We start from the raw sequence: 144,179 nt of genomic DNA, 5'->3' as shown, positions 1-144,179 counted from the left end.
GGACACGTTGAAAGGATTCAGAAACAAGTCCAAGAGTCTCCTCTGGCTCTGTGTCCAGATATGCCATGGTTTGGAGAAATAGGAACATTACTAACAGATGTAAAGAGGACATAAATACATACTTTCAAGAAAAAGACAAAGATATGTGGGAGGTATCTTTCTCTTTGAGAAATAAAACTAGCATTGTAAAACAAAATCAATTTTCACCAAGTAAGTCAGTCCATAATTTGGATGCGCTTCAAATCAAAACCCAGAGTTCCTTTTCTCACCTTTATGGTAAAATTGAGTTACTATTAAATAAGGAACTAGACAAGAATATTGCCATTATTTGAAGATAAAATAAGTATCTACATGGGAAATTTAAGAAAATTTATCGTCATACCAATAGAAGCAAAGAAAGAACTTAGCAAGCTGCTAACCGTATGTTCAACCTACCAAGTTACTGGCCTTCCTCACCACCCACGCCAATTACAAACTGCTACGAAGGAAAGGTTCCAAAACTACAGGTTACCTAGGGACTGACTAATGAAAACATATGCAACAGTTTTACTTTAAATTTATAAACATTACTGAAGGTTAATTTGATAAAATTAGGATAAATCAGCATGGATGGAGATGCTCCATCCACGGAGCATCTCATGTACAACATTTGCTGCTGCTTCAAAACCTGGAGTCACCATAAACCAATTATGGATAAATTAATTTACAAGGTGTAATTTAAGTAAGAACGTCATCAGTACTCTTCATGGAACGTGACACACTGATCCTAAAATTTGTGTGCCTAAAGGCTAAAACAGCCAAGGAGTTTGAGTAAAAAGAAGAGCCCACATATCAATACAGAATTAACTTGTTAATAACTAAAGCTTGCACGATGACCCACGCAGAGGGAAATTGATCCAAAAAGCTGAATGGAAGGTCTAAACCCAGATCCCAGTGCATATAAACTTTGGACCACGACTGAAGAAACATGCCACACACTGGAGGAAATCACGTACAACTTACCCAGCTTTAGTATCCTTTAAAACCCTTGCGCAACTCCAGAGGGGAAATAACCAAACAGAGAAGATAGAAAATGATATGAACAAATTATGATGGTTCCCAACATGTGAAGTTTCAACTTTGGATTTTTCTACTTTACAATGGTGCAAAAGGGATATCTACTCAACAGAAACTACACTTCAGATTTTGAACTTGGAGCTTTTGCCAGGCAGGCAATATACAGTATCATACTCTGGCATCACAGGACTGTAGTGAGCTGTGCCCCCAGCTCACTACAGGTTCAGAAGGCAAACTATCTGTACCCTATGGAGACCTGGAACCATACTGGGATGTGTGGTAGGTTAACTCACTAAATGCATTTTTAATTCATGATATTTTCAACTTGTGTGAGTTTATCAGCATGTGACCCCATCATTAGGCCAGGGCCATCTGAGTTTCCAAAGAATAAATTGAATGGGAAAATAATAATGAATGAAAAGGTGCTTGAACTTGAACTTGAGTTATCAAGGAAACAAACTTGAGTTACCAAGGAAATCACTCATTACATTGATGGAAATGTTAAAGTCTGATGATTACACGGAGTTTCAGGTGTGGGGAAAGAGGAGACTTGGATGGATTGTAAGGGAATACATTGGAACAATCATTAAGCAGAATACTGAGTGTCCCCCTTTCTAGAAAAATGACCAACATCTAAGCCAAAGAGCCCTTTCAGCATGTGCTAACCAAGGTGCCACCACAAGAGCACCACATTCTCCTTCGCAGAAGACTGGGGAGCAGAGTGGGAGACCTCAATACCTGTGGTCTCCAAGGAAATGCAATGTTCACATAGTTTTCCTTCTTGTCATAAAGGAAAAAAAGGCTGACTCCCTGCTCTAAAGAAAATGAAGGCAATGAGGTTCCAGAAAGTCACAAAAGTATCAGGGTGTTAGCGAGAAGGGTGTACTGGCATCTCACAACCTAGCTGGTGGCAACATTCGGATCCAATGCTAGAATCATTGCAGGAGCACAGAAGGTAGAAGGAGGTCATGAGATGGATAGGAAGATGACAGATGTGATGGATAGTTTAGTTAGACAGACAGATGATAGATGGACAGATGGAGAGATAGATAGATAGGGTTACCTACATAATAAATGGAAGTGTTTCTCACCCAAGGATATCTGAAGGACACAGCCTTGATAGAAAAGTTATGGGGGGCTGGGGATGTGGCTCAAGCGGTAGCGTGCTCGCCTGCCATGCGTGCGGCCCGGGTTCGATCCTCAGCACCACATACAAACAAAGATGTTGTGTCTGCCGAGAACTGAAAAATAAATATTAAAAAAATTATCTCTCTCTCCCCTCTCCCCTCTTTCTTTAAAAAAAAAAAGAAAAGAAAAGTTATGGACCGGGGCAGGTGGGCACCATAATATTGTACATTTGGAAGGAGAGTCCCACAGGATAGCCCTCTGAGGCTGCAGGAAGAAACTCAGTGGTTCCCATGGCAACGTGTGATAGAGAACAGAGCAAGGCCAACTAAGCAAGGAAAAGTCTTTGGGAGGGATTTGGGAACATGGACCCTGATAGGGAGCCATGGCTATCACTCAGAAGGGCTCCTGGATGACTGTGGGGGCTGCACTAAGCTGAACACCAATCCCCAAAGATCCATGTACATTTTTTGCGCACAATAATGGAAACAACCAAGAGTAGGCAGAAATACGGTAACACTTGAGAGAAGAGACCCTTCCACCAACTACAGAAGACCAGGATTTGAGAGGCTCTCTGTTCTTCCTGCTCCAAACAATGAAATGAACTAAGTTGCAACCATTGAAAGTAACCATAAAGTCATGGAATCTGCTCAGGATGCCATTCAGGAGTCTACTATCCAGCTAGGATGCAGCTCAGTGATAGAGCTCTTACCAAGGGTGCCAAATACCAAACAAGAAAACAAAAAGTGTGCTCTACCCAGCAGAGAAAGGAGTTCCAAGAAATAAAGTTGTAAACAGTTATTTGGGGGGAAAAAAATCTTTGTATCTATCCAAATTTGCACCCTGGGATGAAACAGTTACAATCACCACAAGAACAAGCCAGTATCTAGCAAAGCAGCCAGCAGCAAACACGGCTCCCTGGCAGCCCTTAAATGGGGCTTTGCCACTAGAGCACAGGAGACCTGAACTGTTATTGCAGCAATATTTGCAAAATATTGAGAATCTGAAAATAATCTACATGTTCTTGGGAGGAGAGTAGATAAATGCATTGTGATATGTTCAACAAAGGAATATAAGAGTTAAAATGGACACAACTCAGAAATACGCCCAATGATAGAAGCAAGGTGCAGAAGATGTCAGTATGTAAAACCAGTTATATAAATTTTTTTTTAAATAAGCAAGAGTTAAACGACTCAGTCATTTTAGACACACAGGTATGCAATGAAAGTATAAAAATATGGGTTGGAGCCACAGTAACTTCCCAGTAACTGCCTTCAGAGAGAGGAAGGACCACGCAGTGCAGAGGGGACTTTCATTTCAGTTCTCATGATTAAAAAAAAAATGTAAACCAAACACTAGCAAGTGCCAACATGTTTTTAATCTCTGAAAATGTGCTGATTTTTGTGATCATGATGATCTTCCTTCTGCTGCCCTCTGCTCCTGCAGGGCTGCGTCTTCCTGAGAAGGGCCAGCACTATCTCCTTCCCTCAGCAATTGTCCAACAGCAGTCTGGTTTTTAGTGCAAAGCAGAACAGTTCATGACTCTAATTATCTAACTATTGCATCCATGTCCATGTGCACTTTCAAAACATTACAGATGCCGAGAACTGGCAGCTGCTTCTCTACCCTCCGTCTGTCCTTGGGAGAGGCTTTTCCCCAGGCTCCTGGAATCCATCTGCTAAGCACCTTTTCCTATGCCTATTGTGATTCAAGGCCAGCTCTGCAGAAAGCAATTAACTTGAGCGTTGTTTTATGATTAAATGATCACAAGAAACTTTCAGAGGGAGACTCCAATATTCATAATACTTCATATAATTGCAGAAAGCGTGTCTGAGTTCCCTGGATGGAGAGGGTAAGGGAACACAAGACAAGTCTCAGTTTTCCTTCAGAGAACCTTTGATGGAAGTATCCATCGTTAAGGAAATTTAGGTAGAGGGTGGCTGATTTGGAAGTAGGCACTTGACACTTCAGGGCTGCTTCTCGTCAGAATGGTCCAGAGGCCCCTGGCTTGTTCCTGGTGTGCACAGGCTGCAGAGCAGGACCTAACCCGTTGGCTATGCACAGACAGGCAACAGGCACTTGCCGTATGGCCGACTGGCGCTGGCTCAACTGCTTCCCTGTTTGTGCTAGATTTAGGTTTTGACCTTATTTTTACCAAGTAATTTTTAACATAATTCAAGATTCTTTTAAGGTGTGTAAGCAACATCATTGTGATAAAAATAAGCAGCCTCTCCACTGGCAAATCCACTGCAAATGTCCCACAGTGCAATTTCTTTTGGAAATTCTGGGTTTTCCCACAACCAATACAGCTTAAAAATCCCCAAACTTGACTTGATAACCCTAAGTAACAGAACACTCAGTGCCTGTCATTCTTTTTTTAATATATTTTTATTTGTTCTAGTTAGTAATACATGACAGTAGATTGCATTTTGACACATCATACACAAATGAAGTATAACTTCTCATTTGTCTAGCTGTACATGTTGTAGAGTTACACAGGTCATATAATCATATATGCACATAGGGTAATAATGTCTGATTCATTCTACTGTTATTCCTACCTCCCTGCCCCCTCCCCTCCCTTCACTCCCCTCTGTCTAGTCCAAAATACCTTTATTGTCCCCCCACCCCATTGTGAATTAGCATCTGCATATCAGAGAAAACATTCAGCCTTTGGTTTGGGGGGATTGGCTTATTTTGCTTAGCATAATATTCTCCAGTTCTATCGATATACCTGCAAATGTCATAATTTCATTCTTCTTTAAGATTGCCTGTCATTCTTAAAATGGAGCACATACACTAACTCAAATCTTCTCCTCACTAGGCATTCTCAAGCCACAAGAAGAAGCCAATGGAAAAATGAATTCGAGATTAGGGAAATATTCCAAACTATCAGAATATTAAAGTTAGTACATGTCCACTTATGTTGATTTTTTGAAATGAAAGTATGATATATATTATTTAATTCATCAGGCATAAATATATTAAAATTCAATTTTTGTAAATGTTCTGAGAGAAGAAATTATGAAAAGGAGATCAGTAGCATCACCTCAATCCTAAAGTCTTTATAAGCATCACAGGAGATTAGTGAATTTGAAAGGCCTTTTACAAACATAATAAGAAAATTTGGCACAAAATTACAGTTGGTCTTTGTAATTTATGATGCAGCTAGGACAGTGAAAAGAAAATAGCCTTTGAAACACATTATGTGTGCTTTATCAAATTTTGAGGCTCTAAAATGGGGGATAATAACACATAACTTTGGGGGTTATTTATATAATTAGATTTAAGATATACAGAATACCTGGTACACAAATGTTAATGTTTCTGGTTCCTATCCTTGGGAAGATTGGCTAGGGAAGTTAAAAATTGAAGGTGGAATCCAAAGAAATAAAACCTTTGGCCATATCCACTAAAATTAGTGATGTGAATGTTGTTTACTAAGCTAATGTTTCTCTTAGGAAGATGGAAATTGTTCTATTTGAACGGGACCCGTCTCATTTCTTACATGAAGACCATTTCTATTTAATGACTAAATTGCATTTTGTTTCATTATAATGTTTTGCATTTTGTTCAAGACTTGACTGCACAACAGCCTGATGTATTTGGGAAGAAGCAAAACGAAATTGTGTAAATGTGTCTTTTCCTCAGTTAGCCCATGCTCACTGAGGGCAGTCAGGGGGAGATATAGCATGATCACTGCCCTGCAAGGGAAGACAAGGACTCAGTAATGTTAGATTTTCTGTATTCTTACTCTATCTTTTTCTCTATGGAGATTATCTTGCAACCCATTTCAGCATTTATTGAGTGGTATGATTATTTAACTTCTCAAGCCTCAGTTTCCCTGTCCGTGAGAGGGGCTAACAAAACCCAACTGGTAATCTTTGGAGGGTAAATGAGATCTCCCATGCTTCCTGGGTTTAGACCTCAGATGAAAATTATTTCCTGGTTTCACTCTCATTATTCAGAAAGGGTTCACAGGCCCACAATTAAAACAACCACCAACACGAGGAATAAGATGATGCAGGTATGGATGTGTTGCCATTCATGTGTGCTGAAGCAGGTATGTCCACGCCACAGGCATCCAGTGAAGGTTTGGAGTATCAGACCTGGAAAGGACACTGAGACCTAGGACACCTGGAACGTGCACCGCAATGTAAGTCAGTTAATTAGGTAGATACTACTCTAAGGCCAAGCAATATGGGGATCCTAACGTAAGTCTTAGATTCAGAAACCAAAATACAAGTCCTGGGAAGACTGGTGAAAAGAAGCCAAGTTCTGTTCTAGGAACTGAGATGACTTTTAGGTTGTAAATGCATGATGCAAATTAAAGGGATTGAAATTATAGTATATAAAAGAAATTTTATCATAGAAAGAGGTACCAGTCCATCTCTTTGGGAAAACATCCTGGAAGGACTGGGTCAGTCGCTGGACTCCAGCCCTCTCCTCCAGTCATGGGGACAGTAGTTGAGCAACCATTGGCCTGGGTCACACTTCTCCCAACATCAGAAGAATGTACAGCTGGAAGCAAAGGTCCCTGGATATACTGTGCCTTGTTGTCAGGATTGTTGACTGTAGTATAACCTAATGTTGTGGTTTATACGAGGTGTCCCCGAAAAGCTCATGTGTGAGACAGTGCAAGGATGTTCAGAGATGTAATGATTAGATTGTGAGAGGTGTGACCTGATCAGTGGATTAATCCACTGATATGGATTAACTGGGTAGTATCTATAGGCAGGTAGGATGGGGCTGCAGGAAGTAGGTCACTGGGGGTGTGCCCTTGGGGTTTGTATTTTGTCCATGATGCACAAAGCTCTCTCTGCTTCCCAGCTGCCATGTCCTGAGCTGCTTTCCTCCTCCACACTCTGCCTCACCTCAGGCTTAGAGCTATGGAGTTAGGGGACCATGCACTGAACCACTGAGACCATGAGCCAAGATACACCTTTCCTCTCCTGTGTTGTTCTTGTCAAGTCTTTTGGTCACAGTAGTGAAAAGCTCATAAACTACGGACCATGGCTTAGGTAAAGAATGGAGCTAAGGCTACATTGTGTCAGAGGACTAGTGTGATGCTTAAGTTGGAAGGTTCTAGCCCTGAGGCCGTCCTGTGCTGATGAGACCCAGTGCTTGCCATTTTCGTCCCTCATGATGGAAGTTCGTACCCTGTGGCAACTGGGGTGGCAGAACTGCATCTGGGATTCTGCAGTCTCCATGAAGCTGTAAGCATGATCCTTGTGCTCTGTCCTTTCTTAAACATGATGACCTAGTGCCAAAGAAGTTTGCGGGTGTGGTGGAGTCATAATCTAAAGCTGAAACCACGATGGTGGTCTTACAGCCAAATAACTCAGCTGTGAACTAAAAGACTGGCTTGGTACCGAGCCAGCTACTACACCAGCACCCTTTAAAGTACTCCGAACTAGCAGAGCATCGATGCTATGATCTTGGGCGAGGATGAGCCTCAAGTTGAGTGGACGGGCCTGGTGGCACACACCTGTAGTACCAGAAGCTCAAGAGGCTGAGGCAGGAGGATCCCAAGTTCAAAGCCATCCCTAGCAACTTAGTGAGGGCCTGAGCAACTTAGCAAGACTCTGTCTTAAGATTTTTTTTTTTTAAAGGACTGGGGATATGGCTCAGTGGTTGAATGCCCCTGGGTTCAATCCCTGGTATTAAAAACAAAACAAAACAAAAAAAAGGTTGACTGAGGTAAGTGTCCTAGATTTGAGGGTGAGGTGGCAAAATGACATTGATAAATAAACAGCAGGCCCTTCAGTTCCATGTCTATCTATGCCTTCTTGAGTGATAATTGATGTAGTGCAATGAGAGCTGTAACACCCTCCCAGGCAAGGCAGGCCATGCAAGTGGTCATGCCGTCTCCTGGGGAAGGGGAAGTTGCTTTCCCCTGTAAGTCTCACAATCAGGTAGTTGCTTCAGACACTTAATCACTAAGATGATCCCTAAGTTAATTAGAAGAATTAGCTGTGTAAGCATATGGTTTAACTTCACTCCAAAATTAAAAATAGAATTACCATATTATCTGGCACTTGCATTTTGTCATTTGTACCCAAAAGAATTAGAAGCAGATATGTATGTGCTTCAGTCCAGAGCATTAATCTCATTATTCACAATGGCCACAAGATAGAGGCAACCCAGCCCCCCAGTGTCCACCAACAGATCTAACATAACACGAAGGTGGTACGTGTACATATACACGACAGATTGTTATCCAGACTTTAGGAAGGGAATTCTGACCCAGCCAAAAAGTGAATGAACTTTGGAACCATTACGTTAAATGAAGTAAACAATCACAGAAAAAAAATACTGTGCAATTGATCAGTACATGAGTTTCCTGGAGGAGTCAGAGTCAGATTCAGAGGAAGTAGAATAGTGCTTACCGGGGAGGGAGGAAGGGGGTTGATTTTTGATGAGGAAAGTTTTGCAGAATTAAGAATTCTGGAGATGGAAGGTGGTGGGGTGCACTAAGGAAACGCAATTAATGCCACTAAGATGTACATTCTTCAAGGATTAAGATGATCCATTTTATATCATATATTTTTAACCACAGTTTAAAAATATTTGTATAGAAAAACAGGGGTTGTTTCAATATTCCCCACCACCTTTATTCAAATAAAATTAAACCCTCTAAAGCTTAGGCACTTTAATAAAAGGGTATAAATGAGGAGAGCAGGGGATGAGAGAGGAAGGAGGGTGTGTATGAAGGTGGAATAGAGAGAAGGAGGAGAGGAGATGAAGGAAAGGAGAAGAGTGGAGGGGGAAGGAGAAAAGAGAGGAGCTTTCTTTGTTGGATAAACAGGGAAGAATCACCACGTACCACCAGATGCTGTGGTTCAAAGCCCAAAGCTGATTTTTACCATAGTCTAGACATTGTTCATATAAATGTATTGGGTGGTATCCTTGGTATTCATAGCAACCCTGGGTCCAACACTGAGCTCTCAGAAGCCTCTTGGCAAGACTGTTATTCCGGGAAAGGCTTGGGGAGTAGGGTTGAGTTTCAGGGGTTATTCTAAGTAAAACAAATATGGTTACCAGGGCAACAGCCACTTCAGGCAGAGATGAGGGCTTAAGCTTCCCTGTAGATCTCCATGGTCCAGCACCCATATAACAGCACTAGGTCCACACCTCAGACTCATTCTCATACCACCAAAACCAGAGGCTTCCTTCTCCTTGTTGAAATTCGTCTTATATTCCATTCCCCACCCTTCCTGGAAAGCAAGATTTTAATTACTAATAGGAATCAAAACATCCAAAGAAATGCCATCTTATCTTTCTTTTTTTGGTACCGGGGATTGAACTCAGGAGCACTAGACCACTGAGCCCCATCCCCAGCCCTATTTTGTATTTTATTAGAGACAGGGTCTCACTGAGTTGCTTAGTGTCTTGCTTTTGCTGAGGCTGGCTTTGAACTCCTGATCCTCCTGCCTCAGTCTCCAGAGCCACTGGGATTATAGACATGTGCCACCATTCCCAGCTGAAATGCCATCATTTTAATGTATATATTAAACTCTGGTTTCCAAAGTGGAATGCATAAAGTAATACACTGGCTAAGGAAAAAAATATTATCACTAGATATTTGTTTTATAACTAGGGGGCAGAGAAAGCCAGATTCATTGATAGCTTATAGAATTGGCCCTGGGGTCCTCAGCTGACCTACCTGCAGAAGATCCTGCATCATATCTAGTACACTGAGGTCCTGGAGGAGAATTCTACAATACCTAGGGGTCGCTAAGAGTCACCCTCTGATGTGAATGCAACTCAGCAATTAATGAGCAGCCCCATAAGTGCTGGGTATCTGACTATATTAAACGACCCTCACAAAATAAGTAACTGGCATAAAAGGAATCTATGGTGGAAGATGACACTCATAATGTAAATGCAAGAGAGAAGCGAGAAATGACAGGACTCACACTTCCCGGACTCCTAGGGTGAGCTCTTATGCTGTCAGCAACAGCTGAAATAAAGGTAAGAAATAACTAACCTGATACCAACACAAAGTCAGTCAGTCTCAGAACTTACATTAAAAAAAAAAAAAAGGTTGCTTAGAAAATGGATCAATCAGCTTTGCATCACTGTGACAGAAATGCCTGACACGAACAATTCAAGGGAGGACAGATTCATTTTGGCCAGTGGTTTCAGGCCACGGTCAGTTGCCTCCATCACTGTGTCCCTGAGATGAGGCCGAGCACGGTGGAGGAAGGGCACGGTGAGGGGAAGCCGGCTGAGAAGCAGAAAAAGAAGAGAGGAGGAGACACGGAGAGTCCCCTCCGACATGGCCTCAGGTGCCCACTCCCTTTAACTAAGTCCCATGTCCTGTAGTTTCCACAGCCCTACAACAAGGCCAATGAATTGTTCATCTGCTGATGAAGCAAGAACCCTCAGACCCAACCACTTCCTCAACGTCCCAACTCTGAGCGTTGCTTCCTTAAGGACCAAGGCTTCAACACATAAGCCTTAGGGACACTTCATATCCAAATGTCACAGAAAACAAATTAATTTCCAGTGTACTTGAAGATGAACATGAACCCAAGGACATTTTGCAGTTTAAGATATTAATTAACCAAGGTTATATTTATACGAAATATTTTTAAAAAATAAGTACACAAGAGCACAGACTGGAGGCATAAGCCTTCAAAATAGAACAGATACTATTGCTTCAAGCAACTAGGTTGATTATTATAGATCATATTCAATTTTTTAACATAAGAAACCTTAGTTAATAGTCTTTCTAACAATCCAATGAATTCACTTCAATTTCTGTACCATTTAATATCAGGTACTACATGATTTACAATATTAAATGGTAAAAGTCAGATTGAATAGTTTTATTGGCTCTACTTTCTAATGATATTTTGCTCTCATAAAACCTGAAAATTTCTTAATAAATATGTATAAACTTCTTCTTCCACTATAATGAAGTAAAATAAATGGTTCTTGAAGATATTATAATCATACTGATAATTTAAGAATTAAATGCAAGCCATATGCTCAATTTCCTAAATTTAAACTTTTATTGTTGGTAAATATATTTAAATGCATAATAAGCCCATGAATTGTTGGCTCTGAAATTTCAGTAATCATGCTTCCTAATGAATGATCCCATAAGTCACTTAGCAATAAAATCATACTAAATGCTCTAACAGGGTCATTTGTGTTCATTTCCATGACATTTTGGTTTGGAGATACTCACTCAGGCTTAAATTTCCACACTAACTGATGTTCTGGGTTTGATATCAAGAAGCTTTAATCTTATAAGCCTACAACACAGAACATTTGATAGCTCTGTGAATGCTGTTGAACTGGAGAAATGACGCTAATCACTAGCATTAGTGATCAAATCTAAATAGAAAATTTATAACTATAATCAGTGACTGTGGGTTACTCTTACTTGATTTGCAGAGGAAATAAAATGTAAAATATTCCCTTGTGGGCAAAAAATACAAAATCATATTTTTATAAGAATAAAGAAAACAAAGCAAATCTTCCACATGTTCTAAAGCACTTACAAACTTCTGATTTATGAATGAATCCAAAATGAAATACCTAGCCAAATAAATTGATCTGAATATCAGATATACCCTCTCCCCAAAATGTAACTCGTTCTCATTCAGGCTGGGACTCCCATGGCATCAAATGAATTTTTTTCTGTAGTTATTAAAAATTAATGGTGGCTACTAAAAGCAGGGATAGGGACAGAGGACATTCTAGCTGTGAAACAGTGTGTCAGTAATCCTTTTCCCCTAAATAAGAAAAACACCGTTGCATTTCCTTCTGAGCCTGTTGCTTCATCAAGTTGCAGATGATCTGCACATAGAAATTTGCCTCATTCCCCAAAAGGCTTTAAAATAAATAGTTCTAATGTACTTTAGAATAAATGCTTTTAAAAATTACTTATTAAACTGTTTGTGTTTTAGTTAAGGCAACACTAGCTGTCATACTATCTAAACTTTAAAATGTCAAATAACTCAAATATAGGTTTTTACTGTCTCAGCTGGAGTCGGATCAGGATGGGAAAACTACACAGTAATTTGAAAGAGGAAATTTTAACATAAAGAATTGTTGAGTTCTCAAGAGAAAACAACCCATCTCCCCTGTTTTGCCTGGCAGAACAATTCAGACACTTTAATTTAGTTGCTGTCTAGTTCCCTGCTGACACCAATGTTGGGGTCTTACCTTCCACCTCCAGTGTGTTTATATGTACCCTGAGAAAAATCCATACGCTGGCTGTCAACATCAAATTTTAATGTTATTTTGTACGAAGCCAAAATGACTTGAACGCTGTCCACAGAGTGTGTTGAGTTTGTTGAGTTCTACCAGCTCAGCATGCCCAGGAAGTTCTGTTGTGTACCACTCCTGTGAAAGAAGTTATAGCAAGAACAACAACAACAAAAAAAAACATGTGCGATGCTTGTGAGAATCCCTGCACATCAGAGATTCACATCACATGATAAGTATGTTGGAAGCTGTTGGACATTTTGTACTCTCCGGTCTCTGTGGGTCTACACCCACGTGGATTCCTTTCCCTGATGTCCCTGTCATCCTCACCGTCTCCCCAGGAGCTGGTTTTCTTACATCCATTTTATTTTATTTATTTTATTTTTAAAGAGAGAGAGAGAGAGAATTTTTTTTATATTTATTTTTTAGTTTTCAGCGGACACAACATCTTTGTATGTGGTGCTGAGGATCGAACCCCAGGCCGCACGCATGCCAGGTGAGCACACTACCACTTGAGCCACATCCACAGCCCTTACAACCATTTTAAAGAGAGCTAAATTCTGCTTTCCTTAAATGATTCTTCCCCTAGATCCCATCTTACTTTTCTTTGGCTCTACCCTTTGAGTTTCTTCAATATGTGCTACTTAACCAATACTCCCTAGGAGCACATGCCTGGAATATCAAAGAGATTTGGATAAATATTCTAAATGAATGGGTGAGTGAATGAAGAAATGTATAAACGAGCTAAATCTGGCTCCCATTCTCACAACTTTCCCCCAATTATCTAACATTCTCATAGCTAAATTCCACAACTCTTCTCCATCCTAAACAACCTTCTCCTCCTCCTCCTCCTCCTCCTTTGCTTCCTCACCTCTTCCTTCTTGTCCTCCTTCTCCTCCCTTTCCTCCTCTTCCTTCTTCTCCTTCCTCACCCGCTTCACCTCCTCATCCTCCTCTTCCTGCTTTTCCTCGTCTTCTTTCTCCTTTCATTTCCATGACATTTGGGTTTGGAGATACACACACAGCCTTAAATTTCCATAGTAGTTGATTTTCTGGCTTTTATAACCTTCCTCCTCCTCCTCCTTCTTCACCTCCTTCTCCTTTTTTTGCAGCATGGGGCACTATTAACTTCTCCCTCCTTTAGATCTTATGTGTTTGCTTTAGTTTCTTCTTCTGTTCACATTATCACATTTCCATCAAGGAAATGTCCTGTTCCTTGCCCTGTCACACTCACTGGTAACAACTTTGTCTATACTTAATCCCCAAGAGCTCATCCAGTTTCCAAATTTAAATCACTCTTAGGAATCAGACCTGCTGCTAATTCATAGGACACCTATATGAATGCAAAAAATTAAGAACTTCCTAGAGGACACAACCCTATGGATGCACAGATTGTGAGCAGGAGCAGCCTTCGAGCTTCGAAAGATTCACCCCTTCCTTGAGCTTACCCAGGAGCACAAATTATGCACCGAGGTCTTACGAATGGTTCCCAATTCTACATTTCTGTAAAGGACATCATAAGTCGACTATCTACAGAGAGTGTCTGTGAATACTCTAAGGTCATGTGAAATTTGATATGTCAAATATCAAAATCAATTTTCCCCAATTAAATTTCCTATTCTTTCAACTCTCAAGATCTCATCAGTTTATCCAAGACCTAGCCTTTCTGATAAATAACTTTCTTATGTGTCCCATCACTTTTGGGAGACCACCATACCAAAGGAAAGACCCTACAATCTGATGACTTTGTACTCTGTACTGTTATGTCAGAGATCTTACCTGGTCATCCTCTCTGCTTGATGACTTTCCATTTCTCTCAGTATAAAATCTACAAGACTTGGCATTTTCTAACCCATGTCCCTCCCTAAACTTCCATATTAGAATCAGTCTGTGATATATCATAAGCCTCATGCTTTCTCTTGATAGTCCCTCACCATTATAATCAAGCAACCATTGATTTGCAAATCTTTCTGTTTTATGTTTGTCCCCACAGAATCACATCCACCTATAAAAGTAAGGATTGTACCATCTTATTCTTAAGACAGGTAGAATAAGACCTTAACAAGCATCTAGCACATAGTAGGTAACATATATTTGTCCAGAAGGAAGTGCAAACATCAGAGCATCATCATTCTTTAAACTTGAATGGGTCTGGTTAAATATAGCTGATACGGACACTGCCAGGAGTAATGGAGTGCAAATTCTGCTGTAGGAACAGAGGATGAAGTAACTATTAATTATTCTTACAATTTCACAGATGTCTTGTTTCCTCCAAGAACATCATCAGTCACTGCTAGTGGTACAGACCTGGCATTTCAGTATTGCACCACGAGAACCCTACCTTTCCTTACCAGCTGATATGAACGTCTGAATCAGTCCATCTCGCTGTATCCGTGGAGCTAGTGCTGACTCCAATAGCTGGAGGGAGGAGAGAGCTGTTTAAAAAAATGAAACATTTTTATTCATCTGTTTAATATTTTAAAAGGTAACATGACAAGAAGCTAATGAAAGTACAACGGAACAAAATATTCAGAGTTCGATTTTGGGGACCAAAAGGAAAGGAAATCAGTGTAGATTTATTTATTTATTGCTAAGTATCTGAAACAGCCATGCCAGAGCCAAAGCTAACTGTAGACCTTTCATAGTCAGGGAGGCCTCCACCACACCATTTCCTTTCCATCCTTGGGTTAATGGAGCTTTTGACATACAACTTCACTGTTTTGGGCCAAGCTATATGGAGACCAAACAGACTCCATTTTGCCCTGAGACTCTTCATATGTAAGGAATGCTTCTCCCAGGGAAAGCCGCGCCTCTGTACCCATCAACTGTTGCTTAGCTTAGCATGTTTGGCAACACAAAATGGCAATTCTTATACAGTGTGAAAGTGTTCTTTCTTTGGCTCCCATTTTTCTTGGACAACGTGCCCTGTCAGAGATTGATTGTCTAAACGTTAGTAGTCATTCTGTAACTTGTACTCAACTAGGGACGTTTAGGCCCACTCCCTTTCCTGCTTATGATTTTGAGTCTCATATGACGTTCATTTACGGTTTTGAGTCATAGCGACAGACACTTAACGCTTTAATATGGTTTTGAACTATAAAAGATGTACTCAAACCCCGGGAGGGGATCGAAGGGTGTAGACTTTCAGCCTACCCCTTGGCCCACCAGCTGGTGGATCCAAACTGCCAACTGGTGAATAAAGTTTCGATCTCCTGTTTTAAGATCAACTCAGTGATTTATTGCCATCTCACCTTAACATCGCTATTTCATAGAGTGAATGTGCAACACCACATCTGTGCCTCAGTTTCCTCATCTGTAAAAGTGGGATGATTCAAGAATTTAGCCTGTTGTTTTTAATGAGATTATATGATACACTTAAGGTATTTATCCTAGTGTTCAACATATAGATCTCATATGAAGTTTGTTTACGGTTTTGCCTGGTGACTATTGTTTGTGTTAATATGTAATACTTAGGAGATGTGTGGAGATGTAACTTTCTTATTATCAGATTTGAGTGCCAAAACCAGTTCTACCAGGAACTCTTCCTCGGCTAAACAAAAAATGTGTCCTGACAGTTTGAACTCATCAGGACCATTTGCAGAACCAGCATTTAGCTTCATTCACCCCTATCATTGGTAAGCAGGTCTTGACGCACTTTAGCCCGAGGGCTCCAATTTGCATCTACAGGGCACTACTTTAAGCCCTCCACATTTGCAGTCACACATATGACACATGTGGAAATCTGATATGGATCACCAAAACAACAAATATTTATTTTCTTGAGCTTATTTTGCATAATAGAAGTGATCCAGCTCCCTATACCATGGGATGGAGATTCTTTACCAAGATCAACTCAGTGATTTATTGCCATCTCGCCTTAACATAGCTATTTCATAGAGTGAATGTGCAACACCACATCTGTGCCTCCGTTTCCTCATCTGTAAAAGTGGGATGATTCAAGAATTTAGCCTGTTGTTTTTAATGAGATTATATGATACACTTAAGGTATCACTTCATCATAGCAGTTCCAATTCTTGTGTGGACACCCAGCCAATATCTAACAGAATTGTAGGGTATTCTCTGTTAAAGCAACCTCAGCACACACTCCAGCACAACCAGGTCCAAGTCTGCAAGGGACCATCTGGAGGAATGGAATCTCTCTGTTCCCCTGACTTGGGAATCCCACCTACCCTAGTAGAGTCTGTGAAAACCACCTGCCAAGCCCAGCTGGCTCTTTCGATGACAGGTACCGAGGCCTCACACCATAGCATGTGGCATTCTACGGTGGGGAACATGAAGAAAGGCCACCGAGAGGCACAGGGCTCTTGGCAGTCCCTAGAACTTCTCTAGGACCCAGCTGATTGGAAATGACCTAGACAAGACATCTGTGAAATTGTGAGAATAATTAATAGTTACTTCATCCTCTATTCCTACAGCAGAATTTGCACAGTACTTTGCATCTGATCCCAGTCATATAATCTCATTAAAAACAACAGAACTGACTTGCTGCCTCAATAAGAGTTAACTCCAAATGAGAGTTTGGAGGAAAATAGAAGACCCTTCTATCTGGAGTCCTTGAACTAAAATGGTCCAGCCTAAAATCTGAGAGCAACAGCTTGCAAAGTCCTGGGGAATGGCTTCTAGTACTAGACTGGGTTCTGTTCTGCATGTCATGCCCTACCCCTCTGATGCTTTCTGAACTTTGACTTTGGCTTCTGGTCTACTTGGAGGACCTTGCACGAGGAATCCACCTGCAGGTGGATCCCTGCACAATTCCCTGGCTGGGTCCTCTGCAACCTCTATCATGACCCAGGTTCTTCACACAAGTTTCAGATGCTGCTGATGTCAAGAGTCATGTCTTCTTCTCTGCGGATTCTCCAGGTCCCTGTGTACCTAGGAAGTCCTCCCAAACCGGAAGAATCAGAGACCCTGTGAACAACCCACTGTGCACAGAGAAGGAGCTTCACTCCCAAAACACAAGTGTCGCCAACCACACAGAACTCAGTAACTACGTCATAGGATCAAACCAAAGAGTGAAGTGAGCAGGACACATGGTTTCCTACTTGTGACCCCAGCCTTTCAGAGAGACTTGGGGCAATTTCCAAGTCGTACTTCTCAGCCAGTTCCCTTCAAATCAAGCAGAGCTAAATTCTTCTTATGTAAGTTTAATTAAAAAACAAACATTTACTTTGTAAATTTTTTCTTCTGGACTTCCAAATCTCTTTATAGCCTTATTCTTTGTTTCCATAAAGGAAGACATTACATAATTTATAGTCAGATAGTTTTACAAGACTTGAGGGGAAAATTGAAAGTCTCTTCTACCCCATTTTTCAGCCTACATAAACAACTATTTTCAATTAATTCTCTTTCATAATTCTCGCAATTCTTGACTCTAAACAGCAAGCATATTTCCTGTTTTTCAGCTTCAGGTATTTTTTATTGGTTTATAATTAACAATTGCATAATTTTGAATTTATAGGAATTAGCACAAAAAGTTGTCTATAATAAACTCCTCACAGCTATTTTAATTAAACAATTGAGTGACATAATTTCATCATTTCTCTCCTGTTGGATATTTAACTTATTCCTAACATAGAGGAGACAGCTATATGTACATAACATAAAAAATGTAAATAAACAATCCCAATTTAGGGACTCAGGCATCAAGAAGACATAAACATTCCTACAGAACAACATTTAGCCTAGGAGTGACAGTTCTCTAGACATCTGGCAGGCGACACTGGTTTCAAGAACGAGGTTCCACAGAGCTGGAAGACTTAACAGCACCACCCAAAGAAGCAACGCCCACGGTGCCAGCTGGAGGGGTCAGGACTCCTGCTGTCTTTCTGGAAAACAAAAGTAAAATAACTAAAAAGATGCCTTGTGGCTGAACAGTACTTTGCATCTGATCCCAGTCAAAATGCGTGTGAATCTGAAGTCCTCTGTCCACAGGAGGCAGTAGAAGGTGATGAGTCCTTTATCTAAAGCACCTCCCCTTCCCCAGAGTGAGGCTGTCCTGCCTTGGCTGTGGGTAATGCAAAATAAACAGGAGCAGAGAGTCCTGGGATGCCTAAGGGACAGCCCACCAGACCACAGCCAGCGGTTGGCCTTGTGAGACATGGAAGGGCCACAAGTCCTGCTCCCATAGAGGGAAAGTCCCTCCCTTCCAGGGAACTGGGAAGAGTTCCCCTGGGCCGCAGCACAGAGGCAAGGCTGAGGTGTAACAGATGGGCTGCAGTCAGGAGGCCAAGCAAGTCACGTGAGCGAGCTGAAGTCTGTCTGAATGTCATTGCTGAAGGGGCTCAAGAAAGAAAATGTCATAATCTGGAGCACCCCTGAGTGATGGCTCCGGCTGTACCAGGGAAGTGCTCCGTGGAAATCCATAAGGATGACTGAGGAATAACTCAGAGGAAATACAGTGGGGCACTGATTGGCACGGGGCTGTGTGTGGTGAGAAATAGATGCATTTGAGAAATGGTGACGAAGTAGACCACCTAGGTCCTGGTGACTGGCCATGTGGCAGTCTGGAGGAGGCATGTGCAGGACTTCTGCCCTGGGCAACTGGTCAGTGCTGTGGCTCATTAAAGAACAGGCATTGACATGCACCTACCGTCCCAGTTGTTGGGTATCCTGGGGCAGGAGAACAGAGCAGGGCCAGCCTGGGCAAATTAGTGAGTTCCCTCCCCAAAATTTAAAAATAAAAAAAGATTGGAAAATTAGGAAAGTGCAGTTTTTGTGTATATAAAGCACTCCCTGAAAATAAAATTCATATTCACATAGTAACAACATTGATAATAGTATTATCTCAAGGTCCTTTACTTTGCTGTCAATCACAAATTATACATACTTTTTAGGCAAAGAATTCAAGACTCCAAGAAATTAACTGAGGTGCTTAAGATTACTAAGTACCTACATAAGGGCCCAAGGACCGCAGCCGGATCTCACCTCTCCAAGGCCCTTGCTGGTAACACCTGCTCCTCTCCCAGAGAAGCTGCACAATCCTCAGGAGGGATGATACCTTTAGCAAGAGTACCGGTGATTTCCCAAAGATGTTCTGATGACCTGAAAGGGATGGCGTTTTCTCCCAAGTGTTCTCAGTGAACAGTGAAACAATAATGGAAATCCATGTCACAGAACTTCAGAGAAAAGACAGAGCTCAGGAGAAAAGTGAAGATGGAGCCAGAGAGAACATAGCATTGAGCAGACTAGAGAGAATGAGATCACTTCCCGCGAGACACCGTGAAAGGAGGGGAAACTAAGTCAAACTGAAATGCAGGGGAGAGGCAGAAGGACTGGGAAGTGATAAGAATTTCAGATAGGTTTAAAAGAATCCAACAATGAATAAAAGCAATCCCTACCGGGGTGGGGGTGGGGGGGACTAAGGAAACAGAACAAATAGGAGAAGCCATAATTGAAATAAATCCTTATATTTAAAAAATTGAATCTCTATATTGAAAGAACAGTCCACATATGTGAGTCTCTTAACTTACACAAACCAATACCAGGTCAAATTCTAATGAACTTATTGGATTTTAATGAAGAAAAATATTCTTTTGAGCAAAAATAAATAATAACAAATAATTTCTAGATATCAAATTGGTAGCAGACTTTTTTCAAGAGTCACACTTTCCTCCAAGACAAAAAGGAGAAAAAGAAAATGTAAGCCAAGGATTCCAGATAGAGTATTGTCAACACGTAAGACTGCAGGAAATGCTGATCCTGAAAGTCCTCCTAAGGAAGGTGCTGGAGATGAGCTTCACACAGCCCAAATGAATGACAAGAGTCAAACTCAGGGGACACACAGTAGCGTGGACACATAAGGTGTGGTTAAATGTGGGTTAGAGCAGAGTACATGTGCAGTGGTAATCAGGACAGGAGATGTGCTAAGTGGGGAGACCATATGCAGAGTCTTCTAAATGCTCCCTCCTGAATTATCATGCCTATTATAAAAAATATAAAGTCAATGGCTATTTAAATATGACTCTCTCCTGTCCCTTTAGGAAACGAGAAGTAGAAATATAGACAAGGTCATGTAGAAACCCTGTAGTGTGAGTCTGAACGGCAGGTACCCGTATGGAAGAGTGAGTATTGTCTACATAAATGATGTGTGTCTCTGACCAATTAGGAGTCAAGAAGCAATGACCTATGCAGTAGCAAGGAGCATTCCTTGCACCCAGATGTGGTCTTCAACTGTCTTTCCCCCAGTAAAAGAAACCAGAACTTCCTGGAGCAGTAGCTGATTAGAACCTGGCGGCTGGGAGAGGAAATGCTTATGACAAGACACATCTTGTTATACCATGTAGCGAAGAAGCTCTCAGACTTCCAGGGCCATGTTGAAAGGACGCAAGTGCCAATCTGAAGATCACTGACATGTTAACCGCTCCTAACATCATAAACGGGATGCGTAGTGTCTGACAGAGGCACACCTCCACCTCATCTGGCCAGAGGAGTCAGCCTGAATTTAACTGTGTGATGTTTCCAGTTACCAATTTGCAAAGGACAGAGGAGCACGAGTAAATTCACCGTGAAGATGCAATCAGTCAAACCCAGATGGCAGAGAAACCCCCCAGGGACATATCTGAACCTTCCAACAGAAACAATGGGAGAGAGAATCTGTAGACCAAAAAATACTCAGAAAACATTTCAGATGAAAATCTTACATGGCAAGACTAAAGAGCATTTCCAGGGATTCACACTTGGGCAACAAAACTATAAAGAACACCAAGTGATTGCATTAGCAGCTGGGATGGTGGAGGCTTTGGGGGTACTACACTTATGGAGGGCCTTCCAGGAAGCTGGCAAAAGCCTCTCTGTGGACGTGCCAGGCATTCACCTTTAGTATGTCAATAAGCTACCCATCCATTTGCGAAGATTTTCTATATTTTATTTTTAAATGATTCTTTGAAAAATCCAGTGTAACATGTAATTGATACAAGAGAAAATACTGTATTTTATTATAATTATTAAAATAACTTTATAGTGAAAGCATGATTCATAGGCTGCACAGAGACCTCGGTGACTTCAGCTGAGAGACAATCCATTCTCTGACATCTGAGATCCAGTTTAATGGGCCAGGAGTCCCCCCACCTGGGACACCTGCTTCATGCTGACACTCACAGCCTGGTCAACGATTTTTGTTGTGAGAACCAGGGATGCTTGTCATACTGCTCCTTTGGCCTCACGTTTGAAATCAACATCTTGAAACAGGTGCCTGCTCATTGGGCAGCCTTCACCAGGGAAAGCCACACAGCAGGGTAAGCATGCCTATGCTCTATGACCTCTCTCTGTCATCTGGGGACAGCTGTAGTGGACAACAGGGAGTACCACAGAAGCCACCTCCCACCTAGCACCAGAAAATGCACACCAGGACTTGGATAGTAGAGAAATAAAAACCAATATCAAGATTCCAGGGAAAGTAATGCAATGTTGTGGCTATCTAATTGGATGTTCAGACCCTGGGATCTATTTCACTGATGCCCATTTTTAATTGTGATGCCAGATCCTCCAACTATCTTCCATCAGGGTTATTCAACTGCTCTCATCACTTTTTCTTCCCCTTATTCTTCCACATTGGAACTCTGGTTTCATTTTGAAAGTTCAGAATCTCTACTTCCTAAACATGACTATTACACTCGATGGTTTTTTAAAAGAAGCATTTTGAGCAGTTACATTTACTTTCCAAAATCACTACCTTTCTCTTAGAGAACTCCAAAATAGCTCATGTATCTAAAACATACTCAATGCTTAATTTTTTTTTTCCTCTGAGCTTTCAAGGTCATTTCTACCCTGTGCCCTATGGGACCTCATAATGTCTCTGGTCAACTCCATTTTGCTGTTTCTGGCATTAGTATTAAACTTAAACCATTTTTCCTAGAAATAATTTGGCAAATTTCAAAAATACAAAGATAGGTTGACCTTTGTTATCATACTCTTTGTTAGTCCTGAGCGCCTAGGTGATTATGATCATAGGATCTTATGCAGAACTCAGAAAAAGTTATCAATCCAGAATAGGCAAGGAATTTGCTTATTTTGTAATTACAGCCTTAAACTTATTAACTCATCCAACTACAGAAACCTTAGCTCATCTGGAGCTCAGAGTGCGTGAGCAGAACAGATGTGGACCCTGTTGCCGTCTGGTGTCATGTAGACTCAGGGCGGGGAAGGGGCCCACTCCTCTATAACAACACATCTATGACGGTTAGAATATGTTTTTTTCCCATGAAATGTGTTGAACTTAATTCCCATGATGAGACATTAAGAGTCGGACCTTTAAGAGCAGATTAGGGCTGTACCCTCCTGAAATGATTAATCCTTCATGTGACTGAAGGCTTAACGTATCGATAGGTCATCTCAAGGGGGGATCTGGTATAAGAGCTGATTTGGTGAGGCCTCTCTCACATTCCCTGTCTCATGCCAGGGGACTCCTTGTACTTATTGGGGACTCTGCCAGCAAGAAGGCCATCACTAGATGCAGCTCTTCAACCGTGACCCAAAACCAAGAGCCAAAACAAACCTCTCTTCTTTATCACTCTCCCAGCCTGTGGTACTGTGTCGTACCACAGAGAGGCAGGACACAGATGAACACACTCTCCAATGCAAAAAACAACCCAGAAGGTCAAGTCCCCGACAGAAACGCAGTGGCCAGAGAGGTAGAGGCCCAGGGCAACGTTCACGTAAGGAAGCCTTTATAACAGTGATATCACTTGCCACTCCACAAAGGACAGCCTTCCAGCTTCCAAACCCAGCTCTACAAACATGTCTGACGACGTGGGTAAAGAGGGCGAAAACCCTCCCTGTGCACTGTTGGCCACATCCAAATCCTGACATGGCACTGCCTACCCCAGCACGTTGGCTGATAGCCAAGCCATGCTCTCCAGATGGCTGTGACCATCAGAGGGAAGTTGTTCCCTACTTGCCACCAAGATCTTGCAGACCAGTGGTGGGGCTCACTTGTCTCCACCCTGGAGTGCTGCCTGTTAGTTGTGAAGTCCTCACGTGATGCCCAACAACCCTCTGTGGCTATGAGTGATCTTATAAACAGTGCAACTCTGGCACGAAACCCGTTCAGTGTGTCGGATCAGGGCTATGAGAGGAAGTCTCGTCGCCCAAGCCAAGCACCTGGAGCTCTCTCCCCGAGTACTCTGAAGTTCATCCCACCTTGGCTGTCTTTGTTTTCTTTGTCTCTCACGCAGAACAGAGTATAGTCCATAAGGACAAAATGGAGTCCATCTTGCATTATATCTGTGTCTAGGACTGTATGTGGTATGGATTCAGGAATATTTCTGAATGGATGTTTGTTATGGATGGATAAATGGGGTGGATGGATGCATGGAAGAGTGAATGGATATGTCCAGCTGAACCAGAGGAGTTGTATTAAATTGTTATCCTCAGAAAGCATGGGTTAAGTCCAGGTGGCAAAATCAACCGTCTGATACCTTAAAAGTCCAGACACTGACAGATAGATGTATTATTAAACAAATCATTTGATTTGCTCTCCATCAGAATAAATGGTCATTTTGGAATTGTGCAGAAACAACTTAAATCACAAATTACAGAAATTATAACACTGAGAAAGAAAGAATACAAATAACATTCAAATACTTAAGTGTGGGAAACTTGGAGAACATTTGCTTCAAACTGACATTGCTGGTTCAGGGAAGATAGACATAATTAAAAATTCTTATTTAAAGCATGAAGAATTTCCCCAGGAAGCCATCAGCGATGGTCATGACTAGGCTTGCAACAGCCTTCATGTAGCTGTCAAGGTAGACTCTGGGCTGAGGTGACAGCATGAGACAAACATGTACTTATATTCATGTAAGTTTGAAATCTCTAGCTTCATCTGGTACCACCTGTATTTCATTTATTTGCTAATTTCTGTTATGGTTTGGATATGAGGGGATCCCAAAAGGTCCTGTGTTAATGCAGGAATGTTTGGAGGCAAAATGATTGGGTGGTGAGAGCTGTCACCTGATCAGTCCAGCCTATTTTGAATGGAATGACTGGGTGGTAACTGTAGGCAGGTGAGCATGGCTGGGAGAGGTGGGGCACTGGGGGCTGCCCTGGAAGGGTGCTTCTTCCCTATAGCCCTATCTCTCCCTTCCACTTGCCAGCTACCATGAGGTGATCAGCTTTCCTCCACAGCACCCTTCTGCCACAATGCTCTGCCTCAGCTTGGGCACAGAGCAATGGAGTCAGCTGACCATGGATTACACCTCCGAAACTGTGAGCCAAAACAGACTTTTTCTCCTCTAAGCTGTTCTGATCGGGTACTTTGTTCACAGTTGTGAAAAACTGAGTAACACAGAACTTGGTACTGAGAAGTAGGGTTATTGCTGTGATTAACCTGACCATGTGGTTCAGAATACTTTGTAAATGACTTATGGGAGGAATTTGAAAATGTTTGGAGGTATAGATTGAAGAAGACTTAGAATTTTTAAGCAGAAATTAGTGGGCAATTAAATTTATTAAATTACGTTATCCTCAGAATATATAGGTTAAATTCAGGAGGCAACAAAGTCAACCAACTGATACCTTAAAAGGGAGCTCAGAAGACCAGAATAGAGACAATGAAGCCTGTGCTCATGAGTTTTCAGATAGAAAGGAAGACCCTATTGGGAATTGGACTAGAGGACATTTGTGGTACATTCTGGCAAGTTGCTTGTCTATATTTTGTCCGTGTTCCAAGGTTATATGAAGCTGAATTTGAAAGTTAAGGAATAATTAATGTAGCAGAGGAAATTTCAAGGCACTACAAGCATTCAGTCAGTGGCACAGATTTTGCTGGAAGCTTTTAGCCAGGTTTACTGTGATAATCAGGAGCAAAGAGTAGAACTGAAGGATTTTAAAAACCTGCAATTTGGCAGGAAAAGTGTGGATAAATCTGGGGCCAGTGAAGGTGTGCTTGTTGAAGAGATTCTAGGCACTAAATAGATGCTAAGTACTTTTCACAGAGAACAATATGAAAAATGGGTTGAGGGCATCTCAAGAATTTGCTGGACAACACTCACTGCAGGCTCAAGGATATAAAAGAGAAAAAACTTTTGAGAAAAGATCCCCGGGAACACTCTGCTTGCACAGAAGAGCCTAGGAAGTTGTTTCACCATGCTCAACTACGCAGGTACTGAGAGGTCCAGCTACTCCTTGAGCTGATGGCACACTTTGGCACAGTCCATGTGGTGCTGATTCTGCAGAAATGCAAAATGTTAGGGGGTCGTGGAGGCTTCCACTGAGATTTCAAAACAAAGCCTGTAAGGCCAGGAAAAGTGCAGCAGGGTTGGAATCCCAGGAGGCTATCCCTGAGAGATTAATGCATGAAGCTGGGAAGGTGAAGCTATAGCTGGAATGCAGACACCAAGTATTAAGAGATGCCACTGATGTGGACTATCTGTCAAGAAAAACTCCTGGCTGTAGAGATAGCCAGGCTAAAACTGAGGCCATATGCCCTGAAACCATCAAGGACAAAGGCACAGGACTGTCCAAGCCCTTCAGAGAGTACATCTCACTGTCATGTGTCCTAGATTTTATACACAAAGTTATGAGACCTGTTTCCCTTGCTGTTTTACCTTTATTCTCCCCCCTTGAAATGGGAATGTCTACTCTGTACCACTATCTATGGAGTATATGTACCTTGTTTTTCATCTTGATAGGGGCTCACAACAAAGAGTTTGCTCTGAGTCTCAGCTGAGACTTTGGACTTAAACTTTTGAGTAGTACTGGAACTATTAAGGCTGCAGAGATTCTTGGTGATAAGCTAAATGCATTTTGCATTGTGAGGTGGAAATGAGCTTTTGGCAGCCAGGGGAGAAAGTTAAGGTTTGGATATGGGGTATCCCCAAAATGTTGTGTTAATTCAACAACATTCAGAGGTGAAATGACCATATTATATTATGAGAACTGCAACCCAATCTGTCCATCCTATTTTGAGTGGAACTAACTGGGTGGTAGCTAGGTGGGTATGCTTGGAGGTTGTGGGCCACAGGAGTAAGCCCTGGAAGAGTTCATCTTCCTATGTCCCCTTTTCTTTCCCTCTCTCCCTGCTTCCTGAATGTCATGGGGTGAGAAACTTTCCTTTACAGCACCCTTTGTCACCTTGAGCCCAGAGCAATGGGGTCAACCGACCAAGAACTAGACCCCTAAAACTGTTAGCCAAAATAGCTTTTCCTCCTCTGAGTTGTTTTCTTGGGCATTTTGGTCACAGCCATGAAAAGATGTCTGTCACAATTTCCTTCTTCAAAATTAGTTTATTCAACTGTACTATTTCATAGAATTGTGTTTGAAAGACATAGAGGAAGTACCCAATGGTACAGGGCATACAGCAAACACAAACATATGACTCTTATCCACTGTCCCACTAATTGAAATGATTGCTGTTCCCTACTGTAGCGGGAACAGGTCTTCCAGATGTGTAAGGAAGCCAACTTCGCCTGTCTGGAAGAATCAGAAGCAGAGAAAAGACATGAGCTTATATGGAAGATAGATATGGAAACTTAGGAGGGAGAGAGTCAGGAAAAGAAAGGCTTATTTTAATGTCAAAATGCAGAGTTCAGGCTTATACAGTCCTCTGAAATATTTACTTGCTTATTCTGCCCTTAAATTGTAATTTGGGTCCGTCTGGTTTAGAGTGTTCCATTCTCTCTCTGGTTCATCTCTGTTCACTACCTCTTCTTCGACCTCCTGGAGACAGAACCCCTTGGCCCCACTCCCATGACCCCCTGGGTTCTTGTCTCCTTCTTAGCCAGCTGAGTACCAAAGGACCATGGCTAGTAATGCTCTCCTGCTTGGGCCATTAGCTCCCTGCTCCTCCCTCTCTCCTCCCTCCTCCTTCCCAAAGCTCTAACTCTGGTTAACTCTCCCTTCTCCCTTTTAGCTGAATAAAGACATACAACAGTGGTCTCCCTTTAAGTTTGAAAATACAAGTGGGTGCTCAGCAGCCCCCTGCAGTCTTGCCTTCTTCTCCTAGGAAATTAGCTTTCCTCCTCTCTTAGAAAAGCAATTCACACCTTCGTTGTTGTCCTCAAATTCCCATTATCTCCTCCCACCTTTCTCACTCTCTCTGATGACCTTGCCTCTCATTTCTCTGAGAAAATTATAAGCAATAAGGAAAAGGAAAGCTTCAGCTTCAAACAACACATCTGATAACCCCCTGCTTCTGCAGCCAACACTCCACCTTCCTGCCTGCGACCCTGTGTTCTTCACCTGTCACTCATGAGACCCCTTAGCAGTCTAAAGAAACCTCTGGACTCTTTGTAAGAATAATTTTCTCAATGCATAAAATAAAATGCCAAAGAATACAAAGGAAGCCAATTATATTTCATGTCAGAAACCAAAATATTTTAAATTTGTAATATGGTAATGTAAATGCTTCTTTATTAATGCATTATATAAGATGATCTAGCAGATGGTCTAATAACCACCCATTTTAATATAGTGAGGACACTAAATGATATTTTGATATTCTGTTGTATGATTTGAAAATATCTGATTTGTTGACTATACTTACTATTGAAGAAAATGTTGAATTTCATTTTCTACCATTAAAATTATTACTAACAATAAAGATGTAGGGGTTTTTTTCCCATTCAAGTTCACAAATTTTATTCTACCTGTGGGATCCTTGGAAATCTATGGATTCCAGGTTAAAAATCCCAGGTCAGGCAAACCCCTCCTTTTATCCCTTAAATTCTGATTCTTTACACACCTACTTAAGGAATATAGTCCTTAAAGAATCCTCAGCTTCTCCACTCTCTACTTAATCATCACCATTAGCATGAAGACATTTCTAATGTCTCCCATCTTAAAACAGAACAAAACAAAAACGCTACAATTTTGTGTCTCTCACTTTTCTGTTCCCTGTTTTAACAAATCTTCTCAAAAGAAACTGTTACAATCATTGGCTCAACTTCTTTGTCTTTCACATTAAAGTTAAGATTAACTTTTCTAAATATTAATAAGTTAAATTTTTATCAAATATGTCAAAATATTATATATATATTATTTTTATTTTTATTTTTTTTTTGGGGGGGGGGGGGTGGTGCCAGGGATTGAATTCAAGGGCACTCAAAACTCAAACACTGAGCCACATCCCCAGCCCTATTTTGTATTTTATTTAGAAACAGGGTCTCACTAAGTGTTTAGCACCTCACCATTGCTGAGGCTGGCTTTGAACTTGTGATCCTCCTGCCTCAGCCTCCCGAGTCGCTGGGATTATAGGTGTGCACCACTGTGCCCAGCTATGTTGCTTTTTACTGTCTCAATCAGAAATGTTGCTTCCAAGCTGTCACTATATGAATGAAAATGAGTCTACAGCCAACGTGCATGGGGGGAGACATATTGTACAGAAGTGCTAGCTTGGCTCTGGAATGTGCTCCAAAGACCCAAGGCCTGCAAAGTTAATCTGCAACTATTGGGATATGGTGGAGACAAGGTGGGGCCTAGAGGAAGGAAGTGAGGTCACAGGGAGGCACCCTGGAGGGGACTGGGACCCCAGTTCCTTCCTCTGTCTGCTGGCTGCCATGCGGTGAGCAGCTTCCTCTACCACAGACTCCACCATGTTGTGCTGCCTCACAACAGGCCCAAAAGCAGTGTGGCCACCAACCATGGATTGAAACCTCCAAAAGTCTTAACCAGTATAAAACTTCCTGCTTTTTAAGTTGAGTATCTCAGGCATTGTGTTATAGTATCAGAAAGTGGACTAATGTAGTAGGAAGAATTCAGATAGTTAATAAATTAATATATTATGAATGTTTTATTTCAAATTTTTTGTTGTATTTGGAATTTTTTCAATTTTTAGATGTATTTTACAATGCTAAGTAATACCATTATTTGTAACTTTACATTCTTTCAAAAGTGGTAATGGCAAAATTTTTAAAACTTCAGGTCCTAAGAACCTAGGTCAGGTCTTTAAAAAAAGAAGTGATATTTACAGAAATAATGGCTGAGAATTTTCCAAACTGGTGATAGATATCAATCGATACAGCCCCAAAGACAAGCAAACCCTGAGCAGTATTAAAAGTTGTAGTGAGACTATAGAAAAATAAAAGTGTGGAAGAATCTAAAGAATCTAAAGATGCTAAAGTAGAGAGTATAGAATTTCTATGCTCCTAATGTTCGTGCACCCTTCCCCCCAAGCTAACTAAGTAACTAAAAATGTCACCAGACATTGCCTAATGTACTCAGGGGAGAGCACACTTGGTTGAAAGCCACTCCTCTGAAAAGAGCAAAAATTGACTAGTAACCACTTCTTTTTTTTTTTTTAAAGAGAGAGAGAGTGTGTGTTTTTAATATTTATTTTTTAGTTTTCAGTGGACACAACATCCTTGTTTGTATGTGGTGCTGAGGATCGAACCCGGGCCGCATGCATGCCAGGCAAGCACGCCACCGCCTGAGCCACATCCCCAGCCCCTAGTAACCACTTCTTAACACAACAATGAAATCTGAAGACAATGGAATATTTAGCAGGAACCTAAGCAAGGTCTTAATTTCCATGAAATGCAGTACCTAGGGGAACAACTTACACGATATCAGAGACAAACCCAGCAAATGGGACAAGTGGCCTGATCTCTTCAAAAATTCACATCATAAGGGAAAAGATGGGTGTAGAGAGGGTCGTTCTAAATTTCAGAGAATAAAGAGACATAACAAATGCAGAGTTCTGATGGGTACAGAAAAGGCATAAGAGAAGTTTTGGGGACTTTGGCAGAGATTTGGATATGGACTAGATAAACAATACTAGAAAACCATGTCATACTTCTTAGCTGTGATAACATTGTGCTTAAGTAGGAAAATGTTCTTTTTGTAATTGGGGATGAAAGAGCACCGCGTCTGCAATCATCATTTTGAAGTAGTTTGAAATAAAATTCTAGTAGTAAATATTTAACCACACGTGGATAGGTGTTATGTGTCTCTGTGTGCATAAAAATGTAAACAATCTGCATGACTAAAATTTTTTTATTAAAAAGCTTTGGAAACAGCTGAAAGATTTTCAGACCGGATGACACGTGTTCACGCATGCACACATCAATGTTGTTGTGTTGGTCAGTTTCTATCACTGTAACTAAACACATAAGAGAGTCAACTTACATAAGGGGAAGGTGTATTTCATCTCACAGTTTTGGAGGCTTCAGACCATGGAGGGCTTTTGGGTCTGTAGGGAGGCAGCATATCAAAGTGGGAACCATGGAGAAAGCTGCTCACATCATGGTGGCCACCAGGGAGACAAGAGAGAAAGAAGAGTGACAAGAGTTCCAATATCTCCTTCAAGGGCTCCTCCCTAATGACCTAACTTTCTCCCACGAGGCCCCTTGTTCCACAGGTTCCACATTCTAGTGGTACTACCCCGGGGACCAAGCCTTTAACACATGGGCCTTAGGGGCACATTCCAGACCAAATGCAGCAGGTGTTCATCAGAGAGGCACGCAAGATGCAAAGATACGTAACAGCTGGGTTAATGGGATGAAAAGCTGTATGATGGCAATCATTAATCATTCAGTATTAGGCCACGCAGCTATGGAGGCAGAAGCATTACTAAGAGACACAGCATCATAAAATGTTCAATCCATCAAGAAGATGGGAGGTTTCAAAATGTGCGTAGATATTGACAGATATTGACAGCACCACAAAAATAAACAGTCATAAACACTAGTTCAAATTTAACAGAATACTTAATCCTTCTGCCTCAGTGCTTAATACACAAGAGACATAAGATCAGAAACAGAGTTGCAGAAAACATATTTTAAACAGGCAAATCACGTATCTAAATTGATCATATGCTGGACCTTAAGGCAAATTTCAAGAGATTAAAATCTGGCTTGAAGGCAGTTAAGATAGAAATCAATAGCAAGATAATTAGAAAATACTTCTGTATTTGGCAATCAATACTAAATAACTGACATATCAAATAATGAACTATAATTTAAAAATTTAAATATTTATCTGAATTATAATAAAATTATAACAAAATATACATCAAAATTAATGTGATATAAAGAAGTGTTAAAGGAAATTCATAGTCTTCTATGCATATATCAAGAAAGAGGTCTTGAAAATTAATAAATTAGGCATGATCTAAAGATGTAAGGAAAACAGAGCAACCTAAAGAAAATGGAAGAAAGAGCAGAAATTAATGAAATAAATACACATTAGAGAAACTGACAAAGTCACAGATCAATACTTTAAAGTGACGAATAAGTTGGTAACATTATTATATTAACAATTTTTAAAACCCTAAAAGATAATACACATAACTAAGGGAAGCTCACTATAGATCTGTCAGAAATGGAAAATACATGAGAGCATGTTATAAGTGCATTTATAGTCAGAAAATATTGAAAACTTAAGTCGTGTGGACTAAATTCTAGTATCCAGCATTTACCATCATGAACAAAGAAGAAGCTTTAAAGTGTCGTCCTGTGGGTCCTTAAATCCACTACAGAAAACCTCTCTCAGAGAAAGCTTCAGGCCATGGTGGCCTCCTTGGTGAATTCTTCTCAAGGGAAGCAGTTAAGGTAGGTTCTCCCTGGTCTTAGGGACCCCTTAGAACACAGGAAAACCAGTCCCCCACCTGGTTTGAAGAAGCAATCGTACTCTCAATGCCAAAACCTGTATAGGAAAGGAAACAGGAGAAAAATCACACCCAGCCTCAGCCACAAACATAGACAGGAAACTCCTCATCAAGATGCTAGCAAACCAAATTCAACAAACATGGAGTGAATAAGTGATTCATTGATTCACAAGTAAATGAATTAATTAAAGTGATTTATGTCACATTTATGTGGGTTTATTCCAGGGAAGATAAATTCTTTTAATGCTTGAAAAATATGTTTGTGTAAATTCAATATATTTATGAAATGAAGGGGAAAAGCATGTGATCTTGGAAATACAGAAAAAAAGTTTCACAAAATGTGATATACATTTATAATAATTTAAAATATTCAGCAAAATAGAAGCTTCCTTATTAAGATTTTATTGTGCAAAAAAATAGTCCACAAAATATTAAATAAATTTACTTTGGTTAGTGAATAGGAGATCAAATTTCAAAAAGCCTCTTTTCTCCCACACAATGCCAGCAGCAACCATTTACAAAGCACAACCAGTCACAGTAGCATCAACAGTTATCACTCAGATCCTCTGTTCCCATTTCCTGAGTGAGGGAAAATATCCTAAGGAACGCCAGGGGGCAGGAGTGGGAGGAGATGGAGGGGGAGCAGGGGATGTCGTGTAAGGAGCAGAGGAGGCAGGCAGGGTGCTGGGGGTAATGAGAAAGAACCCTGGACTGAAAGACCAATATGAGTATAGAGGAAGCCTATCCAATATGGCGGCAGGTTTGGCAGAATTGCTATTGACATTTCAGGTTATATTCAAATACTGGAGATAATGACTTAGCTATAGCATAGGTGCAGAAAGATTGAACTTTCTTTTGAATATGAGTTTTGAAAAACATGCTCAGTCAAATAACTAGCATAGCAAGGTAGAGAATACTGTCACCACCCCGGAAATTTCCACTGGTCTCACAGTTGATCCTCCCTCCTCCTCACTCGCTCCTAGCCATTGGCTAAGGTTGCTATGATTTATGCTCTTATGGTTTTGTGTTTTAAAGAATGTCATGTTCTTTGCTTCTAAAAATATCTTTGAAAGAATACTGGTATTTCTAACGTACTTCAAAATCTCTTCATTACAGCAGCATTTACTATAGGAATGTCTGACGACTTACTATTCTAACCACATTGCTAAATATCAATCCCATGTACATGTAGTCATATTATTAAAGCCGAAAAATTACAGCACTGATAAAAATTCATAAAATAATTTTAAACATAGTCTTTTCTATGTGCTGATACTTTTTCTAAACATTTTAACATATATCAACTCTTTTCACTTTCAGCAACTATAAATTCGTTCACATATAATAATTCATTTAGTGCAACAGAACTATAAGAAAATTATTAAAATCCTCATTTTATCAATGAGGAAGTTAAGGCTTGACAAAATAGTCTGCCCAAGGTGATATAATTAGTAAACAGCAGAACCGGGATTCAAGACCAGCAAGTTGATTCTGTATCCTCTCACTCAAGATAAACAGAATATAAGATTCAACTAGAACAGGCTGGATCACAGCAAACTGGAAATAGAGACTAACTGTTCTCCAGTCTTTCCCCTGTGTAGTAAACTAACACATTAATCAAAGGGCAGCAACTGCCCGTGGCAAGAAACCTACAGCTCATCCTGTCTAATCCCCTCACTCTGTCCCTGCAGAAATGAAGGCCTGGAGGAAAACAGGTTTGTCCAGCATTCCCTGGCTGACTTATGGCTGACCTGGCAGCAAAATGCAGGCATCGTCTCCCACTCCATTTCAAAATATCCTTAGTCACCTACAGGCTGATTCTGTAAGCCAGTCGCCTGTCTTGTACCCTGTTCTCCTCTGAAAACCTGGATGCCTTCCTTCTCACAGCCCCTCTGAATGACCTCGCAGTGGGATTCCCCCACACAGGTGATGATGCTTTACCCCCATGATCTTGCAAGCCCAGCACCTGTGTGTGACCAAAGGAGCCCACATGGCCCTGAGCTCTACAGAAGGGGGAGCAGAATATCTGGTCAATCCATTTAACCCCCCAGAGACCTCAAGTGAGAGATGCCAACATGGTCGGCAGGAAGAAAGTGGCACCAAGACAGAAAGTTGCAGATACCAAAGCAAAAAGCAGATGCTGTGATATACCAGATTGAAGAAGTGAGTTAAGGATTTGAGATTTCAAATGGTAACTGAATCAGAATAGAATCAATCAGCAACATGGAAACCAAGTTGAAGGACCAACTCTGTATTCTAAGACTCCTCAGGGTCCACAGAGTAGCTTTTATACTACTAGATTGGCGGGGTAACCAGATCATCTGGGAACAGTTAGAAATGCAGACTCTCAAAGCCTACCCAGACTAGCAGGACCCAAGGTGGAGTGAGGCCCAGCACCCCAGGGGATTCTAATAATGACTTTTTAAGAATCTCAATACTGATCAAGGACTATGAGCTGCATGGCAGTTTGAAAGACATTCCCTTTCCATGAGCTCCTCCTGTCTATCTTTCCCAAAAATCCTTTGAAATAAAATCCTACTTCCTGGAGTAACCCTGTGGCTTCTGTTCTTTGCAGGAATTTAATTGAAACTCATATTCCAGGGTTGGAGAGTTGTATAAAATCCATATTAGACTGGAGAAAACATGGCGGTGGGAAGGGAGTGAGCCACCCCGTGCCAGCACCGCCACACCTGCAGATCTCACCAGTCGGAATACTGCATCTCTGAGAGTGTTAGAGGACCCCTACATAGCTGCTGTCTGCAGAAATCACCAGTGCTGTGATGCCGGGCGGGGCTCCAGGCCTTAGCCTTAGAGTAGGACGCCTGGTGTTGGACCCAAAGCCCCAAGTTTTAGCCCACGCAAGACTCAGGCGGGCACCTTAGCAGAATCACCCATCAACACATCTGGAGACTGCCAAGTCTTCACTCTGCTCCCATGCGAGTCACTCAGCTGCTACCTACCCACAGCACACGCAATCCCAGGCTCCCCTCACCTCACCAGACATCCCGCGCTGAAAGCAGATGGCTGCCATCTTGGCTCAACATTCTCACTATTCAGCTGGGGGCAGCTCCCAGAGCTAATCTCCAATGGCCAGGTACCAGGTTTCCAACCTTCCCTCCTCTCCAGTGGAGGTAATTCAAACAGCAGTTGCCCAACACAGGTGTGCAGTGTGACCAGGGAGCTGCCCTCAGGAGCCCTGGGGTGAGAGTTTTCTCAATTTGGAACTGCTGGGGGAGAGGGAGAGACCACAAACTGGGAAATCTCCAGGCAAGAGAGGGAGATAGTACCGGACGCTCAAGTCATATGAGTGGTCCCAAAAAGATACCCATGAGGTGCTGTCTTTCTGCAGGGACTGGTGGGTGTCACTTCTCACATCCAAGCACCCTGAGCCAGGACCAGTCTTCCCACCCTTGTTACCTCCACCATCCAGAGGGCAGAGACACCAGCTTACAATAGCTGCCCCTCCTGTTGGATGAGAAGAGAAGCAAGAAAGATAGGGATCTCTAAAGCTAGCTATAACCCTGGTTTCTTCTTTTTGTTGATTGGTTGGTTGGTTGGTTTTTTCTCTTCTACCCCTCCATCCTCTGGCCCTCACATCCCCAACATATGTAAAACCAAGAACTTTGCATGAAATAGGACTTTGAGGACTGAGTCATCTGAATAATATAATATAGAGGTGTTGTATATGCCCTTTTCTTCTTTTCTTTTTTATTCTTTCATTTTTCTTTCCCCCTCCAAATTTTACTGTTTTAAATCTGTATTTTTCTAAATACATATGTGTGTTTGTTTTATGTACTCCACTGTCATCTCACGTACTTGTTTACCCTAACTTACTTCCTGTCTATTCTCTTGCTACTAACCCTCTTCACTAGATTTCTCCTTCACACTTCCTAAGATATATTAACTCTATATCCTCACATCCAACCTCCTCAGCATATCATCCTACGCCCACCCCCAGTTTATTGTCCACCGTCAGAAACTGTAAACCTTTTTACAAAACTACTGATTATATTTTAGATAATAATTGAATCCAACATTTCTGTACATCAAGACTAAACAATAAACATCTAAATAACAACAAATTGTTCATAAGTGGTATATTGTTGATACTGGTATCTGTTAACATTGTTCTTCCCCACAAAGGAGAGGTCTTGGAACCCTACAAGAGCACTACAAAGCTATAGGATAAAAACAATAACAATCTAGACCCACAGAGCTGGAAAGGAAGACACACAAGCAACATGAAAAGACAAGGGAAGAAAGTGCCCCAAACAAATGAAGACACCACATCATTAGACTCATTGGCAGCCACAGCAGGAGGAATGACAGAGAAGGAGTTGAGGATACATGGTTAAAATGTTCTATGAACTCAAGGAAGATATAAGAGAGCAAATACAGGCAGTGAAAGATAACTTCGACAAGAAGCTACACAAACAAATACAGGAAGCAAAAGATCACCACAACAGGGAGATAGAGGTTCTAAAAAATAACCAAACAGAAATTCTTGAAATGAAGGAAATAATAAACCAAATTAAAAGCTCAAATGAAAGCATCACCAACAGAGTAGACCACTTGGAAGATAGGACATCAGACAATGAAGATAAAATATATAATCTTAAAAAGAACATAGAGCACACAGTGATAATGGTAAGACACCACAAGCAGAAAATTTAAGAAATATGGGATAGCATAAAAAGACCAAATTTAAGGGTTATTGGGATAGAGAAAGGCATAGAGGTCCAAACCAAAGGACTGAACAAACTATTCAATTAAATAATAGCAGAAAAATTCCAAATATAAAGAATGAATCGGAAATCCAAATTCAAGAAGCCTACAGTGGGCTGGGGATGTGGCTCAAGCGGTAATGCTCTCGCCTGGCATGCAGGGGGCGCTGGGTTCGATCCTCAGCACCACATACAAATAAAATAAAGATGTTGTGTCCACCAAAAACTGAAAAATAAATATTAAAAAATTCTCTCTCTCTTCTCTCTCTTAAAAAAAAAAAGAAGAAGAAGCCTACAGGACACTGAATGTACAAAATCACAACAGATCCACACCAAAGCACACTATAATGAAAATGCCCAACATACAGAATAAGGAGAGAATTCTAAAAGCCACAGGAGAAAGGAATCATATTACATATAGGGGAAAACCAATTAGGATAATGACAGATTTTTCAGCACAGATCCCGAAAGCTAGAAGATCCTGGAACAACATATTTCAAGCTCTGAAAGATAATGGGTGCCAACCAAGAATCTTGTATCCAGCAAAGTTAAGCTTTAGATTTGAAGATGAAATAAAAACCTTCCATGATAAACAAAAGTTAAAAGAATTTATAGCTAGGAAACCGATACTACAAAACATCCTTGGCTAATGCCAAGGTGGTAGGGAATGCAGAGCCAAGTTTTGTGATTTTAATTAGGGTGGTCAGAAAGACGTCTCCACTAAAGTGACATCTGGTTTGTGTCTACTTGGGGAAGGGAAGTCTCCAGGATTATAGGGGCAGCCAGGAGGTCAGTGTGGCTGGAGCTTAAGGAAGGATGGGGAGACAGCAGCACTGAGCCAGAGAGGCTGATAGGGGCCTTCATGGCTGCAAAGACCCGGTATGTGATACATGAGCTTTGCAAGACACAGATACCTTAGTTCCTCAGTCACAAAGTTTTGGGATTCTTTATTTAATCAAATAAACTCCTTAGCTTTGTAACCACGGATGTGAAGATCTGCTATGCTATTAGAGACTATCAGAAGGACTTCATAGCCAGCCCTGGTGAAAGAGGAGCCCAAACAGTGTCCTGAATGAGCTGAAGTACTTTAAAGGGGGAATCAAGAAGTAAACCTTTCTTCTGGTTCGCTGCAGATAGATGAATTCCATGTGGCATTTTGGGTAAGGGGACTTCATGTGATGGGAGAAGATGATTACAGAGGGAAAGCAGTTCTCTTCGGGTAAATGTATCACTGTGTTCAGAGCACACAGGAGTAATGTCTGAAGATCTTCTGATGCCAAGCACACAGAGAATTATCTGGAGACATCCAGCTTGAGGCAGTGCTGAGGCCTAACATCACCCTAAGACGGGGTGGTCATGCTATCCCTGCACAGTGGGAGTCAGCATGGAACACTGCTGATAGCATCCACCAGACCCTACAGTGCCGGGGACAAAATCGCACATAAACAATGACCAGGCTCGCTCCTGACAGCCAGGAGTGCAGGAAAAGGGCAGCCAGGGAAGGGGTGACTGGCAGTGGTATGGCTCTCCAGGCTAGATTATGGTCAGGGGGACCCTTTCCAAGGGTCTCAGTGCTGAGAAGAAGCCAGCCTTGCAAAGATCTGGGACCAAAACCAATTTGGATGAGTTATGATCTGCAGTGCCCTTCCTTCCTTCCTTCCTTCCTTCCTTCCTTCCTTCCTTCCTTCCTTCCTTCCTTTTATTTCCTTTTGGGGAGGGGGGGCAGAGGATTTAGGAGTATAGGATCTTGCTGTGTTACCCAGGCTGGCCTGAACTTCTGGGCTTAAGGGATCCTCTTGCCTCAGCCCCCAGGTGGCTGGAACTCCAGGCATTCCCTACTCCCTGCTATCCCCATGACTGATTCTGGTATTCAGGTCCATGTTAGGGTAAATTTTCCTTCATTTCCTAAATGTCTATAACATAGGGAGGCTATTTTTTTTATCAGGATTATTTTATTCTCTAGAATTATAACATCAACTACATAAATAAGAAGTTTTCACTTAGGTATTCTGTAATTATATAGTCCTTTTTGGTGTTTCATCATGATAAATTTCAGGGAACATTTTTAAATTAGGCATATTAATTATAAGGAAGAGAGGGCTTCGTTGTGGTGTCTTCCTAAAGGCACATAAGATGTTTTGATCTTCTCTGCCATACTTGCCCTTCACCCTCTACCTAACCCCTTTATCTTCACTAATAGTCTTCATTTTACATTCGTATCATTCTGTTTTCTAGATTGTACGTGTGAGAGTAAATATGGGATATATCTGTCTTTCTGAGCCTGAGCTAACATGAGTTTCACACGATGTCCCAGTTCCATGCATTTTCTGCACAGGATGTGATTTCATTCTCCCTATAGTTGGATGATGCTCCATTGTGTGTATACACCATGTTTTCTTTACCCCTTCCTGTCTCTGGACACCTAGGCTGACTCCTTAACTTGGCTGCTATGAATAGTGCCGTGATAAACACAGGTCTGCAGGAACCTCCACGGTAGACTGACTTTAATTTCTTCATATATAGGCTGAGTAATGCCACAGCTAGATCCAATGATCGCCCTATTTTTAATTTCTTCCAGAACCTTCATTCTGATTTCCAAAGTGACTCTACTAATAGACCTCCCCGCCAAGAATGTATGTGCTTCTTTTTCTCCACCTCCTCACCAGAAATTGTCATTTGTATTCTTGACAATTCTGATTGGTGTGAGATGAAATCTCAATGCAGTTTTGATTTGCATTTCCCTGATGATTAAAGAGATTGAACATTTTGTATTTAATTATTCACCACTTGCACTTCTTCTTTTGAGACGTGTCTGTGCATTCCTTTTGCTCATTTATTAACTGGGTTATTTGGCTTTTTGGTGTTAAGTTTTGTGAGTTCTTTATTTATTCTGGATATTAATCCTCTGTCAGAAGAGAAGCCTGCAAAGAGCTTACCCATTCTGGAGGCTCCTCTTCACTCTGTTAATCATTCCCTTTGCTGTGCAGTTTTTTACTTTGATGCCAACCCATCTGTCAATTCTTGCTATTGTTTCCTGAGCTTTAGGAATCCTATTCAGGGAGTTCTTGACTGTGCCGATATATCAAAGTGTTTCCCCTATGTTTTCTTCTAGACATTTCAAAGTTCCAGCTCTTATACTTGGGTCTTTGATCCATTTTGAGCAGATATTTTTGTAGGGCAAGAGACAGGGTTCTAATTTCATTCTTCAACACATGGATGTCCAGTTTTCCCAGCACCATTTGTTAAAGAGATGTCTTTCCTCCAACACATGTTTTGGCACCTTTGTGAAGAATCAGATGGCTGTAGCTATGTGGGTTTATTTCTGTGTTGGAAAACAAACTGAAGATATAGTCTTGTCTCATCAAATGAGAATTTAATCTTTGTCTCATGGATCCCAGAAGACTACAAAAATATATTCAACTACTCATACCACAATTATGTTCATAAAATGTACTGAAACATTATATTTGGAAATAAAAATTTAAAAAATTAATTTAACACTGAAGCTGATTTTATCACAGTGATCTATAATAGTACATAGTGAGCCAATGTGTATCTTGTAGGCTTTGGAGAAAAACTCCACACTGACCTTTCCCAGCGCAGAACTCCACACAGTATCCATTCCTCAGAGTATAAGGCAGAAAAAAACAGGGGTAATGACAAAGGTCAGAGGTGATAAAAATCAGACAGTTGGTGCACATTTTAATGATAATAGTGTTAAAAGAAAGGACAGTTATTTACTAGCAGTAAATATATAGTATACTAGTTATAATGTGCCAAGGACCAGTCTAGCATAGAGGTAAGCTACCAGGCAGAGGGTCTGACTCTGAGGTCGTCCTTTGTAGTAATCTTATAGCATTCAGTAATGCACATATAGCATTTGTGTACACATGCTCACACATCCTAGCAAGCTGTTGTCTATCAGCATCCCATAAAATACTAATATAGAGTACATGTATCTCATATCATAAAGATTCCATAGTCAAATAATCTTAAGAAGCCCTTCATGTAAAATCTTCAGCTTACACAAGCACAAAGCATATTATTAAATAAGAACTCAGAATTCTTGCTTCTAAAAAAAATGTGTTGAATGAGTATTTTTCCAAAAATGGGTTTGTCTGTGCATTATAATACTTGATAAAATCTTAATAATACCTAGTTTGGGAAAAAGGCAACACTCATTTTACCAATATGCAAGTATGTTCTCGTAAACTCAGGGTAAGAATTCAACTTCACATGAGTAGAGGTCAAAACTGTCTTTAAAAAGTGTCATGGCATCTCCCACTGTCTTGCACCCCAGCTGTCGCCCCTGCATCCTCTGTGCCCACTAGCCAGCACCCATACACAGGGACACAGGGGCTTCACAGGTAACCTGCAAAACTGTGAAACATAAGACAAATTTGTTGTTAATCAATAAAAGTTTCATTTTCAAATAATGTGCTCAATATATCCTCATGTGGTGTATTCCTGAAGTTAAGGTCAGGAATCTGATTGTCAATTTAGAGGAGCGCAAAGGAAACACTGCTTCTTGGAATGGGTGGGCTTTTGGACCCTGCATTGCTACTTCATGTCCGATTACTCTAACCTGAGAATTTCTGCCAATGCAGAAAAATGGTAAAAAACAACTTTTTCAAAGCAAAACTTTTCTCCAGTACGTGAGTGAGTTGTAATTTGTATCAGCTAATTCCCCGTTGCAGCAAGTACTTTAGAAAGTTGTCCCTGCCTGTTAGAGCTGGTGCTCCAGAGGGCCAACTCAGTTGGGAGATCACACTAGGGAGTCTCACTAGCTCCAGGATTCTTTCTTTATCCTGCATCAGCTTGTGTACACCCCTCCTTCCTCCTTCTACTAAGCCTTTGTCACCCTGTGCCCAGCTTCAGGGGAAGTTTTGCAGCTCCATTGCCCTCACTTCCAAGGCACGTGCCTCCTCTGCAGAGAGCTTCTTGCTAGAGTATTTCCTTGGAGGTGGACCGCCAGGCTGGTTGCCACACTGACCTTTCCCAGCGCAGACTCCACACAGTATCCATTCCTCAAACTTTGAGCCAACTATTCCAAGGAGGGGAAGATTCCAGTCAGGAAAGCTCGACTGTCCTGGGTTAAACAGGAGACACTGGCTTCCCTGGCATACAGCTCTGCCCTGTGAATCTGTAAGGGAGGGCGTTCGGTGCAGGTTCCTAAAACCTGCTTGACCATGGAGACCTTTTATCAAAGAACATCTCACTGGCCTAATGCTTCTTAGAAGTCATTTGGAGAATGGCTGACCCAGAATAAGAAAAGCAAGTTCTTGAGCCTGGCTTTCAGGCCTTTGTTGTTGGCCACATCCATTCTCTCTGACCTTGCTTCCAGCACTCTCCTTAATGAGCCTTGTGTTAAGCCTGCATGGGGTCCAGAAAACACCATCCCAGAATACATGCTGGACATGCTGAGCATTTTACCCTAAAGCACATGGGAAGGCCTTAGATGCAACCTCAGGACCAAGGTCTCTGTAACCTTGCCCTGCCCTCCTGTCTTTGACCCCTCATCCTCCCCTGAAGCAAGATGCAAAAACCAGAATACCTCTCTTCCAGGTCAGTCATGAAATAGACACCCCCACACATACTTTCTCCAAAGCAAGTCATAAAACCTAAAGCATTACCTTAGCCTTTCCCCATGTTCTGTCTAGGAGCTGGCATGAAGAAATTCTCCATCCTATCTTGTCCAATAAAAAGCCTGAAGACCCTCATCCCAGGGGGTCCTGCCCTATACCCAGGAGGAAAGAATGCTATAGAAGAATTTCAACAGGCAGGCATTGTGGGGTTTTCCCCATCTAGTCTACCACATCAGATAACAACCTTTCTGTCCAATCACATTTCTGATAACTGTCCATTTTTCACTGAGCCTAAACATAAAATGGATAGTTTTCCCTGGGTCTTTTCAGTCTTTATTCCTGCACTCCCCCACCCCCCAAATAAATGCTTTTATGAAGCAGATTTGTTATGCTTTTCTCTTGCTGCCTACCTCTTGCTATGGGAGGGTTAGCCGTACCCTGAGAGGGATGAGAAAGGCATCATACCTTCCTCCCCTCTACCGGTCTCCTCACCCTACCCACAATGAGCAATATTTATTAGCTGTTTATTCATTCACTAAATACTTATGGAACATCTGTTATGAGTTATGCACTGTGATACCATCCCAGCCTTCAAGAGAAGGAGACAGACCGATGGAAGAAGTGCACACTGGTAGGCACCCATGTTGACAGAAGGTGGCAGTGGACACAATGACAAATGCCAGGGAAGATGGGTCGCAGCCTTGAGAAAGCTTCCCAGGAGAGCCATCATGAGATGAGAATATATTGGTGAGTAAGCAAGGTAGGAGAGCTGGAGGGCTGTTCCCAGAAGAGGGCTCATGCAAAGCAATGTGCAAGACAGTGTGGGATCTGGGCAGGAGCCAGCTGGTCACAAGGCAGCCGAGCACCTGGGAAGGCAGAACAGACGGGGAACAAAAAGGCTGAAGGTCAGACTTGCTGGGCCTCAAACACAGCTCTGTCACAACCTGTGTGACCCCTGAACCATTGCCAGATGTAGACGGTGAGAGAATTGGAAATAAGTCAGACCAACAATGATAGAGGAAAGCAGGACTCGCTGGGAAAGCCAGCCCTGATGAGGCATGACTAACCCAGAGCAGGCTCCCCTACGTTGATTATACAGGATTAAACACCAAAAGGATTTGCTGTGAGAAAGCTTCTCCAAGAAAAACTAAAATGAGGCACGTGAGGGGAACAGCCCAATATAGCTTATCAGCTTAAACCCATGTCTCTTCTACCCCCTGGACCGCTGGCATTTGAACCTAAAGCTATTTGAACCAATAATTTCTGTGAGACACAAAACTTCTTTAAGCAAACAGCCACCAGCAACTGAGCAGCCTCAATCAGTACATTCCCAAGAAGAATTCTCAGAGGGCATCACTTCTGCATAGAAATGGTTCACAGAGACCTGTGATTCATTCACCATTCCCAACACAGCCCTAAAGTACTTAAACATTGTATGCCATATGTATCTTATCCTTTCTATAAAGGATAAGATAGCAGGTATTTTAGGCTTGGTGGGCCACATGGTCTCTATCGCAACTACTTAATGCTGCCAGTATAGTGTCAAAGCTATATTACACAATAGGTAAGCAAGGAGATGTGCCCCCATTCCAATAAAACTTTATTGAAAAGCAAGTAGCAGACTAGATATGGCCCAGGTGGTATGCTCTGCTCCCCACACCTACTCTTGCTTTCCGAAGTTTTACCTGAGATTTGCAGCTGCAGCAGAAGTTAAGAACTTGTGAGAAATGCAGAATCTCAGACCTCACTGCAGACTTACTCAATCTGAATCTGCACTTAACAAGGTCACTGGTTTAAGTGCATGTGCTCACTGAAGTTGGAGAAGCCAAGGGAACAGAACTGAGGGCTTTAGTCCAGGAACAACATAATCATTCAGCCTGCAGATGGAGTCTTTCTGAATTTTCCCCATCAATACCTCCCATATCAGCCGACTGTCTACCTGTTCAAGCACCGCTCAGATCTCCCTGATCCATGAAACCATTTACCACCAACCTGAAATGATCACTTCCTTCTCTGAACTCTTACACTACAAAAGCAGGTTTTATAAGTTATTTGTTTCTCTGACTTTCATAGGTGAAAATCTGTTGAAGGATCAGAACTGTTTATACAGCCAGGCACAGTGGCACATGCTGTAACCCCAGTGACTTGGGAGATTGAGGCAAGAGAATCAAAAGTTTGAGGCAAGCCTCTGAAACTTAATTGTACCCTGTCTCAAAAGTTAAGGGAAAAAAAAGGGTGGGGGGTGAGAGGTGCAGGGCGAGACTGAGGGTGCACCTCAGTGTTTGTTACCCCCACACTAGGCAGGGGTCCTCAGGAGGTTCCAGGTCTAGGTTCTTGGTGACCTACACACAAAATTGAAAGAGATGTGGGACATTTGCAAGTAAAACAAAGGTTTATTGAAAGTGAAAGTACTCTTGGAGAGCAGAGTAGACCCAGCTGATGAAGTAGTTCAAGTCTACACAGTGAAACTCACTTTTATTGCTGTGCTAGTTCTACCCCTTCTTCCCTGGATAGATCTGGGGTTGACTGACACCTAGATTGACAGCTGAACCTGACATAGTTTTTATTGTGCATGTAAGTTTCTTTCGCCCCAAGAAGAGACACAGAAGGCAGCAAACCTCAATGCTAATGATACATTAACTTTAGGTCAGTCCCTTGAGCTATTGCTCGTGCCCAAGATTGGGGACTTTCCCTTCAGGGTCTTGAATTCCTCTTGTGGTCTTCTAAGTTTCTCCCATTAAGCACAAGAAAGTCCAGTTCTCCTCACAGGAAGTATGATGTGTAGCGTTAGGTGGGGCTGAGGGCCCTGGCCCTTCCCTATGCCCTATCTCCTACCTATCAGATTTGATCCTTAGTACCAAACACAAAAGAAACAACAACAAAAAAAAAACCCAAAAGAACTGTTGACACATCTTCTGTAATTCCCACCAAACCTAACAATGCAGTGTGTGGGGTAAACAATGTCTTACCTAAGAAACCACTAATTAAGTAATTGACCTTGGCAAATTAGACTGGGACTGCAGAGTTATAGTACGTGGCTTTGGCATTGCCTTAGTGGACCACGGTTTCACAGCCCACAGAAGCTGGTTACCACTGGGCTAGGAAAGTCCCCTAGAGGTTCACCTCTGAGCCATGAGTTCTCCTGAGTGTGAGACGACTAGTCCAGAAAATTGCCTGGTGCCAGACAGACCCATCTAGTGACTGAAGAGAAGAGGCAACTCTGAGCAAGAGGCTCTATCTCCCACTCCTGTAAGTCTGCTCCCCGGAAATACCTACCAAAATATGTTTCACTGTGCCAAGAGACACAAACACTACCAAACTAAAACCCCAAGGCGTAGACCCAGGGTGAGTTCGCCTGAGACTTTTGCAGAGTTTGTAATGTTCTAGTTAGCATGAACTGAGCAAGGTATCCAGCATCCTGGGGTCAGCTCCAGCTTAGTCCTGGTTGGAGGCTGCTGTTTGGATCCCAAGGCCCAGGTAATAAAGGCTTAGTCCCCAGAGTGGTGTGAGGAGCCTTTAAGAAGTGGGGCCTAGGGGGAGACTGGCAGGTCACTGGGGGTATGCCCTGAAGGGGACAGTGGAGGCTCTTCCTTTCGAGTCCCATCCTAGAGGGTTACAGTTTTACTCTGCCACTCACTCCCACCATGAAGAGCCACTACAGGCCAAAGCAAGGGGACTAGCTAATCGTGGACTGAAACCTCTGAAACTGTGAGCCAAAATGAACCTTTTCTCTTTATAAGTTTATTATCTCAGGTATTCATTCCACTTACAGAAAACTGACTAACACCAAGGTCTAAGTTGACCCCAGAGGCCCCATTCAAACAACCTTGAGTCACCCTGTGTCAAAATGGTCATGGGCTCTAGTTCTCCAGGAAAATCTCCAGACTGGGAAGATCCAAGACTTGGGTTCTTCTTCTTCATCTTCAGAAAAGCCAGGTCTGAAGTGACTCACCACAGCCAAGGTTCTGTGAGACAGGAGGAAAGAACTAAAAGAAAGACCACTAAGGACAAAGCCAGAATCAGAATAAAAAATACAAGTATAAACCATCAGAGAGGTTACAAAAGAGAGACACCAACCACAACTATGGGAGCAGAAGGTGGGAGGTTGGACAGACAGGGGTTCCCAGAGCTGGGAGATGTGTAGCCAAGATTTTGTGAGAGAAGACGGTGTAACAAACACTCCCACATTGAAATCATACTAGTTTGCTCTAAGTTGAATACATTTCTGATCTAGTTTTATAAGACAGAAGGTGGGAAAAGGGCAGACCACTTACTCCCGGGCCAGCTCTCCATAATGGACATCATGAAAGGTTTTTCCTTTTTTTAACTCTTTCTTAAATGGTTTTGGGGAGGTTTAGGTTTCTGACTTTTGAAAGCAAACAGCTTTAAATCCTCTTCTGTGTATAGCCAAACCCTTCTCCCATGCCCGTGTAGAATGAGGGCACTGAAACATAGTGAAGTCCCACTGGAACCCAGCCCTGGCTGCCTCAGTTCAATTTAATGCTTTGACATTATCAGGTTTTCTTGAAAGAAATGCCATTAGGGAGGCATTAGGAAAGCATGGCATTCCAGAAACTGTCGGTGAAAATGGCCCCATAAATCATGGTAATGGAACAAAAGTGAACTGTGAGCATTTCTGATACCCCAGGCCTCAGCACTCAGTACGATGATTTCATTGTTGTCTTACAAAACCCTTTTAGGATAAGTGTCAATGTATTTCCCATTTTCCAGATAAGGAAGCTGAGGTACCAAGAGGTGAGCTCACAGAGGGCCAGTCTGCCGTCTGCTTCTGCCCATCACACGGGGTGGCTCCCCAGTCTGCCAAACACTGTCTTCTGCAGCGACCACTTGTCTAGTGGAAAAGTCCAACATCATTAGCAGAGATGCTTGAGACACCCTGTTTTATCAAGTCTCACAACAATAAAATAGTTTCAATTAAATTACCCACTCTATATACCAATGGCAGCTGTTTTTTTTTTTTTTGCCCAATTCAGCATCAGTGCTACATATTTTGTTTTTATATTGCACAAAGGCCTGAATGTTTCTCTGATTGCAATATTTCCATCCATTATTCTTAGATATCTTCCTACAAAAAGGGAACTAAAATATCTTAACAATACTGAATTGAATTAGCACACAGTGATCCAGAGTACATTTCAGCATTAAGCCCACGAGGCTTCCCTGTGAATATTTCAGGTTGGAGTATGAGAAAACCTCAATAGAAAATAAAGATAATCTTCTCAAAGTACAACAATCAATTGATTTACACATAGCAAATGATGATTAAAGAAACTCTTCAGAATCATAATTTTTAAATGGATTTTTTAATAAATCTGTAGGAAAAATGACAAAAATACATTATTCATCAAAGTTAGTGTTTAGGAATACATGTATATTAACTAGTTCAGTTATCCTAAAGAATCGTGGAGACTATGGAATTATGAATATCCATTTTATTTACACATCTAATTGCCAGAATAAAAACCAGTTTAAGGGGCTGGATTGTGGCTCAGTGGTAGAGCATTTGCCTAGCATGTGTGAGGCCCTGGGTTCAAACCTCAGCACCACATAAAATAAAACGAATAAAATAAAGCTATTTTTAAAAAAACTAATTTAAAGCATCTCATTATTTGATTCCTTTCAAATCAGGCTTCCTTTAATTATATAATCCATATTTTACAACCTGGGATTTTACCATAGATTCTAAGGATTTTGATGGACACTGTGTGGATAAAGTGTTTGCAAGATTTTAGTGAGATTTCAAGGTGAATTGACAAACATTTTGAGAACCCATTATGTATCAATCATACTATTCTTTTATACACTATCAAAGAAGCTGTGCGAAGCCAATTGTGACCTCCAGTTATAGCTGAGAAAAATGAGGAACTACCCAAAGTCTCACAGCTACTAAATAAAAACTCATTACCTTTTGCCTCAAACTTCCTCAAATATCAGATGTTTCTGATTTGCACAAATATCAGGAAGAAACCTTTTACCAAATAATCATAAGAATTAGTACTAAAATGTAAATGGGGTCAGAATAAATGCTAATGCTGATCTAATTTTAATGGTTATGATGTACTATATATAATGTGCAAAAATATGTATATTTGTAAGTGTATGTATATTATATATATATGCACATATATAGCATCTCACACAATATTAGGAATATTATTTTTTTAAATTAACAGAGACAAAATGTTAAGAAAATTGTCTCCCTCCAAGTTTAATATCTGGACCACAATTCTATGTCATCTTCTCAAGATGAAACATAACCATGTGTGGGACATTTTCATCAAATTTAATTTTATATAGTGTATTATAAACCTGTTAAAATTATAAAGCCTATAAAATAACATAGAAAATGCTGGTGATATGATAGAGTTAAAAACTTCATACACTTATTTGAATGAGCTTTCTTATTACAACCGTGTTTTCAAAACACATGTGGGAAGCAGAATTGTCAAATGCCTTCCGCTGACCCATGCCCTCAATGAGTCCTGGGTGTGTGACAGGCTCTGGCTCCTGTTACTGTTACTCCATATGACAAAGGGAATTTTGCTGAGGTGATTGAGGTTCTTAATCAGCTGAGACCATCAAAAGCAAGATTATTCTAATCACTCCAATCAAATAACCCCCCTGAGAAGGGGTCTAGAGGTCAGAGATGCTCCCGAGACCTGGAATAGAGCAGATGCCCTGTGTGAACTCCCATGGAGGCCACAGGGTACCATCTAGGAGCAGAGGGGTCCCCGTCTCATAGCTAGTAAGAAGATGGGGCTGTTATTTGTGTAGCCACAGGGACCTGAATTCTGACAACTGGAGAACTTTAGCCCAAGATGAACTGCAACTCTGGCCCACAACCCTGATGGCAGCCTTCTGGGGCAGGAAGGCAGGAGACGCTAAATAATGCCCAAAGCCAAAACTATGCCTCAGTTTTCTCACCTGTAACATGGTATTTTAAATAACAGAAAAGTTGTCAGAGGATCAATGAGTCAATTCTTGTGCATTGCTTGAAACATTGAGTTTTTGCTAATTATTATTGTGTAAAAACTACCCCCCAACTTGAAATGTCCAATATCTATCACTTTCCAGTTCTGGGTCAGGAAGCTGGGTACAGTGTACCTGGTCCTCAGGCTGAGTGTCTCCCATCCCACATGCTGGGGCTGCATGTGGGATGGGAAAGACTCAGTATCTGGCACATGGTACTTAATAATTGTATCTGGCACATTTATTAAGTACCGTGTGCCAGATACTATCTGGGGCTGCAGTCAAGTCTGAATGCAGAAGTTCACTCCAGTGCTTGTCTGCTGGCTTCGGTTCCTCTCAGACTGCTTGAGAATACCTTTCAATACTGACTGTTGGCTAGTGGTCACCCTGGGCTCCTCTTCATCTGGCATAGAGCAGCTTGTTTCATCAGAGAAAGCAAGTGAGAGAACAGGAAGATGGAAGTCATTGTCCCTTTGTAACCCGCACTCAGAAGTGACATTCAGTCACATCTGCTGCACTCCATTCATGAGGAGTAGGTTACCAAGTTCAGGCCAGAGCAATGGGAGGGAGCACTCTAGGGCATGAACACTGAGCAGGACTCACTGAAAGCCATCAAACACCCTATACAGTAGGTCTCAATAAATGCTCACCACCATTACTACCACTAAATGCCTTTAAGAATAAGCTGGGCAGGGAGCTGGGGTTGTGACTCAGAGGAAGAGCACTCACCTAGCATGTGTGAGGCACTGGGTTCGATCCTTAGCACCACATAAAAATAAAATTGTTAGAGTCTGTAAACAAGTCAGGATGGCGCCTGGCATTTTGCCAGAGAAATGTTAGAGTCTGTAAACAAGTCTGGATGGCGCCTGGCAAAATGCCAGAGGGAGTGGTTTGTGAAGTAACTCCAGTGAGCCATTAAGTGTGGAGATTTCTTATTGGTTGACTGATGTATCTAGTTTATGCTAATTAAGATAAGCTGTGTGGAATGTATAAATACCCCTCCTGTCCTACAATAAATGGCTCCCACTCCTGCTGTATCAATCTACATAAGTTGCTCGTCACCCCCCGGTTATTTTGCCCAGCCAGCCGGGCTGCGGCATAAAATAAAGGTATTGTGTCCACCTACAACTAAAAAATAAATGTTCTTAAAAAAAAAAAAAAAAGAAAAGAAAAATAATAAGCCCGAGGCTGGGTACAGTAGCACATGCTTATAATCCCAGAAACTTGGAAGGCCGAGCAGGAGAATTGCGAGTTAAAAGCCAGTTCAGGAAACTTAGCAAGACTGTATCTCAAAATAAAAAATAAAAAGGGTCTGAGATGTGGCTCAGTGGTAGAGTGCCCCTGTGTTCAATCCCCAGCATCAAAAAAATAAAAAAGTTGAACACAAATAATAATGATAATACCAATGGCAAAATGTCCTTTGGGTAGGCTTGGAACTATTTTAGTGAGTATTTATTAAGTACCCTGTGCCAGACACCATCTGGAAATGTAAGATTGCTAAAAAAAAAAAAAAAATATATGAGGTATGGATAGTTTCCTTTTAGAGAGCTCATGGTTGAGTGGGACGGGGTGGGGCAGGGAATGAGCCCTCAAAAATGTCATTTGATGTGATGGAAGTAGGTAGGATTCAACAGGATTCAAAGAAGTAAGAGGATGGGCATCTTATGGGTAGGACAATGTTTGAGCTCAGTCTTGAAAAATAAAGAGTTGTCCACAAGATGGTGCAGACCAAGGGAAGCTGTGGATAAAGAGAGGAAGGGCCAGAGAATATGGCATATTTCAGGAACCACCCGTGAACCAGGGTGGCTGGGGAGGTACAGTAATAACCTGCCTCTTCAAGCAAGTAACTGTGACAGCATGCTTGCAAAAACAAAGGAGGAGACAATTACTTCCTCTCACAGATTCAGAGGCTTAGGTCCATGCTATGCTGGCTCCCTTGCTTTTATGTCTATGGCAAGGCAGAAACATCATGGCGGAGGAAGAACGCTCATCTAATGACAGCCAGGAAGCAGGGAGAAAGAGAGAAAGAACTGGAGGCAAGATATACCCCTCCAAGGTACACGGCTGGTACCCAGTTCCTCTAAGTACGCCTCACCTCCTAAAGCCCATCTCCTCCCAAGGATGCCATCAGCTCATCACCATCAATGGATTAACCCACTGAAGAGCGAAGCCCCTTGAGAGGCAATCACTGTCCAAAGGTCTCAGCTCTGAGCATTGCTCCTCTAAAATCAACACATGACTTCCACAGGATTCTGAAGGTCACTTCATATCGACCATAACAGAAGGTATAGATTTCCAGATGTCAAAGAATTATGTTTAGCTTTGTATATGGATGTGAAGATTATAAGTGGGACATCTAGGTGAAGAAGCACAGGAGGCGCGGATGTGCGTGCTTGTAGCTGAAGAGGCTATTTGAGTTGGAGATGTTGACTTCAGAATCATCAGCAACCAGGTGCTGATTAAAATTCTGGGAATAGATTAATTACCTGGAGAAGCTATATAGGATATTATGGAAGAGTCCTGTGCTGGGAACCTTAGGAAACCAATGATTAAGGGGCAGGATAAGAGCATAAGAATGGGAATGAGCACTCAGTGGACCAAAAGGATCATCGAGAAAGCAAGGTGTCTTAGAAACTAATGCGGTGAAGATGTTCAAAAAGAAGAGAGAGGCCAAAAGCACAATTACACTCAGAGGAGGCAAATATAAGTGACCATATGGAATGCAGATTGTCAAAAGAAATCTACCTAAGCAGGCAGGAAGAAAAGGGTCAATTCTCAATTAATACTAAATTCCTTTGTCCATCAACTTATGGTCAGTATGGTTTCCAGATTCAATAATCCTAGAAAAGCTAAGTACTGGGCCACATACGGTAGTTATAGATGGTGGGAGCAAAAGTTGATCCCACAGCTTTCAGATCCAGAACCCATTCTTGAACTCTTCATAAAGTTTGGATAAAGAAGTGTAACGGGTTGAATGGTGACCTCCAAAAAGATATTTCTAGGTTCTAATCCTCTGAACCTGTGGATGTGACCTTATTTGGACAAAAGGTCTTGGAAGGTATAATTGGAAGAGAATCTCAAGATGAACTCATCCTAGATTACCTGGGTGGGCCTTAAGTCCAATGCCAATTGGATAGACAAGGAGAAGAGGACAAAGCCACATGAAGATGGTGGTAGGTACTGGAGTGATGTGGCTACAAGCCATTTCATGGCCCTATCCAAAGCTTGAAAGGCAGGGAAGGAGTCTTCTCAAGAGCCATCAGAAAGAGTATGGCCCAGCCTCTACCTTTGTTTCACTTTTACCCTCCAGAACTGTGAGAATGAACTTCTGTTTTTGTAAAACCACATTAGTGGTGATCTCTTAAGGCAGCCCTAGAAGCTCATATTGCTGGTGAAGGTGCCCTGCCCCCAGCACATTGTAAAAGATTTTCCTAAGAAAAAGGAATTTGATTAATCAGATGAGCCACTGTTAAATAAAAACTTCCTGATTAATGCTAGTTAAAGGACTGTTACTATGCATATGTTTTAGAGGGTCAAAAATGCTTTTCTTATTTGAACTTAACATCTGTCACTGGTGCAGCAAAATTTCATAATAAGCCATTCAAACAATGGCTTTGAACTAAAGCTTTTGATTGTCATTTATAAAAATGCCTTTGAATAAACAGAATGTTTTCTTCTAATATTTCAATAGTTTATAGAAGTAATCAAGCATATATTTTTCTATTTTTTTGTATCATATCTAACCAAAACTTTTCCAGAAAAAAAAATCATTTATTTTAAGAATATTGAGATGTCCTAGCATCAGGTAAACTGCCCTTAGTTTGGCTTTTAGAAAGAATGGAGATGCCACAGGAAGCAGCATGTGTGATCCCCAGCTGGTGTTTTCCCAGTGAGTCAAATCCAAGTTTCTCAGCCCACAATGGTAGTGTCCATTTTTAGTTTTTCAAGGCTTCATTTTTCATTTTCTGTGCCAGTAGGCATGTTTCTATTAATAAGGCACCAAAGACAATGCAAACCCTTTATATTCACAACACTCCTCCAGATTCCTAAAGGATGATGACTTTTGCATCGTACATTTGGTTTTATCTTCTTTTCTTACCTAATGTTAAGTAGCATAACTCACTCAATATAACTATGCCCTATTTCATAGCCTGCTACATGTGTTATGTTCTTGTAATCTGAAAGCATCCACAGGATAAATACTCATAAATAAATGTATTAATCTCATTAATACTGCTTCAGGCTAAGCACAGATAATATTAAAACTGATGGGTTTTTTACTGCTAATGACACACACATTACAGCAAATATAAAAGAAGTTATTTTATTTTTACAGCACAGAACTTACATTTAATTTAAGAAGTTATTTTAAAGATTAGTTATGTTATATTAGTTTTCAACAACTAATGAGATAATCTTGGAAATTATCTGTAGTTGACCATGCTTCACTGGGGATCAATGCAAAATAAACAGGTATGGGAATGAGGTTAGTGGATGAGAAATAAAGTACATTTTTACACTCTGACAGCAATTTCAAGGAAATGTAGCATGAATGCAGAGACTGTGATGCTCCTCTCCAGCAGATATGGCTTTGAATTTCTTCTGCACGCTCACAGCGGGATGGTACAGCACATGATAACTGACCTCTTTGAGACGTTATTCGTATCTCATAATGGGAGAATATCTACTCCTCTGGGCCATTGTGAAGATTAAATAAAATAAGTAAGTAGGACACCTAATAGCGTGTGACAGATAGTAGTAAATAGTCACTACGTGATTGATGTTGCAACTCCATCTTTAGGATATGAAGCAGCCCAAGGACAGCTACAGGATTTGAAGTCTTCCTAGACATGCTATCACTTTTTTCTTTTAGCCAGTCTTCTTGGACCTGGCTACCATTTCTTGGAAAATTGCCTTATTGTTTGTAGGATCAATTATGAAGAGCAGATCAGCACTTTAAGATCTGTCTCAGGCAACTGGCTGTGTCATTATCACTTGGCTTCTTAATTATTTGTCTAGATAAGAAGACTCAAGCTTCCTGAGGGGATAGTTAGCCAACGCAGAGTACAACAGAGGCCTCACCAGGGGAATGAGAGACTTGGCTCTTTTGCAAGACTTGGAAATAGCTTGCAGGTTTTAAGTTTGGAGGATTTCCTGCTTTCTTAGGCTTAAAAAGTTATTTTGAAAAATATCCAATTATGCTAAAGGTGGTATCTTTCCTCTCACAGAAAGCAAGGGCCTGTGAAGTGGTTTCTTCAGGTGTATGACTGTTGTCAAGCCATAACACTGACAGCTCTGAAGTCATCTTTAGGAATCAGAGGGGCTTCTGGAGACTCTTCCAGATGGGAAGTGAGGTAGAACCAGCCCACCTCTGTGGCAAGGAGCCAGGCAGAGGTGGAGGCCTTTCCTACAGAAGGGCAGCTCAGACCCCAGGAAGCTGCCTACAAAGAGAACCAATCCCCAGAGGGGTCAGGCAAAGAGGTGAGCGTTGATCCAAGGCACCAGGTCAGCAGTTAAACATAAAGATGACAGAGGAGGCAGGTCTGACGGGGCTCTCATAGGTGCCGCCAGGGGCCATGTGACATCTCCTGTGGACCTGAATGAAGACATTCAAAGTGTCAAGTCAGTCCAGGAACACAGTCAGGAGGGACTTTTGCTCTTTCACAGTTCAGTTTCCAAATTTTGGTTTAGAAGGGGTTTCCAGCTCTGTGTTGCTTCATCTTAAGCTCTCCCAGCCCCTGTGTTACAGGATCATCTACTCAGTGACTTTGATAAATCACTTCAAGCTGACACTGAAACTTTCCTCCACTGCAAAATAATTCACTGCCAGTTCTGGAGCAGAAAACACCAAAGATAAACCTTGCCTACTACTTGTTATCACACCAAAATGCTACGAAGCTATCGAAGACTACCATAGTTGTGTCCAAAGGATCCAGGCACCAACTTTAAGAAGCTCTTACTAGGCAAGTACAGTGGCACACATCTGTAACTCCAGCAACTCAGGAAGTTGAGGCAGGAGGATCAAAGTTCAAGGCTAGCCTCAATGACTTAGTGAGACACAGTCTCAAAAGAAGAAGTAAAAGGGTCTAGAGATAGCTCAGGAGTAGAGCACCCCTAGATTCAATCACCAGTACCAAAAAAATAAATAAATAAATAAATAAAATAAAATTCTCACTAGCCAAAGATGCAAAACTTTAAGTAATGTAAGTATAAAGAAAATAACTGTAACCAACATAAAACATCAATATACTGATATCTGCAAGTTCATTAAAATACTTTGAGGATAATAATAATTAGCCACCTTTGGAGAATCTTAGGGAATCAATTCATTTTGAAAACTGGTAAAGAAAGGGAAAGAATCAAAGATTTGTTTCTGCAGTTTCAAAGCGTCTATACTAGACTTCATGGTCACTGTAAAGTTGATGAGGGAGCCTTTCTTTATATCATTTTCCCAGCTGAGAACAGCAGCAGGTTTTGCAGTGTTGATCGTGGCTGATGTTAGAAGATGGAGGCTCATGATCTTCTGTCCACTTTTTAATGTATAAAATGTGCTTAATGAAAACTGTTTTCATGCCAGGTGCAGTGGCACATGCCTGTTACCCCAATGCCTTGGGAGGCTGAGGCAGGAGGATTGCAAGTTCAAAGCCAGCCTTAGCAACAGTGAGGCACTGAGCAACTCAGTGAGACCCTGTCTCTAAATAAAATACAAAATAGGGCTGAAGATGTGGCTCAGTGGTTGAGTGCCCTTGAGTTCAATCCCCTGTACTAACCCCCTCCAAAAAACAAAAAAACTATTTGCATTAAAAACCCATGACCTTGTTGATATTCTTTTCTGGATAAATTTTTGTGGTTAAAATCACGATTCTAAACAGGTTAAAATCTATTAAAAGGAAAGAATACTTTTATGACCCTTCATGCAGTTATGAATAACACAAATAAAAAAAAAAAAAACCATGCCTAACCACGGCCGTTCACATAAAATCTGTTCAAAACAATATGGTCATTACTGTCATCCGTTGGACCAAGATGAGTGCCACTGAAAAGACACAGCAGAGCCTTCTTGGTGACGTGGTCAAGTGAGATGCAGCCAGAAGCTCTGCTCTCTGCCCCCTGCTTCTCAGCTGATGATACTCGTCAGCATGTATTGAGAGACTGCTCTGTGCCCAACACTGCTCTAAATACTCACTGTCCCAAATAACTGCGAGGCCAGTAGTCATGGTCGCCTCCTCCAGGGCTGACAACACTGAGAGGCTGCTCGGGAATGCAGTGCAGAGAGATTGAGAACTAGTGTCCTTGACCTTTCTTGCCTCTGTTATGGGAGTGTACCTGAAGCAATCAGAATATAATTGAATGAACATCAGAAATGGTTTCACATTATGCTGAATTGGGGTATTTTTCCAACAGTGAAAATAGGTACTGGAAATACTGAGGCTCCATTAGAATCAATCATGTGTGATGTCCAACAAAGCCAGTCATAGAAATCCCATTTGCACTGCCCATGGAATGAACCTTTAAGGAACCTTTAGGAATGAACCTTTAAGGCAATTTTGGCCAATGATATGTTAGAGAAAATTTACTATTGATATATTTTTTTAAGGTGTTCTTTGATTTTACAGAGGAAGCTTTACTTTTCTGTTGTCTTCTATCAGTAGGGTGCAGGGCAGTCATCTTGAGACCATGAGGTAAACCCAGCTCAGAGAATCTGTGCACTGTTGAGAGCAGACCTGGAGCAGGGAGATCCCTAGATCCTTGATGGAAGGCATTCCACTGGTTAACTACCCTGGGCACCACTGCTTAGACAAGACAGGCTCAGCGATGTGGTGCCCCCTTTTGCAACATTGGATTCCAGAATCCACAGGCAGCAGTCAGGGGGTTTCCCTGGGTCCATACACCCACCCACTGAATAACAGAGGGGGGCATAGGCCATGAGTGTTAATACCATCATCAGTGTAGGAATTCTCTACAAGCAAAAGGAAATGTGGGGTGCTTTACCACAGTTGGGAGAATTAAAAAAAAAGAAAAAAAAATTTACCCTGTGGAAAAATATTGAAGTGGGGGTAAGACTGGAAGGAAGGACACTGGAAGAAGGATGTCAAGAGGGGAGAAGCAGGACAAAGTCGAAGGAATGCAGGGGAGGGGGTGGGTGCTAAAGTGAAGGCAGGATTCAGAGGACTGTGGGTGGTTAGCAAGTGGGAAGTGGACGGAGAGGAAGGAGACTGGGACAGGACCTGAGATATTCCTAACCACCTGGGGCACCTATTAGAATACAAATTTGCAGGCCCACCCCACACTGTCTTCATCAGAAACTCTGGGCCCAGAAAGCTATGTTTAAAAAGTTGTTGTGGTTTGGATCTGAAATGTCCCTTGAAAGCTCTTGTGTTGAAGGCTTGGTCCCCAGGGCAGCGAGGTTGAGAGGTGAAGCCACAGGAAGTGACTTGATCACAAGGACTCTGACCCACGGATGGATTCCTAGCTTCAGGGACGCTGGGAGGTGCCAATTGGAGGAAGCAGGTCACTGGGGGTGTGTCTTTGTACCTGCCCCCTTCCTCTCACTCTCTTTTTGCTTCCTGGCTGCCAGGAAATGAGCAGTTTGCCCACCACATGCTCCACTGAAATGCACTTGCAACCATTGGTCTCTAGGCATATTTGAATATTGGAATGAGTTGGGCAGCTCAGGAAAAGAAAACACCACACCCAGAGAATGTGATTTAACTGGGTAGACTGACTCAGGCATCAGGAGATAGATGGATGCATCTATCTATCTATCTATCTATCTATCTATCTATATTTTGGTACTGGGGATCGAACCCCAGGGGCACTTTATCTCAGAAGTACATCTCTGGTCCTTTTTTAATTTTTATTTTGAGGGAGAGTCCCACTAAATTGCTGGGGCTGATCTCAAACTTGCAATCCTCCTGCCTCAGCCTCCCAAGCTGCTGGGATGATAGGCACACATCATGACCCTCAGAAAGTCTCTGAAGTTTCAAAAGTTTCCCCAGAAAGCATCAAGGTACATCCAAGTGGAAATCATGGTGGACCACTGATGCTGGCTAGGAGGTTCAGTGGACAGTACTGATACTCACCAAGGAAAGGAAGCAGGCTTAAGAGAAAATCAATACAGTGAGATATTCAGTGAGAAACACTGAGCATGAACCAAGAGGCCACTCAGGGATTCTCTAGTTTGAGGGAGACAAGTTGCACCAGGCAAGCCTCACATGTGCCTGCAGGGGATAGATGTGACATTTGAACTAGATGGCAGAGGTCTTGGAGGCAGGTGCATGGCTTACCAGTCTGTATTCCCACTTCCTGACGCAACAATTGCCCTGGGGAGGAGAGCAGAGCCTGGGGAGGACCTGTCAGAGATGCTGAGGGAGGCAGAGAGAGGGAGATGAGGCTGGGATTGACAGTGGAGGGGAAAAGTCCTAAATCACCAGCAGGTCATTACCGAAGCACTTTTCATGGGCCCATCGGAAGAAAGAAACTTCATAATCTCAAAAATGCTTCCCAGAAGTTAAAGCATTATCTAAGGCTCAATGGAGCTGGACTCTGGGCCAGCTCTGTCATTAGCGAGCTCCTGGCCCCTGTGAGTCACTTCACCCATCTGAGTCTCGGCTTCCTCCTCTCCAAACCAGGCACTGACTAATGATTCAGAGTCCTTTCAGTGAGGCAGGTCTTTGATTCTAGCAGAAGATTGAGAATTTAAGCTCTTCCAAGGACAAATAAAATGCTTTCTTTTTGATTTATTGAGCTATTCAGAGACCTATCTCAATCTGTGTGAAATATTACCATTCCCCTTAAAATTAATTCTGTTTTGGGCTTTTACTTATGAGAGTGACAGATCCCAGTTTGGGATAATTACCCCCCAAATTCAGCTTAATGCACTCGGCCAAATTTAATTTTAATTTTGACCCACTCACCACAATTCTATAATAGCATAATACCATGATAATCCTAAAAGTCTCTGAAAATTCTTTGTAAAAATCATTCTGAAAATATTATAATGCTAATTTAGTTCTTGAACATTTCTTATTAAAACTTGAAAGGCTGCACCCCTCATTTGAGTGTGGTTCCTCTTTAGAAATACAAAAACAAAAACAAAACAAAGTCAACCACTAACTATGAGGTGAGTAGATAAGAACAATGAGTCCCAGTTAGATGATTGATGTTTACATGCAAATTATACATCTAGGAATTGGTGTCAAGATTGAGTTGAAATGGTGGAAACAGTTATCTATGTTTACCTGATTCACAGGGGCTCCGACACTAGACTTGAGGTTTTCACTACCAGACCTACTAACCCCCAGGATGTGCCATCTCTAGTTATCTCTAAATTGAATCTTAATTGGCAGAAAAGTTCACCACATAAGGGCTTGTGGTAGCCTCAGAGAAGCTCCATCACATTCCAGAGGCCATACCTGCAAACCACAGGCAGACCCCAGAGTACCTTCCACCCTTGCTCACAGTGCCGCTGCTCCTGGGGCTACCAAAGGCACAGCCTCAGAACCACAGAATTCAGGCAGAAACCAGTGCTTTATTCTGCTAACTCCATGGGGAATGTTTCTCATGTTGTTAAGATTTCTAAAGCCCCATAAAATATGATGATCCTGTCAACATCAACTTTATATACTCCAAACCTGAAATCAGTTCCCAGCAATAGAAAATAAGACTTTTTTCACATCGGGTTGTGATCCCCTGCTTCTGCTAGCAGGTGTGGTCTGCCTAAGGTTGCAGGCCTCTGTAGCCAAGAGGTGTCGCAGACCCAAGCAGCTCACTGTTAGTTTCTTCTTTCTGGCTTCTTGGCTCCTGAATTTGAAGAATGAAATCCACAAACCAAGAAGAGCGCATGTAAGAGTAGGATTTACTGAAAAATAGAAACAGGGCCGTGCAGTGCAAAAGGGGACCCTACAGCAGATTTTCTCCTTCCAAGGATACTAGTCTAGGGGTTTGTATAGCACGGATGACTGCTATTGGTGCAAATTATGCTAATTAGGGTTTGGGGAAAGCACCAATGCTATTGGTCAACTCTTGAGTCCCAACTTCCAATCAGGTCCGCCCACTTCTGTTTCCTCCTGGAGGTCAGAAAGCTGGAGGCTGAGGTCTGTGGATGGGCTATGCTCCTAGGTTCCTGCTGCCGCACTGGCTATGCAGCAGGAGTCTCCACCATGCCCAGGCCTGGCTGCCAAGGCGTGACGGCGTGACAGCGTGACTCACAGCACGTCAGGACCTCCATACCTGCTTGGTGGGCTTGAAGCATGGACTGTGGTTGTTACCCATGCTCCAACCCAGCCAGTCTACCACTTCCTCTGCAGTTCTCAGCAGGAACCAGTAGGCTGGCTGTGGAACCACGTCACTTGGAGCTTGTCATTCCCAGTGAAACATCCATCATTTTGAATAAGTCTAAGCAATTACAAAAGGCTCACGCATGTTTTAATTTATCAATAGTTTTCCCCACTTCATACATGACTGGCATTTTGAATATGTGTGAGACATGTAGCCAGTGAGAAAATCTAGATAAACACCCAATACCTCAGTGTCTACAACGGTTTTGAAGTTACCTTCTTGCAATTCTTACGAAATCAAAAAACATTGTTCTTTATTAAAGATGACCTCAGAAAAGTGTCAAATGCTTGTGACAGTGATTATAACGCAGAGGTTCATAAGCTTTCCAAGAAGAGAGAGTGGGGGAAGCTATATGCCCTAATAAATCATTATATACACTCCCCCAAATTTAGAACATAGCTATTGCAGATGTTAAAAGTCTACTGTCAGACACAAAAGACAAATGATAATGAATGCTATGTAGGTACGTGCTAAATCTATATTTAGCACTGTATGTAAACCGTATGTCAATGAAACAGTTTAATGCACTATAAATCACTTTGCAAGTGTAAAAATATCAATAGCTGTGCAAAGAAAAATACCAAGATGCAACCTTATCCAAGGGTGCTAGAGTGTAACAAAAGATAAAAGACCCTTTTTGTAATCTTTCTGATAAAACAAAAAAAGTCCCAGTTACATTCTGCCTCTCTGGCCTTCATGTTTCCACAGGTTTCTAAAAGGGAATTGTTTGGGAAAGAATAAAAAACTAAAGAAAAGGGCTAGAAAAGTCATGGATTGTACATATTTAATCACATTATGTATTTAAGTGGAATAATAAAAAGAACATTTTAAACTTTCACATTATGCTTGTTGACCCTTAAATAAGGTGATAGGAGCTGTGTGTTGGTTATCTGCTGTGTCGACCCCCTTCCAGCTTTGTAAGACACAAGTGGGTCTTACTGGTTTTATCAATCAAATATTAACTAGCCTAGGATTTTATTACCTCAGAATCTTGTAGAAGAAGTTGAACTCTAGTGATAATTTCCACATCTTGTTACCAAAGCCTGTATTTTTATTTATAAAAGTACTTTACTTTAATAAGATCCAAAAAATATATTTCTGCATCTCAGATTTTCAGAATTGAAAGAGGCATTTTTTTGTGGCCAGACTGATCTTCAGCTGAAATCATGAATTATCTCTAAACCCTCCCACATGTTCTTAGGACATCTTCCGTGCTAGGGAATCTCACTGCATCTGGAGATCTTTATTTGAATTTCGAGAGTTCTAGTGTTTTAAAAAATTCTTACGTTGGCCTTATATCATCCATTTCTAATGGCTACCACTTAGTCCTAATTTCTCCATTTGGAGATTCAAAGAGTAAATCTAATTCATATTTCATATGAAAGCCCACAACTGTGTAAACAGCTATCTTAAGTGAAGCCCTGAGAAGGGACTTTGTCTAGTGCATTTCGACCATGTAGTGAACGAGTTAGTATTATTTTTATCAACACCTAAACTTTTTTCTTTCTTAGATATTCCACACAAAGCTTCTTCAAAATTCCATTATTTAGAAGGCTTGAAAGACCCCAATCTACATCAAAATCAAGCTGTGTTTAGGATGCTGGTATTCTTTCCAGAGAGCTTGAACACTTGGCTAAGGTAAGAAGATGGTGGGCTCTGTATTCACCTTTTATTCTTTCATAATCTTTTTATACAAAAACAGTTTAGTTCGACTCAGTGAAATAAGTATTTCTGGTAAGACTGCTCTTTCACCCAGTCTGAAGCTCCCTGCACTGTGGCTCTGAGAGAATGTATCATGCAAGTTTCCCTTTGCTCCTTCAAAATCATTATTTATAGAACTTTTACCCATTATCAAAATACATTAAAATTAATTTTCATAATATTGATCATTTATCTTACCAACTGTTTCTGTCATTGGCTTTATTTCAAAATTTTGGCTATAATATTCAAATATTTAAGATATTTATAAAATATATAAATGGGTACTCATTTCTTAAAAGCCAAGTCCTATGACAATCAAAGTCTATAAAATCAATCAAGCTTCATTCTAAACATACTCTAAGAAGATCCTAGGAATCTTTGGGATAATAAAATCCCACCATAAACGGGACTGGAAAATTCCTGTGAAATATTATCACAATTTTATTGTACTAATAATTTTATTGTAGAACATAACTGTTTCACCATAGGATCTTTGATTTGTAGTAACTAAATCCTTGGTTTCCAGATGTTTAACTTGGGCTTTATTGTTATCTTGAAATGGTTATTTCAAATATTTAGGGGAACCTCTGATCAACAATAGTTTAAAAAGGGATTTTTATATAACAGTCTCTATAATACGAACAAGCCCCACCCCCAAAAAAGAAAATTAAAAACATATAAGAAAATTCCACCCTTGAAACAGTCATCTGGTGCAATGAGCCTTGTATGAAGGCACTGGAAGATTCCAAGAGTAATCACAGGTCTTCGGTGTCATCCAGGAACAGAGCTATCCAGAATTCAGGGCCCACAGCCATTTCTTAAAGTAGAGAATATATCTTCTTTTCAAGTGCTCATGGATTTTTCATAATAATGAACCAAATATTAGATCATCTAGAATACTTAAATCCATTACAAAATTGAGCAATAATGTGGATCATTTTTCTCATTTAATAAAATAAAACAAGAAATTATATAAAAACATGAAAAATATTCTCCCACCTGGAATTTCAAATGAAAATTCCATCAAATGATTTTCAGTCTGAGTAAAAAGCAGTTCTTATTGCATATAATTTTTTAACTGATGATAATGGAATCCTTACGATGCCCCTACTTTATCCTCTGCCTTCCGGGTCGTGTTCATTCTGTGCAAATCTGTACTGTGCTTTATGAGGAAGCCATCTAAAAAGAATGCACCATGGCCAGGGAAAATCCCTGGGAATCAAAGAAACCTGAAAACAGAAAGGTACCCTTTATCAAGCAGCACACAACTCCTGTTGTGAGTGTCAGGGTTTGTCCTTGAGATTAGAAAAGTATTAATGATGATCAGTCATTCAATGAAATAAACATACCCACACAGTTGGAAATGGAATAGTGAGATTAATTTGAACTCCAAAGGGAAAATGCTATTGATCCAATATTCATAATTGGAAACTCCCATCTAGTTTAAGCACACACAGCTTAACATTTCTGCTCTCACTCCCAGTCAGAACCAATGGGATGCAGCCATAAATTTAAAAATAACTATAAGCACTCACATTCCTAAACAAGAACATTGAATATGCAATCTAAGAAGTTAAAAATAAGAAAATTAATATAAGAAGTTGAAGAAAAACAGAATAAATAATTTCAGAAGCTGGTATTTTAAATAAAACAATAAAATAGATGATTCACTACTCTCTAATCCAGAAAAGAAAGGGCAAAACCACAAATAACTAAAATGGAATTTAGAAAGAGAGAAATAGCCAAGATACAGAAAAATCTTAGGGACTGTTAGAGAATGATTTGTGCAACTCTGCACAAATAAGTTTGAAATCCCAGATGAAATGAACAATTTTTCCTCTTCTCCCTTTGTTTCTAGACTCTATTGCACTCCCTTAGGCACCCGATTCATCTTGTTCCATATTTACACCTTTGTCTAAGTCTCTACAAGGTGTGGATTCATGCTCTATGGTTGTTTCTGCTTCTTAAGGATCTTTGCTTCTGTTAACACCAAGTTTCTAAAATGCACCCCTGTTGCCTAGAGCACACCTCGCCAGCACTTTCCCCACTTGTGCCCACCCCTCCTCCAGTGCCTTCAGCTCACCACCCACATGGCCACAGCTATCATGAACACCCATTAAACGTCCCCTGGAGAATCCATAGGACGGCTTCACACTACTACCAGATTCTGGGTGTGGACTTAGGAAATTAGTTTCCCTAACTTCCCTGAGAAGTGCTTTCCCAAGGTGATTGCACCTCCAGATTCTCCCACCAGCAGTGCAAAAATGTTCCTGTGTGTCCTCTAAATCTTGGCATTATTGAACTTCATCTTTTTCAGTCTCAAAGCTGTGTGGCTCATGTCAATTTGGGTTGCCCTAGCAAGAAGATGCCTTTCTGTACTTCTTCCCTTTTAAAGGTACTCCTTGGTAAGTTGCCTTCATATCATTTGACATTTCTTTTTGTCATATCTCCCTAAACCTTGTTCATGGTTTTTTTTGGGCAGAAATTCTTAAAAATTTTGATGTAAAAAGCCTCATTAATAATCTTGTGTTATAGTTTATGTTTCAAGCTTTAATTAATAAGTAAGAACTTCATTGTTTCAGATCACAATGAACTTATGATTTGGTCATTTTGTGTTTAGATATTTAATCCATCTAGAATCACTCTGGCACGGTAGTGGTCAAGATCATTTTTATGGTTCTCCATAAAGTAAGTGAGGTTCGATCGCTACCTATGCTACGGCCAGTGCTTCATGCAGCACGATTGTGAGAATATGCACAAGGCCTGTCTCTGAACTCTCTCCATTCTGTTGCATGGCACGCCACATTTCATGTGCTAATATCTCACTACATGTGTAATGATTGCTTTGTTTTATGTGTTGTTACTTTTCTATGATGCTGACAGTTTTTGTCAGCTTTTCATCACTGTGACCAAAAACCTACCAAGAGAAACTTGGAGGATGGAAAGTTTATTTGGAGCTCACAGTTACAGATGGGCCCCTGCACTGCTCTGTGCCCAAGGGAAGCAGAGCATCATGGGGAAGAGCATGGTGGAGAAGTTCTGCTCACCTCACAGCAGTCAGGAAACAGCGAAGGGAGGAAGGGCCACAGGGAACATGCACCCCTCCAGGGCATGCCCCTAGTGACCCACCTCATCCAGACATGCCCCACCTGCCCAGAACTGCCACCCAGCATGTAGTCCTTTCAAATGAGGACGGACTGATCAGGTTAGTTCATTCCTAACCTAGTTGTCTCACCTCTGAACAAGCCTGCGTTATCAGGAGCTTTGGGGGGACTCCTCATATCCAAACCACAGCACTGGATCAGCTCTGCATGGAGGTCAGTTCTTCCAAATAAATTTTAAATTTATTGTATTCTTCAAGAAATTAAACTAGAATTTTGATTGAGATATATGGATAAACTTAGAAATAATATTACTTCTTTATTAAGTTACTTTACCTAGAACCATGGAATATCTCTCCATTTACTTAGATCATTTTTATGCACTTTTATTATTCAAAGTAAGTATTGAGGTTCCTGATTAAATTAATTCCTCGGATTCTTTGTAATTTTTAATGCTTCAAGGAATAAAATCATGAAAATAGTATTTTTGTTAGATTTTCTAGTAGGTTGTTTCTGCTACTGATTTTTAAAATTCATCTTTTACCCTAGAATTGAAATTTGTTTGGGGTGTAATCATTTGTCTGTAGATTCTTTTTGCTCTTATGTGTATGATCATATCATCTACACATTATGATGGATTTCTTTCTTTCCTTCTATCGCTTCCAAGCTCTTGTTTCTATTTTCCTCGCAGCCCTGGCTAAAACCTCCAGGAACATGTTAAACTCTTAATAGTAATGGTAGATGCCATGTCCTGTTCCTGGGGACAGGAGTTCTCCATGGGTATCTCATGTCCAGATTCTCTTTTCACTGTTGTTTTTATAGCAAACAGCTTTGGAAAATAAAGAAACTATCTTCTTCCAAGGTAAAGGGCAGGGTTGCTCACAGCCTAGGGGGACAGAGAGCTTCTCCCTCCACAGTCCAGAACAGGAAGATCTATGCCCCTCGTGAATTATTTGCATTCCCTCAGCTCAGGATTCTCTCTTCTAACACAGCCACCATTTGTGCAGGTGTTACCTGACCCTCTGCATGTGGAATTCGGGCTTGGGATATTAGCAATATGAAATAATAGTTCTCTGGATACTGTGGTTGCATTCTTCTTTCTAAACCAGGAATCTCATGTGTTCTGTCAAGAAAGGAATTACTTTGCAAGCAGGATAAAATTTACAAGCATTTGTTTGTAATAGCCCTACAGTGGAAACAACACAAATGTTCATCCATGGTAGAATTGATAAAAAGTGAAGTGTTAATGAACTTGAATGCTATATACACTGAAGACAAAGAACAAGCTGCTATATTAAAAAACATGACTGTTGTCAATTCTTTGTCTTTCTGAGCGGGGAGAGGTAGTACCTGGAAGGGACAGAAAGGACATATGACATTCTAACCTTGTGTTTCTTTTCATCAAATGCTGTTGAAACAGGTAAATTCACTCTACGAAATTTATTGATGTGTACGTTCTTGTCATTTCTACATTTTTCTGATATTCATACTGTATTTCAGTGGGATTTATTGAAGTCTTGTTTCATTAGAAAGGAAGTAATAGAAAATGATCTTTGAGTCAGAAGTGAGACTTGCAAATAAACATAATTAATTTGGGAAATTGTACTATATTAAAGGCATCATATCAAAGCAGTTGGGAAACAACAGATGACATGTAATTACATTGGAGCAACTGGACAGTTATTTGGGCAATAAAAGTAAAGTGACCTTCTTTTTAAATTTCTTATGCCACAATAAATTCAGCAGGTAAAAATCTAAATGTAAAAGTAATATCAATGTCTTCTATTTTCAGAAAAGAAGTGTTGGTGAGGGTGAGGATGACCTGGAGTCCCCGTCCGCCGCTGGTGTGAGTCCCAGTGGTGCCATTAGAGAAAACATGAGGACAGCTCATCAGAAAGAGAGAAGCAGGACCCACGGTCCAGCAATCTCACTTCCGTGTGTAGATGCAAAACCAGCGGAAGCCCAGCCAGGAAGTGATATCTGCGCCTTCCTGACAGCATAGTGCCCAGCAACCAAGAAAGGGACATGAGCCAGTGTCCATCACAGACAAGTGGACCAGCAAAGCATGGCGTGGACACGTGGTGGAACATCATTTCGTCTTGCAATGGAGGAATGCAGTCACGTGCTGCAACACGGATGGGCTTCAAGGACATCAGCTCAGTGATGACACAGGCTGTATGATGTCATTGACACGGGGATCTAAGAGAGCCGCATTCCTGGAAAGCAAGAAGAGCATGGCTGTCAGGTGCTGGGGGAGGCTGACAGATGCCGTTCCACAGGCAGAGAGTTTGGGTTTTGTCAGAAGCTCTGGGGCTGTTTCTTGGGCCCCGCCGGCTCCTTTTCATTGCAGTCTGTAAATCTGAGCATCTGAAGAAAACTGGTGAGGGAGGGACAGTGACTCTGGGACTCTGATACTCACCAGAGGTGGAGAAAGGGAGCACTCAGTACAAGACAGCGGGTCTCTCCTTGTCGCCAACTGGGCACTCAGAAGCCCAACTGCTGCTAACAGAGACAAATGAGCCAGAAATTGGGGTTACTTCTCCTAGGCTCTTAGGAAGGTTCCTAGTAGCCCTTTAAAGTGCCTCAGGATGGTTGTTATTTTCCAGTGTATGGAAGGGAGGAACTGGACCACAGGTGAGGCGAAGTGGCTTGGGGATGGGCCGAGAGCAAGCCAGAGGAGACTGGAAACATCCTCAGGCGGGCAGATGCTATCTCCGCCCAGTGACTGGAGGATGACTACTGGGCGCCTCCTCTCTGCAGGGCTCTTTCTCTGGGCCCCTAGCAAATTTCTCTTTCATTCAAGATTCTAAAATCCTTCATAAATAAATCACATTCCACACCCCAATCCTGGGCACTTCTCAGCATAGCCCAGAGAAGCTCCTTCCTGGGTGAGCAGATAAGGAACAAGGAGAGCAAAAAGGACTCCCATTTCCACCCCAGTGGCTGCCTCTAGGCTCTTCTTCAAGAAGTGATTTTGTTTTCATGCTCTGGCTTCTCAGCTGTAGGGTTGGGAGGGAACTTTTACTTCCCCTGGGGATGTAGGAGCTTCGGAGGTAATTTCTATAGTCTTTGGAGCTCAATGATACTCAATAGGGAAAAGAAAAAGCGCGATGGGAGGCCGTCTGCATCTCAGAGTTCCTGATAAAGGATGTGTATAGTCTCCACAAATTCTCTTTCCCAGCACTTCCTCTGATTTGTTGAGGCTGATGGGATGTTTGCCTCTGCCTTCTCAAGAGATCTGGAGACCAGGGTAGACCATATGGCACATGCACCCTGCCTCTGTGAGCTGAGATCTGCCTCCTGGATCACCAGGCTCAAAGCCCAGTCCCTCCACCCTGGCAGTGTGAAGTGAGGTACGTTATTTACTTTCTCTCTACGTCATGTCTTATGTCTGGAAAACTGCCGCAGTCTGGCTGGGCACAAATCACTAGCCACTGAAGCAGGAACAAACTTTATTTTTAAACTGCAGGAAAACACTTCACACAGCTCCCAGGGAATCCTCCCGAACGCCACGAGGCTTGTCCAGGAACCCCCAGCCGGAAATATCTCTCCCGGAAATCCCTCCTCCTGCACTTCCCCAACCAATGGGAACTCTCGGGGAATCCCCGGAAATCCCCACGAGAACTCCAAAATAGTGCGAGAACTCAAAAGTTGCGGCAGAGGCGGATAGTAATGCCTCGCCTGTCAATCAATACTGTTGGCAAAATGCCAGGGGCCATACAGACTCAGCCGTGGCTCTCAGCAGAAAACCAGCCAAACCTCGTATTCATGTGGTAGGTTGAAAAATTACATAGCTTAGGAGAATTCCCAGGACATTATAAACACTAAATAAATCTAGCTGCTGTAATTGTTGTTGCTATTAATGTTATTATCAATAATTATATATCATTTTTATAAGTATAACATATCATTGGTTATATAATACAATATACTACTTAAATTAAAGAGATACAAGATGCATCTAAATCTCACAAATGACCCAAACATTCTACCATTCAGAAATGAGTTAACTCTGAAATTCTCTTCCAGGTAAACCAAGGGTCTTTTCAACGGGCCAGCTACTACATGCTTTTACATAGTAAGTGCTTTTGGCTCCCTGGCTCACACAGACTCTTTTAAAACCATTCATAGTTGAATTCTGTTGTAACTTAAAGCAGCCATTGAAAGAGGTAAATGAATGGGTGTGACTGTGTCCCCTTAAAATCTTACTTACCCAAACAGACTGTAGTTTGACAAGCCCTAAAATAAAACCAAGAAAACCTTTCAAAGTCATTGTTGTTTATACTTAGCCAGAGAAGCTGGAACCTCAATAAGAAAATTACTTTTCCTGCCAAAAGACATCAGATAAAATGTATTTCCAGTTACTGCGGTCCCCAGGTCAAGATGAGGATGTTCCAAGAGGGCACAGGAAACAAAGCTACAGCACTGAATGCAAACCAGCTGCTTTCCAGGGTAATGAGGTACATTCCTTCCACAAAAAATCAGAGCACCCACTGTCTTTGAGAATGCGGCTGATGAAGGTTTGATACCTGGAGCTAACTTTGAGCAATTACAGATTATCAACTGAGATATATCTGAAAATGCTAAAAAAAATTACTTCATTTAAAAGGAAGTGATACCTCGCATCCCTGGAATGAGACAGGAACAATGAGTAGGAATGTCCCCCAATAACCAAGAAGCAGGGTAACATGGACCATGCAAGACAAAGAGAAAGTTAAATCAGACCAGAGCCAAGAACTGTTCTCCCAGCTCTGAGAATTTTCACGAGCTCCCTAATAAGAAGAAATTAAAAAAAAATGAGAATCCCTTGCACATCATTTACAGTGATAGAAAGTAGTTCACAGTAGCATTCTATCCTTCAGATGCATTCTATCCTTTAGATACAGAGACATAGGGAGCATTTCTTTGAAACTTTGTGACTCCAATGCACCTTGTCAAAGTCAAGGGGCAGAGATCTCACCTGCAGTGCCTCATTACTAATTTAAAGCTCAGTCCTTCCATTTTTCCCAGAATGATTGCATCCCAAGCATTAAACATTTATTGTATTGGATCCCTTGGAAGAAAGGTAATTTTCAAAGACAGAACTGAAGGAAGAAGATAGCTCACAAAACTATTAGAGTACAAGATTCATAAGGGTGGGAACTGTAGTATTCTGTTTGCCATTAATGCACATTTCTGAAATTTAGGTACAAATTTATCCTATACATAATTATTGTATATAATTATGTATAGGATAAATGTATATTATTTATATTTTCAATCCATGGGATGGGTTCTGCCACTCCTAATCCATTCAATGGCTTCATAACAGATCTCTAAAAAAATTCTCCTCTAGATAATTGTCTTTAACATATGGCTAGTCGACATTAACTACTATAGTCAAGGTCTAGGTCTAGAGTAAGTAAAACAGACCACCAGCAACAGCCCTTCCACATTTACATGCATGCACACACACATGCGTACATACATACATGCCTCTGACTTTTTGTGTGTCTTTTCCATGAAATAGGCTAAAAATATGGAATTTCCACTTTGAGACCTTTGAAACAATCCCCATAAATGTCAAGGGCTATTTTGGCTTGACAATGAATTTATCACTTCACTATAGGTTATATTCACAAAGTTAATCTCTCTGACTCAGAGCCAAGTTAAATCATGGCCTTGTGGTAATTACACAGTATTAAGAAACTGTAGGTTTCTAATAAGATGTTGAAGGGTAATAAAATAAATTACAGCATTTGGGCTCTCTTATGCAAAGTGCCAGTCACTTCTTTGGCAGCAGAGCAAGAGTGCCTGTTATATGATCCAGATAGGTACACAGTTATACCTTCTTTACATAAAACTCTATATGATGTTATATATCATTGCATATACAACTGTATATTACTTATGTTTATTATATACTTGTATTTTATGTTATCTGTACATATGTAAACATGTAGATAATTGTACATATGTAGATAATTATCTCATGATAATTTATGAGATCTTTCATTGAATGTTGCGGGTAAGTTAGTATGAGTCTTAAATTGGACCAGTATTATAAAATGCTTTGACTGCATAGTGCTATATTTCTAGAAATAGACAAGTGTTGTACTTTCATGATTAGCTTCAAACTTTTATGTTTTATAATACATGAAGTATAAAATTATGTAAAGCTAAGCATAAAAGTTTTATAATGCATCATTGTTCTAATGCATATAAATCGTTATAATATATATAATACATTATAAAACATATACATTTATGTATTATATAAACATAATGCATTATAAATTATAAAGGTTGGTAAATCATTATAAATTAAAATTCTGGAAAATTAAACATTGCAAACATGCTTTGCAACAAAGCAGATGATAATCAGCATCCACTGGATGTATCTCTGAGGAGGCAGCACTAAGAAGAAACTATTAGGAAATGCATCTGTTGTAATTAAGAATGTAAAGCCCAACCACAGTTCTAAAATCTGGCTACACCACTTGACTAACTATGTGACTGGGGACAAATTAATTAGCCTTTTCTTTCCTCCGTTTCCTCACCTATGCAACAGGGGCACCTAATTATACTAGGATAAGCTAGGACGCCAGTAATAACCACCAATAAGGGCCACCGCCCAAGCTCAGTGGTAACATACCACATGTGATTCCCACTCATACAGAGCCTTCCCAGGTCCACACAGATTCTCAGGGTGGCCGAGATCCCTGAGCTGGCCAACACAGCAGGCTGCTTGACTCCTACCTGACAGGCACCCTACCCTGACAGGCACCCATGGGGTCAGAGCAGGGAAAGAGAAAGAGAAGACATGCAGACGCAGAGCACTGGCTCCTAAGCTCCACCTCCTATTAGATGACAGTTTTGATTATTGTGAAGTATACAGAAAGAAAATTAAGATAAGTTTAACCTGAACTTAAAAAAAAACATCATCCAATTCAGAACTAGAAAGCTCTCTAAAAATAAACCCCTTGTAATGCAGAAAAGGTCAGAGAAAATACAAGAATTTTTACCTTAGTTTCCCACCCAGCAAGGGCAGGCCTGAAGTCAAACTCTGCTATCTGTTCTAACTCCCTCCTGGCTGCAGTTCCGCGGCCAAACTTTGCAGGTGTGTTCAGCATTCTTGACTCTTCTGGAATATCGTGGAGACCAGAGCAGCATGGTAGTTAGGTGTCTACTCCAAATTTATATTTAAAAGAAAATCTAGAAATAATGGTAATAATGGAGAGGGTCTTCCAGATCAGAAATTATACTGCAGCCACTATTAACTAATTATATCTTATTTTAACTATTAACTAATTATATCTTAACAACATGATATTTATTATCCAAACCAATTGAAGATTCCAGATTAAATACCATCCTGAAGAAAGATAGTTTTGCTCTGACAAGAAGGAATAAGAATGGAAAGTGGCATGGAGATTTCTCAGAAAACTTGGAATGGAACCACCATTTGATCCAGCTATTCCACTTCTCAGTTTACACTCAAAGGACTTAAAATCAGCATATTACATGATGCAGCCACATCAATGTTTACAGCAGCTCAACTCACAATAGCTTAATTATGGAACCAAGGTTCCTTCCACAGATGAATGGATAAAAATAAATTATATATAATACACACACACAAAATCACACACACACACACACACACACATATATATATATATATATATATATATATATATATATATATATGTGATGGAGTATTACTCAGCCTTAAAGAATGAAATTATGGCATTTGCTGGTAAATGGATGGAGATAGAGAATATCAGGCTAAGCAAAATAAGCCAATGCCAAAAAACCAATGGCCGAATGTTTTCTCTGATATGTGAATGTTAATTCACAATAAGGGGGAAGCTAGAAAAGAATAGAGTTACTTTAGGTAGAGGGGAGTGAAGGGAGGGGAGGGGGTTTGGGGGTAGGAAGGACAGTAGAATGAATCAGACCTATTACCCTATGTGTATATGCAACTGTAGGACTGGTGTGATTCTACATCATATACAACCAGAAGAATGAGAAATTATACTCCATTATATATGATGTATCAAAGTGCACTCTACCGTCATGTATAACTAATTAAAACAAATAAAAATTTTTTTGAAAAAGGAATAAGATCTTCAAGAAGAAGTGACATGGCATGCGTCAGAACTCTGAAAGCATTCAAAATAAGGTCTGTTGATCATTGCGCTTTCTGAATCATTTTAAAATGATCATACCCCCGGCCCTGTCTTACTCACACAGCTCAGCAAGGTGTGTGCATTCCTAACAACAGGGAGAGCTAGACTGCTGAGCTAGATGTCACTTGTGGGTTTTGTTTCTATTTGTTGAGTGGAGAGGAAAACCAAACAATCAGTGAGCCAAGCTGAGTGAACTGCCTAGTGTCACTGAAGGGCGTGGCCAACAGTGACTAACACAGTCATTTTCCACTTGAACAGGTTCAGGTTCAAAAAGGAACTTCAGTTATTTTAAAAATGAAAGGAATGATTGCAGTTCTATCACCATTTCCATTCATTTAGATCATCGCCATACCAACGGAGCCCTCCAGCACTGAGCCCAGAAATGCAGCCATCGGATCACAGGCAGAGCCAAGGAGGCATGCCACTGTCAAGTACCCAGGTAATCAACACCCAGCCAGGATGACAGCTGTCAGTCACTTCTTGGCTACACTTTTCATCTTATAAAGTCGCCACCATTGTACCCCAGTGCCCCAAATACTCTACTTAAAATTTTTTGTGTGTAGTGACCTTCCTTCAGACCCTTTATAATGTCATCTGACCTTATGAACATCTAGAAATGTCATTGATTCAAATGACCGCTTGCTTACTTAATGACATTGGTAGAAAATGAAGCCTAAAGCGCATATAACTCTATCCCAAGTCCTCCAGAGTCTTGTTAATTGTAATGAGGGCCATGTGACATCCTGAAATACAATTTTATATATGGTTGGCACAAAATACCTATACATATTTATGGTGTACAGTATGATAACTTAATTTATGTGTACAATGTATGTGATCAGCATTTCTATCTTCTCAAATATTTATCATTTCTGTGTGTTGGGAACTTTTGGACTCTTCTACTTATTTTTAAATACACAAGAAATTCTTATAGACCATAATTACCCTACTATGCTACAGAGCGTGATAATTACTCCTATCTAACTGTATTTTGGTACCTTCCCATCCCTCCCTCCCTTCCTAGTCTCTAGTAACCACTATTCTACTCCTTAGATCAACTCTTTCAGTTTCCACAGAGTAGGACCTGAGGCATTTGTCTTTCTGTACAATATGTTTGTAAAGAGAAACCTGTTACATCCTACTCTCGTAAATGGTATGGATGATGTTCTTTCTTCTTCCAGTGGGTTATGGAGCAGGAAAGTGGAGATGAGATAAAAGGAGCCCTGTACCTACTGGAGCCCTGTACCTACTGGAGTCCTTTAGCCCTCTCAGAGGCGACATTTGTACTTCACATCCAGCCTGATCCAGTATCTGGACTAGTTTCATGTGTCAAAACCGAAGAGGAAGTCTTGGCAAGGGCACTGGTTTTGCTTCAAGTGAGGCAGGCTGAGAAGATACACATCATTTTGTTCACACAGAACTCCCCTCCCTTTTTTCCCTGCTTCTTTCCTGCTTGGAGCTGACTCCTCCTTCCTGCAGCTCAGAGGATCACAGGCTGATTGAAGAACACAAAGGTTCCGATGGGAGCCTGAGTACAGGCTGGCTCTGCTTGCTCATATTCATATTCTCTCTCTCTCTCTCTCTCTCTCTCTCTCTCTCTCTCTCCCCCCCATAAAAGCTGAAACCTACCTGACAGTCTCTCTGCTTCTGAATCCAGCTCTGGAACCAAATGCATCCTTTTATTGCTCTAAAAAGTGAATAGTTTGATTACATCCAGCTACGGGCTGCTTTCCTCCATAAGAAGGACCCCAAAGGACCTAGACATCATTGATTGTCAATCTACCTGAGGAGTTTTTGCTTTCTTGATGGAAATTTGGTTGTGGAAAGGAGTTTGGAGTTTGTCTGTCTTTAATTGGAATGTTGAAAAGTTGCTTATTGATGCCTGAAATGGAACTCAGTTTTTAGATATGGGTTAAGTCAGATCTAAAGAAGCCATGCCTGACTGTTTCCTGCAGGACTGAGGGACACCTAGAGGGAAACTTGGTAGGAGAAATGACATCCGATTGGCAACAACCATGCTTTATTTTGAGAAAATCATCAGACTCATTGAGAAGGGAAATTAAATATTGATCAAGGACAATGTCTTTCTTCCTCAGTAACTTACTAGCAAATGACTCTAGCCTGTGGAAAGAAAATCATAATTCTACGGACCTTTTAAATTCACCAGGAACTCTGAATATCTATCTTTTTTGCCTGACATTTTTGATGGCTCTTGCAGCCCTAGCGGGCAGCATTTTTTCACTGGTGACCCTGTTGGGAATGCGGAACAGAACAGTCGTGTCCATGCTCGTGGCTTCCTGGTCTGTGGATGATCTCCTGAGTGTCCTGTCAGTGACCATCTTCATGTTTTTGCAGTGGCCAAAAGAGCTCCCGGGCTACTTCCAGTCTCTGTGCACCACGTCCGCCTTGCTGTACTTATGCCAGGGCCTCTCCAGCAACTTGAAAGCGACTCTCCTGGTCTCCTACAACTTTTACACCATGCACCGGGCTGAGGGGAGCCCGGCGGCCTCCGGCAGACCTGGCCAGGTGCTCGGCGTGGCGCTCACGGTGTGGGCAGCCAGCCTGCTGCTCTCCGCGCTCCCGCTGTGCGGCTGGGGCGCCTTCGTGCGCACGCCCTGGGGCTGCCTGGCCGATTGCTCCAGCTCCTACGTGCTGCTGCTCTTCTCCGTGTACGCCTCGGCCTTCGGGCTCCTGGCGGGCCTCTCGGTCCCGCTCACTCACCAGTTGCTGTGTTCGGAAGAGCCGCCGAGACTCCATGCCAACTACCAGGAAATTTCCCGTGGGGCTTCCACTCCTGGGACCCCTTCTGCTGCGGGGAGAGAGCTTTCGTTGTCTCCTGAGGATGCTCCGGGCCCCGCTCTGCGCTGCGCTGGGGGATGTTCCCGGAGTCCGGACACTGCCTTTGGACCCGGTCCGCCGGCGGCCTCAGGGGCGGGAGCCTGCAGGCGTGAGAACCGGGGGACACCGTACGGCACCCGGAGCTTCACCAGGAGCGTTGCGCAGAAGCGCTTCGCTTTGATCTTAGCGCTGACAAAAGTCGTTCTCTGGCTGCCTTTAATGGTAAAAGTGCACTTGCTCCTAATGCGCGCGTATGGGCCAGGCAGTGTGAGTGCATGTTGAGGCCAGCGTCGCGGGTTTGGGGAGCCACCAAAAGATGCGCAGTGAAGTCCTTTTCCCAGAGAGGTGCCTCGCCAGGTTTTAGACACTCCCTGGAAGGAGGGCGGCTTCCCGCTGGGAGCAGTCCGCCACCGAACCTTTCCAGCCAAGCACTACTCTCCTTTCAAAACTGAGGGGCTTGAGGAGCACTTTCCGTAACGGGCGACTTAGTTTTTCTGTGTTATGATCAAATTCCCAGCAAAATTTGGAATATTCAGAACAGAAAGAAAGGTTTTTTCCGCCTTCTGTCGCCCCTTTCTCTGTGCTCCTTTCCTGCCAGGTGAGGACCGCGCCTAGGCCCAGCAGGGAGACCAAGGAGGAGCGCTTGTGCTGTAGAGCGACAAGAGAGGGGGCCAACCAGGCTTTTGTTCTGGCCTCCGGGTCGAGCCCGCGGGAGAAGTGTCAGTGTCGCCTTGCTCTGACAAGCGCTCCTGGGTGGAGATGAGGCTGGGGGGTGGGGGTGGGGGGGGGTGACAAAGATCATTCGGCGTGCCGGGTACAGGTCCCACAGATGCTGCCCGTTTGCCTGGGCAGCGACCGCGTGTTGTAGACTGTGCTTCCCTGGTGGAGATTTCAACAGGCAGCGAGCTCAGCATCCAAGAGCAGAATTCACCAAACCCTGGAGTCTGGCTCAGTAGGGTGTATCCCAAGAGCCCACCACCAAAGCCTAGCAAGGCAGCCCAGAAGCAGAACTTTCTCAACCAGGGAAGGAGGCTGGAGCGGGAGACTGGGGCCGTGGGCTTGCGGGAAAGGCTTGGGAAGTGAAATGGGATTGGAGTTAGGTCTGAAGTTCTCTCCCCTTTGCAGATCCACATGGTGGTCAAGCACGCGGTGGGGCTTCAGAGCCTTCCTTTTGAGACACTCGGCTTTCTACTAACCCTGCTGGCCACCACTGTAACCCCGGTGTTTGTCTTGTCCAAACGTTGGACCCACTTGCCTTGTGGCTGCATCATCAACTGCAGGCAGAGTGCTTACTCAGTGGCATCAGATGGCAAAAAAAGTAAGTCCCCTACAATGTGGCTGTTGGGAGCAATATTCATTCCCTCCGATGCAGAAAAGCGGCCCTTGAGAAAGTTGCCTAGTAGAGGATGAAGAGTCAAGGACAAATGTAAATGGCAAATAGAAAAACAATTATGTGAAACAATTCTCATCTCAGTGTTGGAGTAGCTTTTCAACCAGCAGGTTTTAAGCAACCATAGAAGTACTTGTGCAATGATGACTTTTCAAGGTAAAAAAGGAAGAGAGGACTCAAGGATGTCAACAAAGGCTCTTAGATGTTTTATCTAGGAAAGTTCTCAGTGGAAAATAAATCCCCTGCCAGGAGTATGTATCAGCAGCAACATTGCTGAGAATCCTGCATCTGGTAAGAGAGTATTAACACTCTGGAAAGAATCAAACACTGATTATGCTAGAGCCCACACTTAGTCATTGGAACAGTAAGAAACACATCTTTACTATTTTGCAGAGTCCCTGAAACAGTCCCCAAATGATTCTCTGCTATTAGCAACATAAACCTGCTCAGCCCCAACCAGGAAGCAAAACCCCTCAGTTCCAAGAAGGGAGGAAGGTGGCAGACTTTGTCATTGTGTATGCATATATGAATCTGGCTTTGCTACTGACTTTTTTAAAAAAAAAAATATGTCCCAAGGATAAGCATAGGGGATAGGCACAGGTAGGTTGGGGGTGGGAGGCAGATGTAAGGGTAAAGCTCTCTCCAGTGTAGTTGCTCCATATCATAAAACAGGAAAAACAGAAGAATGAGCTGCATATTTTGATCTGCCAGGAAGAAAAAAAAATGACATTATTTTGTCATTCCAGACAGAAGATACAATGTTCTGCCACTTAATAAATCTAAGTATACACTGAATAATGGTCCCATTAATTGTTCTTTTTCAGAATAGACAAGTGTGTTATTCTTCGATAGAAAATTAAGTTAAATAAATGCAGTTTGTATTACACTATTTTGGGGTTGTAGAAATTGGAAAATATCAAAGTATACTCTGAATCAATTCTACAACAGAGTTATTTTATAAATATCAGTCATGAGCTGGCCATTTATCAGGTATTGGTAACAGTTAGATATTTTTCAACAGACAAAAATGATTTTTCATTGTTAAGAATATCATAAAGTTTTATTGTTAACAGATGCCAAGTTCATTTTGTCTGTGAAATGACCATGGGACATATAATAATGATGTTCTTTTGGAGCTTAATATGCAGAGCAACAACAGAAAAAAATAATAATGAATTTTTATGCTTCACTTAAAAAAAACATAAAATAGGAACTCGTTTACAAGCCTGCTCTAACAGTGAATCAATCCTCTCAGTCTCACAACATTTACTATTGTGACAGAGACGAGAGTCCAGTGCTGGTGACAATGTGAAGCCTTGGTGAAGTGTTTGAGTGCAGGCTTTCTTAAGAAGTGGGGAGCCCCCATACCAGAGCCGAAAGTAAGACAATGACCTGTCACTGAAGTGACCTCCTCAATGTTCCATCCTGGGTACTGCTCAAGACAGAAAAGCCCACAGCCTGGTTAGCACAGTCAATGATCACATCACTATCGAATTTGAAATTAAAAACATGTCTTTCAGAGTAATATTTTCCTCTAAAATTGCCAGAATTTTATTTGCATTTATTTAAAAATTTCAAAGGAGGACTTGAAATATAAAAGCTTATTTTTTAAAAAAAAGGTGTTTTCAAACATAAAACATTGTGCCAAATGATAGTTTAGGATCTTTAGAGGATCCACTCCCTCTTAGGATTCAGGTTATGCCATAGGGAAATCTGATAACAAGAGTGTGTTTTCACTGTATGAAGAGCCAGCGTGAATTTTTCTATTGCTAAAGTGACACAATGACATTCTAAGCACCCAAAGGTGGCTCATCCCCAAGAAGGCCAGGGGTTTTATCAGCTGTATGACTTAATTCTTTAAAAGTTTCATGTTCAATTTTTCTCCTTAACAAACTAAGATCCCTTTTCTTTACATTCTTTTTCCGTGAAGGACACAGAAGCAAAGAAGGGAAAATAATTGTTCTGACTCACATTTCCTATAGGTTTACCTTTCAGATGTAAGCACATACAATTTGCCATTTCAGCTTCATGGAATGGTAATAAAGAGACGTGCAAAGCAGAGAAAAGATTGTCAGTACTGGGAATTAATTTACAGAAATAAGAATTAACTTTGGTTTCTGACAATCATCTAGCATTACTAGGATCTCCAAGCAAAAAGTGTTTTTAAGTGATTTTTTAACACAGAGATCTCAGATGGTCGACATAGGAGATGGATATAGCCTTGAGATTCCTTTTGTTTGCCTGACATATTTTCTTTCTGTATGTAAACAGCTAAAAATCATATACTTCATATAAAGAGCAGATATATTTGGCCTTTATTCTTTCACAAAATCAGAGTATCTGTTAAGGGATGTATTAACCTCAAAAATTATTCATTTTATAAACTGATAAATTACTTTAAAATTATAGTTGACAAAATGTGATTAAAAGAAAACAGACTAGAACTACTAAATGTTTTAGCCAAGGTTAGTGATCCTAGAAGCTCTTGCTTTGCAGAACAAATAAATTATATTTATTTTTTTAAAGCATGATATAAGGTTTCAGAAAATAATGGACTGTATTCTATTGGTCTTTAAGTTTCTTGAAGGCTACTAATCAATGAAAGACTTCTCACTACAGAAAAAGTTTTAAAAACAGCTCAATATTTTTTAAGCAGCATAAACACAAGATTCAGAAACTTTAATATCCTCAACCCAAATCAATCAATTTTAAAATATACATAAAGATACCAATTTTTAAAGATATCATTTCTATTAACATGTGTGCCATTCAGCTTGCCTCACAGAGTCAGGCTGTCCTGACAAATACCCTGCCACACACAGCTGGGTAGTTACCATGGGTCATTTCATTTATTCACTCTCTCAGCCACTTCCTTCCTACATGGAAGTCACTGCCTGTCCAGCAAGGCACGGATAAGTCATTCCTGGCCTGAGCTGATTTTGACTCAAAGACATGTTTTATTTTGAACCTATCTTTATACTATTTATTTGTTGTGGGCAGGGGGTGCCAGGAATTGAACCCAGGAGCACTTAACCACTGAGCCACATCCCCAGCCCTTTATTTATTTATTTATTTGTTTGTTTATTTATTTATTTATTTATTTATTTAGAGGCAGAGTCACTAAGGGCCTTATTAAGTTGCTGAGGCCAGCTTTGAAGTCAGGATCCTCCTGTCTCAGCCTCTGAGCCACTGGAATTACAGGCTTGTGCCACCACACCTGACTCTTGATACTTATTTTTAACCAATTTTAATTATGGGCCAAAATTTTAAGATCAAACTCAATGCTTCAGCTTCATTTTTTAAAAATCAAGATTCATTTTTTAAAAATCAGCTTCATTTTTTAAAAATCAAGATTTCATTTTTTAAAAATCAAGATTGCAGGGCTGGGGATGTGGCTCAAGTGGTAGCGCGCTCACTTGGCATGCGTGCGGCCCGGGTTCGATCCTCAGCACCACATACAAACAAAGATGTTGTGTCTGCCGAAAACTAAAAAATAAATATTAAAAATTCAAAAAAAAAAATCAAGATTGTACAGTCCACCCCGGCCCCCTTAGTGGCTTCACTGGAAGGGACCAAGATGGAAGGTCATTCCCCCGCTTGCTGAATACACAGGCCCCTGTCAGTTATTACTGTTGCCTGACTGGCCCCTTAGTCTTGGGGACTTTCTGCCATTTGTTATTAATAATGTTAAAGAGATGTAGTCTTTGTCCTCAAGGAACTTAGGGATGTTCAGGTTTGACTCTGATACTAACATCTCCTTCAATACTGTTTTGATTATTAAGTGCTTTGATTTCTAACATATTTTTCTAGCCTTCCTCAAACACTGTCAGCTCTGTGATGTCATTATATTTTGTTATGTCCATTGGTGACCTCACTCAGATTTTACCTTTAGCGTTAAGGAAAGTCAGTAATAAAACAAAATAAAACAGAAAAAAAGTTTTCGTGGGTTACACTTTATAAATAAAGTTCTTCCTCCGACCTACAAATAGCATGTCCGGGTCATTTTGCTTAGGCTAACATATTTTCCTCATGGGTCTGATTGGCAGTAGAGAAATTTTTTCCTATGTAGGATAATTACTTCAATTCTGGAATCAGCATCAAAGTCAAATCTTTTTAACAGATAAATCATCTTAGCTGGATTTCCTCTATGAGCCTCAGTTTTCTCAACTGTAAAGCAGGACCAATAAAACTTTTTGTCATGCAGGGCTGCTGGTGTGCCAAATGATGTGGTCTACATGAACAGCTTGGCCCTGGAAGGTTCCGCCACATTGTAGTCTCTCTGGCAGTCCAGCTGCTCCTCAGAGCCTGCCTGGGACTATCTCATCATGTCCTGGCTCAAGTCAGAGTCTCCATTAACATATTCTACAATGCCTTCAAAATATTGCTCATTTTTACGTAGTTCAAAATTATGACAGCTAATAAGCTATCTAGTCAGACATCAGTTTTATCAAGTATTAATCAAGAAGTTAGCATTTTATGACATTTTTGTTTTCTTAATGTTCCTGAATTACCAATTTGTCACTCCATACCTTTTTTTTTTTTTTTTTTTTGGAGAGAAGGAAGCCCATCAATAATTAAATAATCTTTTCAGTTCCCCTCACCTTTGATGTTCTTAAAGTAGGTCTAAAATCCTAATTTAATTTTCCTGGACTAGATTAATAGGAATCCTAAGGAGAAACACAAATGAGGCAGTGTATAAAATATGATCATCTGTTTCTGTTTTTCCATTTTCTCTGAATAGAATTTTTTATTTGTTTGTGTTCTGGCTCAAATGACAATGAATTATACTGATAAATTCTATTTTTCAGTCAGCAAAATTGGCTTCTAAATCTCTGGTTCTGGGAACATTTCAGTAATAGAATCAGCATGTGAATGACACTGGAGTGTATTAGAAAGTGAATCAAATATTTCATATGACTCCCATAGAAACTTTATAGCTTTTCATAACTTTTGCCACCAAAGATAGCAATATGTCGGACTATAAAACACAGAACTATCAAAGTAGAAAATTTCTTTGAAACAAGCAATGTTTTCAAAGATGACAACTAAAGTATTAAATTGCATTTTGTCTACCACTTGGCTAAAACTTTTTCTTAAAATATATTACCTAATATTGAATGGCATTCACACACAAACATTTTATCACTTTCTGCCACAGTCTTGTTATTCTACTAAGATTTTGCATCGTACTCACTAACAGCATTATGTCTAAAATTCTAGAATATTTTACCTTATTTAAATCATTATTTAGATTTTCTACATTCCTGCTAATTAATCAGCTCTGTACATACTGTTAAATGCTTCAGGTCACAGAGATATACATCCATTCACTTTTTTAGCCAACTATTCCAAACTGATTTGTATAAGAAATGTACTCGCTATTTTAAAAAAGTTTAAAAGCCGCATGGCAGCATGGTATAATTTTTAATACAGGCATTCATAGTCACACAAATGTCAGAAGTGTTATACAGCAAAAGTTTTAAAGCAATTATATCTGTTTGTGGCATTCTTAACTGAATAACATGTAATCTTAATGTTACTTGATAATTAACACAATATGTTATATTCCAAAATAAATGAATTTCAGAATTGATGGACCAAAAATCTAAAACTGAATCTATTTGAGAGATTCCTAATTTATGGCTAAATTTTTGCTATGTGGATTATCCTAAAGAATAAAGGAGTTCTTCAGATTGTATGTAATTCAAGCCCCTTCATGTGCAATGGAGGAAAATTAGACCAGAGATAAGACGGCTGCATTTTGTAAGGAATAATTGTTTCACATAATTGACAAGAAGTAACTGAAAATAGTCAGTTAGATAGCAATCTTGTTGAAAGCACTTCCTATTGTTACTCACCATGTACACCCAAGGGTTGTTTATATCCACCTAACTGTGGGATTTTTTTTCTCATTTTCACCTAGCCAAGAGGAGAGGCTTTGAATTCAATCTGTCATTCCAACAAAGCTATGGGATCTATAAGCTAGCACGTGGGGATTACTATGACGATGATGAAAATTCCACATCCTGTCACCACCTGATGAACCCTGAGTGCGCGACTGTGCTAGACTCTCAGAGAGACAACCCCAGGATCTTCAATGCCATCAAAGTGCAGATCAGCACCACACCCTCTCTGGACAGCGACAGAGTCAGCAGTTTGGAGAAATGCAGCAGTGCTGACCTTGCAGAGGCCCAGGGAGGTTCTGACCAAGGAAAGGGGGCATTTTCTGAGAGATCAGGAGGTGGTGTTGACAATGAAGAAACCACCTTCTCTGAAGGCCCAGAAAGAAGACTTTCTCATGAAGAGAATCAGAAGCCAGACCTCTCAGACTGGGAGTGGTGCAGAAGCAAATCAGAGAGGACTCCTCGCCAGGTACAGTAGATGTTCTTCCTGAGGTGTTAAAAGAGAAACCGAATACAAGAGATGTGAAAATCATTAGATCTGCTTTCATTCAATCAGTCTTTAATTTTTTTAAGTTAGTTTTACATTTTCATTCAAAATCTATACCTTTGGAATAAACAGAGTTCAAGGTGCTTCCAGAAGGGTGAAGCATTTTACCTTAACCCCAAGTGATCTGCTTAAATTCAGACTAGACTCTCAGAACTCATGCTTCTGAGTTAATTAGTTAAATTAGTTAACTTGTAGGGTTTATTTTTCTCTTCTCCATCCCAAAGCTGCCTCACAAATCCCAGGAGAGGTTTTCTTTTTTCTCTGAAGGAAAATATTTATGCAACTAGTAATATGGAGGCTTGTCCTTACTGATCTGAGTAATAACATAGCTTGCCTCTAAGTCTTGCAAAAACTAGTCTATCCAGTACCCAGCATGAACAAAATGATTTATTCCAGAACATTCTTCTGAGCCATTGTAAGCCTTGCCAAGTGTCTACTTGCACTGAGTCTCCATAATCAAAAATATAATTACAGAAATATTCTGCTAGGAATAACACATTCATTGATCTAAATTGTGACCACATCTCATTGACTATGAATACGAGCAGGATGATCTAAGATTTCCTTTTCTCCTGCAGTGTAAGCAGAACTGTTATTGTTCTAATATCACTATTTAAGAAGTCAGTGGAATAGTAAAACAAACTACACAAAACACATTATTAGAAAAGATGATCATGCACACTGTTTAGCCAGTAGGAATCTCAGAAGAAATCAGTAAATATTTGTCATAAATTGAAATATATATTGGAAAATGGTAGTCAAAGAATACAGTGCTCCATACAGTCCCTCAACTCAGAGGGGATTCCTACATTCTCATCATTAATTTGTTCCTGAAGAATCTAAACCTGCTGGTTTTCTAGCACTTAAAAATTAAGTGATATTCATGATGAAGTGTGTGTGTGTGTGTGTGTGTTCCAATAATTTGCAGCTACCTTGTGAGCTGTTCCCCTATAACCATTCTCATGCAGACCCCTTAGAGGTTACAGCACTCATGGATCTTGCTCATACTTTTTTTTCCTGCTTATTTTATCACACATGTTTGTACTTCTAGCACAATACAGTGTTTAGATTTTCTAAGTTTTAGCCTTCTAAAGGTGATAGTATACTATATACAGTCTGCTGGGACTTTTTTTTCAGTTGACATTACTTTAAACAACTCAATTTATATTTTTTCAGAACACTGGGGTTTAGACAGGCACCTGTGATTCCAGTGACTCGGGTGGCTGAGGCAGAAGTATCCCAAGTTTGAGGCCAGTATTAGCAACTTATTGAGGCCCTGTATCAAAATACAAAAAGGGCTGAGGATGTAGTTCAGTGGTAAACTGCTCCAGGATTCAATCTCTCATACCAAAACAAACAAAATTTAAAAATTGGAAATTATCATGTCAAAGATCACAATACATAATCCTCATTTTAAAATCTTATTTATAGTTTGGAAATTATAAACAATCAACTATACCTAGAAAAATGTGAAACAGTCAAATCCTGTTTACGTGAAAGTATATTGTTCTATGAGAATAATGAAGTACAACTCGCCCCAAACCCTCTTTAAATCAAAATATAAAATGATGTGTGGAAATAGAAAACTTTGCTCAATATATATAATCTTACAACTTTAATGATTTGTTTACTAAATAATTAATATTTTAACATCAGTGATAAACAAGAAATTTATCCAAAAATGGTGCCTATAGGAAAAAAAATGACTAGTGGTAAATAGATAATGCAATATCCAAAAAATAAAAAAAAAAATCTCTGTAGAAGTCTTGATGAAGTTAGATGGAATATTATCATAGATTTTACAATAGTAAGAAATCCTTAAACTACAAGCTCATGGATGACTCCCTTATCAAAATTGCCTATGATCTTTAAGGTTAGCATTAAATCAAATTATAAAATGTTTAAAAATTTTATAAATTTTACCAAACATTTTCAAAACTTATGAGAACTTTTCCTAAGGATGAAAAAAAAAAGGAAAAGAAAACTTAACTCTTACATAATTTTGAGCAGCAGATCTCAGGTGAGAGAGAGTACATGGTGAGTCAGCACTTTCATTTTTAGCTTTTCTTCCAAGTGGCTTCTTTGCTCTGAAAACAACATACATAGTACAGGGAATGATAGATCAAGCTTTAGCAGGCACTGCATTTACTCTATGAAAAAACACTACCTATTGATTTTCTGTATTTGTAACTTTCAAATATTTAGGCTCAAATTTTCAGCTTGTATCTAATGTTACTACAATGAATAGTGTATTTGATTTTAAATGTATTTCATGAGCTTTATTTTTGCAATATACTTTGCTTAATTTTTATGTTAGTAAGTAAATTCTCAGCAAATCTTGTTGGAACTCATAGTAGAAGTGAGAATATCAGGTGAAAGTTACTGTATAAAACTGATAGTAGTAGAATGGCCTTCATGGATTTAAATATGATCCAATATGAGGGTGTCTGTAAGATTGAAATTCAGTATTAAACCTGGCACACAATTGGCTTCTTTTTGGCCTTCTAGTAGGTATAATCAGAAGTGGTTCACCACTAAAATGTTCAGGAAGAATAGTCAGGTTGCCCCATCCTTCTGTGAGAAAGTTTTAATGTGGGGTGAGGGTGTGGCTCAGAGGTAGAACACTTGCCTACCATGTTCAAGGCCCTGAAAATCTAATCTTTAGGTGGCAGTTATATTATGCCACCTAAAGCAGTTATGCCACCTAAAGCTGTTTTTAATCCTACCATCACAGTATCTGAGAGACGAAAGGTCACCAGGAGGGTTAAAAAGCAGATTCTGAAGCAGTCCTCAAGTGAGACAGGATGTGTCAATAAATGATGGGCTTTGAATTCACCACAAAAATTTTAATTCAGCCAATTAAAGCCAATAAAAACAAATATGAAAGCCACCTGAAAATCAAGGAAAATTTTATTTTTATTTTAGGGGAAATGTTTTAACTATCTAAAAACATTTTTACAAGGCGAAGCTAAGCTTTCTCATTTGCTAGTAGAGTTCAGTGCCAGCTTCAGGTTCTGAGATCTTTTAAAAGTATCATTATTTTGTGAACTAATTTTCATAGGAAACTAGAGAGAGACCCAAAGTCAGCTGGACTGTCTGAGTTCTTTAGACCAGAGCCTCTCAAGTTTTAATGTGCATGCAGGTCAGATGGAGATCCTAGGAAAAATGTAGATTGTGATCCAGTAAGTATAGATTAGGCCCAAGATCCAGAGTGCTAGAAAACATCCAGAGGATTCCTGTGCAAAGTTGTGCTTCCACCCAAGACCAGTGTCATCAAAATTCCCAAGCTGGTTCACACAGGAAAATTTAAGGAGCACTGTGTTATATTCTGATCCCTGGAGAATGGATGTCAGTTTAAAGAGAAGGACAAAATTAATTCTTTCCATTTCATATATGACGATAAAATAAGACCAAAAAAAAATCCCAGTGGATAGTTCTTTTTCCTCCCCCTTATAAAAGTACTTCCTCTCTTTTCACTTTTAAAAGAAAACTACTAATAAAATGAATCAGGCATAGGATGTTAGTGTTTCCTGTGACATTATTACATTAATAATTACCAGTGCTTGAAATTGTCTCTGAGTGATTATTGACATTATTTCAACTGAAATGGTCACAGAAAAGTTCTCTTATCACCTCCCATTTGTAGTTTCTACCAAGTCATCCTAACACAAGTGATGATCCGGAGTATAGACGTGTTATTCTTAGCTACCTCTACTCATCTGAAGTGCTTAGTTCATTACTCACTATCTAGAGAAGTAAAAAATTGTCGTGCTGCTTTCTTTCAAAACATTAATAATTTTTATTATTTTCACTTTTATTGGGGAAATTTTAGAAATCATTGATAAGCAAAGAGAAAATCACTTTCTTCCACTGCACAGACTTAACCACTGTTTATATTTTGTCCTATAAAACATGAGGCTGTTTCCTATACATGTATTTTAACTTTGACAAAAATGGGACCATACTGCAAATACTATTTTGGAATGTTAGCCTTAACAGGTGTGTCCTATCTACACTCAGTAGTTTAATTTTCACCTCATTTAAATTGTTGAAATCCCATTTAAAAAAATATTTTTTAGTTGTTGATGGACCCTTATTTTAATCATTTATTTGTATGCAGTGCTAAGAATGGAACCCAGCGTCTCATATACGAGGCAAGTGCTCTACCACTGAGCCACAACCCCGGCCCTGTTGAAATGCTTTGTGTCATTATCTTGTATAAGACTGAACACTCGTCAATAAATGTGTATTTGTTCTCAAGTATGTAACGTCTTGGAAGTGAAAACTAAGATAATTTTATTCTGAACTATTTCATAATGCATGTTGTGATCCTCAGATTGTGTACCATTGGCTGTGATGAGCTAGCAGCTCACTTTCTATAGTCAAGGGATTAGCACTGGATCAAAGCTCATATAGAACCCTCTATTTGCCCTTATAAACCAAGAATTCTGTTAATGTTCTTGAAGAAATCTCATGGCTTAAGGAGAACTTAAAGGCTAACAAACCACCGGGCTATGCCTTGAATTTCTTCTACAACTCTCTATTGATTGGTTACCTCCTATTTGAACTCAAGTGACAGGGAACTTGCTATATTTTTAAATACTTTTACTGTGAACTAATTTCAGACTCAACAAAAAAGTTGCAAAAAATAGTACAAAAAGTTCCAACATATTCATCATCTAGTTTCCACTAATTGTTAGTTAATTGTTAATTTGTTACAAAATAACAACGCAATTATCAGAAAATTAACTACAGGCTTTATTTCAGTTTTGCCATTGTCCTGCTGATGTCTCTTTCTGGCCCAGGATCTAATCCCTCATCACATATCCTTATGTTCTTATGGCTCCTTGTTCTCCCCAGCCTATAAGAGCTCCCCAGTCTGTCTGTCATGCATGGCTTTGATGCTCTGGAGGACCACTGGCCAGTTTGTTTTGTTGGTCAGTTTTAGGATCATTCATCAATTTGTGACTGTTATTTGTTTTCTATTGATCAAATTGAGTTTGTGCATTTTGGGTAAGAATAACATAAATATGTTAGCCTTAACTGGTGCGTCCTATCAAGAAGTACATGATGCTGGTATGTCTTACAATGATTCCATAAGCTTTGATCACTGTATAAAGGTGGTGTCTGCCAGATTCCTCCATGTTATTTTTTTTCCTTTTAAATTTATAAATCTCTTGTGGGGAAATATTTTGATAAGGTGCAAATATTGTTTCATATCATACTCTTGCCTACTAACTTTTGCCCATTTATTGATGAATCTTTCCTGCAACAATTATGAGAGTAATTTCCTATTTCTATCATTTCTTCTGTGCTGATTGTTAGAATTCTACTGTAAGGGAAAGCTGTCTTTTCTTCTTCTCTTAGTTATTTGTCAGTATGTACCCACAGGCATTTGTTCTAATCTATAAGATGTAAGTCATGCTGTTACTATTCTTAAACATTACTACATCATTCTAGATGTAGAATGTTTTCCTACATCTAGCCACAGGGAAGTCTTTCATGTTGGTTTCTAATGGCCTTCAGCAAGCCATTATCATCTTTTGACCATTTCTTTACTTGCTGGCAGGTAAGAAAAGCCACATCTTGTATTTTCCTTAACCCAGACCTAGAATTAACCACGTCTCCAGGGATCTCTTTTGTTGGGAGATTATGTTGAGAAACCAAGGTCTGGATTGCAGGTGTGCTCACTGTCCCTGAAGTCTCTTGCTTCCAGAGCCTGTCATTGCACAGTGCTGGGTTCACCTAAATATTTCCTTTTTCTTATTTTTGACTTCTTATTCTGATTCTTAGAAAACTCTTACTTACCTGCATAATTCTGGCAAACACAAAAAGTAGTTCTAGAATAGCTAACCCACACCCCTGGAGAAAATATTAACTAGAGAATTATAGTTGTGTATACTTCTTTTTATCTTTCATAGCTTATAGCCAAAACATTATCTTCCAAAGTTATTTAGGTCAGTTGTTTTCTACTCCATTCCCTTCGTTTTGAATAACATTTTCTGTTCCCCTTACAAATACATGTGTATCCTTCTTACACATAGACATGTTTTTGCAGCTTGCTTTTTCCACTTAACAATATATCCAAGAAATCACTCCACACCAGTTCAGAGACCTTCCCCACTATTCTTTATAGCGATAAAATAATCCAAAGTGATATGATGCAATCCATTCAACCACTCTCTTTAGGTTGCTTGCAATATTTTGCAATTAAAAAAAGTATCACAATGACTATCTTTGTGCATAAGTATTTTCACACTGTTGGAAGCTAACCTTCAGGATAATTCTTATAATTAAGATTTCTGGGTTGAAGAGTAAGTTCAGTTTTGTTAGGAATTGCCAGATTCCCTTCCAGGAAGGTCATGCCAGTTTGTATTCCCCCCAGCAATTTGTGATGAGGTCCTTAACCCTCATCTGTGTAACACAATAATACTGTCATACTTTCTAATTTATCTATTTTGACAGGAGAGAAATGACAGCTCAGGGTTGTTTTAAATTTCACTTATAAATTTGAAATGTTTTTATATGCTTAAGGACTTTTAAAATCTTTTTCTCTTTTATGAAATGTTTTTTAAACTCTGCACAATTTTTCATTTCTTTTTGTTTTTCATATATTATCACTATTGTTATTTGAGTTGTGTGTGATAATTATACATAAAAGCAGGACTCGGGGTATAGTTGTACATGGATGTCACATAATTTGGTAGATTTAGTTCCCCAGTGCTTCCCAAGTCTTCCCGTCCTCCCTTCCTCTCAACCCCCTTCCTCTACTCTATTAGTATCCCTTCTCTTTTTGCAATATCCCTTTTTTATTCCTTTTTTTTTCCACTAGCTTTTGCATATGAGAGAAAACATTTGACCTTGACTTTCTAAGTCTGGCTGATTTCATTTAGCATAATGTTCTCCAGTTTCATCCATTTACTAGAAAATGTCATAATTTTATTCTTTTTTATATCTGAGTAAAACTCCAGTGTGTATGTGTGTATGTGTATCTCATTTTTTTTTTTATCCATTCATTTGTGAACGAGATAAGATAGCTGGCCTCATCCAGCACCTGGGCTGGTTCCATAACTTAGCTCCTGTGAATTGCACTGCTATAAATGTTGGGACTCAAGCATCACTATCGTATGCTGATTTTTTTTTTTTTTTTTTTTTCAATTTATAAACAGGAAAGGTTTATTTTGGCTCACTGTTTTGAGGCCCCATCGCTCTTGGGCCTGTGGTGAGGCAGCACGACAGGGTGTGGTGTGCCTGGTGGAACAAAGCTGCTTACAAAGTGGACAGGATGCAAAAGACAGAAAAAGGAAGGGGCTGCGATTCCAGCTATACACAGTAGCAGGATAATCAAAAGTTTTGACTAATCAACACTTTGTCACAGAGAGCAGGCTGTACCTACCATCTTTGGACCCAGAGTCCAGAGGGATTACTCTGTTCCCTTCAAGGGCATTGCCCCAGTGACCAGAAGGCCTCTGATGAGGCCCTACCTCTTAAATCACCCATCACCTCCCAATAACATCATGCTGGGGACCAAGACTTTAACTCATGGGGTCGTATGCTGATTTTTAGTTCTTTTGGATCAACACCAAAGAATGGCATAGCTGGGACACATGGTGGTTCCATTTTTGTCTTTTAAGAAATCTCCATACTGTTTTTCAGTGATTATACTAATTTGCAGTCCCACCAACAAAGCAAAAGTATACCTCTTTCCCCACATCCTTGTTATTTGGTTTTTTGATGATTCACAACTATTAATATTTTCTTTAACTGGCTCTGAATTTTGAGTCCTTATTGGAAAGCCAGTTTAATCCAATTAAAAAGCTTCTGCAAAGCAAAGGAAACAATTAAGAATATGAAGAGAGAACCTATAGAATGGTAGAAAATGTTTACTAGCTACTCTTCTGACAGAGGATTAATATCTAGAATATATAAAGGACTCAAAAGATTTTACACTAAAAAAAATAACTAATAAATGTACAAATGAATTCAACAGACACCTCTCAAAAGAAGAAATACAAATATCTACCAAATATATGAAAATATTTCAATATCATTAGCAATTAGGGAAATGAAAATCAAAATTACACTGAGACTTCATTTTATATATCAAATCTAATTTCAAGTGAGAATGGCAACACTCAAGAATATAAATAATAATAAATGCTGGAGAGGATGTGGAGAAAAAGGAACACTTTTACAACTATTGGTGGGATTGCAAAACAGTGCAACCATTATGGTAATCAATATGGAGGTTCCTCAAAAGACTAGGCATGGAACTACCCCAAGACCCAGCTATCCCATTCCTAGGTATTTATCCTAACGAATTAAAGTCATCATACTGTACTGGTACCTGCATTTCCATGTTTATAGCAGCATAATTCACAACAGACAAACTATGGAACCAGCCTAGGTGTCCATCAGTGGATGAATGGCTAAAGAAAATGTGGCATATGTACACAATGGACTTTTATTCAGCCATTAAAAAGAATGAAATTATGTCATTTGCAGGAAAATGGATAGAATTAGAGACCATTATGTTAAGCGAAATAAGCCAAATTCACAAGGTCAAGGGTCATATGTTTTCTCTTATATGTGGAAGCTAGAGAGGAAAAAAAGAAAAGAAAAATGGGGGGGGGGGTCAGGAATCTCCTAAAAATCAAAGGGAAATCAGTAGCGCAAAGGGACGAGGAGTGGGAGGAAGGGAGGGAGGGAGGAGGAAACTGCTGGGGAGTGATATTGACCCGATTTTTTTTGTTGTTGTATTGTGTGCATGGACGAATGTGCAACAACAAATCCCATCATCAAGTAAAATCACAATGTACCAATAAAAGATGTGGAAAGAAGAAAAAAGCCATCTTAAAAGGAATTTACCATGTTTTCTTCTGGTGTTTGTGTAGTCTTAACTTTTTGCATTTGGATTCCAGATCCATTTGGACTTTGCTTTTGTACTTGGTGTAAGATATGGATATAATTTTCTCTTTTTTCCCATTGGTTGTTTAGCATTTATTAGAAAGTGCCATTATTTAAAAGTCAATCATTACCCAGAGTGAGCTGAGATCTCATCTTATCCATATTTACTTGGGTCTATTTCTGGTCTTTCTGTTCTGTTCCGCTGTATTCATCTGTTTGTTACTGATGTTTCACCGCTCCAACTAGAGAGGTGGGTGCAGTGAGTTTTCATGCCTGGACAAGTTGGTCACCTGCGTGTTTTTCTTTTTCAGTCCTTGTCTTGCATATTTGTTTTTCATATCAAATCTAATTTCAACTTGTCTCACTCCATTAAAAAAATTTAATCAGGATTGTGTTAAACATGTGAATTAACCCATGGGTGTGTTTTAATTTCTAGCTGTCCTATCCAAGAGCCAGGCATGTCTTGCCACTGTTTTACTCTACACTTGTGCCTTTCTCCTGAAACATTTTTAAGTTTGCTTCCTATAAATTTTACATGTTTTTGTTAAATACCAAATTTAACAAAATCCATTCTTCTAAGCATCCATTCTTCTTTGTTTCTGTTGAGTTTTCTCTACCACCACGTCCCATACCTGATTAGTGTGTATGTATAGTAAGGGTACTATTGCCAGATAATTTTATTTTTTTCCTTAAATTTTTTGGTGGTATTGGGGATTGAACCCAGGGGCTTTATACCACTGAGATATAGCCCCAGCCCTTTTTATTTCTATTTTTAAGACAGGGTTCCACTACGTTGCCCACGCTGGCCACAAACTTTTGATCTTTCTGCCTCAGTCTTCAATGTCTCTGGTATTACAGGCATGGGCCACTGCATCTTGCTCTGACTTAATTTTACATCTGCAACCTAACTGAATTATTATTGCTTAAATTAGTGTTACCACTCTCTGGGGTTTCTAAGTATAACATCATATCATTGTTATGTCATTATAGAGACTGTTTTATTTCTTTTTTTTCTGTTCTTTTACTTGCTTAATGTTTTTGTCTGACTCCATTGGCTGATACTTTTGAAACAACAGTGAATGGTGTCAGAGGAGTGATTCTCCATCCTTACTTTGTTCCTGACCTCAGTGGAAAGGTTTCTTGGGTCTCCCATTAAGGAAGCTGCTAGCTGCCAGTTTGTGGAGAGGCTGATTAGAAATTTGGATGATGATGGTGATGACGATGATGATGACAAGGATTACACTGACAGTGATGATGACAACAATGACAGTGATGATGACAATGATGACATGATGATGAGGATGACATGATGATGAGGATGACAGTGATAATGATGATGATGACAATAATGACATTGATGGTGATGACAATGATGATGACGATGATATGATAACAATGACAAGAGGACAATGACAATGACAGTGGTAATGATGGTGACGACACCGACAATGATTAAAGGATGATGTGACTGCCAGTACTTACTGAGCACTTGCTGTGCTTCACATGAGAACTTAAGCACTTTACGTATAATTGCTTATTTTGTATTGATTTGATTGGTAGACGCTGTCACCCAATTTTACAGATGGAAATATTGAGGCATAATAAATTAAGCTTAAAGTTCTCAGAGCCTAGGAGCAAATTTAAATCATCTGACTGCAGAGATGGTCACATATCCACTACCATATACTGCATCAGAGAGACAGTTTTGATGGCTGGAGAGTGCTTTCTTACCCTGGGTTCAGCTCCATTCCCTTCATAGGGTCAAGTTAATAGCACTTTTAAAATGCCATAATCCCTTTCACAGAAAGCCTGATTTAATTGCCCTAGTGAGATTTGTGTATGAGTATTTTTTAAAAGCTCCCCATAGATGGATATTTGCCAAAAATATAATCAACAAAGATTTTGTATCTAAAATATATCATTTACGTAGAACACCAATAAATCAACAAGAAAGCAGCAGACAAACCAATAGAATAAGAACAAAAGATGTAAACAGGTACTTCATGTAAGAGAAAATCCAAATAGTCATAAATGCATAAAAATAACCTTTATTAAATAAAGCTTTAACAATCAGGAAGTCTTCATTGAAATGGCAATGAGAGATCACACCACTGCACACCCACAGGAAGAGCTAAAATTCAAGTCTGACAATTTCAGGAGTTGATGAGAATGTGTGAAAATAGGAATTCATATAAACTATTTTGTTTTAAATTCTTAAAATCACATTGGAAAACAGACTATTAGGGTCTCAAAGTTAAATACATGCATGCCTCATTCGGCCACTTTCAGTTACACAGCCTAGAACTGCATTATCCAGTATGGTGGCCCTGAGTCACATGTGGTTATTTTAATCTAAATTAACTAAAACCTCTTAAAAAGTTAAATATCCACACTTAACTCAGTTGCCCTTGCCATAGCTCCAGTGCTCACAATCCGCGTGTGGCTCGTGGCTCCCGTGCTGAACCACAGAGTGTTCCAATCTTCAGAGTTCTCTTAGCCAGTGCTCCATAGAGCATGCTTACATAGCTGATAGCTCGGTTTTTAATGGTCAAAATGTTTAGAAACAGCAATGAGAATTGATAAGCCGTTGGATTTTTTGGTCATGGAAGAGTGCCCACAGAAGAGTGTTTACTATGAAGCCTGTGAGGCCAAAGCTGGTGGCCTCCTGCTGGTCTGAGCTCCTCCTAGGCTCCTAGAATCCTCCTAGAATGTACTCACAAGAGCAAATGCATCTATTAAGTTAGCAACAAAGGAGATTTACCTATTCTTTTTCTTAAAGAATACAAGTCATGTAAACTTCAAGCCCCTTAAAAGTTAGTTCCACTCCTAACTAAAAAGCAATGAAACTTAACAAATTAAATCTGCACAAAATGTCAATGAGCTTCAGTAACAAAATGAAATAAAAATCACAGAAACTTTGCTACAGTTAACAAAGCCTGGAAGCAGATAGAGTCACATCCACTAGTTCAGGGATACCTCAAAAGGGATCAAAACGAGGAGAGCTGTGGCTGCCTGTCCCAGGAGCCTGGGCATGTGGGAGAGGCCCACCTGGGCCTGAGGTGCTCACAGGGTTCTATGGCCACCTCAGGGAGTGAGTATGCTCCCTCACACTGCATGTGCACCCTTAGTGCACTATTGGGTGTGTGTGTGTGTGTGTTCATCTCATAATTTAAAGAAGTTAGAAATAAATCAGTAAAATGTGTCCAAATGCTTCTAGTGAGCATCTTCTGCCTCTGGCCTTTTACCATGCCCAACTTCTCTCTCTTGGACCCATGCAGAGAAGCCTATCTCCTCTGTATGTTCTTTTATCACTATAATATGGTTACAAAGGAAGGAAGAGGACAGATGGACATCCCAGGTAGTTTCCCCAAATCTACTGAGTTGCTTTAAATTTCCCTCAGATGTTTTAAGCTCACCTAGAAAACTCCTATCAACTATATATAACTTACTTCTGTGACCGTAGGAAGGTAATTTTGCAATTTCCAATTTATTGTAGTGAAGATGAGGCAGGACCCACTCAGAAATTACATCGTCTAACTCAATAGAACACAGTGCAGTATGGTAGGAAGGGCCCTGGAACCTACAGGTAGAAAGAGCAATCGGAAAGACAATCCTGCAGAAGGGATTCCTAGAGGACTTCCCAAAGGATGACTGACAAATTTTTCAATCTTTATGGGAAAAGATAGGTTGAATCCAGCTATTTTTATCTGCAGAATATTAATCTCATAGATTTTATTTGCTTTCTAATATTACTTCAACTCAACCTTACATAAGAATCAACCTCCTGGAACTAATCCCTGCAGAAACCAATTACTAATTAGCTGAATTTACCAATCACCAAACTTAACAGTTGTTTTTTTGGGTCCTAGAACCAATCCCCTATAGAAAACAAAAGACAACTTTACTAGGAAATGATTGCATTAAAAAGAAAATCCTGGTTTTGTTTGCATAGGAGGCTCACTGGTTTCCACTAGAGGACACGTTCATTGGAGTGGCTTTGAGAACACAAGTGAGTTATACTGAGCAGGACACAAGAGCCTCCCCCAGGTTGTACAACCCCTGTGAATCACATCTAAGGCAAGGAATATTACCCCTCTGTCCCTTAGTAAGCTCCCAGGACTGCTATGAAGATTCAGTACTAATTGACATGTACACGTGACTACAATAACAAAGAAGCATCAGGAAGGGAAGCCTGAGGTTTTGTATGTCTGCATGCAGTGGGAATCAGTTACATGCTTTCGAATAAATTAACACTTGTCAGTGAAAGCAATGTGCAGTTCAGTCTCCAGCATAGAGGTAACTTAGGTTTCAGTAACAGAACTGTTTTTCTGCTCTTTGTGAAGAACACCCAGGGTGTCAGATACTTCCTAATAATAGTGCCAACGTAACACCTCAGGCCATTCCCTTAAACATTTCCAACAGTCTTAGCTGAGTAACTGCATCATCAATCTCTGTAGCAGAGGAAAGCTGCTGCCGACAGCTCAGGAAACACGCTCAGGGAATTCAGATTCCAATGCAGAGATGCAAGTCCAAGAGAATTTTAGTTCCAAGAAAGGATGCAGAGATTAGAAAGGAGGATTCCAAGCCTACTCTGAAGTTGAAGATGATAACATTCATTGTAAAAAATGATGTGAAGATTTTAAAATATTTGCAGGAAAAGAGGTTACCAGACCTGGCTGTTCTTATGTATAAAATATTAGTTTCATAAAATTTGCTGGCTTTTTAATATTATTGTAAATAGGTCTTTTACATGAGATTTAGCTTTGTTTTGTCTTAGTTTACAAAGATGGTAAGAAAATCATTGTATCCTGAATCTCTGACAAGATAGTCACATTGCAGATGTCAGCTCTGACTTGTCCTTCACGAACCTGAGCTCTGGAGAGCACCTGCTAAAGGAAAACACTCTGTGTCCAGCCAGTGGTCCACAGCCCCATCTGGGTATTAAAATCATACGAGGTACCTTAGAAAGGCCCCATTTCAGACCAATCAAAGGAGCATCTCAGCAGGTTGTCGCTGGCATTGATGATTCCTAAACAAGTGGTTCCAACGAGCAACCCAGCTGGAGCACCACTCCTACGTATTTTATAGACCAAAGTTACCAAGTAATTAGATCCCTTCCTCCTCCTCTCATCTTTAACGGAGTCACATTTAGCTCTGTCACTGGGAGGAGGCACAATTCCACACTTGAGCAGATGGTGAAAACGGATCAGGTCACCTTTACCCAGCCTTTCTCCAGCCTGCCAAGCCACTGGTGGTGAGGATGGAAGAAGCATCCCTGGACGGGGACACTGCTTCCCTTGAGTCAGTCCCACAGGGAACAATGCGTCATGGCCATTGCCGATCACTTCAGATCCAGGAGGACATATGGAGGTGGTTGGGCTTGGATGTGCCATTCTAGCCAAATTCCAATTCTGGAAATTATTCTGCTTGCCTCCTCTCATGGTGACTACAGGGCTTTTGCTGTTTCTTTCTTTCTTTATAAATTGTCCTCTCAGCTTCCTGCACTCAGCTGTGTATATTGGGAGATCATATTGGTTTCAATTCAGATACAGATGGAAATAATCATTCTGAAGAATCTATTTTGTAGCTTAAAGAAAAAATAATTGATAAAATCAAGAAAAATAGAGATAGATGAAATCCACACAATTTTATCCACTCCATGAAGGAAGTTTCTTTCCCAGCAAGGTCTTCACTTTAGAGTCAACATTCTTTCCTTTTTTTTAAGGCTAACAGCTGAACATTTTAATTATAATCTGTGAGGTATTTTACAAGGAGATAAACATGATAATCATTTTTTAAAGAGAAATTTTATGTATTTTTTGGTACTGAATCTAGTGTGCTTTACCACTGAGCTCCATACCTAGCCTTTTCAAATTTGTTCTAATTTGTTTACATGACAGCAGAATGCATTTCAGTTTATAGTACACAAGTGGAGCACAGTTTTTCATTTCTCTGGTTGTACACAAAGTAGAGTCACACCATTCGTGTCTTCACCTAGGGTAATGATGTCCATCTCATTCCACTATCTTTCCTGACCTCATGCCCTCTCCCTTTTTCTCCCTCCCCTTTGGCCTATCCAAAGTTCCTCCATTTCTCCCATGCTCCCCCACCCCACCCCCCATTAGAGAAAACATTTAGCTTTGGTTTTTTGGAATTGGCTTACTTCACTTAGCATGATATTTTCCAACTTCACCAATTTACCTGCAAATGCCATGATTTTTTTTCTCTTCTAACACTGAGTAATATTCCATTGTGTATTTATACCACAGTTTCTTTATCCATTCATATATTGAAGGACATATAGGTTGGTGCCACATTTTAGCTATAAGCATTGATGTGGCTATGTTACTGTAGTATGCTGTTTTTAAGTCCTTTGGGTATAAACCAAGGAGTGGGATACCTGGTTCGAATGGTGGTTTCTAAGGATTCTAAGGTGGATTTCTAAGGATTCTCCATATTGCTTTCCAGATTGGTTGCACCAATTTGCAGTCCTATCAGCAATGTAAGAGTGTGCCTTTTCCTCCACATCCTTGCCAACTATTATTGTTGCTTATAGTCTTTTTTATTAAATTATTATTTATTCTAATTTGTTATATGTGACATCAGAATGCAATTCATTTCATATTACACATTTAGAGCACAATTTTTCAAGTCACTGGTTGTACACAAAGTATTTTCATATCACTCATTTCTTCATACATGTACTTAGGGTAATGATGTCTAACTCATTCCACTGTCTTTTCTACCCCCAAGCCCCTTCCCTTCCATTACCTCTCCTTTGTCCTATCTAAAGTTCCTCCATTTCTCCCATGCTCCCTCTGCCCATCACCATTATGAGTCAGCATCCTCATATCAAAGAAAATATTCAGCCTTTGTCTTTTTGAGATTGGCTTACTTCACTTAGCATTATATTCTCTAACTCCATCCATTTACCTGCAAATACTCTTATTTTATTCTCTTTTAATGCTGAATAATATTGTGTATATATATCAAAGTTTCCCTATCCATTCATCTACTGAAGGGCATCTATGTTGGTTCCACAATTTAGCTATTGTGAATTGTGCTGCTATAAACATTAATGTGGCTGTGTCCCTGTACTATACTGTTTTTAAGTCCTTTGTCTATAAACCAAGGAGTAGGATAGCTTCGTCAAATGGTGGTTCCATTCACAGTTTTCCAAGGAATCTCCATTTTGGTTTCCAATTGGCTGCACCAATTTGCAGTCCCACCAGCAGTGTATGAGTATGCCTTTTCCCCCATATCCTCGCCAAAACTTATTGTTGTTTGTATTATTGATAGCTGCCATTCTGATGGGGGTCAGATGAAAACTTAGAATAGTTTTGATTTGCATTTCTCTAATTGCTAGAGATGTTGAACATTTTTTCATATATTTGCTGATTGATTATATATCCTCTTCTGAGAAGAGTCTGGCCCATTTATTGATTGGGTTATTTGTGGGGGTTTTTTGTGTTAAGATTTTTGAGTGCTTTATATATCCTAGAGATTAGTGCTCTGTCTGATGTGCTTGTGGTAAAGATTTGTTCCCATTCTGTAGGTTCTCTATTCACCTCACTGATTGTTTTTTTTTTTTTTGCTGAGAAGAAGTTTTGAAATTTGAATCCATCCCATTTATTGATTCTTTTTTTTCTCTAGGAAAAAATTTTTAATAACATTTTCCTTTTTTATATTTTTTATTTGTCTTAATTAGTTATACCAGCCAGTAGAATGCATTTATGCACTTTGATATATCATACATAGATGGGGTATAATTTCTCATTCTTCTGAGTGTACATGTTGCAGAATCATTGGTCATATAGTCACATATATACATACAGTAATAATGTATGTTTCATTCTACTATCTTTCCTATCCCCACATCTCCTCCCCTGCCCTCCCATCACTTCCTTCTCTCTAATCTAAGGTAGCACTATTCTTTTCTGCTGTATTGTGAATTAGCATCTGCATATAAAAGAACACATTCAGCCTTTGGTTTTATGGGATTGGCTTATTTCATTTAGCATGATATTCTCCAATTCCAACCATTTACTAGCAAATGCCATAATTTCACTCTTTTTTAAAGATGAGTAATATTCCATTGAATATATATGCCACATTTTCTTTATCCATTTATCTACTGGGGGACACATAGGTTGGTTCCATAGTCTAGCTATTGTGAATTGAGTTGCTATAGACATTGACCTGGCTGCATTACTGTAGTATGCTGATTTTAAGTCCTTTGGGTGTAAACTGAGGAGTTGGATATCTGGGTCAATTGGTGGTTCCATTCCCAGTTTTCTGAGGAATCTTCATACTGCTTTCCACAGTGGTTGCACAAATTTACAGTCCCACCAGCAATGTATGAGTGTACAGTTTTCACCACTTCTTTGCCAACATTTAATGTTGCCTGTATTCTTGATGATTGCCCTTCTGACAGGAATGAAATGAAATCTTAGAGTAGTTTTGATTTGCATTTCTCTAATTGTTAGAGATGTTGAACACTTTTTCATATACTTTTTGATCAATTGTATTTCTTCTTCTGTGAAGTATCTGTTCAGTTTCTTAGCCCATTTATTGATTGGGTTATTTGTTTTTTCGGTGTTAAGTTTTTTGAGTTCTTTATATATCCTAGGGATTAATGCTTTATCAGAGGTGCATGTGGTAAGGATTTTCTCCTAATCTGTAGGCTTTTTCCTCACATTATTAATTGTTTCCTTTGCTGAAAAGAATCTTTTTAATTTGAATCCATCAGATTTATTGATTCTTGATTTTACTTCTTGCACTTTAGGAATCTTATTAAGGAAGTCAGATCTCAGACCAACATGGAGATTTGGGCCTATTTTTTCTTTTATTAGATACAGGATCTCAGTTCTAGTGCCTAAGTCTTTGATCCACTTTGAGTTGATTTTTCTGCAGGGTGAGAGATAGAGGTTTAATTTCATTTTGCTATGTAACAATTTCCAGTTTCACTGCATATGCTATCTTTTCTCCAGTGAATGTAGGGTTAGGATTAGGATTCAGTGAATGAACCCTTGTCTAGTATGAGATAACTGTGTTTATGTGGGTTTGTCTCTGTGTCCTCTATTCTGTATTATTGGTCTACAAGTCTATTTTGGTGCCAATACCATGTTTGTTTGTTTGTTTATTTTACTATAGCTCTGTAGTATAGTTTAAGTTCTGGTATTGTGATGCCTCCTGCTTCACTTTTCTTGCTAAGGATTACTTTTCTGGGTCTCTTATTTTTCAAATAAATTTCATGACTGCTTTTTCTATTTCTATGAAGAATGTCATTGGGAGTTTAATGGGAATTGTATTAAATCTGTATAATGCTTTTGGTAGTATGACCATTTTGACAATATTAATTCTCCCTACCAGGAGCTTGGGAGATCTTTCCATCTTTTGAGATTTTCTTCAATTTCTGTGTTTCAATTTTAGTATTCTGTAGTTTTCATTGTAGTGATCTTTCACCTCTTTTGTTAGATTGATTCCCAGTATTTTTGTTTTTGTTGTTGTTGTTTGGTTTGGTTTTGAGGATATTGCAAATAGAATTTTCCTAACTTCTCTTTCAGTGGATTCATCGCTGATGTATAGGAAGGTGTTTGATTTATGGGTGTTGATTTTATATCTTATTATTTTGCTGAATTGATTTATTAGTTCTAGGAGTTTTCTGGTGGAATTTTTTAGGTCTTCTAGATACAGAATCATATCATCAGCAAATAGTGATAGTTTGACTTCTTTGCTTATTTGTGTCCCTATAATTTTTTTTCCTTTGTCTAATGCTCTGGCTTGAGTTTCAAGGATGATATTAAATACAAGTAGTGAAAGAGGACATCCTTGTCTTGTTACAGTTTTTACTAGAAATACCTTCAATTTTTCTCCATTTAGAATAATTCTGTTCTTTGGTTTAGCATATATAGCTTTTACAATGTTAAGTATGTTTCTACTATCCCTAGTTTTTCTAGTGTTTTCAACGTGAAGGTGTGCTGTATTTTGTCAAACTCTTTTTTCTTCATCTATTGAGATGATCATATGATACTTGTTTTTACGTCTATTAAAATGATGAATTATGTTGATATATATTGATTTCCGTATATTGAGCCAACCCTGCATCCCTGGGATGAATCCCACTTGGTCGTGGTGCACTATGTTTTTAATATGCTTTTGTATGTGATTTGCCAGAATTTTATTGAGAATTTTTGCATCTATGTTCATCAGGGATAGTGATCTGAAGGTTTTTTTTTCCCTTGATGTGTGTTTGTCTGATTTTGTTATCAGGGTGATATTAGCCTCATAAAATGAGTTTGGAAGGGTTCTCTCCTTTTCTATTTCATGGAATACTTTGAGGAGTATTGGTGTTAATTCTTCTTTGAAAGTCTTATAGATCTCAGTTGAGAATCCATCTGGTCCTGGGCTTTTCTTGGTTGGGAGGCTTTTGATGGCATTTTCTATTTCATTACTTGAAATTGATCTGTTTAAATCATGTATGACCTCCTCATTCAGTTTGTATAGGTCATATGTCTCTAGATGTTTTGTCTATGTCTTCTATATTTTCTATTTTATTAGAGTATAAATTTTCAAAATAGTTTCTAATTATCTTCTGTATTTCAGATGTGTCCGTTGTGATATTTCCTTCTTCATATTGTATTTTAGTAATTTGAGTTTAGTAATTTGAGATAAACCCATGGCCAGGAGTTTATCTATTTTATTTATTTTTTCAAATAACCAAGGTTTTGTTTTTTCAATTTTTTCAATTGTGTCTTTTGTTTTGATTTCAGCTCTGATTTTAATTATTTCTTGTTTTCTACTTCTTTTGGTGTTGATTTGTTCTTCTTTTTCTAGGGCTTTGAGATGTAGTGTTAGGTCATTTATTTGTTGACTTTTTATTATTTTAATGAATGAGCTCAATGCAATAAACTTTCCTGTTAGTACTGCCTTCATAGTGTCTCAGAGATTTTGATATGTTGTTTCTGTGTTCTCATTTACTTCTAAGAATTTTTTTTATTTCATCCTTGATTTCTTCTACTGTCCGTTCATCATTCAATAGTGTATTATTTAGTCTCTATTTGTTACAATAGCCTCTATTTTTATTTTATCGTTGATTTCTAATTTCATTCTATTGTGGTCTGAAAGAATGCAGGGTATTATCTCTGATTTTTTGTATTAACTAAGAGTTGCTTTGTGGCTTAAGATAAGGCCTATTTTAGAGAAAGAGCCATGTGCTTCTGAGAAGAAAGTATATTTGCTAATTTGATGGTTTAAATATTCTATATATGTTGTTAAGTCTAAATTACTGATTATATTATTTAGTTCTATAGTTTTCTTATTTAGTTTTTGTTTGGGAGATCTGACAAGTAGGAGAGAGGTGTGTTAAAGTCACCCAGTACTATTGTATTGTGGTCTATTTGACTCTTGAAATTGAGAAGAGTTTGTTTGATGTTCATAGATTCTCCATTGTTTGGGGCATAAATATTTATAATTGTTATGTCCTGCTTATATATACTTCCCTTGTGAAGTATGAAATGTCCTTCTTTGTGTCTTCTGATTAACTTTGGTTTGAAGTCTACCTTATCCGAGATGAGAATGGAAACCCCTGCTTGTTTATGCAATCCATATGAGTGATAAGTTTTTTTCCCATCCTTTCACCTTCAGCCTGTGGATGTCTCTGCCTATGAGGTGAGTCTCTTTAAGACAGCATATTGTTGGGTCTTGCTTTTTAATCCAATTTGCCGGTCTGTGTCTTTTGGTTGATGAGTTGGCCATTAACATTCAAGATTATTATTGAGATATGATTTGTATTCCCTGTCATTTTGATTTATTTCTGGTTTTTGATTTGTCTTAGTGTCCCATTTGGTTGAATGTCCCTTTAGTGTAGATCCTCCCTTTTCTGGTTTTCACTTTTTTTATCACTTCATCCTCATTGAATATTTTGTTGAGAATGCTCTGTAGTGTAGGCTTTCTAGTTGTGAATTCTTTTGATTTTTGTTCATCATGGAATGTTTTAATTTCATTTTCAAATCTGAAACTTAATTTTGCTAGATACAAAATTCTTGGTTGGCATCCATTTTCTTTCAGAGCTTGAAATACAATATTCCAGGATCTCTTAGCTTTGAGGGTCTGGGTTGAGAAATTAGTTGAGATCCAAATTGGTTTCCCCCTATACGTAATTTGATTTTTTTTTCTCTCGCAGCCTATAAGATTTTATCTTTATTCTCTGTGTTAGTCATTCTCATTACAATGTGTCTTGGTGTGGGTCTTCTGTAATTTTGTACATTTGGGGTCCTGTAAGGATCTTGTACTTGATTTTCCATTCCATTCTTTAGGTTTGGGAAATTTTCTGCTAGTATACCATTGAAAAGATTGTGCATTTCTTTGGTTTGTATCTCTACTCCTTCATCTATTCCAATTACCCTTAAATTTGGTCTTTTCATGTTATCCCATAATTCTTGGATGTTCTGTTCATGGTTTCTTACCATCTTCTCCGCATGTTCAACTCCACTTTTAAGATTATACATTTTGTCTTTATTGTCTGAGGTTCTGTCTTCCAAGTGGCCTAGTATTTTGGTGATGCTTTCTATTGAATTTATAATTTGTTTTTCTGATTCTTTCATTTCAAGGATTTCTGCTCATTTTTTTTTCACAATCTCTAACTCTTTATTGAAGTGGTCTTTCACTTCCTGTATTTTTTCTTTGATTTCACTCCTTATAGTATCCTTTACTTCACATATCAATTTAACTATACATAATCTGAACTCCTTCTTGGACATTTCTTCTACTGAGTAATCAGTGGCTTCTGTTGTTGAAGCATCTTGGTTTGCTTGGGGTGCTTTATTCCCTTGTTTTTTCATGCTGTTAATGTGTTTTCCCATCTAAAAGTATGGATCTAAAGCAGGATAAATTCTACCCTGTAGACCTATAGTGTCCCTGAAGGTTTTCAGCTCTTCGCCTTTACTGGTGAGATCAATATCAATAGCACCCAGTGTACACAATATATAGCCTTAAACCTAATAGCTCCCACTAAGGTGTCTACTGCTTTCTCATATTAAATCAAAATGGTGAGTTCAATAACTATCTATAGTACAAACAGAATATTTGTTTAAATGATTTACAATTTCAAATGGTGGATGAGAGAACAGAGGTAGTGTAGTATGCAATATTCGCTATGGAGGAAGAGAGAAGCTAGAAATAAAATTTCACAGGAAGAGTGGAAAAAGGGCCAACAGATTGGCTGTTGGATGGGGGAAAGTTGGAAAGAAAATAGACAAGAGAGAGGAAGAATATGAACACAGAAAAAAATTAAAGACATAAGAACACAACAAGAATGCAAAACACCACTCATATATCATTGTCCTCCACACCTGATGGATAAAAAACATTCTGTTCCAAATATGGTAGAGAGATTAGTGAATCAAAAAATAAAAATAAAATAAATCTTGCTGGAAAGTGGAACTGTCTCTGTCAGTGTTCAACAGATTCTCACCAAACCTACATCAGTGCTCACAAACCCAGTCTCTATCTCATTGATCTGGGCTTCAGATACCTCAGGCTCAGTCACACTGCAGTCCCAAGATCTCAATGCTGCTCCCACTTGCAGAGAGACCACCAGGGATAGACTCCTGCAAAGGAGCAACCTCGATATGCAGCAGCAAGACAAAGGCCAACAGCACTCTCAGCAGGAAGACCCCAGGCTCCTCCAAACCCACGGGCACCCCCGCACTGGACCTGTAGGTCCCAGCTGGAATCCCCAGAAAGAGACTCTTGTGGTGGTAAACCTGCTAGCATCCGGGTCCCAGGCCTTGGCTGGTGGCCCCAAATGGGTGCAGCTGGGTGCAGCCATGTGCAACCAAACCTGGAATCTCTCTGAAACAGTCCTCTAGCCGTAGTAGCAGTGGTAGTGACGGTGGTTTTGGGCAGCAGGCAGTGTGTCAGCAGTAGTGCAGCTGCAGCTGTGGGGGCAGTGTCACCAGGCAATCTCCAGCGGTCAGCAGCAGTGTTGGCTTCAGATGCATCCGGGGCAGCAGTTTCTTTTGTGAAAGAAGACCTCCAGGCTATCTCAGGCTGGCAGCAGAGGAATCAGAGACAGCAACAATGGCAGTAGTGGTGAGGTGGCTGTTGATTGACAGGAGACTTCTGGTTCAGTGGCAGCGACCTTGGAGGTAGCTTGGGAATTCATGTCTGACGTAACCAAGGCTGTGTCCAGAGAAGAGATCTCCGGGCATGGAGTGTCATCTCCTATTTATTGATTTTTGGTTTTAATTCTTGTGCTATAGGAGTCTTATGAAGGAAGCCAAGGCCTAAATCTGACATGATGGAAATTTGAGCCTACTTTTTTTTTCTATTATGTGCAAAGTCTCTGATTTAATTTCTAGGTTCTTGATCTGCTTTGAGTTGAGTTTTGTGCATGGCGAGAGAGAGATTTAATTTCATTTTGTTACACCACGTGGATTTCCAATTTTCCTAGCACCATTTGTTGAAGAGGCTGTCTTTTCTCCACTATATGTTTTTGGCACCTTTGTCTAATATTAGATAACTGTAATTATATGGGTTTGACTCTGTGTCCTCTATTCTATAACATTGATCTACAGGTCTATTTTGGTGCCAATACCATGCTGTTTTTGTTGCTCTGTAATATAGTTTAAGGTCTGGAATAGTAATGACACCAGCTTCACTCTTCTTGCTAAGGATTGCTTTGGCTATTCTGTGTCTCTTGTTTTTCCAGATGAGTTTCATGATTGTTTTTCTATTTCTGTGAGGAATGTCATTGGGATTTTGATTGGGATTGCATTGAATCTATATAGTGCTTTTGGTAGTATGGTCATTTTGACAATATTAATTCTACCTATCCAAGAACAAAGGAGATCTTTCCATCTTCTAAGGTCTTCTTTAATTTCTTTCTTTAGTGTTCTGTAGTTTTCACTGTAGAGGTCTTTCACCTCTTTCGTTAAGTTGATTGCCAAGGTTTTTTGTTTGTGTGTTTGAGGCTATTGTAAATGTGATGGTTTTCCTAGTTTCTCTTTCTGAGGATTTGTCGCAGATGTACAGAAATGTCTTTGATTTATGGGTGTTGATTTTATATCCTGCTACTTTGCTGAATTCATTTATCAGTTCTGGAAAATTTCTGGTGGAATTTTTTTGGGTCTTCTATGTATAGAATCATGTCATCAGCAAATAGTGATAATTTGAGTTCTTCTTTACCAATTTGTATCCCTTTAATTTCTTTCATCTGTCTAATTGCTCTGTCTAGAGTTTCAAGAACTATGTTAAATAGAAGTGGTAAAAGAGGGCATCTCTGTCTTGTTCCAGTTTTTAGCAGGAATTCTTTCAATTTTTCTACATTTAGAACATTCTTTCCTTTTTAAGTCTTGAAGAAAGTCAGGACTACAAGAAAGTAGGTCTTTTATTTGACCTAATACTGTTTTAATTTTTATTCATGATTACTTAACAATGTAGAAAGAAACTTTAGACATTCATTGCCTGGTCTTATTCTTTCTCTTCCTAGTCACAGAAGATGTTTATTTTTGTTTTAATAGATAAGTAAATTGAACTAAGATTAACATTTCAGGGGTGTGTAGCAATTATTTAACTGGCTCTGTAGGCAAAATGTGTGTGTGCACTTGTGTGTCTACGCACACATTTATTCATTTATGCATGTAGATGCAAATATATTCATTTATGACAAATTTAACTGATATAAAGGATGCATAGCACACAATTTACAAATGATATTAAAGTGTGTATTAACTACATAAAGCATATGTACATATAACATATACTGTATCATTAACTACATATCATTAACTACTAATGTATCATTAACTACAAATAGCCACTTGATTCTTCCATATAGCCACTTCATACTCAGAATACTTTGGTTGATTTTTAGCAAAATTTTATATCCAAAGTCAGATTATAGTTGCAACTGATAGCATGATGCTGGTTACATTTCCACACAACAATGAGCAAGATGAAAGTGAGACAACAAAGACTTTTGTTAAACTCATTTTTCAATAATGTAAGTTACTCTCTTATTGAATCAAATAATAGTTTTCATATACATAATTTTCTATGCTGGTTACAATGTAATAACTACAAGCAGGACAAAGTATTAATCTTAACATGTATTATTAACTTTTTCCCATTACTTCCTTAAGTCTAGACAATCAATAAAACAATAAGTCAGGTTCTGATTTATAGCACTTGCTGAGTGTCTTGGAATAAATGCTCTCACTGTGATTGGCTTCACGTTACCAAAGGGACATCACTGAGTCAGAGTTGGAAGAGACAAGCATATTACAGTGTTTCCAAGATAAAAAGAGCATGTCATCCCAAGATCACAGATAACAGCAAATTAGAATCAATGTGGAGTGGTGAGTTTTGATATTTATTACCTTTGTTTTAAATGTAGCTTTTTAATTTATAATTTAATGTGTATCATATATTTTATAGTATATCATAGGTTTATATAATTTAATTTTTAAACACTGGCTCACAAGATTCCTGAATATTTCATGAGCCAGAACAAGCCAGCTGCAGCACATGACTGGTGTAGTGCAGTCTCTGAGATCCAGTATAAAATACACATGGTAGCATCCAGTGTCTGAACACAAGCTGTCCTCCTCCAAGCCCCACCTGGACCTCTCCCTTGCCTGGTTTCTCTTACCATGACCTTTTCTAACCCTGCCTCTTAAGAGTATGAATCTTTGACCTGGGCCCAGTGACAAATGCCTGCAATCCCAATTGCTTAAAAGGCTGATGCAGGAGGATCGCAAGTTCAAAGCTAGCCTCAGCAATTTAGCAAGGTCCTAAGCAACTCAGTGAGATCCTGTCTCTAATAAAATATAAAATAGGGCTAGGAATGTGGCTCAATGGTCGAATACCCCTGAGTTCAATCCCTGGTACCTACCCCCCCCCCAAAAAAAAGAGTATGAATCTTGTTCAACAATTACTTAGAAGCTTGCCTTTCTTACTTAGTGTCTGTTTTCTGTCTTATTAAATGAGAGTAGTTACACTGATCCCTCACTCTACAAATATTCCCTAATAAATAAAAAGCTTGATCTGAATAAATTAAAGCTCATTAGGGGAATGTAAAAAGTTTTGCTTGGTACAAAATGTTCCAGTGAGAGTCTTTCAGAATTTAAATGACCTCAGTACCTTAGATTCAAAATTAGAATCACAAGCATATTTATAATTCTTGCTAGCTGCTGTCACTATCTAAGCCTAAGGATCTGGGAAAGCATTAGTTGATAAATACTTTTCAAATATTAAACATTCTGAAGCCTCTGGATGTGTTTTCCTATCAAAAAAAAAAAAAAGAACTTTTAAATGATTCCCATGATTTTGTTTTTTGGGTTTTTTTTTTTTTAAGAGAGAGAGATAGAGAGAATTTTTTTAATATTTATTTTTTAGTTTTTGGCAGACACAACATCTTTGTTTGTATGTGGTGCTAAGGATTGAACCCAGGCCGCACGCATGCCAGGCGAGCGCACTACCGCTTGAGCCACATCCCCAGCCCTTTTGGGGTTTTTTTTGGCTATGTACATCAAAGTTTGGAGAATATCACCTTTACTTATCAGAGTGTGGGCTTTTTTAGGGCAACCGTAGATTAGTCCCACTCTCAAAGTTACTATAAAACCTGATTTTAAAGTTAGTTACCCAAATCTACCTCCTTAACTTTCTGCTTACATTGTAAGAATGTAATTCTTCCTGGGAGTCTTACTCATCGCATTTTTTAGGCTGGTGTGTTAAACTTCAAGCCTGTTTTGGCTTCCCAGCTGGTTAGTATCCTAGCACTCATTTTTTTTTTCAAAAACATTCCAGCTTAAAACAATCTTCCTTATTATAGTTTTTTTTTTAATTGGTTGTTCAAAACATTACAAAGCTCTTGACATATCATATTTCATACATTAGATTCAAGTTGGTTATGAACTCCCAATTTTACCCCAAATACAGATTGCAGTATCACATCGGTTACACATCCACATTTTTACATAATGCCCTATTAGTAACTGTTGTATTCTGCTACCTTTCCTATCCTCTACTATCCCCCCTCCCCTCCCCTCCCATCTTCTCTCTCTACCCCAGATACTGTAATTCATTTCTCTCCTTGTTTATTTTCCCATTCCCCTCTTATATGTAATTTTGTATAACAATGAGGGTCTCCCTCCATTACCATGCAATTTCCCTTTTCTCTCCCTTTCCCTCCCACCTCATGTATCTGTTTAATGATAATCTTTTCTTCCTGCTCTTCGAATTGTAGACTTCCTCATGTGAGGCATTGTATGTCAGTCTTGCAATCTGTGAGAAAAAAAAATTATTCTTTTACAAAACAAGAAGGGAGAAGTCACCTTGCATAATAGACAGTGGACAGAAGCTATTGAGAGATGGAATTCCACTTAGAAGACAGTTACCTTCAGGCCTTGGGCAGCTACAGATTCATGCCATTCAATCAACATCCACACATCTGTATACTGCATTGAAGACTTTTAGGTTTCTGTTTAAGTCTTACAGTATTTAAAACTATTCTCAATTTTGTTCTGGCATAACTCATAGTTGTTAACCTAGTTAATCTATTTTTTAGCTTACTTTTTTCTTTATTTTTTTAAATAAATGACAGCTGAATGCATTACAATTCCTTCTACACATGTAGAGCACAATTTTTCATTTCAATATAGCATAATTTTTCATATTCATATGTTCACACCAATTTGTGTCTTCATACATGTACTTTGGATAATAATGTCCATCACATTCCACCATCATTGCTAACCCCCTGCCCCTCCCTTTCCCTCCTATGATCTAGAGTTCGTCTATTTCTCCCAGGCTCCCCTTCCCTACCCCACTATGAGTCAGTCACCTTATATCAGAGAAAACATTTGGCATTTGGTTTTTGGGGATTAGATAACTTCACTTAGCATTATCTTCTCCAACTCCATCCATTTACCTGCAAATGCCATTATTTTATTCTCTTTTATTGCTGAGTAATATTCCATTGTGTATATATGCCACATTTTTTTAATCCATTCATCTACTGGGAGCATCTAGGTTGGTCCCACAGTTTAGCTATTGTGAATTGGATGGATTCAAACTAAAAAGTTTCTTCTCAGCAAAAGAAACAATCTGTGAGGTGAATAGAGAGCCTACATCTTAGGAGCAAATTTTTACCCCTCATACATCAGATAGAGCACTATTCTCTAGGTTATATAAAGAACTCAAAAAGCTAACCACCAAAAAATTAAATAACCCAATCAATAAATGGGCCAAAGACCTGAACAGACACTTCTCAGAAGAGTATATACAATCAATCAACAAATGTATGAAAAAATGTTCAACATCTCTAGCAGTTAGAGAAATGCAAATCAAAACTACTCTAAGATTTCATCTCACTCCTGTCAGAACGGCAGCTATTATGAATACAAGCAATAATAAGTGTTGGTGGGGATGTGGGGGAAAAGGCACACTCATGAAAAGCAGTATGGAGATTCCTTGGAAATCTAGGAATGGAACCACCATTTGACCCAGCTATCCCTCTCTTAGGTCTAAAGGAGTTAACCTAATTAATCTAAATTAGCCATTTCTTCTCAGATTTCTGGGACCTAGCCTACACTCCTTAATAATGTAGCCACTGGCCACATGTGGCTTTTTTAATTTAATAAGATTAAATAAAATTTTAAAATATGTTTTGTAGTAATAATAGCCACATTTCAGGTACTCAGTAGCTACACATGCCTTGTGGCTGCCTCACTAGACAATAAGGACATAGAATGTTTCCATCGCTACAAAAATTGAGGGTTAGGGTTGTGGCTCAGCAGTACAGCGCTTTCCTAGCACATGCAAAGCCCTCAGCACTACATAAAAATAAATATATAAAATAAAGATATTGTGTCCAACTATAACTAAAAAATACATATTAATAATTTTTTTTGAATAGAGCGGCTTGATAGTTTTTTCATCTTAACTCTCATTTCAGTAGCTGAAATCTAGTTCTATCTTCTCATCTGCTACTGGAACAGTAGGTGGTGTTTAATTTCCAAATTTTGTGAATTTTCCAATCTTTCTTCTGCTGTTGATTTCTAGTTTTATTCCACTGTGATTGGAAAGGACACAGCATGATTTTGATCATTTTCAATTTGTTAAAACTTGTCTTGCAGCCTAAAATATTATTCATCCTGAAGAATGTCCCAAAGGCACTTGAGAAGAATTTATTCCATGTGACCGCTCCATGGAATGTTAAGTATAGCTCCCTGATTCGTAGTTTGGTTCCTCAGTTTTCTTACTGATCTTATTATCCAAATATTCTACCCATTATTGAAAGTAAGACATCATGGTTCCCTGCTACTTTTGTTTGCAGTCTAATCCTGTCTTGAGTTCTGCTACAGTTTTCTTTATGTATTTAGGTGCTATGATGTGTGATGCATATATATTTATGATTGTTAAATCATCCTGATGAGTTGACTCCCATGCCCCCATAACCCCTTCTAAAGGTAAATGGTGCTCAAACTCCTGGGACAATCATCTCCCACCTCTTTTTTTAGGCTTTTAACACTTTTGTATATACCCCTAAACCACTTAATTTAGTTGTGTCTGCTCTTAAGCTTTATCAAATGTAATCATAGAGCATAGGCCTGAAATACAGGCTGAGCAAAACCATTTCTAATTTTGTTTTGTTTTTTATTTTCAGGATAGATGTTTTAGTACTCTGGAAAGTGCCTAGAACTTCCATGATGTAATGATAATATGGTACTATAAGAAATTTTAGGGCTGGGGCTGTAGCTCAGAGGTAGAGCTCTTGCCTAGCATGTGTGAAGCACTGGGTTTGATTCTCAGCACTGCATATAAATAAATTAAATAAAGGTCCATGAACAACTTTAAAAAAAAAAAGGAAATTCTAGCTCTTTAGATATGGTTCATTTGTTTTCCACCAATCCTATGAGGAAGGAAAAGTCACAACTTTTGAAGTTTAATGAGACACCTGGAGATAGCAGATGATTGAACTAGGGAAATGATTTAGACTCTACCAGCTTCCTAATTTTGTGGGTTTTAGTAACATCTTTCACAGGAATAACTTATTTACAGAACACAGTCTCTCTAAGGCAAATCCTAGTGGAATCAAAAAGTGGGAGGTCATCCCTTCCTGAGAATAAGATGCACGCTGCTTTAGGGAATTGCTTTACACCATTAAGAGCTTCCTGTACAAGGACACAGGCTTGGTTTTGGAGCTCCTCTTCTTTTAAAACATCTGTATATGGCTCTTTGTTATGATCATAGAGTCCCACTGTGAGTCAGCACCTCCCACCCCTCAGCAGGGTATACCCTTGAGGTCAGGCCTGTACCTCATCAGGTACAACACTGACACTGTTGTAAACAAAGGCAGACAGGCATTCTTGGATCCTCAGAAAAGATATCTAGCTCTTTGCTACTATATAAGTTGTGATTCTGGGTCTTTAGAGTTAGACTCAGGTGCCTCAAAACTGGAACTTTCAACTTCTGAGTCTCAGCTACTATGAGATCTCTTTTTGGATCTCAGCTCTATCAACTGAAAAGAAGGATAACAATTGAGGTAAAACAAGCTGAAAATATGAAGCAGCTTAAATATGTATTTATTGACGTTCAACTAATATTTGTTAGGAGTCACTAATCATTCCCCTTATCTGCACCTGAAGAATCAGATAATTACAGATAATTACAGAAATTTGTCAAAGTTATTGCAATGGACATGTGTCAGAGCTATTTGTATTTTTCCAGGCCAATTACCAGTTCCTAAGGGTAGAGTCCAAGTTTAGACTTGATAATAAAGAAACAACAAAAAGCCCACTAAAACCACACAGCTAATGAATAGTATGGTCAAAATTCTACCCAGAGTGACAGTTTCCAGAATTCACTTTCAACTGTTTTACCTATTTACTCTTCCAAGAAACTGTGGAAATAGTAGGCAGTTATTCACAAAGAAGACAAGGATTGAATTTTGGAAATTATACAAAGAGTTTTACCCAAGGGGACTGTAGCTGTACTGCTTCTTTTGAGTTTTAAGCTTCTAAGTGCTCACACACAGTACAAAAAGTAGGTACCCATTCTGGATTTTACATCTCCAGGGTCTCCTGGGATAGGAGATGGTAATCAGGTAGGATAACTTCTAAATTCATTACTTTTGGCCTGCCTCATACCAGACATACTGTGAGTTTCTTTTCAGCAAATTATGCCTCTGGCTAACAACACATAAGAATCAAGTCTCCAGACAACAAATGGCCCAGATATAACTCAGAAACTCAAATGTGCATGACCCACTTGAACTGAGAAACAGCTGGGCACAGTGGCACACACCTATGATTCCAGCTCTTTGGGTGGTGGAGGCTGGAGGATCCCCATCCCCCCCCCAAAAAAAAGTATTCATATCTTCATAATATATATTTCCCAAACACAAGCATGTACTCACCCATACTCACAATAAGATAAGAAACATGCATTCAAGGCCGTGTCAACTTACATATCAATTCAGTCCACAGAAGTTTTCAGGAGAGCCAAAGAAGAGATAGCAATGGCTCACATATTACCTTCTGCTTAAAAGAAGCACAAATAATGATTCTACATTTTTTCCATAGAGAGTGGTCAGCCTGAGAATGGAATTCCAATGAAAGACACCTGAATTAGCCCTGGCTTGGCACAGAGCAGTTTAGCTAAGGCACATAAACCCTGGAATCAAGGGTGGCTTTCCTGTTGCTGGGCAGAATTTGGACTCTGGCTCTGGTGCTGGGACATAGGGCAGGCTTTCTCTCTGTTTTCCCTCTTATAAAATGAGGCATTTGAGAAAAGACAAAGCCTGGAACTAGATGAGCCCAGGTTTTTTTCCACCCTAAAATGCTATGGTCTTTAGCTCTCTTTCATACTCTGGACAGTCCCCAGATTCCACTTCGAAGAGTTTCTCTCTTCATAGTATTAGGGCTTCCCCAGCCCAGTTACATCCCAGCTTTATGTTCCACGACAGCTATGTGATCACCTCAGCTGGTATTTCTTTTCCATGTTGTTTATATCTGTTGCAGAGCTACACACTTGTGATTATTAATGAATCAAGTAGGCGTTACTTTTGAATAATCCTTTTTATGTTTAAGGCATTCCTGTTTTACATAATTAAAAGAGCCTGAAAATATAGAAACAATAACAAAACAGTTTTCTTTACTAGTTAAAGCTATTTATAAGTTTGCTTTTTAATTTTAATTTACTGGAAATAAAGCCTCATGGAAAGCTTTAGGAAAATGCCTGCAGGTTTTGAATCTTCAGAGTTCTCTGTCCCTGTCGAACTTCCAGCACTCGGAGAGGAAAGGCCCTTACTTCCATGACTCTCTTATACGTGGCTTTCTTTCTTTCTTCCTCTCTTAGCCTGCTTGGGCTGCTGTAACAAAATGCCATAAATAACCACATTTTTCTCACAGTTTTGGAGTCTGTGCAGCCTCAGGTCAAGGCGCCAGCAGACCCAGCACCTGGTGAGGGACTGCCTTTTGCTTCACAGGTGGCCCACTTCTTGCTGTGTCCACTTGTGGTACAAGAGGCAAACCAGCTCCTGGGGGCCTACTTTATAAGGGCACTAATCCCATTCATAGGGGCAGAACTGTCCCCAAAAGGCTGCACCTTCTAACGCCATCAACCAGGGGATTAGGATTTAGACACATGAGTTGGGGGGCACAGACATTTAGGCCATAGCATCTCTTCCAGGAACAAGGGACGTCATTGTACCTCTGTGTGCCCAGCATGTACCAGTCCCCCAGGGGACTGAGTCCTGGTGGATCTGCCACACATAGCATCAGTCAGAACTTGGCACAAGAGAGGCCATGAGTGACTTGACAAGAGTTCTCAAGAGTCCACACTTAATGGTACCAAGCCAAGGAATGTTTCTTGAGTATTCCAGAACAGCTGTGGATGGCTCAGGCAAAATCAGAAGGAGAAATCCTGCTTCCTTCCTGGGAGAGAAACCTGTGTTCAAGCACTGCTCGAGCATCTCCTGTGTGTGGCCTTCTTGGCTTCAAAGAAGCCAAGAAGCAGTGTGTGATCTGACTGGGCTTAGTGTGGCCTCCTCAGCCTCCCCTGGTTTTCAGTCCCTACCGTCCCCAGTTCTTCCAGGCTGGGTCAACTCACTTAATCTTCTGCAGGTCCACCTCACTGTTTTTAAAGCAATTTGGGATTCAGCAGGACATAGAGAAGTGGCCTGAGGCACAGGGCCACCACTTGTCGAGGCTTATTGCAGTGTCCCCTTTCCTGTAGGCTGGCCCCAGGCGCACAGGTCCTGCGTCACACTCGCTGCAGTCCCAACCAGAGCTTTTCTTCCTCTTTCAGATCTTGCAACCCCCATCCCAGACCTAAGCCTACCCCCCAATTCCAGTCCAGATAGAAAACAGAACAATTCATCTAAAGTCAATTCCCTGAAGGAGAAATTTTTAATGACTGAATTGAATATATACCAATATATCAGCAATTTTAAAGGAAAATTTTGTTAATTTTATTTTTATTGTGTAAATATTTTTCTGATTGGAATTGGTTTATCAATTATTTAGTTTAAAAGCTTTTCTTAAGCTCCCAGAATTTAAGTTTCACAGCTGTATTTCATTTTTTCAATTCTTTAATTATTGTGGGCTCCAATTATTTTCATTGAGAGACTCAGTTTATTAAATATACTTTGCAGTAAGTACTGTTACAATACAGTCATAGTTCTTAATAGGCATAACATATATAATTTATATATACACAAAATACATATACTTTAATTTCCCATAAATTATTTTTATTAATAAATTGCTTTACATATACTAAATGAATTTGTATATATTCTTACTGACAATATATGGAAGGATACCTTTTGCTTCAATATAATCAAAAATATATTCTTTGAATAGATTTAATTAATATGAATATTCCTATGAACCTTTTTCTTAGGAAAATATAAGAAATCTAAATGATCCTTATGATTCGTCATTTAATAAATTGAAGATTATTTATATTACACCTAGAGTAAAATACATTTACTAAATATATTCAGGAGGACTTCTCTGCTCTCTCTTAGGTGGGCTTCAAATCATTACTTTTATTTCTTCAACTAAACCTAGATAAATTAAGTGAGTTCTGCCACATATCCTTTTATTTGGCATAGCCTCACTCCTACCACTGCCAAATATAAAGACTTTCAATAACTTAAAGCAATCAGATATTTCTGTTATGGTATGGAATATTTCAAAATAATTGTTAGTTATAAGAAAAACTAACCCTGAAATATTTGAAGAACAGAGCTGAATTAGTTTCTAAATATAGCACATCAAAGATTAAAACTTTATTTTGTTGACACTCAAGGAAAATATTAAGTGAAAAATCTTGGCTTCTCAGATCAAAGTAATCCAGCAATTGTCGGTTGGCAGCATTGAGATGCTTTGTTACCTGGAAAACTGCACAGAGAGCATCCAGGGCACATCCATTCAAGGGTTCTTTTCTGTCAGGTTGTGGCAGAGTGGATGGAATAGATAAGTTCATGGGAATGACAGCAAGTGCTGGTGTCCATAGCTGGCTCTGGTGCTCACAGTGGCCTTTCAAGGAAGCCAAGTAGTTTCAATATTTTAACTGGAGGAAAGCCTCACTTGCATCAATCATGACATCACACTGAACTGCCTTTTCCAGTTTTTGTTTACAAAAGTGGCCCTTCAAACTGCATGTGATTCTAGCTGCACATTAGGATTACCTAAAGATGTCTGCATAAACTAACTCAAATCTCCGAGTGTGGAATCCTGGTATTTGCATTTTTAAATCATTCCCCAAGCGATCTATGTATGCACTCAGATTTGGAAAACACTGGTTTGGAACATAATATCTGTGAGATTAAAGAACAGAATAGCTGTAGGAAGTCTGCTTCAGTTTTCTGTCCCTAGAGCCTGGTCATTGGCTTTGCTGTTCCCATTTCTTAAATCCTATACTTGACATTGCCTTAGCTCAGGAGAAGCTGGGCTTGGGTTTGCTTGAGATTTATTTGGATACCTGGCCTAATAGCAAGTGGATTTTCTTTTAAAAAAAGAAAATAAAAAACACTCATACAGCAAAACTCTCTGTATGAATACAAACTCCTAAATACTTTTATAGGATCACATCTTGGCAGTTTGAATTTAATTTATCTAGACACAGAATTTTGACCCTAAATTAATTAATTTGTGTTACATATTAGCTCCAAATATTAAATTTGGAATGTATTCATTTCTAAAAGTAGGGGGAGCAATTCATGAATGCATTTCAAATTTAATCTGGCATTGAAGGGCTTCTTGAAGAGTAAAAGAGGCTATTTACACAAACACATTAGGAAGGAATATTTTCCTATGCCACATTAGGGTCTACTGATTCTCATCAGCACAAATGTTTATTTTAGTTTATCTTTCACAAGCAGCTCTCTCCACATTTTAGTTAAATTAAGGCACAAGAGAATCACAAAGTGCTTCATGAAGATGGGGCAAGAGGTGTGGCATGGTTGCTTGGACACCTGGAATAGCCATAAAGACAGGCATCTAGACAAAGCAACAGTTCTGGTGCCACCATTGGGAGCCACCTTTTGGGTTATTCATACTTAATTTACCACCCATAAATAATGTTTACCAGCCATCTGGGCATTCATTAATCCAGTCACTCCTTTTGTTGTTGTTGGTAGTGGTTTTGTGGAGTGGTTGGTTGTTTTTCCCGATACTGAGGATTGGTTTATTCTGAGATAGCTTCTCACTAAGTTGCCCAGGCTGGCCTCAAACTTGCTCTCCTCCTGCCTTAGCCTCTCAGGTTCCCGGGATTTCAGGGAGATACCATGCCTGGCCAAGTCCACTCAAGTCGACACATATAATTAACTGTACACTTTTCACAATCAGGGACAAGAATATCCATCCATTTTCAGCATAATTCATCTATTATGATTTTTGCTAAGCCTGACTGCCACTGAGGACTATAATTTATTGCATAATAACTTTCAGTATTAGGATACATTTAGCATATTAACGGCTAATATTTTGATACCTGTGGTCCCTGGGTGAAAATAGTGTTCCAGTTTGAAGTTAACAAAATAACCTAAAGGTATTTCAGGCCAGAATTTATACAGAGTTAATACTGACAAAACTACCCTGTAGTAAGTGATGATAATGGTATTGAATATAAGTTCAATGGGGAGAAAAAAAATCTGTTTAAAAAGAAGAACATCATTTGAAAAAAACACAATCTTTACTAACTGTAATGTTTTCCATGGTATTATTGAGGGTGAAATATTCTCAAATCATTTATTAAATGCTGTAAGGTTACATTTCCTATTTAACTCTAAGTTGCATTTTAAAAGAGAGAGTACATTAGTAGGAAAAGAAAAAAAAAACAAGCAAGCAAGCAATATTAAAAACTAGCTCTTGGGTGAATTAAAATTTTATATTAAATATTTCCCAGGGAGCATATGATATTTAAATTTCAAGGAACAAACCTCTGTCAAAGCTGCCACACAGCTAGTTTCTAATATTTACATCTTTTCCAACTGTACCACATCCAATAGCCTGGAGGGATAGCCAGAGAAACAGCCTACGAAGCCCCTGCACGGCAGGCTTTAGGATGGTGGGTGAGGGCTGGACCGCAGTGAGTTTGCACAGCCCACTCTTGTGCTTCTCTGAGGACCAAGCTCAACTTCTCTGATGATGTTATCCCTCAACACTTTTCAACCTTCCCTTGCTTCCTCCAGGTGTGCCAAGAATGATTTCTTCCTTAAAATATCCCCAGTAGGCCTACACATACTAATTAAAATAAATTAGAGATGGCAGTGTTTCCTTCTTGCTAGCGAAACACTGGGGCATTCCTTTTCATACATTCTGACCAATCCCAGTTTGAGAGTCAGACCATCCCTCTAATCCTGGGCAGCAAGAGGGACTAGAGTCCTCACCCCAACCACCTGCCCTCTGGGGACTCAGGGATGTTAAGACATGTGTGTGCCACCTTAAATATGTGATTGCTCTCTCTTTCTCTCTCTCTCTCAGAGTTCTTTTCTTTTCTTTAAAGTTGGTCAAACAACCAACTCCAAGCACCCAAAGGGATTTTCTTAATAGTTTTTTTTTATGGGTTTTCCCCCCACCAATCCTTTTTATCAACATAAGGATTATGATTGCTCTTTTCCTCTTCCTTTTATCTGTTAATTGGATAAATATTTATTAAGGCCCAAATGTGTTCCAGACACTCACTAATGCACTGAAAATATAGAATGAATAACCATCTTCTCTCTTCATGGTATTTTACCTTACCTAAAATCCCACACATCAGTCTGATGGACAGGGGTTGATATTAGCCTGGACCAAGCATTTCTGGGAAGGTAGAAAAGGACAAAAGAGTTCTGGATCCAATTCACGTAGGTTCTTGTCTAGGTCTTCAGTGTAAAGAGGGGAGGAGGCAGGATGAGCTATAGCTCTGTCATTTCCTGAACTTCAGAAAATGGAATGACCAGTTCCAACATATGTTATAAAAGAGGGCTTGATAAAACTGGAACTGACAGTTAAAACTGAGGCTATTTAATTGGAGTCCTTGGTAAACACTGATGAAGGCTCACGGATTTCTTCTGAAATCTCCCAGGGGCATTTCAGTGTTGGTTTCATTAGCCAACCCTGAAGGAAGAACCCACACGTTCACCTTGGCAGTGATCCCATGGCCGTGGCCAGATTTTCATCTGCATGCCTGTGTAGTCAGGAACCAATGAGCTGTCCCACCCTGACCTCCTATGCATTTCAGGAGCTTCTGTGACGTCACACCTCCCTATGTTTCTCCCTCCTACTTCGGGGACTCCTTCCCAGGCTCCTTTGTGGTCTCACCCATCTCTTGCTCATTTTTTCAATGTCTGTGTCCTTTCGGACCTGATTCCCACTCACACACTCCTCTGATGCAATTTCATTTCAAATATATACTCCAGGTCAATTCTCTCCTGAGCCTCAGGCTCCAATATCCAACCTCCTGCTATTTACCCAACTGGAGATCCACAGGCATTTCAATTTCAGCTCTTCAGTGCTGAACTCCTGAGCTTCCTTGATTCAATTACCGTACCCCCCAAACTTGCCTCTCACCTGTGTTCCTTCTCTTAAGAACTGAAACCCATCATCAATCCAGTTTCCCAAGCTAGATATTTAGTGAACATTCTTTTCTCTTCTTTCTCTGTTGCAACTCACATCAAATTCTGTACCTTAAATACATCTTTTCATGCCAGTGTCTTACCATTGTTGGTGGCTCTTCTACTCACCATTCTTTCTCACTGCCCTCCTTACTCTGTATCTCCTACTATCTCTTTATTTGAATCCCTGGTGTCTATTCTACACATCACAGCCCAGAAAAAAAATTGCAAAAAAAATGTGACTTTCTTTGTGTCAACCCCTGACAAAGGTTAAAACTCCTTAATGTGGCTTACCTGATTGGTCCTCTAGCTTCTTCTCCCCCTCGACTCCTTCTTCTTGAACACCCTGCTCTGTTAATTTGGGTTCCTTGAACATGTCATGCTTTTATGCTTCACAAGACCTTTGCATTCTCCATCCACAACGTTCTTATAAGGGACTTTTCACAGATTATCTGATAATGTGAATCATCAAGTGATCCCATGTGTAATACTTCTCCAGTGGAGTGTCTTTAAATGGGCCTGATATTCCTGCTCCTTTCTTAATATTGACACATTAGAAAGGAATGGATCCAGGATGCGTGGGACTTGAATACTGTACTTTTCATGAGATTAAAAAAAAAAAAAAAAGCATACAAATCATAACTACAAAATTAGGTAAGAAAACCTGTGTTATTATCTAGCCCTTCAGGTAATTCTTATTTGGTCAGTTTGCCACCAAGTTAAGATTTAAATTTGGAAAATACTGGATTAAAAGATTGAAGGACAGATGTAAGCTTGGATCCCCGAAGAACAAATAGTTCCAATCAGCTCGTTTAATTTTCTTCAAACACTTTTGTAATACAGAGATCACTGGTCCTAAGAACTTAGATGCCCTATGTTAGATTCATAAGACTGTCTCATTAGCACATTCCATTTGTGCAGAAACCCTACCAGTTTAACAGAGAAAAACCTGCTATGAACTTCTCAGAACTTTAAAAAAACAGATTTTGGAGCAGCAACAGTATTTACCTCATGAAACTAAAACATGCATTTATGCATAGGTCCACTATGCAAATAACTAATGTGAATTAAAACAAATTTAACAGAAAATATTAACACAGAAATCTTAGTAATTTCATCAATTAAAAAAAAACTAGCAAACATGTTCCGAGGAAACCATACAGATATTTTAGGTCAAGGACTTGAATATGTTCCTGATGTTGTATATGCTGTTCTCTATTAAGGAATAAGAAGAATCCAGCAGTCACCACTTATCTGCAAATTTGCTTTCCACAATTTTAATTACCTGCAATCAACCATAGTCTAAAAATATTAAATAGAAATTCAAGCAATGAATACATTTATAGATTTTAAGTGATGTGCCATTTTGAGTAGAAATGGGATCTTGTGCAAACCCGCCCTGTCCCTCCTCATCCATGCTCACTAGTCATTTAGGAGCTCTCTTAGTGACAGAGGTACTGTCTTGGTATCACAGTGCTTCTGTTCAAGCAATCCTTATTTTACTTAATATTGGTTCAATGCACAAGAGTAGTCATGCTGGCCATTTGAATAAGACAGAGAAGTCATAAAATAGTTCCTTTAAGTGAGAAGACTGAAGTTCCAAATCTAAAAAATGAATAAATCACATGCTGAATCCGCGAGGCTCTGAGGTAAAATTGTGAAATTGTGAGGAAGGGAAAAAGAAATCCATGCTTTTACTCCCAGGCCTCAAGGGGCCACTACCACTGTTCCCGCATCCAAACTAAGTCATAAGTTAACTTTAGATGGCACCGGTATTACATTTGTATGCATATTTCGGAGAAGTCATGGTGTAAGTTTTGGGTTTGGTATTACCTATGGTCTCAGGCATCCAGTGGGATCTGGGAACATGTGCCCTGTGTATAGAGGGACTACCACAGTCCAAGATGGCATTTCACCTTCACAGGCCTCCCTTCCTCTGAAGGGAAGTGGTTACTTTCTAAGACATGTGCATACAGGTGCACATTCATCATTAGCATTCTCCATTTTTGAGATCCAATAATGTTAGTAGGATTTTAAGTTAATTTTTTTCTAAAGAATCTTTTTAATACTGTATTTAAAAAGATTGCTTTAATATTTGCTAAGTAGGATGGGTAGATTTTGTAGACCTTGTCTTCCAAATTAGTTTTCAAAAATAATTTTTCCATGCACTGTGTTCTATTGCTATGAAAGTAGTGGGAGTAAAGAAAATTTAAGAGTGAGAAGAAAGAATGAAGCTTCCTTTTTATACTCTTTGAATTGAGACCTGAAATTTTACTTTGTATTTTCTTCAAAAGAAAAAAAAAACGAGTTGCATTCCATTTTGTCTTAAGAATAATTACTTTATTGTTTCTACAAAATAGCATATCCTCGTTATTTTTAAAATTCAAGCAACACCAAAAAGTACTCAGAGGAGGGAGGCAACTGAACTAAAAATCATACTACTGGCAAAAAAAGAAAACATAGATTTCTCTGCATGCACAGAGAGAATAAGGGATGGATAAATGGATAATTATTCTTTGTCTTCAGTTCCTGGAACAGGGCCTGGTTCTGATTAAGTACTCTGTTAAAAATACAGTGAATGGATGAATCAGATTGTACTATTTTTTTCTGGAGTCATACTGCCCAGATTAGTATCCCAGTTCTACTGCTTACTGTCTGTTTGACCTTTAAAAAGTATCTCAGTGTCCTCATTTGCAAAATGGGGAGATGATATTCTCCTTCATCAAAGAAATCCTTGGTTTATTTTTTATTCTGTGTTTTAGTTATGAAATATACAATGATTACCAATAACACTTGGGATCAGTGCCTTGCTTCATGTTGAAGTTCCAGAAGTTTTATCCATTACTGTTTTTGCAACATCAATTAAAATGTCAACACAGGGAAAACGGCAAAGAGAGCCTTAGCAGTGTTATGAAAATAGTTCTGACTGCACAGATCTCTGGAACTGTGTGCAGAAACAGTCTGCAGAACAACCAAGCACTTCAAATCACCTCTTGCCAAAGTAGAGGCTATGGTCTAAACTCTTGGAGCCCTTGGAAGTCATCTTCTTTATGTACAGCTGCTTGTGGAGGTGGATGCATGCTTTGCCTCTTTCTGTAACCACTACTTCTAGAGGTCTATGCTTGGGACCCAACTCTGCCTTATTGTATTGTTGCTAGTAAATCCATGGCCGTTCCTTTATTCTTCATTTTATGACTGGCGGAGGGAGATCCTGTGATTGGAACATGTTTTTCCACCTTCATGCAGAGTGTGTTTGGAGTTTCGAATTAGTTAAAAATCATCACTGTTTTAAACTATTGTGCTTGGATTTTCCTTTTCCTTGCAAATAGGAATTCCTGTTAGAACAGAAGCAATGAGTATTATAGGATAAGAAATTGATCTGAGAGTTTGGGGGAAGTCAAGTGAAGGTCATGAGGACAAGTTGGAGGATTAGAGATGGAGCCCCACCTATTCAGTGTGAGAAGCCAAATATGTCTTGTCATGGAAGGAGCATAAGGAAGAAAAGGTTTTAGAGCTGTCCATGAGAAGCTATTGTCACTGTGTGTCCATAGCCAAGCTTCTGGGGGTGCATCCGTGGCCACTGACAGTCTCAGTGCCACAGTCAGGAAGAAGAACTGCAGAGCAGAAAGAAGATGACAAACTGGCCTCCAGTAGACAGCTCTTCTTCTGTCTCTGCCTGCCTGTGAGAAGACCATCGATGTCATGGTCACTGCCTTGGTTCCACTTTCCATATTCCATCCTAGTTCTTCTCTTGGCCAGCTCCAGTCTGGCACACAGGGAGGGCATCATGGTGATTCCCAGGTTAGTTGCACCAACAGGTAAAAACCACAGAGGATAACGCCAAGTACTGTCCTTTGTTTTTTTTTTGTTTTTTTTTTTTTGGTATAAATATTAGATTTATCAAATAGCTGTTGAAAAAATAAATATCAAAGACTTTTCTAGAGAATTTTCCTCCATTTTGCAAAATTTTTAAAGCAAATTGCATTTATTCAGATTAACATGTAGGATCCATATAAACTATATAAGATGAATCCTTTTTTTATAAGGATTAAGAATTTTTAACATTAAAATCACATAAAAGTCATTCTTAATTTGCTATAACCTAAAGAATGCTTGGTGCATATTCATATTCTTCAAATACTGTATCGGTTTCAAAAATTAATCAGTAACATATTATTTTATCATCAAAAAAGTTAACTAGAATTATTTTATATGCACACACATACAAACACACAGATATATAACACACACATATGCATACCAATAGGTACCCATATTTTCAGAATCCCACAAGGTCTCTTAGCAGTATCCAGTGCCCAATAAATGTGTCCTATTGGTGGAGGGTTTAAGTTAAGACAGCATAAGCATTAGTAAGTCCTGCTTATTGATTTCTTTTTAGGTTTACAAAGGTCTTTGTCACACATAAAACATTGTTTATAATCAGCTTCACTTTCTCCCCTATTATGCTTTCTCACCACACGTTTTCACTGTGGCATGCATAGTGGCTTGGATTTCAGAAATTTTGAAAGCATAACAACATTCCATAAGCCAAAGTGCTTCATTAATTAAAATAGGGTCCTGAGAAGTCTTAGTTCCATAATATCTCTTGGCAATCATTAATAGAAATTTTGTGATTGCAGTTTCCTTTAGAGGAGCATCCCTTAGATATTTGTCAAGAAATGAAAGTGCTTTCTTTTATATTGACTAAAATACATTAAAAAATACTTTGGGATTCACCTAACCCTACCCCATCCTCATAGATAATGAGACAGAGACCTTTAGTGAGAATACTGTTTGCACAGTCATGCACCTATTTAGTGGTGGAACAGTGTTGTATTTCAGGGTCTCCTGAATGTCACTGCAGTTTAAAAAAAAAAAAAAACAAATTATCAAAGAATATTTGCATATTGTATAATTTACACATTTCAAGCACACAGCTCAGTGATTTCTAGTGTTACTGGGTTGTAAACATCCCTGTGTATCCATTTTAGGACATGTTCATCACTCCAACATCTAGTGTGCCCATTTACTCAGTCCCTGTCACCATTCCCCTGTCCCAAGACATCCCTAATCTCCGTAGGTGTGTTTTTTACTTTGATGCTTTTTTTGCTACAATATGCTGACACAAACATTCTCATCATCTTTCACAAACACCATCAATGAACCTTTTCTGGCATAGAAGTCTTATCCAAATCAATGTTTTTATCTTTTTAAAATGTCTTACAAATAAAAATATATCTTTATTCCTCATCTAATCTAGCCAAAAAGATATAAGAATATTTTTTCTTATAGTCGTTTTTAGTAGGATATTTACAACTGATACAACACCCCTATTAAATGAATGTGTATCATTAAAATATGGGAAATTGGCTGGGCACAGTGGCATGTGCATATAATTCTGATAATTCAGGAGGCTGGTACAAGAGGATATAAGTTCAAGGCCAGCCTTAGCAATTTAGCGAGGCCTTAAACAACTTAGTAAGACCCTATCTAAGTATAAAAAATAAAACACAGTGGAATATTATTCAGCCATAAAGAAGAATGAAATTATGGTATTTGCTCATAAATGGATAGAACTGGAGGCTATGATAATATGAGAATTAAGCCAATCCCCTCAAACCAAAGGCCAAATATTCTCTCTGATATGCAGATGCTGACTCAAAATAGACAGCAGGGAGGGAGGAGTGGAGGTTCACTAAATTAGATTGGGTGGGGGGAATGGCTGGAAGGGAGGGAGATGGGAATGGGGAAGACAGCAGAATTAATAGGACATAACTTTCCTATGTTAACATATGAATACATAACCAGTGAAACTCCATAGCATGTCCAACCACAAGAATTAGAAGTTATGCTCCATGTATATATGATATTATGTATAATATTGTCAAAATAAATTCTACCATTATTTGTAACTAACAAGAACACATAAAAATTCTATGTAAAAAATAAAAAATAAAAAGGGTTGAGGTATGATTCGGTGGTAAAGTGCCCTTAGGTTCACTCCCTAGGACCAAAAGAGAAAAAGGAAGGAAGGAAGGAAGGAAGGAAGGAAGGGAGGGAGGGAGGGAGGGAGGGAGGGAGAGAGAGAGAAAAGAAAGAAAGAAAGAAAGAAAGAAAGAAAGAAAGAAAGAAAGAAAGAAAGAAAGAAAGAAAGAAAGAAAGAAAGAAAGAAAGAAAGAAAGACAAGAAAGGCAGGAAGGAAAATCAAAATCATTCTAATTCTTAGGATCCACTTATTTCTGATGAAATCTTATTTTTCTAAATTAGTGTGCCCTTCCTTTCAAGTTACTCAATTATCTCAGAAAATCGGAAAAAAACCTGATAGTATATGGAAATAAGCTTGAATATATACCACATTTGAGTTGAAATGTCACTTTTAGCGGCAAGAGATTTAGTTTCTATTAGACCAGAGAAAGGGAAAAAAACATATCTAATAATCCCAAGAGTAATGACATACTACAATTCAAAACTTCTGTAGGATTTTCTATAGCCTGTGATGGCTGTGCTTGTGGACTCAGACAAGTTTAAAAGTATGAATTGAAAATATGAGAACACAATTCCCATAAATGTGAAGTAAAGTGAATGAAATGACACATCCATTTCAGCAGCGCTTATTGTGCTTATACAGTCAGTGTAGAATGGTTTTGGCAGCGCGTATTGTGCCTACAAGGTCAGTGTAGAATGGTTTCATGCTGCACTTGACCAGTTTTTCATCAGAGAGGTTCATCATTTGCCATAAAAATTTGAAAAAAGCTTTAGAACATATTAAAGGTATTTGAAAAGGTAAGATTTTGTTTTGTATTCTATTTAGCTATAAAGCAGGCATTTAGGGGATTTCTATTATTCCCTAAATTGAAATTGAATTCTCTTTTACTTCTGTACATTGCTTATACTATAAAATAACAAAAACTACTTATCTGTGAAGTCATGTAATTTTGGAGCTGTAAGGAGCCAAGCATTTTATTGTCTCCTGATATTCAAGTTTGGCATGTGAAACACAGCCTTAGCATCATCAGCTGAGAGCTTTTAATAAGTGCAGAATCTCAGGTCCAACCACAGAATTACTGCATCAAATTCTAACACAAAACCCAAGTCTTTAATTTTGATGAAGTCCAACTTATTGAGTTTCCTTTTATGAATCATGATTTTGGTTTCCAGTCTAATACAACATTTTGCCCAGCCTTAGATCTCAAAGATTTTCTGCTACATTTTAAAACAGAAGTTGTATATTTACATTTTGTTGACTTCAGCAGTAAATTTTGAATAAAGTATGAGATAGATATAGGTTAATTTTTTCCCCTACTTATGTCCAATTGCTCCAGCACTGTCTGTAAGAAAGGCTCTTTTTCTTCCACCGAATTGTTTCTTTATCTTTGTAGAAAATCAGCTGCGTATGTATGTGAATCTACATTTGGATTCTCCATTCCATCCCACTGATCTGTGTGTTCAGCCCTCTATCAACAACATAGTGTCGATTATTGTACCTTTACTGGAATTAGGAACAGGAACACTGATTCCTACCACCATATTCATTCTTTTTAAGAGTAATTTTTAGCTAGTTAATTTGCCTTTCCATATAAATTTTAAAAGACTCTTGTCTAATATCTGCAAAAATGTCTTGCTGGGATTCTGATAGGAATTACATCAAACTTATGTTTTGATTTGGAGAGAATTGGCATCTTTATTAGTTGAATCTTCCAGTTCATGAACACTATAGGTATCTTCTTTTATTCATATCATTGATTTAAGAATGCCATGTAGTTTCCAATATGTAAGTACATATGTGTTTTGTATGATTGACATCAAAGTAACTTTTTTCAGCAATTGTAAATGGCGCCATATATTCAACTGTTTATGTTCGCATGTTCATTATTGGTGCATATAAATACCAATGATTTTGTACATATACTTTGTATCCTACAATCCTGCGTAGTCTAATCATTAGTTCTAAGAGTATTTTGTAGATTACTCAGGATTTTCTACCTAGACTAATCATGTCATCTCCACATAGTGACAATTTTCTTTCTTCCTTTCCTGTTGTATAACCCGTTGCCTTTTCTTAACTTTCTGCACTGGCTGGAACTCCCAGCAGTGTGTTAAATAAAATCGATGAGCACCTACATCCTCGACTTGATATGGTCTTAGGAAGATTGTAGTCTTTCAACATAAAATATAACGTTAGCTCTAGAGTTTTATGGATGTCTTTATAAAAGCGAGGAAGTTATTTTTCTATGCCCAGTTTTCTGAGTTTGTTTTTGTCACAAATGGATATTGGATCTTGCTAAATACTTTTCTGCATCAATTGATAAGATCATGTAATTTTTCTTATTTAGCCTACTAATTGATCACATCAATCAAGTTTTGAGTATTGAACCCACCTTGCATTTTTTAATAATCTCCATGTGGTCATGGTGTATAATTATTTTTATAGATTTCTGAATTCCATTTGTTAGTACTTGTTAAGGATGCTTGCATCTATATTCATAAATCAAATCAATCTGTAGTTTTATTTATTTTTTATTGTTTTTGTAGTTTTGGTATCAGGGCAAGCCTTGGTTTATTAGATAGATGAAGAAGTATTTTTCTATTTTCTGCAAGAGACTGCAGAATTTATATTAGTCCTTCCCTAAATGTTTGATAGATTTCTCCAGTGAAACTACCTGGGCCTGAATATACTTCTTTTTTGGCATTTTAAAATAATGATTGCTGTGGTCTTAATAGGTATAAGGAAATTCAGACTACCTATTTCATAGTGTGAACGTTGTGGTAGTTTTTGTGTTTTTAAAGGAATCAGTCCATTTCATCTAAGTTGTCAAATTTAAATGTACAACATTGTTTATAATATTTCCTATCTTTTCAATGTCTGTAGATTCTGTGTTGACTTCTTCTGTTTCATTCCTAATACCGGAAATTTGTGTCTTCCTTTTTTTTTTTTTTTTTTAATCTATGTTGCTAAAGGTTTGTGAATTTTATTAATCTGTTAAAAAAAAGCAACTTTATTTTTCATGGATTTTTTTCCCTGTTGTTTTTCTGTTTACAATTTCATTGATTTCTTCCCTTATCTTTATATTTCCTCCTTGATATTTGCTTGGTATATTTTGTCCTTTTTCTAAACAATGTATTGAGGTAAGAGCTTAGATTACTGACTTGGGACCATTTCTCTTTCCTAGTATGTGGATTGAATGCTTTAAATTTCCTTGTCAGAACTGCATTAGCATGAATTTTGACGTGTTTATTTTAATTCAGTTCAGTGAATTTCTTAATTTCCCTCATGACTTACACTTTGACTCATGGGTTATTTATAGGTGTTTTGTTTAGTTTCTAAGAGTCTGAAGATTTACCTGTTATCTTTCTGCTATTTTTCACTACCATGATTCCATTATGACCAGAGAACAATAGTCTGTATAATTTAATTTCTTTTAAATTTATCTGGGTTTGTTCTATGGCCCAGACATGGTCTATATTAGTTTATGTTTCAAGAATACTTGAAAATACAGTGTATCCTGCTGTTGTTAGGTGGAATTTTCTTTTATAAAATTTTCTACAGATGGTGATCAGATCATACTGGTGGATGGTGTTAATCTTCAATCCATGTAGTCTATCAGTTGTCCACAGGAGTGTCGAAGTCTCTTTTATTGCAAGCTTGATTCTTTCTCCTTTCAGTTCTACCATCTTGTCTTATTATTTTACAGCCCTGTTGTCTACTATATGTACATTTAGGATCACTATGTCTTCCTGGTGCATTGATCCTTTTGCTACTCCATGATAATCTTCCTAATTGCTGATAATTTTCTTTGTTCTGAAGTCTCTTTTTTCTCATATTAATATGGACACTCTTGTTTCCTTTGATTGATTTCTGCATAATATGTCTGTTCCTACTCTTCTATATTCTACCAACTCATTATTACAATGATACATAGTTTGGACATGATTTCAATCCATTCTGCTAATCTCTGATTTTTACTTGGTTTATTTAGATCCTAAGAATAAAAGGAACATGCTAAACAGGAGATAAAACATTGTTTGATAGCATTGACTTACCTACTTCTTCCTGAGCACCTCATCTCAACCACTGGTACCAGGCATGGGGAAAGAAGTCTGGAAGCCATCTTGGATTCCTCTCTCTTCACCTTCCAAAAATAACTAACGTCTTTGGAGCACTTGCTATGTGTGAGGTGTCCCACTACTGTTGCAGGTGCATTCACTCGCTTAACATTCACGTTCTGCACATGAGATGGCTGAGGCTTAGAAAGTTGAGGATTACAGAGATAGTGACCATGGGGTTTAATGCCCAGTGCACGTGACTCCACAGTCCACAATCCCAAGAGTTCTATTGCCTTTCAAGTCCTCACCAGGTTTGCCACTTCTACTTCCAGTACTGAAGTCCAGATCCTTTCTCTGCACATGAGATTTTTAAAATCTCTAATAGCTCCCCCTGCCAGCCCACTGTCCTTCCTCCAATCCACACCTCACAGGATCCTCAGTTGTCTTCTTAGGTCCCGAGAGGCACACTGGAAAGGTTTTGGAATCTGAGTTTAGTTTAGATCAGAGTTCCAACCTCACTTTCCTTCTGTGTTTTATTTATTTATTTATTTTGCTGGGGATTGAACCCAAGGCCTTGTGCATATGAGGCAAGCACTCTACTAACTGAGCTATATCCCCAGTCCACTCAACCTCAATTTCCTATGGAACCCTGCAAGTTAGTTACCTCTTCACACCTGACCTTCTGATCTGTAAAATGAAAATGCTTTTACCATGCTTACAATTACATTAAATGAGGATTTACATGCAAAGTGCCTAGGGCAGCACCTGGTAGTAGTGTATCTGACTTGTTTCCACAATTATAGAAATGAGAAACAGAGGTTCTTCCTTGTCTGTGGGTTACAAACAAATTCACATCTGTGTTCAGCTTCTCATCCCTGAGTCAAACCTGTCCTGACCCACTTTTCACTTCCTATGTGATTTTCCCAACTTCCAATTGCCTAGAACATGCTTGTCTCACTTTTCTGCCTATTAAAACTACCTTTTAAAGGCCATTTTCTTATGGTTCTTCTCTGAATATGCGCTCACATCCTAATGTGAATAAATGCTTTCTCTCTCCTATATCCACAAGACACTGCAGGAATTAGAGAGTGGTATGTCTTCCATCTTATCTCAGGCTTCTAGCTGCAGTGGGAGAGTGAGAGGCCACCCATATTTTCACTACACCTTGAAATAGCATAATGGCTAACAGTAGAGGATCTGAGAAAGTGACTTTGGATTTGGATTTGACTCTGCCAAGAAATGATTTGTTTTACCACCTACAACTCAGTTATATCATCTGTGTGTGTGATGGTGACAATCAATGTCTCTCATAAGATTAATGTGAATATTAACTATGAGAGTGGAGGTGCTCAGCAAGAAGTCTAACCTGTGGCTTGTGTTTAGCGGTATCAATAAGTACTTGCTATGAGAATATCAATCTTAAATCAGTTATAGGCTTTGTATCATTATAAAGAAAAGGCTTAATTTATGGGCCTAAGGCCTGGGAGAACTAATGGTGAAGTGTGTTCACATGCCTGGCCCTTTCCATGCCAGTGGTGGCCTTTGATCAAAGCTGTCCTATCCTGCCTCGAGCAGCTCTTGTGTGCTCTTACTTGGGTTTACCAAATATTTACATGAATATGACAGTATACTCCAAAGAAACTTTGGGAGTTGAATAAATAAGTAAATAGAAAGACAGCAACCACATAATTTTACTTACTGAGTAAAACTCCAAAGAGCAAATGATTAAACATTGGCTTTTCCTTTCCTCACCACGTTCTCACTCTACTTTTTTCCTTTTAGTGTCTCTATCCCTTTTCCCCAAAACCATTTTAGGTGGTCTTGCTTGATTTAAATTTCTCAGTTTATACACTTTTAGAGACTAAAAGTCATCTAAATCACCTATAGGTCATCTACATGAGTTTATTTATATTTGCGTTGTCAATCACTTGGATTATTCATGAGTTAATGATACAGTTCTCCTTTCCAGGGCAGAAAACCCATGACCACCTCCCAGATCATTGAAAATGGGTATGATGTTACCTGCTATATTATATCTTTCTGAAGTTGAGTGATTCAGATCAACAGAATATTTCACCTTGTTAGGAGCGAAATTAAAAGCAACTCTTTTTATATTGTAATTTCACCCTGAATTCACCTAGAGGCGTATAGCAAAGAAATAAAAAGTATTCAATGTACCCAAGGTCAGTAAGTCTGAGTCAAATAACACAGTAGATTATTTGTGCTAATGTGCTCACATGGCATGTTCCCCCTCCTGAAGTATTTGTGAGGTTTAGACACTGCTTTTCATTTCCAAATAAAAAAGCTCCCTGCCACCCACTCAGGATTACAGCGATAATGGATCATCATTATTTCTGACAGCATATGCTAATTCATTGACTTTTTGATGGAAAGAAAACAGAGACTATGAAATGAATCATTTTATGTTCTCTGAATCTATCATTCTTTATCATGCAATACATTTTCACATGCAATTAAGTTCTATATATTTTATTTTTTAAAAGAATACATTCTAATATAACATTCTGATGCACTTATGACTGCCAATACATATTACATAGGACTGTCAAAATACAAAAATAAAGTTGTAAATGCAATATTTTAAAAAACGATCCTTTTTTTTGTGCTTTAGAAAGTTAAAATATGGAATCTAAAAATCATGTAAGGTCAATGTTACAGATGCATTTATTCATGCATAATTATAATCATTCAACAAATATTTTTTGAGGGCCTGCTATGTGCTAGGTACTGTTACAAATGTCAGAGAAAATAAAGATCAACTGGAAATGTTCTTTTCCCTTGAGGAGATTATATTTTCTGTGAATTGGAGAAAAGCAACCACATGGCCTGTCTCCAAGAAAAAGTGGGCAGTTGTAGGACTTTGCAAAATAAAGTCATTTACATATAAATTTTTGTACCTATTTGCATAAAACATTGTATTGCATTTTTGCTAGACAAATCACCACAAACTTGGGTGGCTTAAAATAATAGAAATCTGTGTTCAGAGGCCCAGAAATCTGAAATCCAGGTGTCAGCAGGGCTGTGCATTCTCCTGAGGTCCTAGGGGTGACCCTTTCATGCTTCTCTGTGTCTCCCAGTAATCCTTTGTGTTCTTTGGCTTGTGGTTACATAAATCCAACCACTATCTGCATCCTCGCATGGCCAACTTCTCTGTGTGTGTGTGTGTGTGTGTGTGTGTGTGTGTCCAAATTTTCCTCTTCTCCTAAGGATACCAATAGCTGTGTGAGGGCCCATTTGAATTCAATGACTTCATCTCAATTTCATTGCACCTGCAAAAACCCTATTTTCAAAAAAGTTCACATTCATAGAGGTGGGTAGACACAAATTTTGGGGGAACACTATTCAGCTCAGCACCAGTGTAAAGATAAATTAGCCAGTATTGGTAGGTTTTTGTATTATCTCTTACTTCACACAATTAATGTTCATTTTCTCATAAAGCTTTATTGCCATTTGCTGTTGTGTCTTTTCAAAATTGTTCTTGAACTTCTGAATGAGTTGCAGATCCGTGGACAGCAGGGCACTATGGTTGTGATTCATGTTCCTTCTCTATTTTTCCCCAGGCAGAACTCTTACATTTACAATGACGGACACTGAACTTGAATATTTATAAAACAGTTTTTCCAGTAAAATTAGGGAGGAGATTCTGACTTATTATAGACTCTGGCGCTCTGAGAATGCTGTAACTTTTTGTCTAACTAGAGCCAGAAGATTATTTTAATAGATTGTGATAATTCAACTATTTTAGTGGCATTTTCTATTCTTTAAAATGTGAATAAGAATAGCTATATGCCCCAACTTGGACTCTTATTCCAATCAACCGAACCATGAGGGCAAGATTTTGAGACATACCTTCCATCCAGAGTATCTTCTGTTTCCTAACCTAATAAGAAAGCAAACTCCAAATGCAGTTCAGAATCCAACTCTGGAGGCCTGGGGCTGACACTATCATGAGTAAGAGTCTCTGCCTCCTCCACTACCCAATACATTTCCATAACTGAAATAATAAACACAGTAACAAAGAAAAAATGATACAATTTAAGAGATGAAAAAAATCATAAAGTAATGTTGAAAACAATTGTCTGGTAGTCTTTCAAAAATTTTTCTAGGCCTATTGTATAGATGTACTGTGTATCTACTTTATTCCTATACGTGAATAATTTTCTGGCTTGATTTCTGGTGGGTATTTTTCTACAAGAAAACTATAATATAGATTTGCAGTTGGCTTTTACAATGTAAATTGTATGGAAGTGGTTTTACCCATGCAGCCTGTACAGCCTTACTTCATTCATTCAGCAGAGTTCCCAGTATATAACTCTACCACAATGTATTAAATTATTTCCCAAACCATGGATACTTAGGTTGTTTCTGACCAGGGGCATACAAAAGTCCTGAAATAAACACTACCATGTGCTGACATTTGGTGGAACAGACTCACAAAAATAAGATTGCTGGTAAGTATATGTAGTTTTGTTTTGCAGTCAAATATGGTCAAAAATGTACCCTAAAGATAACATCAATCTTTTTATTTCTTCTGAGGTTTTTTTTTTTTTTTTGTTGTTGTTGTTTTGTTTTGTTTTTCATGGAGGGCAATCTGAGAAATTAAGATGATTCATTGTTTCTACTTGCTTTTTATTGTTGGTGAAATTGATAATCTTTTTGTGTATTTGCCATGTTTTGTTCTTTCTTTAAACTTACGCTTAATTTCCCTTTCCACTTTCCTGCTGGAGATTTATCATTGATTCAGAGTAACTCTATATTTTAACTAGTAAATGCTCTCTTACCTAGGCTACAGGTATCTTCCCGGTGGCCCTTCTGCCTTTGTTTATACTATATATTCTACAGGGGAAATTCAATTTTTGTTCTTTTTTGGCAATCAAATCTGTCGATCTTTTACTTCATGACTCCCAGTTTTCAGTCTAGATCTGAAAAGTTTTCATTGACCTAGGCTTTTAAAAGAATTAACAATTTTTAAAAATGTTCACGTGAAATGAAAAGGGAACTAATTTTGTAATGTACAGCCGATGACATGTAAAAAGTTCATTTGAATCCTTCTCCTATTTATTTTGATTTTGGGGTTTGTTGTTTAAAGGACAATTATCCCACATACATTGAATTGCCGTTTTCATTATATACTAAACTAGCTTCCTGACTGTCTAGCCTCTTTTACATATTTATCAAATCTTGCCATTAACACCCTCTATTAGCTACTATAACTTCATTTTCTATTTGGAAGTCCACCTCATTAGTCTGCTTCCAATTTTCTTGGTTATTTGCAAGCATATTTATTCCAGCAAATAATTCTTAAGCAGAATTTTTTAAGTTCCAAAATAAAATTTCTTTGGGATTTTTGATTAAAATTTATTTTAATCAAATTTTTGTATCTAAATATAGTTTTCTGATGAGAAAACATTGTTTCTTATTTCTTCTGGATTTCTCATTATTGTAGTGTTTTCTTCATAAAGTGTCACACACTTTTATAGCTTTGTTATTTCTGAATAGGACCAACTTAAAATATGCTTTTTGTTGGCAAAAGCTATGTTTATTTATCTAGCACTCAGTCACCTTACTAAACTCCCTAATGAGTTCTTTTTTGGATTTGCTTCTCTAGAATTTTCTACAATATTTTCATCTGTAAATTATTTCGTCTGTAAGATATTCTTGTCTTTTTCTACTCAACATTTATGCTCCTTATTTCTTTTTCTTGTTTTTTGCCCAGCTAGGACCTCTAGAAGAATGTTACACAAAAGCATTTATATCAGATATTTCTACTCATCTGTAAAAACTGAGTCATGACATAGGAAGTTTCCTGGATTTTCTTATCCCTTGATCTATCCAGGTTAAGGAACTTTTTCTCCAATATTTTCATAATAACTCAGCATGGGTATATTGCGGCATGAATCACATGGAGTAACTGTTTATGAACTCTATAACCAAAGCAAATTTATACATTAAATATTTACAACCCAGCATGATTGTAATTAATAAATTGGCTTAAAATGACAGGTAATACTGTTTTGCTGAAATTAAGTTGCCAATTTTGGATTAATAGTATAAATGGATGCTCATATCTGTTTCTATATAATCTGTCTCTAATTTTCCCCCTAATTTTTGAATTGTGGTAAAATACACGTAAAATTTACTATCTTAATCAATTTTAAATGTATAGTTCCGTGGTACTAAGTATATTTATATAACAATGCCATGACCATCACCATCTATCTCTAGTACTCTGTTCATTTAGTGAAACTAAAACTCTATGTGCATTAAACAATTACCCCCTGCCTCTTCTGCCATTACTCTTTCTCCCCAGTCCCTAGAATCTATTATTTTACTTCCTGTCTTTACATTTTGACTATTCTAATTACCTCATAGAACTGGAATCATACAGTATTTATTTTCCCACGATAGGCTTATTTCACTTAGTATAATGTCTTTGAGGTTCATCCATGTTGTAATATATGGCAGAATTTCCTTTCTAATCCTGAATTATATCCCATTATATGTATATATCATATTTTCCTTAACCACCCATCAACAAGTGGACACTTAGATGGCTCCCACATTAGCTATTGCAGATAATGTAGCCATGAACATCAGTGTGCATATATCCCTTTAAGACCATTTTAAATTCTTTTTCAGTATATTCCCAGAAGTGGAATTGCCAGATCATGCGATAATTCCAATTTTCAACTTTTTGAGGAACTTATATTCTGTTTTCTGTAGCAATTACCACATTTTACATTCCTATCAACAGTGTGCAAGAGTTTCAATTTCTACACATCCTCCTCATTTATTGTTTATTTTTTAAAATAACAGTCAGACCAACAGGTGCCATGTGGTATCACACTGCAGTCTTCATTTGCATTTTCCTAGTAAGAAGTGATGTTGAGCATTTTCTCTATGCTTCTTGGCCATTTGTAGATCTTCTTTAGAGAAGTTATCTATGAAAGTTTTTTGCACATTTTTAACCAGGCTGTTGTCTTTGTGTTCTTGCCCCTATGTCTTTTAAATGGAGACCATCCATTTGATTGAGAATGCTTCAGAATGATTTTAATAACTTAGGTCTTTGTGTGTTATTTCAGGAAAATCAGGCTTTATACTTAACCAAACCCTGGCTCTATGCAATTCTGAAATGCCAATTTTAATGAGCTGTCATTTGCTACCTTAGTGAGGTTGGTTTATTCCTTTGAAGGGAAGGTTATCTTGGGGGAGTTATTGCAAAGTGCATTATGTGGAAATATAAAATCAGATGCACAGAAATTCATCACATCATTTGGTTTATATTAATGGCTTATCGGTGGTGCAAGTTGGTACACATAAGAACATGGTAAGTGATTACATGGTAAATGATCTAGTGAAAATTCTCCCTAGACATGTCTAAACCACTGAGGACTGCCTAGTAACTAAGTTTCTGTAGCATATTTTTGTCTTAAGCTAGTATAGTCCATAGCACTTGTTTACATAATGTATCACATCATGTAAAAAATGTTAGAAATTATTTATGAAGCACTGAGGTAGATTTTTTTTTCTCATAACCAAGTGTCATGTAAGGGAGTTCAGTTTTCAGATTTACTCTCAGAATAAAGAAAGAAAGCTGTATTTATAAGTTTTACTACATGACAGTTGGATTTTCTGATTGAGTAATGTTTCATTCAAGTTTGATTTAAAAAATAATACAGTAGTTTCTGTCTTTGATAACAAAAGTGTTTTGGGACATTTTTTAGGATAGTCCTTCAACTTATGAGATGTCACTCAGAAATCAAGGCCTGTAAAGTCTGATACTAAGGACGGGTAACACTGATGTTTATGTCATTTAAAAGGATATATGTAAACTAGCTTCACAATGTGATGCTGTAAATTCTTTTTCATAATCAGCCAGAAGTGTAACATGTATGTAAATAAGCTAAAATGGCTCAATATCCTGTTACATTTTGTATTGGAAGGAAGCAGATAGGCAGGCAGGCAGGCAGGCTCGCTGGCTGGCTGGCTTTTAAAACTACAAATCTTTTAATTCTTAAGGTCAATTTCAAGTGCCACCCCTACATTTAATCTCTCCATCAGAGGTAATCATTCTTTGGATCCCATAGAACTTGGTTTGTAACTCAGTTACTACACCTAAAGCTAAAAATGTTTTATCTTGACATGTCTTACTTGTTCAACCATCTGTGGGATCTCTGCACTCCCAATGCTTGCTAAGATTCTGGCATATAACAATTAGCAAATGTTCAATGAATAGGTTAATAAACATGGAGGCCATTTTCTCTTTGCCAAAAGCTGCCACCAAACACCACTATGTACAGTTGTGAAACTCAGTGTTGTTTCCAGCTTCAGCCACATCATTCAGTGGAGCTGATGAAGTCCTCGGCCTCGGCAGAAGGCCAAACTGAACTTTATAGAATATGCTGTTAAAGTTTTTGGCCCCTTGGAGTACAAGGCTCAATCAGGTTCCCAGGTCCATTTATGGATAAATGGAATTCAAAACTTCTCCACAGGGAATAACTAGGAAAATCTGGAGACATGCCATACACATACCAGAATGCATTCTTCATAGTCCCGAAATTCACTGAAGGAGCACAGTGTAAAAGCACCCAAAAAGTTTGTGGTACACTTTGTCATACAGACTTCTCTGAACAGAAGAGAACCCAAGCTGCTCTCCAAAAGTGGGACCTGATCCTGTGCTTCCTCTGGTCACTCTTCTTGGGTCTAGATACAAAATGTCCATGGAAAACAGGTAACCAAGCTCCCACTCTCCACTGCCCAACAACAATTTGCCAGAGACTGAGGGATTTCTGGAAATGCAGAAATTTCAATGCTATAACAGTCCTAGGGAAATTGGGAAGGCTGGCCATCCCAAATAGGTAAAACACCAGTAGCTACCTATCAATTCCCCTGGTAGACAGAAACAGGTAAATCCAGGCCTTTGGGGTAGTAAGCACATGTATAGAATGTCAGACCAACACACCCTTCTTTTACTGAACTGTGACATTTCTGTAGTTAGAGCAATGTATCTCAAACTTTACTAGGGAACCGCATCACCCAGAGGGCTTGTTAAAACAGACTGCTAGACCCTGTGTTCAGAGTGTCTTAATTTAGGAAGTCTAGCATTCAGCTTTAACACTTGCATTCTTACAAGTTATCAGATGATGGTGATGATGATGGTCTAGGGACTCGGTTTTGAGAACCATTGCACAGGGAAATTTTGCATATTGCCATCTGCTTGTGAGACTAATTAACATGCAGGAAAAAAAGGGTCAGTTGAAAGTATAAAGGGATGAATTAGCAATATGAAGCACAGACTTTCACAAGAATTAATTTTCTTCTCCTTTCTTAAGCATATCTCAGTGGTGAGTATGGTTTGAAAAATAACAATATACAAAGTATAATAGAGAAGGTTTAAACTTCTATGAAAGATTTTGCAGTGATGTAGAGGGGTTTTCCATTGTTGGGTTACTTTAATGACTGTGGTTTCTCTGGAAAGAAAGCCACTGCAGCATAGTTCTGATGACATTTAGTTCCTCTTAGGAATGTTCAAACCAAAAAGTTGAAATAGCTTTTGTACTTAATTGAGTCACCATTGTACAATTATCATTCTCTCAGGCATACTAATTAGAAAAAAAGTACAGGCTGATAATGCAGTTGGCATTTCTTTCAACCTATGCAAACTTTTAGATGTAAATGAATATGTAACAAACATATAAAAGCAACTCAATATTGTAAATATGCATTCAATTTTATGCCCAAATTCTTCGCTTAGAAATGTCTATTCCTTCCCATCAGTACATTCATTTTGCCTTCAACTGTGGAAATATGCTTCTTATCTTCAAAGAAAGGTTCCTGACTGTGCTCATTTAGGGGCTGTATTTGAACTTGGAGAAACTGAGCTTGGTACTTTTGTGACATGATTCTTATATCTATAAACAGTTTCTAGGGAAATGGTTCTGAAAGAGAAAAATTTTACTATTGTGATGCATAAAATGAATTTGTAAATATGCCACTCTCAGAGACTCATTTTCCATAACAACATGTTGTTTCTGTCCGCAGCGTGCTGGTGGTGGGCTCGCCATTCCCTTGTGTGCATTCCAGGGGACGGTGTCTCTCCAGGCACCTACGGGGAAAACCCTCTCTCTTTCTACATACGAGGTAAGCGCAGAAGGGCAAAAAATAACCCCGGCCTCTAAGAAAATAGAAGTCTATCGATCTAAAAGCGTTGGCCATGAACCAAACTCAGAGGAGTCTCACTCCACATTTGCGGACACCAGTGTGAAAATACACCTCGAGGTTCTTGAAATTTGCGACAATGAGGAGGCCCTGGACACTGTGTCAATCATCAGCAACATCAGCCAGTCCTCCACCCAAGTCAGATCCCCGTCGCTGCGCTACTCACGGAAAGAGAACAGATTTGTTTCATGTGATCTAGGGGAGTCGGCTTCCTACTCCCTTTTTTTACCCACCAGCAATCCCGACGGAGACATCAACATCTCCATTCCAGACACTGTGGAAGCTCACAGACAGAACAGCAAGAGGCAGCACCAGGAAAGGGAGGGCTACCAGGAGGAAATCCAGCTGCTCAATCAAGCTTACAGGAAGAGGGAGGAGGAAGGCAAGGGGACTTAGCAATGGGCCTTCTCTAACAGGCAGAGGGGACCTTGCCACCATACACTGCGCACCAGCCCTCCTTCCAGGACTGAGGTCCTGCCATCTCCCGTGGGTGTGAGCTTCACTGCTCTACTAGTTGATTATGCTCAGTGTGAGGAACTGGAACCAGTGCAGACACTGAGTGCATCTTATGTGCTACCTAAGATCACACACTGTGGTAATTAAATGATTTCCTGTCTTATCTGATTTCTAAAAAAATCTTTTCTAAGTCAAATCCTGGCCTAGTTTACTAATGTGTTTGCCTGTGTTTGTCATGTGCATATACTGATCCCACGCACATGTTTCTACACCCAGTGTTGGCCTTCACAGAAAGGGGGAAAGAGGCATTTTGACAATGGAAGCAATGTAGCAAAACTTCAAGTTATATTTGAAGAGCCTTGCCTAAATGTGGTTAGCAAAGCAAGCTTATTCCAATTACTGTGTTATCTTTACACCTGTGTCTAGGAAATACATTCTTGTGTTTAAAAGCAAATTAGCTTCCATCTTGGAAATACGCATGTCTCTAGTTTATAAATAGTTGTTTCTTTCATTTATATAAATGCTGGTTCTTATTTTTCTCTCTCTCTCAAATGTAACAGCTAGCCTATAAAACTAGTATGTCGTATGTTACAGGTGTAATTCAAAGTAGTCTCTAATTCAAATATTATTGTAAAAGTTTGTGTTAGCTTTCCTTTACTATAATACATACCTGACATAATCAACTTACAGAGAGAAAAGGTCTATTTGGCTCACAATTTCAGGGACTCCAGTCCATGACTGGTTGGCCCAATTGTATTTAAAGATGTGCCGGGCAGCACATCATGGTAGCAGCATGTGGCAAAGCCACTCAGGTCAGGGTGAGCCAGGGCGCAAGGGACAGAGGAAGGACCCATCCCACACTCCCCTTCAAGGGCATGTCCCAACCACCCAAGGCCCTCCACCAGACCCTACAGAGTCACCCTTTCCTCCCAACAGCACCTTCCTTGGGACAAGACCCCACTACCTGAATTTTTAAGATCCAAGCTTCAACAAGGCTGTAATTGTACACTTCATCCTGAACTGTCTGGTTTATTTGAATGGAATTTTTTTGGGAAAACTTCCAGATTAAGTCCTAAGAGGTGCAGGATAAAGTAGAGGGAAACCCTCTAAGTCTAAAACAAAGTGTCCCTAAGGTGCAAGTTGGGTGAATTACTTAGACATT

The 144,179-nt window shown here is 39.3% G+C and overlaps 1 protein-coding gene across 1 annotated transcript; it reads left to right on the top strand.

Moving 5' to 3' along the window:
* Positions 1 to 75,656: 75,656 nt before the first annotated feature.
* Gpr149 (G protein-coupled receptor 149) lies at positions 75,657 to 142,957 on the top strand. The gene is made up of 4 exons (XM_027933601.2): positions 75,657 to 76,637; positions 77,541 to 77,733; positions 83,729 to 84,177; positions 142,385 to 142,957. The coding sequence occupies exons 1-4, from the start codon at positions 75,657 to 75,659 to the stop codon at positions 142,955 to 142,957; spliced, it is 2,196 nt and encodes a 731-aa protein (XP_027789402.2).
* Positions 142,958 to 144,179: the final 1,222 nt, after the last annotated feature.

This window comes from Marmota flaviventris, chromosome 8 (assembly GCF_047511675.1).
Source record: "Marmota flaviventris isolate mMarFla1 chromosome 8, mMarFla1.hap1, whole genome shotgun sequence".
Classification (NCBI taxonomy): domain Eukaryota; kingdom Metazoa; phylum Chordata; class Mammalia; order Rodentia; family Sciuridae; genus Marmota; species Marmota flaviventris.
Note: the sequence above shows the minus strand (reverse complement) of the source record. Positions and strands in the feature narration are given on the sequence as shown.

What these genes read in the sequence shown, in the direction of transcription:
- Gpr149 (XM_027933601.2), top strand. Translation starts at nt 75,657, where the DNA reads ATGTCTTTCTTCCTCAGTAACTTACTAGCAAATGACTCTAGCCTGTGG. An exon ending in TTCTCTGGCTGCCTTTAATG is followed by an intron (nt 76,638 to 77,540) that starts GTAAAAGTGCAC and finishes TCCCCTTTGCAG; the next exon opens with ATCCACATGGTGGTCAAGCA. An exon ending in GGCATCAGATGGCAAAAAAA is followed by an intron (nt 77,734 to 83,728) that starts GTAAGTCCCCTA and finishes ATTTTCACCTAG; the next exon opens with CCAAGAGGAGAGGCTTTGAA.